This window comes from Hypanus sabinus, chromosome 10 (assembly GCF_030144855.1).
Source record: "Hypanus sabinus isolate sHypSab1 chromosome 10, sHypSab1.hap1, whole genome shotgun sequence".
In the NCBI taxonomy this organism is placed as follows: Eukaryota; Metazoa; Chordata; class Chondrichthyes; order Myliobatiformes; family Dasyatidae; genus Hypanus; species Hypanus sabinus.
In genome coordinates, this window is record NC_082715.1 from 50318843 (window position 1) to 50463021 (window position 144179).

The 144179-nt window shown below is 39.7% G+C and overlaps 2 protein-coding genes across 2 annotated transcripts; one reads left to right on the forward strand and one right to left on the reverse strand.

Moving 5' to 3' along the window:
• Positions 1 to 1539: 1539 nt before the first annotated feature.
• On the reverse strand, positions 1540 to 39301 carry LOC132400288 (flap endonuclease GEN homolog 1). Its single transcript, XM_059981255.1, has 14 exons — positions 39084 to 39301; positions 38809 to 38987; positions 37887 to 38079; positions 36835 to 37011; positions 35281 to 35391; positions 29225 to 29298; positions 27733 to 27824; positions 25628 to 25778; positions 20563 to 20599; positions 20392 to 20472; positions 17565 to 17695; positions 7092 to 7153; positions 5508 to 5660; positions 1540 to 4234 (listed from the first exon to the last, which is right to left on the reverse strand). The coding sequence occupies exons 2-14, from the start codon at positions 38967 to 38969 to the stop codon at positions 2691 to 2693; spliced, it is 2967 nt and encodes a 988-aa protein (XP_059837238.1). The 5' UTR covers positions 38970 to 38987; positions 39084 to 39301; the 3' UTR covers positions 1540 to 2690.
• A 237-nt stretch (positions 39302 to 39538) lies between these two features.
• LOC132400655 (structural maintenance of chromosomes protein 6-like) lies at positions 39539 to 117730 on the forward strand. The gene is made up of 27 exons (XM_059981857.1): positions 39539 to 39646; positions 43008 to 43178; positions 49481 to 49598; positions 50771 to 50876; positions 51435 to 51571; positions 62552 to 62613; positions 76521 to 76601; positions 79334 to 79435; positions 81428 to 81547; positions 83064 to 83162; positions 83490 to 83636; positions 84341 to 84429; positions 85783 to 85947; positions 87843 to 88021; positions 91395 to 91596; positions 92153 to 92267; positions 95516 to 95676; positions 96898 to 97033; positions 97113 to 97193; positions 97380 to 97550; positions 97636 to 97773; positions 101197 to 101342; positions 101930 to 102055; positions 106118 to 106223; positions 112242 to 112394; positions 114025 to 114122; positions 117138 to 117730. Exons 2-27 carry the CDS (start codon positions 43017 to 43019, stop codon positions 117280 to 117282), a joined length of 3345 nt encoding a protein of 1114 aa, XP_059837840.1. The 5' UTR covers positions 39539 to 39646; positions 43008 to 43016; the 3' UTR covers positions 117283 to 117730.
• The last annotated feature ends 26449 nt before the right edge of the window (positions 117731 to 144179 follow it).

Consider the following 144179-nt stretch of genomic DNA (forward strand, 5'->3'; position numbering starts at 1 on the left):
TATCAATTCCCTTCTCAGCCTTTGGGGAAAGAGGGTATTGTGCCCTGAAGGGCAGTGGAGCATTCAGGTCACTTTACGTGGCTCAGTACACGTCAGTTTCTGATGCATAAAATACAGTAGTCATTTCCAGCTGTCATAAGCCATACAGTGAAGATAACAGTGCCACTTACTAAATTGTAGGACTAAACGGAACCTAGAGAAATCTCTGGAGGCTTTCAAGGCATTCTCATAAAAATGTTCCAAACTTACACAAAATAGGTTGATTACTACTGAGATAGTATGGTATAGCCCACACTGTCTCTGGTATACACACATTAAGCCCCTCAGAGGTGCAGGTAATAGCAGCTCACATTTTACACAATAAATCTCTTCTATGCAAGTTTACTGGAAAGTAGATTCAAATTCTGGTCTCCTATGCTAACTTCCACTGGGTCTGATTTTGGGACATTAATAGGCTGTCTCCATTCCATTTACACAAATAACATCCTCTTTCATCTTAGAATAGGTGGCTCCTGTATCCACCAGAAACTGTTTGCATTGTCTACTGACTTTCAGGACTATAGTGGGTTCACAAGAGCACTGGGTAATAAGCTTAGTTACCTGAATAGGTAACCATGCCTGACCAACCTGGGGATCTTAGAACCTGTCGAGATTATTATTATTTATCCCCATGGACTATTAATGGTAAAGTTGGCACTGGGGAAATTCTGAGATCCATCCGTGCAAGGTGGATTTGTCTGCCTATAGAGGGCTCTCTCACCCAGTGTCCCACTTCCTTACAAGCATTTCTTCTTCCATGGCCCCTGCCCAGAGCTCTACCTCTCATTCCTCTTCCCCAGCCAGGTCTGTGTCCCTGATTCGGCTGGAAGTGTCTGTGCACAAGGAAATGACTTTCTCCCTTGCAGTCCTTTTCTCTGTCCACTAGATCTTTTAATGCTGGGGTTCTACCTGGGGTTTGTTCTCCATCGTAAACAGGCCATATTACAAATCAGGCCAAAGACCACTTAAAATAATATTAATTGTAGGTCCTGTAGCCTGCTCTTTCAGCAATCCTGAATATTGTTCCATTTTCTGTACTAGCTTCTGTATGTATCCTGCTACACTCACTTCTACCCTGTGTCTCCATAATCTTAGACCAATTTGCTTTTTTGGGGAAGGCAACATGTAATGCATTATACAGATTTTTAAAATAAAAATCTACATTTGGTTTGGTGGGAGGCCCTAGCCTGGCTCTGTTTTGGTGTTCTTGAAAACCTTGAAATTTAACCTTAAAATTTAAATATGGGGCCTAACTATGCCCTCATTAAAATTTCCAAATCCATCAAACAAGGCTCGCAACACAAAACAATGGTTTTAAGATTCTGAATAGCTTTTTCCAAACCTGTCTCAGGGTTGGGCGGTTCTTCTACTAAGCACTGAATGACAGGTTTTTATCGGGTGAACTGGTTAGACCTCAACTTGGTGGAACCTCCAAGTTCTGTCAAGCATCTTTTCGCTACGTTACATAACAAACAAAGAACACAGAGTCGATCGATCATTTTGCATTTATTTTACTTGCAGCAAGGGAAGGCAATCATTGCACAAGCACCAGTGATAGCCCCCAGAGACAGCTTAGTCACTCTTTTTACCCACAAGTGCAACTATCCACGCCTCAGTTCAAGAAAAGGGTGCATTCTATCCTACTGCTTAATCATCGTGCTTAGCATTTTTCCAGTAACACAGCTACTGGTCGGCATTTTTCCAGTGACACAGCTGCTGGTCGGCAGTTTGTCAAGGACTCAAGTGCAACATTATGCTGATGGAACAAACGCTACTAGCAAAGCACTCTGGCATGATGCAGATTCCATGTTGTTACAGCTAAAAATGTCACTTCATTACTACAAGTACATTTCCACAACTTCTACTCTGCTTCGTTCTTTATTAATGGATAAATGGATAAAATAGTTAATCATCCCTCGGGTGATTAGTGAGCTATTTATTGCAGAAATTCTATTCCCCATCTCCATTTATTTTAGAGATACAGCGCGGAGCACGCCTTTCCAGCTTACTGAATGCTGCTGCCCAGCAGCCCACTGAGTTAACTCTAGTCTAATCACAGAACAACTTTACAATGACCAATTAACCTACTAACCAGTACGTCTTTGAACTGTGGGGAAAATGCAATAAACTCTATGGTGTTCTGAATTCGCAATAATTAATATTCTATTTTTTTAAATTCATTTATGAAATCTGTCTACATGCATTTTCCCACTATTATTTGTAGATCAAACTTATCAATGAGTGATCCTTTATTATTGTTAACCTTAATCCAAGTGGGTTTCATACTCCTTTTGAAAGAAAGAATTAAATGAATGGAAGGAGGGGCGGGGGGGGGGGTGGGGGTTTGAAATGTTTCTAATGCATGTGAAATACTTAAACTAGATTCTTGAAATTAGAACTTAGCTCTGTAAATGAAAATGCAAATCAGTCTGTGCATTAGTAACCGCAAATGGAGTGGAAAATAATATGGAAAACTAAGCATAATTTTATGATTTTTAAAATCTGTATGCTAGAAAACTTTTTAATTGACTAACAGATTGTAGTGCTGCTGAAAGTCAGATGAAACAATAGACAGTCATAGACTAGACATCTTCCACAATCAAACATGGTGTTATCTGACTGTTCTGAAATTTCTGCATATGAATAACAAATCAACTACTCTGGAGACAAAGATTCAGCCTTTCAGAAAGTGGAAGGGGACTGTCACTTATTACTATAATGGAATCCTCATCAACATTGAAATGCTTGTAATTTTCCAGACCTCTCAATGGTGATTCCAGCAGAATGGCACTGTTGCCTCTATGTATTTTAGTTTCTGAAGTATTTTTCTGGGATTTATCAACTTTAGTCTCATCTTTGCTGTCCTTGGGCATTAATTGTAATTCGGCATTTTTCCCTACAATATTAACAGCCTGATTGTTTATGCTACAAATTCTACCAGAGATAGGCCTGGATTTGTTATGTTGAGGTTGATCTAGTTTTGAAGAGCAGAATGGAGTCACTGTGTTCTTCTCAGCTCTTAATTTGATGCCCCGTCTTTGCTTTCTATTTATTGAATCCGCTGTATCACTATCTTCACTAGACAAATACATGTTGCAACACACACTTGTTGCAACTGTTGGTCTACTCCCATTTGCTAGTTTCATTTTGAGCTGTTTGCTTACTTTGTTCTTTTCCACTGTAGAAGAGGAGCTCTTTAGCTTTGAAATTTGGTTTGAAAACACAGTTGGATCACAAGTTCCAACAAACCTTTTCATTGAGTCTTTTACATTCTTCTTTTCAGGCACTGTCAATGACCTGGTATGATGACCAGCAGTTTTGTCAGATGAGTAACTTTCAGTTCCTGCCTCCCGAGTTTCTGAAAACTCAGTCCTGGTCAGTTTCTTTTTATTAAAATTATTTGCGAGTTCTTCCTCAACAAGAGACTCAGTATGTTCTTCAACAGATGGCAAATCACCTCTAATGGAAGTAGAACACAGCAAGAAGTTGTTTTCAATAGAATTAAAATTTGGTTGAGGCAACGGTATAAACTGGCGTGAATTCTTCAATAGAATTCGTTCTTTTAAGGGCAGCTGATCAAAATCCTGCAACATAAATGTATCCTCATAAAATAGCTCCATGTTTTGTCGAACACACTCCTGAGGAGGGTCTGCAATGTTTTCCTTCGATGCCTCATCTTCTGTTAATTTGATGGAGGAGCTAATGGGAACACAACAATTTGCACTAATAACTAATGAAACTTGTTCAGAAGTATCACTTTGTCTTATAGGAGTACACTCTGAATGTGGTGTACTAAATGATTGATTCCAGTCAATGTCACTCAAGTGCAGCTCCGCAACCATTGAAGATACTGATGGGGAAGTAGTAGAGGGACTCATCTTATTTTCTGATGCTCTGAGAAATAAAGACTGATTGTCAGATTTTTCACCTGCACTCTGATGATTTGCAGGTTGGGAAATTACTTTTTCAGATTCCTTCCAGGATTCTTTGGGCAACACAGAATATTCAGCAGAAACTTCAACGCAAGAACTCATGTGTGTGTAGTTGGAGGGATTCGTTTCTTGACCCGAACTTTTTGGACCAGGTTCCATTTTTGCAGCCAAACCTTTATGAAGAGGTTGTAAATTCATCTTTGACATTAATTGCGAGATTTCATCAGGCACTGGCACTGTTCTGTCTCTTTTCTTATTTTTACCTAAATTAAAACACAAAAAGAGGCAGATTGAAAACGTCGATGCAAATCCTGGTCAGGCTAAAGCAATGCTTCGAATACCATTTTGTTAAACTGCAGTTTACTTATTGCGGTTTAAGGTTGGCTTTTGCCCACAAGCACTAGACATTCTTTGACAAGTGTGATTTAAAAAGATACATTAAAACACAGATGTTCCAATTCTATTCCATGCCTCATTCAGAAAATAAAAATAGTGTCTCTGGACATACATGGCTGTGACTGTGAGTGCAAAGCAATGGTGGGGAAAAATGTTTAAAAGATGTTAAAAGAAAAAATAACAACATTATTTCTCCTAGACAGTTTATAAATTGTTTAAACAAAGTTTTCAAATTAACAGTGATTCCTTTGGAATTCTCAAATATCGATCAAAAGTTTATTTGTCTGACAGTTATATTGGGGCTTCTACAAAGGTAAATGGTAAATTTTGATTCTGAAGATAAGATGTTCCTTATTCAAAGCTCTTTTAAACCAGGTACCGGGGTGGGGGGGGGTATGGAGAATGGGGGAACTCTGTTACCATACAAAGACTCAACCATCTTCTGTTTTTTCTAACCAATACATGTATTATATTAAATACAAAAGCATCTGTTGAAAAAGCACAAATACAATCATTTATTTGTGTCTTCCAGATCTGGTGAAGTGGTCTAGAATAAGAGGAGCAGCCTCATTTGTGCTCCCTTCATTCCAAATAGATTTTCCCCACACTTTCAGACCTGAAATCTGAAATTCACTTGAACGTTAGAGACACAAGAAATAAACCCAACAATTTTCACTATGTTTCTCCTCCATTACAAAGCAGAAAATCATAGGTGGATAACTTCATCCTCAATTTATTAATGCCACTGTATCCCAAAAGTCAAAGAGTCACCTAATGTAATCCCACTGTGTAGCACTTATTCCATGGTCCTGCTGATTATTGCACTTCAAGTTCACATACAGATTTTTTTTTAAATGTGAATTTTTCTGCATCTACCACCCTTTCACACGGTGAGTTCACTACCCTTTGACTCGCATGGCTCCTCCCTGCAACAATCACTTAGCAGTGGCATTATTTGTTGACCATGCCATTTTAAATCAGCACAGCTTCAAACAAAATGATGCATTGGCATATGCAGAAAAAAGTAAATTAACACTTGGCATGTATGTCAGTGGCTAACACAAGCTGCTTCTGTTAAATATGGCGCAGTGTTCCCAATGCAACTAATGACAAAACCATTCCTAACAGTGGATGACTTACTTTTTTGATGCTTCTTCTCCTTTCCTTCAGCTTTCTCTCTATGAAATTGAGCAGTAATGTCTGGATATGCTGCTCCAAACAAAAGTTGCTCCTCGATGGTTGTCACAGTATTCTGAGAATCTTCAGACTGTTCATTTGAGAAAACATAATGTTCTAGGAAATGGAAAGAGTCATAAAAGTTCCTCCATGAGGCTGCTCAGATCAGTCTCAACACCAAGTGCTTGAAAAGAATTTGTTCAAAAAGGTCAATTCACCATGAGAATTAATTTGATGTCTTATTATGGGATAGGTGATCAGCATCACCATTTACATCATACAGGTTGAGTAGACTGTATCTGAAATTCCAAAATCCAAAAACTTCCAAAATCTTAATTTTGTTTTTGAGTGCTGACATGATGTCATGAATGGAAAATTCCCCAAGTTGCTCGAAAGGTTCCCAGATGATGTGCAAATCTCTGCGCATCAGACAGTTCAAATGCAATCAACATAAGTTAATGAAAAATAGAAAAGCACTGCATAAAGAGAAAAACAGAAATCTCAATTGTGCATTGAAAGAATAGATTCCTCAGCAGAGTAACGGTATGCAGATCATGAAACAAGCAAAGATCTATCACGACGAACTGAAAATTGAAGGCAATTGTGAATATTCAGCAGGTTAGTTGCAGAAATTTAAGAAAGGTATGGCATTAATATTTTAAAGATTTGTGGTGATAAATCCTCTGCTGATCACAAAGCAGCGGAGGAGAGAAACTCATTGCTGAGTTTGTTAAGTTCGTTGCTGCTGAAAATCTAACATGCTGAACAGCTGCATCAGTACAGGTGTGTGATGAACAAGTGCAAGACACAAATTCAGAGTTGAGAATGATGGAGATGTCAAAAAGCCACAATGTCCACCTGGGCAGCCAAAGTTGTGATAGATATTAGAACTATTATATAGAACTACCATCAGGATATATGCATTAACTGTATATGTAATGTAAAAGAATTTCGTGTTTAGACTTGGATTCCATCCCCAAGGTATTTCATTATAGATACAAATATTCCAAAATTTAGAAAACTCCATAATCCAAAACACTTCAGCCACAAACATTTCATATAAGGGGTGTTCAACCTGTAATATGTTGAAATGGCTGATCCAAGTTATCTGGCCTTAACCAAGGCTTGTCCCACCACTGCCTGAAAGGAGTTTGTATGCTCTCTCTGTGACCACAGCAGTTTCCTCTGGGTGCTCCAGTTTCCTCCCACAGTCCAAAGACATACTAGTTGATAGGTGAATTGGTCATTGAAAATTATCCCATGATCAGGCTAGGATTGATTAAATAGAGGGATCTAAGAGCAGGAAGGGCCTACTCTGTGCTGTATGTCAATAAATAAATAAATACACTTATCAGCAGGAATTTGCAAACACAATCAATTCAGAGAGCAGTACTGATTATTAAATATTTACAGCCATTATTAGATCTTTTTGGATTCTCTTACATGGGTTGTATTTTTACTGACCAATTTTGTACAGAAAGCCAAGTCTATGATTACTAACAATGCCTCTTTCCAATTCAAATGTGTGAAAAAATTGAAATAACCTACCTGGTTTTTCCCATTGAATTTCAAAGCATGGAATCCCATTCCGGATTCTTATTTTGACAATGCTTTGAAAAAGAAAGAAAAATATTAGAGACACAAAAATACACACAATTCTTACTGAACATAATGATTTAGAATTTTAGAAAGATTTGTGGTTTGTTCTCTTTCTCTCTCTCACACTCACTCACAATGTAAGAATGAAGTTCAGGTATTTATAGTGGATGATTATTTCCACAACACAGGTAAATTATGTAAATGCTTGTGTGCCCTTCCAATTCTTGCATTCAAGTATTGAAAAGTCATCTTCAAATTTATAATTATACATAATTTCAGCATTTTAATCAGAATTTATTAAAAGAAATGTACAAATAGCAATAAATAATTTGGTTCAAAGTCAGGCTGGAAATATGAAGTAAAACCAGAAAAAGCTAGAAATACCTAGCAAGTCAGGCAGCACTTGAGAGTGAGAAACAGAGTTAAGATTTCAGGTTTGTTGACCTTTCCTCAGAGTTGAGAGAAGTGAGAAATATAACAAAAAGTTAAAGCTGCAGAGAAAGGGATCAAGGCAGAGAGAGTAAATGAAAACGGTCTGTATTAGCTTAAAGACTAGGCGACAGCACGATAGAAATGCTGAAGGAGCGATCTGGAAGGAAGTAGTAAAAATTGGATATATACAAAAAAATGACAGGATACTCCGGCAGGAGTTGCAAATGAAATGAAATCTGAAAGTATCAGAAGTAAGGGAGAAAATAAAACATGGTCACTAGAAAAACTGGAGTTATTGATTTCATTGTTGGTTTTGGAAATCTGCAATATGCCTTCAAGTTTAATTTAATTGTCATTTAACCATTCATAAGTGCTGCCAAACAAGAGTGTTCCTTAAATAAACGGGTCCCAATTTATGGAAATTTACCTTTTAAATTAGTTAATGACTCTTTTACTTATTTAGGGATCAAAATCACAAAGAACCATAAAGATTTGTTTGGATTTAATTTTTTACCCTTAATTGATCAGATTAAAGGTTTGTTTACTAGGTGGTCACCTTTGTCTCTATCTCTAATAGGCAGGATTAATGCTATTAAGATGGTTATTTTACCTAAGTTTTTATATATTTTTCAAGCGATACCAATTTTTATCCCGAAATCTTTTTTTACTAATGTTGACTCTAAAATTTCTTCATATATATGGCAGTATAAAAATCCCAGGTTAGGTAAAACATATTTACAGAAGACTAAAAAGGAAGGCGGGTTAGCATTACCTAATTTCAGATTTTACTATTGGGCAGCTAATATTAGATATTTGTTATGTTGGTTGAAAGATGGGGGTGGATCTTTTGGCCCTTGTTGGGTGAGTTTAGAAACTAAATCGGTATCAGCTTATGCTTTGGGTTCTATTTTAGGGACTTCTCTCCCTTTTGCTCTTTCTAAATTGCCGAAACGAATTGACAACCCGATAGTTACACATTGCGTATATGGTTTCAATTTCGGAGATTTTTTGGGTTGACTCAATTCGTTTTAAATAGTCCTATTGTATCTAATTGTTTTTTTCACCCTTCCATTATAGATCAAGCTTATTCAGCTTGGAAAACTAAGGGATTACTAAGATTTTCTGATTTATTTTTAGATAATTGTTTCATGTCTTTTGAACAATTATCCAACAGATATAACTTGCCGAGATTTCATTTTTTTAGATATTTACAGATTAGACATTTTTTAAGTTCTGTACTCTCTACGTTTCCAAATTTTGTGCCTTCAGATACTTTGGAGAGTTTATTTGAATTAGACCCTTTTCAAAAAGGGCTTATTTCAAAACTTTATAATATAATTATGAAGATACGTTCAGAGCCCCTTTATAAGACTAAACAGGATTGGGAAAGAGAGCTTAGTTTTAGTATTTCTAGTGAGAATTGGGATAGAATTCTTCAATTAGTTAATACATCATCGTTATGTGCCAAACATTCACTAATACAATTTAAGGTTGTACATAGGGCCCATATGTCCAAGGATAAATTAGCTCATTTTTACTCTCATATAAGTCCTATTTGTGATAGATGTCATTCTGAAATTGCGTCTTTAACTCACATGTTTTGGTCATGTTCATTTTTGGAGAAATATTGGAAAGATATTTTTGATATTATATCTGCGGTTTTGAATATTGATTTACAACCTCATCCTATTACTGCAATTTTTGGTTTACCAATGTTAGATTCACAGCATTTATCTTCTTCAGCCCGTCGAATGATTGCATTTCTAACTTTGATGGCTAGAAGATCTATATTGTTGAATTGGAAAGAAATTGATCCTCCCACTGTATTTAATTGGTTCTCTCAAACTATGTTATGTTTAAATTTAGAAAAAATTAGAAGTGGTACTTTTGAGACTTCTATTAAATTTGAAAAGTTATGGAGACCATTTATTCAACATTTTCATATGATGTAATATGACCCTTTGCCAAGTACATTTGATTTCCCAGCTTTTAGCTCATGTATTTTGAGAGGACCGGAAGTGACGGCATTGATGAATACTTATTTTTGTGAGATATTATAAACAGCCCACTTTTTTTTTATCCTTCTCTTTTGTTTTTTTTTCTTTTATATTACTTATTAGTTATAGTTATTAGATTAGATTAGTTAGTTCTGCATTATATAAATTTTTTTTGTTTTTTTTTCTTTCTTTTTTCTGTTTTTTTTATATTATACATTATGAAATATTTAGATTTACTATGTCCATACATATATCTTATGGCTTATGTCTTGGTAAACTCATTTATATTGTAACTATTATGTATTTTTTTCATATGTAATGGAATGTGTATGTTGGTAATTTCTTTATCAATATATCATCTGTATTCTGTCCATATTATTAATATTAATAAAAAGATTTAGAAAGAAAGAAAGAAAAGAGTGTTCCTCTAGGGCAAAGGTGCAGAGCACAGTGTCTAGCCATACACAGCACAATGCATATATAATTCACTAGTAAAAGTCACACCAAAAAATATATAACATAGCGCAGGTCCTGAGTCCATGAATGTTGTTGGCAAGAGCAAACACTGGAGAGCAGCACCGCCTCTCTTTTGGATGGCTGCAAATATTTGAATCGGGAGCAAGTTACAGCTTGTGATTCAGCTGGAAGCTCAGAGAATTCGACCGTTGTAGGTAGGATTTAAGCCTACCTGGTCAATACCTGTGGAGGAGGGGGAACTGCGCAGGCGCGAGTGACGTCAGCGTTGAGCGTGCACTTAAAAGGCAGGACTTTTCAGCGGGCAGCGGAGTCCGTGGAAGCAGAGTCCTGGGCTTTGGCTAAGTGGGCTTCGGCGTAAGGGGACTTCAGTTAGCCTGTGTGATTGCTCGCTGAGGGGTAGAAGGTAAGGTCGCTCGGTGCTTTTTAAGACTTATTCTATTAATCCAGTTCAGGTATGGGGGAGACAGTCAGAGCAGTGGTGTGCTCCGTATGCAGTATGTGGGAAGTCAGGGTCAACACAGTTGTCCCTGATGACCACACCTGCAAAAGGTGCGTCCAGCTGCAGCTCCAATCAGCCCGAGTTAGGGAGTTGGAGCGGGAGCTGGATGAACTACGGATCATTCGGGAGGCAGAGGCAGAGATAGATAGGAGTTATCAGGAGGTAGTCACAACAAAAATCCAAGAAGTAGACAGATGGGTGACGGTCCAGAGAGGCAGGGGGAGAAGGCAGAGAGAGCAGAGCACCCCTGCAGCCATTCCCATTAACAATAAGTATACCGTACTGGATACTGTTGATGGGGATTGACCTACCAGGAATGACTTGTAGTGGTCCTGCCTCTGGCACAGAGGTTGAACCCTCAACTAGAAAGGGGAGGAGGGAAGAGAAGAGAGCGATAGTTTTAGGGGATTCTATAGACAGGGGGGCAGATAGGAGATTCTGTGGGGCAGATCGGGAGTCTCGGATGGTATGTTGCCTCCCTGGTGCCAGGGTCCAGGACATCTCAGAGCGGGTGCAGGCTATTCTTGAGCACGAGGGCATGAATCCAGATGTAGTGGTCCATGTAGGGACCAACGATGTAGGTAAGGTGAGTGAGGGGGTCCTGCTTAGAGAGTTCAGGGAGTTAGGAGGGAAGCTGAAAGGCAGGACCTCCAGGGTGACAATCTCGGGATTGCTACCTGTGCCACGTGCGAGTGAGGCGAAGAATAGGATGATTATGCACATTAATACGAGGCTGAGAGCATGGTGCAGGAAGGAAGGGTTCAGGTTTTTGGATAATTGGTCTTTGTTCCAGGGACATTGGGATCTGTTTCGAAGGGATGGTCTACATCTGAACTGGAGGGGTACTAACATTCTTGCAGGAATGTTTGCCAGTGCTGCTCGGGGAGGGGTTTAAACTAGATATGCAGGGGGCAGGGATCCAGATTACGAGAGAAGATGATATGATGAAGGATAAGGGACAGGTGGGGAATACACGTTTCCCAAATATTAATTGTGTAAAGGAGAAAGGTGAGACAGAACATGTGTTGGAAAAGTTACATGTACAGAGGGTTGGTCAGAAGGAGCATGAGGTTAAATGTGTAGAAGGTTTGGGTGATCTTGAGAAGGTCATCAAAATTCAAGGTGCAATTAGCCCGATGGAAGTTCAAGGAGCTGGGTTAGGTACAATAGACAGTGTTTTAAGCAAAGAGAGGAGGAATGGGCTAAGAATTCTATACTTGAATGCGCTTAGTGTCAGAAATAAGACAGATGAGCTTGAAGCTCAGATGAAAATGGGGAACAACGATATTGTTGGGATAACGGAGATATGGCTGCAAGGGGATCAGGCCTGGGAATTGAGTGTACCAGGGTATACGTGCTATCCTAGAGACAGAAATATGGGAAGAGAGGGTGGGGTGGCCCTGTTGGTGAGGACTGAGATTCAGTCCTTAGCAAGAGGTGACTTGGGAACAGGGGAAGTAGAGTCTGTGTGGATTGAGCTGAGGAACAGTAAGGGTAAAAAGACCCAAATGGGTGTTGTGTACAGGCCCCCAAACAGTAGCGTGGATATTGGGTACAAGTTGATTAGGGAGTTAACATTGGCATGTGCTAAAGGTAATGCAGTCGTTATGGGAGATTTCAACATGCAGGTGAACTGGGAGAATCAGGTAGGTGCTGGACCCCAGGATAGGGAGTTTTTGGAGTGTCTAAGGGATGTATTTTTGGAACAGCTTGTGCTTGAGCCAACCAGGAACGAGGCTATTTTGGACTTGGTGATGTGTAATGAACAGGAATTGATAAGTGATCTTGAAGTAAAGGAGCCATTAGGAAGTAGTGACCATAACATGATAAGTTTTTATCTACAATTTGAGAGGGATAAGGGCAGATCAGAGGTGTCAGTGTTGCAATTAAATAAAGGAGACTACGGAGCCATGAGGGAAGAGCTGGCCAAAGTTAAATGGGCGGATGCCCTGGCAGGAAAGACAGTGGATCAGCAGTGGCAGATATTCTTGGGGATAATACAAAAGATGCAAAAGCAGTTCATTCCAATGAGAATGAAGGATTCAAAGAGGGGAAGGAGCCACAGTGGTTGACAAAGGAAGTCAGAGATTGCATAGCATTAAAGAAAAAGAAGTATGACAGGGCTAAGATGAGTGGGAATACAGATGATTGGGAAAGTTTTAAGGAACAGCAGATCTTGACTAAAAAAGCAATACGGAAAGAAAAAAATCAGGTATGAGCTCAGTCTAGCCAGGAGTATAAAAGGGGATAGCAAAAGCTTTTTTAGCTATGTAAAGAGAAAGAAGATAGTTAAGAACAATGTTGGCCCCTTGAAGAATGAATTGGGAGAAATTGTTATGGGAAACAGGGAAATGACAACAGAAATTAATGCGTACTTTAGATCTGAATTCACCAGGGAGGACACAAGCAATCTCCCAGATGTATGAATGGGCCAGGGTCATAAGATATCAGAGGAATTGAGACAGATTGACATTAGGAAAGAAACTGTGATGAGTAGACTGGTAGGACTGAAGGCTAATAAATCCCCGGGTCCAGATGGTCTGCATCCGAGGGTTCTAAAAGAGGTGGCTCAGGAAATTGCGGATGCATTGGTAATCATTTTCCAATGTTCCTTAGATTCAGGATCAGTTCCTGAGGATTGGAGAGTGGCTAATGTTATCCCACTTTTCAAGAAGGGAGGGAAGGAGAAAACAGAGAACTATCGCCCTGTTAGCCTAACGTCAGTCGTGGGGAAGATGCTTGAGTCCATTATTAAGGACGAAATAGTGGCACATCTTGATGGCAGAAATAGGATTAGGCTGAGCCAGCATGGATTTACCAAGGGCAAATCATGCTTGACTAATCTGTTGGAGTTTTCTGAGGGTGTAACAAGGATGTTAGACGAGGGTAAGCCAGTGGATGTTGTGTACCTAGATTTTCAGAAGGCATTCGATTAGGTGCCACATAGGAGATTGGTGAGTAAAATCAGAGCTCATGGCATTGGGGGCAGGATTTCAACATGGATAGAAAACTGGTTGGCAGATAGAAAGCAAAGGGTAGCAGTGAATGGGTGTTTCTCGGACTGGCTGGAGGTGACTAGTGGGGTACCACAGGGCTCTGTATTGGGACCACAGCTCTTTACGATTTATGTCAATGATTTAGATGAGGACATTGAAAACTATATCAGCAAGTTTGCTGACGATACTAAACTGGGTGGCAGTGTGACATGCTAAGAGGACGTTAGGAGAATACAGGGAGACTTGGATAGGCTGGGTGAGTGGGCAGATACTTGGCAGATGTCATTCAATGTGAGTAAATGTGAAGTTATCCACTTTGGAAGCAGGAACAAGAGGGCAGAGTATTGTCTGAATGGTGTAGAGTTAGGTAAGGGAGAAATGCAAAGAGACCTAGGAGTCCTAGTTCACCAGTCAATGAAGGTGAATGAGCAAGTGCAACAGGCAGTGAAGAGGGCAAATGGAATGTTGGCCTTTGTTACAAGGGGAATTGAGTACAAGAGCAAGGATGTCCTTTTGCATTTGTACAGGGCCCTGGTGAGACCACACCTGGAATATTGTGTACAGTTTTGGTCTCCAGGTTTGAGGAAGGACATTCTGGCAATTGAGGAAGTGCAGCGTAGATTCACTAGGTTGATTCCTGGGATGGCAGGGCTGTCTTACGCAGAGAGATTGGAGAGATTGGGCATGTACACACTGGAATTGAGGAGATTGAGAGGGGATCTGATTGAAACGTTTAAGATAATTAAAGGATTTGATAGGATTGAGGCAGGAAATATGTTCCAGATGTTGGGAGAGTCCAGTACCAGAGGGCATGGATTGAGAATAAGAGGTCAGTTATTTAAAACAGAGTTGAGGAAGAACTTCTTCTCCCAGAGAGTTGTGGAGGTGTGGAATGCACTGTCTCAGAAGACGGTGGAGGCCAATTCTCTGGATGCTTTCAAGAAGGAGCTGGATAGATATCTGATGGATAGGGGAATCAAGGGATATGGGGACAAGGCAGGGACTGGGTATTGATAGTGAATGATCAGCCATGATCTCAGAATGGCGGTGCAGACTCGAGGGGCCGAATGGTCTACTTCTGCACCTATTGTCTATTGTCTATAAATAGGTGACACTGCAGCACGAGGCCTAGTCTGTGCTACAACCGAAGCCACACAGCTCCTCAACCAAGAAACAGCGAACTGGATTTGCAGCATCCCATATTACCAATATCCAACAGGGTATTGTGATCACAAGAAAGATGACTAAGACAACCACTTACTGTTAGGCCGCACACTGCCTTTGCGCACTGACACCTCTCTGTAGCAGGCAGCAATGTAATCCACACCAAGTCCAGTTCCACTGCCAACCGACAGATAGGGGTGGACATACAGTACCTGAAGTTCTTAAGGACCAGCAGTGCCCGAGCACGTCACCATCTTATTGGAATGTTTGTCATAAGGTGAAATACTATTTGATAGGAGAGAAAAGAACTAACTTTGGATAGGGCGGAATCACTCAAGGTTAAAGGGGGGAAACATTTGCCTGAATGTGAAGGAAATAGGTGATGTCCTTAATGAGTAATTTACATATTTACAAAGGAGATGGATGTGGAGGACAGGGAGATCAGTGCTGAGAGGATTACTATGCAGATCATTTCAAGTAAAGGAGAAGCCTAGTGTTGTGTCTCTTTAAAAGCATTAGGGTGGAAAGGTCCCCAGGGCCTTATGGGATATATCCTTGGCTGTATTCATGTGAACAGTTGAATAACAAACTTGAAATTGAACTTAGTGAACTTAGCAAGTCCTTTCTTACTAACTTGAGATTTTTGATGAAGGTGATTAATGAAAGTAGAACTGTGGACATAGCCTACCTGGATTTTAGTAAGGGGTTTGGCAAAGTTTCTCATGGGAGGTTCATCCAGAAGATTCAGATGCATGGGATCAGTTGTGAATTGGCTGTTTGGATTCAGAGCTGGCTTCCCCATAGAAGAAATAGGGCGGTGAGCGAAGGGACTTATTCTGGCTGGAAGTCTGTGATTAGTGGTGTTCTGTAGGGATCCATACAGGGACCTCTGCTGTTTGTGAGGTATATAAATAACCTGGATGAAAACGCAAATAGATGGGGTAATAGGTTTGCAGGTGATACAAAGGTTGGTGGTGTTGTGAACAGTGTAGATGACTGGCAAAGAATACAGCATGATATAGATCAGTTGCAGATATGGGTGGTGAAAATGCAGATGACGTTTAACTCGGACAAGTGTGAAGTGTTGCGCCCTGGTAAGTCAAACGTATTGCACAGTACATTTCGGGGTAGGGTGGATAAGACGACATTTGGCATGCTTGACTTTATTAGTCAAAGCATCAAGCTCAAAAGTCAGGAAATGATGTTGCAGCTTTACAAAACTCTAGTTCGGCTGCATCTGGAGTATTGCATACAGTTCTGTTCGTCCCATTATGTCCTTCTGGTAAGATGGCGGCACATTTGATTTCAGCAGCTGCTACAGGGCCAACCAAAGCTGCTATTGTATTTAAAAAACATATTTATTACAACTGCAGATCCTGCTGGACATGAAGAACAATTTTCTGCAGGTCTCCCCCATCAGTGAGCTGTTTGTTGGCAGAGAAACTGTAGGAGCTGGACTGTGTTTGGATTGTGCTGCTGCCTGCATCAGAGAGGCACTTGAGGAGTTATAGAGTGAAAGCAGTGTACAGGGTAACAGTGAGTGATCATCTTAGTCTCTTTTCTTGTGATTGCAAGACCCCGTTCGATGTTGTTAATGTGGAATGCTCAAGTCCAATTCTCTGGTTTATTGGTGGGTGTGGGGTGAAGCTGCAAGGCCTCGATTGTAGCAAGGAGTAGGCCTCAAGCCGTGGTGTTGCCAATTTACAGCCGCCCAGGCAACAGGTGTCCAAATCAGTGCACTTCACCCGAGGCAGCGTAAACTGGTGCTGCCTCAAGTGGCCACTCGGCAGAAGAACAAGCCATGCTGGGTTCAGTTGTAGACTGGTCTTAGACAAATTTTTTGTGTGACAGTATTACACGTATACTTTATGTGTGCTATATGTGCCTTGTGCTGTGTATGTGTGGTGAACTATGTGCCTGTCGGGACATGCCCCTGCTGACTGCTCCTGTGGCTCCTCCCACAGGCCCCTGTATAAAGGAGACCTGCGGCCTGACGCTCGGCCTCAGTCTCCAAGACCTTGTATGATAGACACTCACTCCTGGTTCCTTCTTCCAGTCAATAAAAGCCGATATCTCGCCTACGTCTCAGTGTGAGTTATTGATGGTGCATCAGTATAACTGTTGGTACTGTGTTTTTTTACCTTAGCCATGGAGTCACACTGCTTACTTGGCTGTGTTCATGTATGGTTGACTTGAACTACAAGAAAGATGTCGAGATTTGGAAGAAGGCTCAGAAGAAGTTTACCAGGATGCTGCCTGGACAAACTTGGATTGTTTTCTCTGGAGCAGCAGAGGCTGAGAGAGGTTGATAAGATTATGAACTGGTCTGGCCTTTCTCTTACCTCTCTCACTAACAAGGTGCTTTTGCCCTCACAACTGGATGTTTTGTTTTTGCACCCTTCTTTGTAAACTCAAGGCACTGTTGTCCACAAAACCCACAGATTAGATTAGTTGTTTCTGATACTCAGACCAGCCCATCTGGTACCAACAATTATTCCACAGTCAGTCACTTAGATCACATTTCTTCCCCGTACTTTGCTTTGGTCTGAACAGCAACTAAATCACTTGAACACGTCCGCATGCTTTTATGCATTGAGTTGCTGCCACATGATTGACTGATTATATATTTGCATTAATGAGCAGGTCTACAGGAGTACCCAACAAAGTACAACTGAGTAGATGTATCACTCACTAATAGTCTTCTTGCTATCAAAAAAAGCCAGTCTTTTGCTTTGTTTGCCCCTTCTCTACAATTGTATTTCTACTTTACCCAGTTAGATATGATCTGAAATGTTAACTCTGTATCTCATGCAGCTCCATTGATTTTTTTTTTTGTTTTTAATCAATATGTTGTTACCTTACAGGCTGTAAGTGGCCTGTGTCCCTTTTACCTAATCTTCTCTCCATCATGTCGTAATGTGAAAGTAACGGCAGCACTTTTTCACATGTGTAATGTCTAGGCCATTCCATTTTATCCAGAACAAAATTCTAAAACGGAAAGGAAAGATTCTATTAATCCGGCATGACTAATTATGTTTAATTATCCACCTAAACTAATGATATTAAAAATAAATTTTAAATTCTAAATATTGCTTTGTCACTTTACCATCCCAGCCATGAAAAATTAACTGCTTGGTGACCTCAGTGGATTAGTTAAGTAGAAAACCTTGCCTCAGTTACAGTTTCTTAAAGATTGAAAGTTCCTGTGCTGACAAAATCAGTTTGAGTTTCAAAGCAGATATCAAGCAATGCTTCACTGGATCCAGAACCACAGGCCTGAAAATTATTTACAAGATCATAATTAGCAGAATTAGGCCATTTGGCTCACCGAGTTTGCTCTGCCATTTCATCATGACTGATCCATTTTTCCTTTCAGCCCCAGTCTCCTCTCTTCTCCCAGTATCCCTTCATATCTTCACCAATCAAGAATCTATCAACCTCTGCTTTAAATATTTGTAAAGACTTTGCTACAGGCAGCTGCGGAGACAACAAATTCCATAAATTCACCCAATGGCGAAATAAAATCCTCCTCATCTAAGTTCTAAAAGGACACGCTTCTATTCTGTGAGGGTCCCACCATAGTAAACATCCTCTCCTCATCAACTCTATCAAAACCTTTTACCATTTGATACATTTCAATTAGGCTACTGTTCATTTTTCTCAATTCCAGTGAATACAGGCCCAGAGCTATCAAACACTCTTCATATGACAAGCTGTTCAATACTGGAATCATTTTCGTGAACCTCCTTTGAACGCTCTCCAGTGTCAGCACATCCTTTCTAAGACAAGGAGCCTGAAACCGCTCACAATACTCCAAGTGAGGCCTCACCAGTGCTTTATAAAGCCTCAACATTACATCCTTGCTTTTATATTTAAGCTCTTTTGAAATGAATGCTAACATTGCACTCTCTTTACTCACCACAGACTCAACCTGCAAATCAACCTTTAGGGAATCCTCCACAAGGAATGTTATCTCTTTGCATCTCAGTTTTTTGAAATTTCTCTCCAATTAGAAAATAGTCTACGCTTTTATTTCTTCCACCAAAGTGCATAACCATACACTTCCTGACACTGTATTCCATCTGCCACTTTGTCCATTCTCCTAATCTGTCCAAGTCCTTCTGTAGCCTCTCTACTTCCTTAAAACTACCTGCCCCTTCACCTGTCTTCATATTGTCCACAACTTTGCAACAAGGCTATTATTTTTGTCATCCAAGTCATTGACATAAAATGTAAAAGGCGTTCCCAAATCAGACCCCTGCGGAACACCACTAGTTATCAGCAGCCAACAGAAAAGGCTCCCTTTATTCCAACTCTTTGCCTCCTGCCGATCAGCCACTGCTTTATCCATTCTAGAATCTTCCCTGTAATACCATGTTAAAAGGCCTCTTGTGAAACCTTGTCAAAGGCCTTCTGAAAATCCAACTACACAACATCAACTGTCTCCTTTGTCTATCCTGCTTGTTATTTTCTCAAAGAATCCCAAAATAGTTAATCAGGAAAGATTTTCCCTTGAGCATATTCCCATGCAGATAACGGCCTATTTTATCATGTGCCTCCAAGTACTCTGTGACCTCATCCTCAATAATCGACTCCAACATTTCCTGACCACTGGCCTATAGCTTCCTTTCTTCTCCCTCTCCTTTTTGAAGAGTGGAGTGACATTTGCAATTTTCCAATCTTCTGGAACCATTCCAGAATCCAGCGACTCTTGAAAGATCATTACCAAAGTCTCCCCAGACTCATCAGCCACCTCTTCAGAACCCTGTGGAGTACACCATCTGGTCCAGGTGACTCATCTACCTTCAGATTTACAAGTTCCCAAGAACTTGCTCCCTAGTAATGGTAACTTCAAACACTTCTGACCCCTAACCTTACTGCTAGTATCTTCCACAGTGAAGACTGATGCAAAATACTTATTCAGTTCATTCAACATTTCCTTGTCTCCCATTATTGCTTCTCCAGCATCATTTTCTAGTGGTCCAATATCACTCTCGCCCCTCTTTTACACTTTACGTATCTGCAGAAACTTTTGACATCCTCTTTAATATTATTGGCTAGCTTACTTCTACTTCTTAATTACCTTTTTTTTTAGTTGCCTTCTGCTGATTTTTTAAAAAAGCTTCCCAATCCGGTAACTTCCATGACTATTGTAACATTGAACTTCTGGTATGCATTCCCTACCTACTTCTGTAATTTGTAACCCACAATTTACTATTGTTTGGGGGGGGGGGTTCTGTATATAACTCCCATCGGGACATTTTTACCCTTGTAGTTCCTTAACTCCACCCACAATAATTCAACACCTTCTGAACCTTTGTCACTCTTTTCTAATGTAACCGCATGTTACAACGCTTGTGTACAAAAGAGCATCTCTGAATGTACAACACATTGAATTTTGAAGTGGATAGTGGATGGATTACAGCAGCAGAAGACCACGAACGTACACTCAGTGGCCACTTAATTATGTACCCGGAGGAACCTAATAAAATGGCCACTGAGTATAGTGCCGGTACTCTACTAAAATCAGGAAATATATCAAAAACTAAAAACTTAGACTTTTGGTTATCACATTGATTAGTTCATTTAACATCTGACCTTGAAGATTTTCAAACTGTATTTTCTAATTAGTTGAATTATAGTGAGGTTTTTGGTGGCCTGCTTTACGAAATTATACTAGTTACCTGAAGCAGTAACAGCTTTGGACGCCTCCACTGAGCTTTTTGAATTGGCTGTTCTTTGCTGATAAGAAATTCTTTGATCACCTGAAACCCAGAAAAAAGTACTTTGTATTGTTAGCTATACTGTGTAGCTACCTCACAAGCAACTAATGTTTGAAAATAGTTTTGCTTTACCTCTTCGAACGGAAAATACTCACAAGCTGTGGCTTTTCTGAAAGAGAAAGAGGATTGATCTATTACGAAGAATAATCTCTTGCTTATATTTTGATATTCTGAGGGAACACTTTAGAATCAAAGATTCACTTCTGCTGTTATGTAAGAAAATGTGACAGTGTGGTCTAAGTAAGTGAATCATCAAGTAGGATAGTTCCAGTTATATTAGCTAAACATACAGAAAAATAGAACTAGACTGCTTGGCCTTTGAGCTTGCTTCACCATTCAATGCATACTAGGAGCAGCAGTTTACGAAAATTAATGGCGCCTTGCATTTTTGGAAACAACTCTATTTCCATCTTAAGTATCTGTATTTATCTCTTTCAGGGTTCTTTTGGAAACCCTGAGCTCGAGTTACATGCTGGCTATAGTTCTTTGCGAGAATGGGACCTGCTCTCGAGCTTTCGTGACTGGCCGTTATTTGGCACGCCAAGAATTTTGCCCTCCTTTGGAGAACCAAGATTTCGTGGCTCTAGAGATGGGCGGATCGGCGTGTTCTGGGAGATCTAAGGCTGCGTGCTCAGAGACCCAAGATCTTTGGGTGCAGAGCTCAGGAAAAGTGACAATGGACTTTTAATATCGTAAACCAGCAAGTTGTTTGTTATGTCTCCCCTCTTGCTATGAAACGGAGACATCTCTTTCTCTCTTATTAAGGGGAGAGGGAGAGCCTGTAGTTTGTCGAATATCAGGTGAACAAGTAGTCTTTGGAGTACTGGAAGTCTGTGTCTTTGCTGTTGCTTTGCTCATGTTTGAGAGCTCTGTGTCAGTGGGGGAGAGGGGTTTCATTGCTTGCTGCCGCTTACCGGCGGGAAGGAGGAGAGCTGTGGCGGGTGGGGGGGGGGGGAAACATTGGGGTTCTAACATTTAACTGTCATTCTTTAGGGGCACTCTTGTTTTCATGGATGGTTGCGAAGAAAAAGCATTTCAGGATGTATATTGTATACATTTCTCTGACATTAAATGTATCTTCTAGACATGGCTGATCATAGAACAGTACAGCATAGGAACAGGCACTCCAGCATACCATGATGCCAGGGTAAAGAACCCCGTCTGTCTGCACACACGTCTTAAATGTTGCTATTGTATCTGCATCTACCATTTCCTCTGATAGCATTTTCCAAGTACCAATCACTGTAAAAACCTTGCCCTGCAAGTTGCCTCTAAACTGTCCCCTTTTCACTGCAAGCCTATGCTCTTAGTATTTGACCATGTCTCCCATAATTTTAGATAATTCAACCCTCAGCCTTAGCACTCCAGAGAAAACAATCCAAATTGGTCTAACCTCTCTTTAGAGCGAATATGATCCCAACCAACTAACATTTTGGTGAATCTTATCTGTGCTTTTTCCAAAAGCTTCACATCCTTCCCTCAGTATGACAACCAGAACTGTACATAATACTCCAAATGTCGCCTGACCAGCATTTATACAGCTGCAATGATTTCCCAACCTTTATACTGTATGCTCTGGCCAGTAAAGGCCAGCATGCCATGACCCACCTTCTATCTTATTATCATATTGCTACCTTCACCATACATTGATAACTTCTGTATTTAGAAATTTGACTATTCCCTTACTACAGCCCTCCATAATAGGCAACTCACAGAATCACCAGAATGTGATTGAAGCAATTTCTTTTTTCTAGCAGAGATGGTGACTTGTTATTCCAGATAAGCCCTCCTCCCAACCCTACAGCCATCTTGAATCAGAATTTAGCAAGTTTCAATAGCATACGCACTCATTCTTCCAGATTCTAATAAATACAAACTAGCTGACCTAATCTCTATTAAGGAATCTACCGGACTTTCCTGGTGAATTATATTGCATTCTCTATGGCAAATAAATTTTTTCCTTGGGTAAGGATACCAAAACTGCACAACAGCCTCAAAGTTGGATGTCATCAAGGACCTGTAAATTGAAGTCAAATACTATTGCTCCTTACCATAATAAGGAGCGAGTATGATTTGTAGGTTTATCGTAAATGAAGGATGCAAAAGTCTCTTTGTACATCGACACTTGCTTAAATGAAATGGTATCTTGCTATTTATCTTACTGAGATAGCCATCTTCAATGGGATCCTACAATAAAACACACCATTACATTTTCTAATTTTCCACTTTCCACGGGGATCACTCCGTGATTCTCTTGTCCATTCAGGCTTCCCCATTAATCTCCCACCCAGCACACATCCGGCAAATCAGATAAATGCTACTTCTGCTCATTTATCTCCCCCTTTACCTCCATTCAGGGCCCTGAACAGTCCACCCAAGTGAAGCAGCACTTCACCTACAAATCTATTGTATCTGGTGCTCCTGAATCAGCCTCCTCCACATTGGTGATTCCCCTTGTAAACTGGAGGACCTCTTTGTCGAGCATCTCTGCTCCATCCGCCAAAAACAAAATTTCCTGGAGGACAACCATTTTAGTTTCTATCCCCATTCTGTTCTGACACACCAGTCCACAGCCCCTTCTTCTGTCATAATGAGGCCCACTCTCACAGTGGAAGAACAAAACCACATATTCCTGCCAGGTAGCCTCCAATCTGATGGCAAGAACATAAATGTCTCCTTCTGGTATTTTTTTTTTCCTTTTGTCCTCCACCTATTTCCCACCTTTGCCCCCTTCTCCTCACCTGCTTATCACCTTCCTCTGGTGCTCCTGCTTCCTATTCTTCCAGGGTCCACTCTCCTCCACTATCTTTCTTCTCCAGCCCTTTATCTTCCCCATCCACCTGGATTCACCTACCACTTTCCTGCTAGTTCTCCTTCCCCTCCCCCATCTTTTTATTTTGGCGTCTTCTCCCTTCCTTTCAAGTACTGAAGAAGGGTCTCAGTCTGAGACAGCAACTGTTTCAACTTTCATAAATTCTGCTTGAGTTCCTCCAGCATTTTGTGTGTTGCTCTAGTTTTATATTTATCCACATTAAACATCATCTATATTGGGTTACATAAGAATAGGAGCAGGAGTAGGCCATCTGGCCTGTCGAGCCTGCTCCCCAATTTAATAAGCTCATGGCTGATCTGGCCATGGACTCATCTCCACCTACCTGCCTTTTTCCCATAACCCTCAATTCCCCTTCTATGTGAACGTCTATCCAACCTTGTCTTAAATATATTTACTGACAAATATTGACTTAACTGTTTTGCTGACACATTCAATCTATCTGCAGTCCCTTGAAGAATTTTGCATTTCCCCTCACAATCATGACTCCATGCAGTATAATGTCCTAGGCAAATTTAAAATTTTACTGTTCCTTCATCTAAATCACTCATACATGTTATCACATGTCCAAGCATGATACTCACTACTTGCCAGCTACCTCTGAAATGACCCTATTTCCTCCGTTTCCTGCAGTTGATACATTGCCTAGCAGTAGGCATTTTAAAAGTTGCAGTACACCGCATCATTGTTTTCCTCCTTTCAGTTCATTGAAGGAAAAGTTGATGGCCAGAACAATTCCCTACCTCAATTCACACTGTGGCTTCTTCAAGACCTGCTTGAACAGTCCTATTATTCACCTAAGAGATGGCAATCACATCTTACTATGGTCATGAAGTGTCCATCTGGGCATGCAAGATGAGACCACTATTAAGTGTGGCAACAACCTGTATTATGCCTTCAAAACATCTGGAGGAGCAACACTGTATATTCCATCTGGGTAGCCTCCAACTTGGTGGCATAAACATTGATTTCTTCAACTTTTGGTAATTGCCCCCCCCCCCCCCACAACTTCATCAATCCCCATTCCTGTTTCCCTCTCTCATGTTATCTCCTTCCCTGCCCATCACCTCCCTCTGGTGCTCCTCCCCCTTTCCTTACTTCCACGGCCTACTGTACTCTCCTATTGGATTCCCCTTTCTCCAGCACTTTATGTCTTTCACCAACTCTACTACACCCCCTTCCCCTCTCCTGGTTTCACCCATCACCTACCACCTGGTTATTTCTTCCTCCCTTCCCTCATCTTACTCTGACTTTCCAGTCCTGATGAAGGATCTTAGCCCGAATCATTAACTGTTCACTCTTTTCCATAGATGCTGCCTGGCCTGCTGAGTTCCTCCAGCAGTTTTTTTTTGTGTGTTGCAGAATATTCTAGTCCATCTACTGGTTCTGAATAGATTTCCTTTGATTGCAGATGACATGAATTAACTAATGCCTGTGGTAATGTAAATTGCTTCTAACTAGGTACAAGGTCTGATCCTAATTATTGGATTTTTGGCCAATTCACAGCCAAAGTAATCAGGCTGCAGGTTTGGGATGTGCAGTTGGAGTAACAGGTTCTATTATGCAATTAGAATGCTCACAGTCGCTAATTGCTTTCTAGGATATATTTCTGCTGACAAGTCAAAAAATGGACATTGTATACTGGAACAAAGTTTCTAGTGGAAGGATGGTACTATAAGGGATGTTTCGAGGTAATGAACTATTTGAATGTGTACATGTTAACAGATAAACAAATAACAGCTGCAGAAAAATTTTGCAAATAGTTACAAATATGCAGTGTGAACTGGGAGACGTAGCGGTTAGGCATGTGTTCATCCGAGGGTTCAAAGGTCCACTTTTGTGGTCTGACATTTTCTGCTGTCCGGTGTCAGAGAGGTCCGAAAGATACCAGACTGGTATTTCAACCTGATACCGTAATTACATAATTGATATTTCTTAATTTTACACCTGCAGAAGTTGTTTATTCAGAAGCAGATGGGCCATGACATTTACCTGAAAGTGCCAGAATTAATTAGGAAATGAAATGTCCTACCAGAAAGGACATGTGTTTCAAAGATTTTTGAAAAATATTTTGAATTTAATTGATTCACACTATGAGAACAGGAGACTCATGGATCAGTAGATGGCCAAATACCCCAACAGTTTGGTCTGCAGGGTGGATATTCTACTGATCTACACAATTCAACAGAACACAATGTTAACCAGGAAGTTTTATATTTGAAAGCAATTTGCATTCATATTTGAATAATCCCATATGCAAAATTCCCATCTAAGACCGTACATCTTCATAGTGGGAAAGGGACTTACTTTTTGATGATGTTCTCCAGAGAGCTGTTTTTCCTCATCTCCTCTGCCTGATGACAATCACAAGGACATTTGTAGACATTGCTCTGCAGTAAACAAGACTGGTCACTCACAGACAACTGGTAACCTTTGGTTGCACACTTCCCAGCCAATCCTAAATGAAACACAGTAGTAAAGAGTGTAATTCATCCACCTGCACTGCAGTTGATTGAAAAATCTGCAAGGTATGGATTGTGCTGTGTATTTATGCATTTATTTAAGATGCTTTTACTTTAACAATTGGGATCACTAATTCCTGCCCATTTTTGCTTCTCAATTCTCCTTTAAGGCTCTCTTTAATACACATTACTTCAAGCAGCCTTTATGGTGACCTCAGTGTTTCTGCAGTTCAATGTCTGTTTCCCTTTGGGTTTGATAGCTATTCAAGCTTCTGTTACCTTAAAGTACAATACTAAAAATATCTGAAAAATGTAATAGATTAATCAAGTTTATTTATTATTATATACCTAGAAAGAGCCAGCAATTCCTATACAAAGCAACATGATACTGACAGTGTAGATATCCAAATATAATCGGTAATGAGCACATCTAGAATGATTTACCTAAATAATTGCTCAGAAGTCCAATGACACCATTGTAATGCCCAATAATCTCTACTCGTCAAAAACTCAGATGATAGATCATCACAATGTTGAATTCTATTCAAAACCCGCAGACAATGATCCAGCAGGACTTGGGCAATGTTCAGCCTTGTAATGATAAGCAGCAAGTAAAACCCTTGCTCCACATGAATGATAGGCAGTGACACCTTCAAAATGAGAAGGTTTAACCACTTCCCCATGACATAGAATGGCATCATCACGGTCAACTTTTCTTTAATGAAGGTGCTGAGTGTATAATTAAATGAACCAATTATGGGAAAATAGTAGCTACAAGTGCAGAACAGAGAAAGGTTATTGTCCACCAAGTGAACCCCCCATCACTCACACTTGACACCATCTATAATGGTCAGGAGGGTGCTCAAATGTTTTCCCACTTCCTTTAATGGCAACAGCAGCAACAACTCCAAGTAGTGCAGCATCCAGGACATGGTATCCTCTTTGATCTGAACTCCACCCACCATATTAAAGCATTGACTCTTCAACCTTTCACTGTGATTGCAATATTTTTCCCAGGAAGTACATATTGTCAAAAATTTAGGAACCTGTAGGCATAAGAGACTACAGATACTAAAATCTTCAGTAAAGAAAACCTGCTGGGGAGGCATCCCGTAGTTCAAGTAGCATCTGTGGAGGTCAAAGTCTTCAATTCCCCCTTACACACCAACCTGTATTCTCTTGGCCTTGTCCACTGCTTTGGTAAAGCCAAAGGGAAACTAGTGAACGGCACTTCAAGTTGCACTTAGGAGGCCTACAACCAAATTTTATGTCAACCTCACCCCCCCCCAACTCTTGCCCACTCTAACTAGTCTGCCTAGGCTCTCTCTCTGTTCACCTTTTTCATTCCCAACCAACCCCACCTCATTACTCAGATTTGTCCCCCACAATGCCCCTCATTCATCTATCTGTCCATCATTCCTCACTTATTTGATTTGACTTATCATCTTTTAGTCTCTCTCTCTACTTTTCCTTCCCTTCATCAGGCTCCAGGTACCCATATTTTTCCTCATCTGTATCCAGCCATCACCCAGATGTTATGCAGAATCTTGACAAATGCCAACTATCCTTTGCCTCCACAGATGCTACCTGACCCACTGGGTTCCTCCAGCAGTTTGATTTTTCCACTTCTGGATTCCTCAAGCCTTACCAGTTGAACATTCCTATAAAAGGCAATGCAGAGCAGGCATATGAACCACGATGACGTGGAAATTCCCTCTTAAATTCAGCAAAGTCCTGAATGTATACTTACAGTATTATTTCTCCTTTATCACTGCCAGCAAAAATCATAAATTGCATAATACAACCATGCTAGCAAAGTGCCCTCACCATACAGACTGTAGCAGTTCAAAAAGTGCCTTATTAACACCCTTCCTCAATCAGGAGGCTATTAACTGCTGCATTACTAGCAATATGTCCCATGAAAGAAGAGAAATTTCAAGATCTGCTTACCTGGGTGTTGGCACAATGAGCAGTGTGCTTTATTTTTAACGATGGAATCATGAGTACCAGTTTCATCAAACTCTCTTTTCCATAGCTTAAACCTGAAAAGTTAAGTACAGTCATCCTTTCACACTTTAATTTTATGTTGAAAAAATATAAATTAAAATCAATGCATACAAAATATTTCACCTTTAATTATATCCACATTGCCCATATTTTGGTTGCAATATTGATCGTACAAATCTCTGAAAACTAAAATCATCCATGCCACTTCAAAATGAATTGAAAGGATGAAAGGGGCATACAGGAGTGAGATATGCCAATTAGTGGAGAGGTGCCGCAGCAACAACCTGGTACACAATGTCAGTAAGATGAAAGAGCTGATTGTGGACTTCAGGAAGGGTAAGACAATGGAACACATACCAATCCTCATAGAGGGATCAGAAGTGGAGAGAGTGAGCAGTTTCAAGTTCCTGGGTGCGAAGATCTCTGAGGTTCTAACCTTGTCCTAACATATCGATGTAGTTATAAAGAAGGCAAGATAGCAGCTATACTTTATTAGGAGTTTGAAGAGATTAGACATGTCAACAAATGCACTCAAACTTCTATAGTTGTTACGGTGGAGAGCATTCTGACAGGCTGCATCAGTGTCTGGTATGGAGGGGCTATTGCACAGGACTGATAGAAGCTGCAGAAGGTTGTAAATCTAGTCAACTCTATCTTGGGTACTAGCCTACAAAGTACCCAGGACATCTTTAGGGAGCAGTGTCTCAGAAAGCAGTGTCCATTATTAAGGGCCTCCAGCACCCAGGACATGCTCTTTTCTCACTGTTACCATCAGGTAGGATGTACAGAAGCCTGAAGGCACACACTCAGCAATTCAGGAACAGCTTTTTCCCCTCTGCCATCCGATTCCTAAATGGACATTGAATCTTTGGACAATACCTCACTTTTTTAAAAAAATAGAAATATACAGTATTTCTGCTTTTGCATGTTTTTTAATCTATTCAATATATCTAATTGATTTACTTGTTTATTTATTATCAATTTTATTATTATTATTCTTCTTTTTACATCCCTCCTCGATTATGTATTGCATTGAACTGCTGCTACTAATTTAACAAATTTCATGTCAAAGGCTGGTGATAATAAACCTGATTCTGATTCTGAAGTGGAAAGTAAACACTTCAGCTTGTAAATCTTAAGAAACTGTGACATTGCAAGCAGATTTGAGGAAGTTAAAAGGAAGAGTAAGAATGTGCAAGGGAGAATGAGAATGTGATGTGTTGGTATGAATAAAGTTAAAACATTCATTTTCCTTAAAGCTATAATTTAGCCATTTTATAGCTTTGTATTATCAAAGCAGTTCTTAGTATTTGGGTAGTCTTTTACAGTCATGTCGCTGTTATTTCACTATGTTAGAATGTAATCTAGAAGAAAGGTCAACTCCAGGAGATAAAGCTTCCTTAGAAGCTGTCAATTATCCAAGGGTTAAATTTACCTTTGTAGCAGACTCTGTCCATTCATTGTCGCAACCAACCTCAAAGCCAGTTCCTTCCCAACCCCTGGAACTCCCTAGAGACAGAAAAGCAAAAACAAAAGACACAGATTTTTAACAGAAAATTTTATAGTATATAGAGATAAGATGGAACTAACAACAGTGGGATTAAAAGAACGAACCAGTGAACTCACAGGTTTTGCACCAGAATCATTGCCAGGCCAATTTTATCTTTGCTTTTTTTAAAATAAAAACTTTAAAAATACTTGTTTATTCAAAAGGGTTCACAAATTAGTGGTAAACAAATCTCAAATGACTTTGAACACATTAAGTTGCGGAAGCAGGCTCTTCTTCTGCACTTCATTCAAAATCTGAATCATCAAAAAGTTAAAAACGACAATGTTATCATGCCTCAGCGGTTACATTATTGAGCTAGTACCAAGAAACTACAATATATCCTTTTAGACATGTAAACCAATCCTATTTGTGCAACTGAGCAATTCAAAATTCAATTAGTAAAATCAAGTAAAGGGTTCCATTCTCTTAAGGAAAAATATATCTTTTAGATTTCTTTCAACTGAACAAAAAAACCATACGTAAGTAAATAGGCAAAAATAAACAGGCCATTTCTTGTCTTTAGCTTTTTTCAAATTCCTGTTTTTAATGACAAGATAAGCATTTATTGCTCAACTTAATTATCTTTGAGAAGGTGGCACGAGTCACTTTTGAAGGTATTCCCCACAATGCAGTAAGGTGCTGTCTATCAGGACCCAGTGATGAAGGATGGTAATACATCTCCGAATCATAATTGGTATTAGACTTGGGAAGGAAACCAGCATCCAGCCATGTTTCCATTAACTTCCTGCCTTTTTTCTATCTGGTAGTAGATGTTGTGGGTTTGGAAGAGATTGTACTTAAATAACTACAATACATATTGCAGAAGTATGGATTAGGAGGTGCCTATGAGCTATTTTGCACTGCATGGTATTGAGATTCTGGGTGTTTAAGGGGTTGAGATTGCACAAGGTATTGCTTTTGATGAGGGAGGGTGACATTTCAAAAAGCGATCAGGGATGATTGGAACTTTGCAGCAAGCTTGGGCGTGGTTTATTTGGCAATTGGCAAGGGACAATATTTTTTTTAAAATCCGGGATGGCCATTATTGGAGTGGGAGCTTGAGGTTTGATCTCGAGGCTTCAGGAAGAAGAGGTGAAGGCCAAGGTAAATTAATTGCTTTCTTTCTCTCTTTTTGCACATTTAGAACAGTGAGAATGACACTTGTGGGATGTGGGAAGACCTCCAATGATAACATCATTGCATCAAGTAATTGATGCATCAAGTTGAAGTTAATAACAGACTGCATCAGGGAGCTGGATGAACTTTAGCAGGAAGGGAGACAAGGTCCTACAGTTTAGAAAATTAGGTGTTAAATTAAAACTCAGGACCTCTGGGGACGTGATTTCAGGATTACTACTGATGCCATGTGCTAGTAAGGCTAGAAATAGGAAGGTAAGACAGTTTAATACTTGGCTAAGATTTTTGAATCATTGCATTCTCTTCCAAGGAAGGTGGAAACAAGACAGTTTGCATCTGAATTAGAGGGGACCAATATCCTTGTGGGAAGTTTTGCTAGTACTGCAGTGGAGTGTTTAAACTAGAACCTGCAGGAGAATGGGAACCGGAGAGCCAGCACAGCTTGCAGAATGGTTGTGGGGAAAGAAGACGTTAATCCTACATACAGAGACAGGAACCGAAAGGTTCAGAATGGTCGGACTAATGTTCTGAGTTGGATCTATTTCAATACAAGGATAGATCAGCACATGTTATTGTAACCATTAGTGAGACTAGATTGCAGGAGGATTTGTAGCTCAATGCTCCGGTATTCTGTTGTTTTATACATCTTAGAGAGGGAAGCTATTAAAAGTGAAGAGGTAGTATTACCATTCAGGGAAAACACCACATCAGTGCTCAGACAGGTGAGACTGGAGGGCTCATCGACTGAAACTATATGGGTGGAAATGAAAAATAAGGAACAGATGACCACATTAATGAGATTATATTATAAACTACACAACAGTCCACAGGATTTAAACGGATCAGATTTGGAGAGTTGCACAAAATATAAGGTTGTAGTAGACAGTGATTTTAACTTTCCAAATATTTACTGGGATTCTCGCACTGTAAAAGCACTAGATGGGACAGAGTTTGTCAAATGTTTTCAGGGAAGTTTCCTTAATGAATATATAGAGCTCTTAACTAGGGAGAATGTGATACTGGGCTTCTACAGGTATATATGTGGTTGACGGAGCTAAGATGGCACCAAGTGGCTGCTTCTCCAAGCTCACCAACAGAAACAGTTTAAATTCCTCTCTTAAATGTCTCTTTTTCCCATCCCTTTTCAAGGCACTGGAGTTCTATTGAGCTCCCTGACCTGCAACAGCACTCAAACTGCAGTTTTCCCCTACAGTGATGAGTTCCCATTCTTGGAGAAGGAACATCAGGATTTCACGGCAGCGGTCTCTATAGTCAACCTTTCCCTCTCTCAGAGTTTGCTACCGATTCTCGAGTTGGGAGAATTGTGGAATAAAATGCGACACAGCAGACTAACATTGTCACAGCGACTGTTTGTTGGTGTCCCCTTTGCTGTGAAATGGGTGACATCTCTCTATCCCTTGTCGAATTGTCAGGTAAACTCTGATTTTTATAAATTAACTGGATGAGGATGTGCAGGGATGGGGTAGTAAATTTGCTGATGACACAAAGGTCGACAGCTTTGTGGATAGTATGGAGGTCTGTCAGAGGTTACAGTGGGACATTGATAGGATGCAAAACTGGGCTGAGAAGATGGCAGATGGAGTTCAACCCAGATAAGTGTGAAATGGTTCATTTTGGTAGGTCAAGTATGATGGCAGAATATAGTCTTAATGGTAAAACTCTTGGCAGTGTGGAGGATCAGAGGGATCTTGGGGTCCAAGTCCATAGGACACTCAAAGCTGCTACACGGGTTGACTCTGTGGTTAAGAAGGCAAACAGTGCATTGGCCTTCATCAATCGTGGGATTGAGTTTAAGAGCCGAGAGGTAATGTTGCAGCTATATAGGACCCTGGTCAGACCCCACTTGGAGAACTGTGCTCAGTTCTGGTTGCCTCACTTCAGGAAGGATGCAGAAACCATAGAAATAATGCAGAGGAGATTTACAAGGATGTTGCCTGGATTGGGAAGCATGGTTTATGAGAATAGGTTGAGTGAGCTCGGCCTTTTCTCCTTAGAGCAACAGAGGATGAGGGGTGACCTGATAGAGGTGTACAAGATAATGAGAGGCATTGATCATGTGGCTAATCAGAGGCTTTTTCCCCAGGGCTGAAATGACTAGCACAAGAGGGCACAGTTTTAAGGTGCTTGAATGTAGGTACAGAGATGTCAGGGGTAAGTTGTTTTTTTTTTAAAAAATGCAGAGAGTGTGAGTGGGTGGAATGGACTGCCAGTGGTGGTGGTAGAGGCAGAAATGAAAGGGTCTTTTAAGAGACTCCTGGATGATACACGGAGCTTAGAAAAACAGAGGGCTATGGGTAAGCCTAGGCAGTTTTAAGGTAAGGACATATTCGGCACAGCTTTGTGGGCCAAAGGGCCTGTATTGTGCTGTAGGTTCTCTATGTTTCTAAACAATAGTATTTCTTGACTATCATGGCCTCTCATCGGGTACTTTGCTGTTCCTTTGTGGGTGCTGGCATCTTCTAATGAAATGGTGGGGGGGGGCAGGGAGAAGAGGAAGAAGGGAGGTTGATGTTTTGCTACTGCTTGCATCAGGGAGGGAGGGAGAGAGAAGGGGCTTTGCTGTTCTAATGTTTTTCTGTCATTCATTCTTTTGTTCTTCTGTTTTCATGGACGTCTGTGAAGAGCAAGAATTTCAGATTGTATACAGTTTATTTTCTCTGATTATACATGGAACCATTTGAGAGCTGAAGGATAGTAAGGAACAAAATTGGTCCACTTGGAAGATCAGCGCCTTCATCTGTGCATGGACTCGAAAGAGCTGGGGGAGATCTCCAATGGATATTTTTGCATCTGTATTTACTCAGAAGAAGGACAAAGTCTACAGAGCTGAGGCAAAACAGTGGTGAGGTCATCAATTGCAGATGGTTCACAGAAGAGGAGGGGTTTGCTGTCATGAGTTAAATTAAGGTGGATAAGTCTCCACAGCCTGACAATGTGTTCCCTTGGTGATGCACTATCAATTACTCTAAAAGACTGGAAGGAGAGTAAATACTGAAAGGCTTTTATTAACAGTAAAATGGATCCAAGTACATGCTGTATGTCTGTCTTGGTCAGTGGGAGGAGCAGTGGCACAATCACCTCTATTCAGGGGTCTGTGGGAGGAGCCACAGGAGCAGTCAGCAGAGGGATATGTCCAGACAGATAACCCAGTTACAACCTATATACATGGTTTACCACACTTGGACCTTGTGAGGGGCTCGTGCAGAAATTGTAGGAACCCCGGCAGAGGTATTTAAAGCATTTTTAACCACTGGTGAGGTGCTGAAGGGCTGGAGAACAGCTAATGTTATTCCATTATTCAAGAGTGGCTCCAAGCATAAGCCTGAAATTATAGAGCAATGAGCTTGATGCCAGTAGTGTGTGAATTATTGGAAGGTATTCTAAAGGGACAGGATACATTAAAATATTTGCAATAACAGAGCCTGATTATGAATTATCAACATGAACTTGTGCATGGAAGGTCATGTCTAACCAACCCTGTAGACTTTTGAGAGGAGATTACCAGGAAAGATAATGAAGGACGCTGTGGACATTGTCTACATGAACTTTAGCAAGGCCGTTGATAAGGTTCCGTATGGCAGGCTGATCAAGAAGGTTCAGTCACTTGGCATTCAGAATAAGATAGTAAATTGGATTCATGGTAGAAGCCAGAGCATGGTAGTAGATAGTGGCTTTTGTGACTGGAGGCCTGTGACTAGTGATGTGCTGCAGGCTTCAGTGTTGGGTTCATTGTTGTTCTGCTGTCGTTTGTCATCTATACCAGCAATCTGGTAAATTGGATCAGCACATTCGCAGATGGCACAAAATTGTGGCCATTTTCTACAATGAGGAAAGATATCAAAGCTTGCCACAGGATAGAAGCCAGCTGGAAAAATGGCTGAAGGAAATTCATGCAGACAAATATAATGTCTAAAAACTATAAAGATCTGGGAATATAGATCCATTCTACCAGTGACTCTGAAATGCTGTCACTGATAGAAAGGGCCGTAACTGCACATTGGCTTTCATTAATCAGAGTACTGAATACAGCAGTACGGTTGTCATGTTGAAGTTGTACTAGACTTTGCTGAGGTCAGCTTTGGAAGTGCGTGTACAGTTCTGGTCATCTACAGTAAAGGTACCAATAAAATTGAAAATGTAGAGAAAATTTACAAGGATGTTGCTGGGACTTGCAGACCTGAGTTATAAGGAAAGGTTAGGAGATTTTCCCCTGAAGCATAGGAGAATGAACCAATATTTGATAGAGGTATACAAAAGTGAGGGGTATAGATAGGGTAAATGCAAAATAATATGTGGATGAGTCTAGAATTAGAGGTCATAAATTAAGGATGAAAAGTGAAATATTTAAGAGGAACATGAAGGATGGGGTAAGCGTGGAACAAGCTACCAGTGGAAATGATGGGATGTGGGTTAAATTGCAATATTTAAGAGACGCTTGAATGAGTGTATAGATGCGAGGAGTATGGAGGGCCTTGATTCAGATGAGGTTAGGCAGAATAACAGCCTAGCAAGGAGAACGTGGGCCAGTTCCTATGCTGTCGTACCCTATGCTGCAATTAGTTATCCAGCAATGTGGAGTATATTCCATCACACTTCTCACATGGCCGAGGATGTCTTCACCTGTGTGGCAGCAGCCAAATTCATCCCATCCATCTCCCAAACTCTCACGTTCAGGCTAAACATGAGTCAAGAATTTATAAGCTGTGGATGGTCTGTAATTTAGTTATCAGCTAATGGATATTACAATTTATTTGTGTAATTAAGACTTTAAAATCAAACCATACTTTTGGCAGGTAGTCACATCCAAGCAGAATTGCCAAACCAATTAATGCATCCCGGTCAAGGCCTAACTGGGATCTTATTGCTGACATTTTGTAGCAGTCCACATGGGGATCCTATTAAAATGAAGAATAAAACAAAAATTTATAGTCTGCCCTAGTGACTCGGGCCAAAATGCTTGTACTTGGCAGCTGATAATAATGAAATAGTGACTACCCCACATACAGTATCCAAATGATTTAACAATTTTTCCACACATAATTGGGTCACTGTTGTAGATAAACATATAATGCACTCTGCAGAATACAGTAAGAACTCAATTTCCCAAGTCTAATATGCATCTTGGTATGAGGGAAAAGATCCTGTCATATCCTCTACTAGTATAATTTGCTATCTGCTGACAGTAGAATACATTTTATGTAGTTTAAGACATTCTGGGGCGCAGTGCCCTGAGCAGTAAATTTGGCATTACCCCTAGTGGGTAACTTGCACAAGCTCTCCTGACCAGTATTAAGTACAGTACTTACTATTGCAGCATTATAAGCCATTTGCAACTAAATTCCAGCTCAAGCCTCAGAAATTAAAATATAATAAGATCATAAGATGTAGAATTATAAGCTATTTGGCCCAAAGAATCTGCTCCTCCATTTGATCATGGTTGATTTATTTCCCTTCTCAACCCTATTGCCCTGCCTTTTTCCCTGTAATCTTTGATGTCCTTACTAATCAAGAACACATCAACCTCCACTTTAAATATACCTAATGACTTGGCCTCCATAGCTGCCTGTAGCAATGAATTTCACACATCAGTCAGCCTCTGGCTAAAGAAATTCCTCCTCATCTCTGTTCCAAATAGACACCCTTCTCTTCTGGCACTGTCCCCTCTGGTCCTATACTCCATCTCTATTTGAAAAATCCTCACCATGTCCTTCCAATATTTGATAGGTCTCAATGAAATCTCCCAAATCTCCAGTGAGTATGCCCAGTCACATCAAACACTCTTCATGTGTTAACACTTGCATTCCAAAGATCATTCTCGTTAACCTCCTCTGGACCATCTCCAATGCCAGTACATACTTTGTTAGATTTGGGGCCTAAAACTGTTCACAATACCCTAAAATGTGGCTTGACCAATACACTATAATGTCTCAGCATTGCAACCTTGCTTCTAATCCTCTAGAAACAAATGCTATCATTATGTATTTTTAATGAAGAAAATAGAAAGAGAAGTATTGAAAACTCTATAATGATTTCAATTACACCAGTCGAATAACTGTTGCATTCTTTGACAAGTAAGTGCACCTTATTAGCCATTTTTTTGTTGATTGTCCTCAATGCCCTAATAATTTCACATCAATGAACTGGAATTATTTTAAACTTTAACTCTAGCTATTCTCCAATAGCCTTAAATTTGTTTTCACTTCCTTTGAGCTAAATGACTCAAGACAAAAAGAGAAAATACACCACAGAAAATGCACACAGACAGAAATTGTGCAATAGTTTTTAAGAGCAGAATCTGATGATATGGCTAATATATCATAATATGTAAACTGAAGTACCTTCGTGTTTATCGTCAAATTTCTGTACACAGTCTGGGCACCATATAGAAAAGCATCGCCATCATTGGTGATGCAACCATCAACATATCCATTTTCATTCAGATAGGCACACATGGCTTCAGCCTCACCAGCTGCACAAACCCATGGATTACCCAAGTAATCCAGCAATTCACAACACTGCAAAAGAAAAATAAATCCCAGTTCACTCAACTTTTACAGGATCATTTTAGTAGATATTTGAATACAAAGAAACAATTTGGAGTAAAATGTGTTACATTTGCACAAAACTCAGTGGGAAATTATGGCCAGTCTACATCAGATGTTGAATTTCAATGCGAAAACATTATTTAAACAAAACACCAAATGGGTCCCCACATGTGGAACTAAACATTTGTATGCAATATCGCTCTGACAACTGGCTTTAAGCCAGACCAACTTAACCTTGGATATACTAATGGAGCACTTCACTGAAGCAAAAACCACTTCATTTATTAAACACAAGAGACAACCAGTCATAACAGCAACTTTCTCTACCAAAAAGAGAAAAAGTGTTAAAAAAATAATTCCACTTGTTAATATGATACAAGGTAAAAAGGAATCCATTACAAGGAATATCAAATCCATTTTAATGATGGATTACTAGCATTCTTTGTTTGGGATTTAAACTAAGGTTTTAGTCTTAATATAATTATTACATTGCATTAATACAATAATAAGATGGGTTAAAAAATTCCTAATCTCCAATGATAGTTAAGAGTTTGCAATATCAAACAATACTAGTTCAAAAAGAACTATTTGTCCATGATCATGTTTCAATGTTAAAAAAACATTTCAACCAATATTTAAAAATTCAAAATACAATTTATTATTTCACAAACTATAAACAGCAGGGTTCATTAATACTTCCATTATTATTCAGTGTAAAGCCCTGGTTAACATTTAAATGAGTGGGATCAAAAATGAATTTCAATGACGAATTCAAGAAGTGACCATAACTTTGATACCAAGAGGGATAATGTTCAGGGATCCCAGGTCAAGGTGCCAAGCTATACCTCTCTAAGAACAGATTTAAAATGGGATCTTCCAGTCCGAACAGTACAACTTCCTGGCTTCCTGGACCCACCACGTCTCATCTCATTCCGCTTATTCATTGTGTCAGCCTTCAGTTTTGGTGCAGTACCTTCTGCCACAAAGACAAGTCTCACATCCATCAAAGTGAGATATGAAACGCGGAAAAACAAATTCCTGAAATCAAAACAAAACATAAATCAGAGATACATGACTGAAGAAATGGGAAATTTTCAAAATTTTGAGTATCTAGTGTCAGAAATATGCCAATGAAAGATTCTCCTTGAAGTACAAAAGTCATTTTACTGGTAACCAATCTAGATATTCTAATAGCTTCTCTTTTAACATCAATAGCTATTATGCTGACAAGCAAAATTGCCCACCATATAATTTTGACTTGAAAATTAGTTACAGATATACACAGGACAAGGAATGTGACAAAATGGATTTCTACTTGAGTTGATTCTTAGCTTTCTGATATTAATATTATCCTCTATCTGTATATACTATCAGCACCTTCATTTCATCAAATTGAGTCTTGCTTAAAAGTGTAGATGATTCCCTTTACTTCCATTGCGTTACTGTTCACCAATAGTACAAGTCCAATCAATTTTTATTCAATCTCTGTTCCAGAGGATAGCACTTTTTCTCTTCGTGATAATAATAAGAGAACAAGTTCAAAAAATGTTTTTAATGTGGATTAACATGTGTCCTGGGACAGCCACCAACGCATTAGTAGAATGTCATTTCTCATCCTCTCCTGTGAGCACTTTGTCTGTCCAATAGGAGTAGCAACATCAAAACGTTTTCCAGTGTAGAACCACAGAGTAATGTCATTACTTCATAGCAGAGATGGCTCAATATTGCAAAACATCATACAAGGATTTCGGACACATTTCACGTTACCTGAGATGCGGCTTGTTCACTGTTCCCATCATACCCTTCACCGATTGAGCCTCGCAGACCCATAAACTCATATCCACAGCTAACGTTTTCCCTTTAAGACTTTGCAATGGAACATATTCTTTAACAGGCTCCAAAATCTGCCACAGATCATTCACTCCCATGATTCAGTTGTTCAGAAACTTTTAAAAAAACATACATACATATTAGTTTCTAACAAAACTTGTTATAAAGTTAACCAGCTTTTTTTAACGGAGAAAGTCCCAAAAGATCCTCACCGGCTTATAAATATCTGACTTATAGTGAAGAAGAAACTGATAGTTACGCATTTACGTTTCCCCAGTTTCAGCAAAACTCTGTTTCCTTTCTCTTAAGTTTCCCATTCTCAGCAACAATCAGTCTGAACCGGCAGTTTTGCATGACGGATGAACGATTCGGAAACTAAGATGATGAGACAGAAACTGAAAACGTATCATAGAATATCCTTAAAGCCGGAAGCCAATTGTCCTGTTTAAATTCCCCGCCTGAACAACAGCGCATGCGCGCAGCCGCCGCCTCTCTGGACTTGCGCAGAGTACGTGCTGAAGCTCTCGGCTGTTGACAAAGCCGGGGAACTGGGCATGCGTACAACAGTGATGTCAAAGTCACGCCGAGCAGCCAACTGCGTTCTGCCGAGTGTTGGAGCAGGAAAACCGACCAGGCAGGTCGCTGGGATTAATACGCAGGCGCATAACTGACATTGTAATTGGATGGACGCGTCTGGGCGATTGTGCGCATGTGCAATGTCGTAGTTAAATTTTGAATAGATTTTCGGCGGATTTTGGTCAAGGTTCCTTGAGGGGTGAGTGTTGTAAACGGCAGTAGTGTTGGTAGGGGGGAGGAAGTTACCAGGGGCTGGGCTGGTGGGCAATACCCTGGTTATAGCTGGCGCGAAGTTCATTGGTTTCTCTATGAACTGTTGGCGAGAGTCACCTAAATGAGGGCCGGATTGAGTTGCAATTAATTAGTCACGGTGGCTGTTCGGCCTATCAAATCCTTTCGGAGTGTATATAAACTTCCATCCTTCACAGACTTACAGATCATTCCTAAACAGATAGTTGTTCACTTTTTAACGCTAACCGAGTCTGTAGCCTTGGCCCTGACTACACTCGAAATTTAAAAAAACCTGAAGTTGTAGCTGGTTCTTTTGTCCAGTGCCAGCATTTTATGTTCCAATTTCTAGCAATAGAAGCAGTTTCTCTGTGTCTTTACCCTTTATGGTTTTGATAATATCAAGTTTTCTGACGCTCTCCTTTTATGAAAACAACAATCCACATTCTACAACGAATTCAGATGACTAAAACCCTTCAGGCTGGGCAATCATTTTGATAAGACAACTGAACCCTCTCTAAACCATACTGTATGGAACTCGATGCAATGTTTAATTGCAGCCAAACAAGATTTTCCTTTATGAATTTTTGTGACTTCCTTGTTTCTGCAGTGCTTTTATTTATAAACCCCGTGTGCTTTTCTTTCGAAAATGAGCACTAAAATCATAGTTCAAAGTCAGTTTATTATCAAAGTGTATTTATGTCACCACATACTACCCCAAAATTCATTTTCTTGTGGGCGTTCACAGTAAATACAAGAAGCACAGCAGAATCAATGAAAGACTGCACCCAACAGGGTGGACAAATGGCCAAATGCAAAAGACAAACTGTAAATACAAAAAGAGACAAAATGAACACAATAAGTAAACAAGCAGTAAATATCAACAACATGAAATAATGACTCCTTGACAGTGAGTCCACAGATTGTGGGAACAGTTCAGTGATGAGGCAAGTGAAGTTATTCCTTCTGGTTCAGGAGCCTGATTATTGAGGATGGTAACTTTTCCTGAACCTGGTGGTGTGAGTACCTTCTTCCTGATGGCAGAGAGCATAGCTTGGGTGTTGAGGGTCCTTTAATGGATGCTGCTTTCCTGTGACAGAGTTCCATGTAGATGTGCTCGGTATTGGAGAGGCCTTTACCTGTGATGGACAGGGCTGTATCCACTACTTTACTAAGATGCTCCTCTTATCTGCTCTATATTCAATAAGATCCTTTCATTAGGGTCACTTTGCAGCAGTAACCCTGGAATTCTTTTATTCCCTTTTAGTCTGAATATCATTTGTCTCTGAGCCTTTCCAGTCCAGTTGGATTGAGGATCCTTGCATTGCAACCTGACTGAAGAACTGCCTCTTCATCTTAAGGCTCAATAGCCAATATCTTTCTTTGAAATTGTGACCTGTCTTTAATCACTTTCGCAGGTTCCCACACATCTTCAGCAAGCTATGGAATGCTGCACAAGTATTAGTTCAAAATCCACCTGTGAAATTTAAATTCAATTCATAATCTGACATTTTAAAAATGCATAAACATTTTAAAAAATAAAGTTATAAATTGATAAGTTCACTGTCCCTTTCGGGAGGAAGTCTGCCGGTGTTGCAAGCTAGATGTGACTGGAGTGTGGCAATCTGAAATTGTTTACCAAGTCAACAACAACTGAAAATGTGCAATAGATGCCCACACACCGATAAATAATGAAAAAAAATCTCACAATTATTTCTGATCTTTTCTATTTACTGAGTATTTTCTCTTTTTTGACTGTTCACCCTATCTTGAACAAACTGCTTTTAAGTTGATTTTAATATACAGTGTTGCTAGAAAGTTTGTGAATCCTGCAGAATTGTCTCTTTATCTGCATATGTGACCTAAAATGTGATCAGATCTTCACACAAGTCCTAAAACTAGATAAAGAGAGCCCAATTAAATAAATAACTCAAAAACATTATACTTGTTCATTTATTTATTGAGAAAAAATGTAAAAGGTTTACATGTATTTTCCAACAAATACATGAGTCTCAGGGCATTCTTCCAACAGCCTTCTGGCTTATCCATGTGGTCTTTAGCAGACTTTAGACAGGCAGCAGTGTTCTTGGAGTGTTGTGGCTTTTTTCTTGCAATCCTGCATGCACACCATTGTTGTTTACTGTTTGCTTGATGGTAGACTCTTGAACACTTACATTAGGTAATGCAGGAGGTCTGTAGCTCCTTAACAAATTTTCTAGCACTACTGTATGTAAGAATGACATTTGTTTTAAGCAAACGCTATGTCATATTGTCCACCCTAGAATCATCATAGAAGGTAATGCTGGTCAATGACAGGTTACTTTTTGTTTATAGAACTAAGCACATCTGCACCCTATTAATTGTGTCCTGAAAGGCAAGCCGAGTATGTCGCCAGAGCTGGGGTCTGGAAATGGAAGAAATTGTGCTGTATGGAAATATTATGCATGTGTTTGAAAAGAAGGGGAAATGTTGAAGCAGTAGTCAAGGTCTCCTGTGTCCATGTGGATGCAAGTGTGAGTGAACATGCACAGATTGCACCTTTGTGTGTTTCCATATATGGGTGACCATTAGTACCCTTGCAGAAGAGCAGTTGGCATGTGGCAGCCTTTCAACAATAAAATAAATCACATGGTATGATGGTGGTTTCATGATTTGACATTCAAGACCTTGTTGATATTATTGATAGAAAATTCCATCAGATTTTCTAGTCATTAGAAAACTTAGAGGGTGTCACAGCAGAATAGACTGTATAAGGGCTTTTAAGATATTAATCCATAGCACTTAGATGCTCTTAATATAAAGCACCAAATATGAAACCAGTTCTTTTTGTTGTTGCTTGTAAGTGGTCTGCGTGAGCATCCCTTTTGTTCACTTGCGCATCTACCACTGTTTTGTTTATTCTTTGGAACTGTTATCCATGTTGAATTCCAGTAACTTAATTTTCCCCACAGTTGAGGGAAATGTACATGTTGGAAATCTGAACCGAAACAGAATATAATAGAAATACTTCACAGGTTAGGCAGCATTTATTTGACGTGGGTCAAAGAATGTTGCTCTTTTTAGTCTATCTAGTATTTTTTGTTTCGATTACAGATCAGTTTATGAATTTGTTAATACCAGAAGAATGTATTTTGAAGAGTGGGCTGAAGTTTTAGAGATGAGTTCATCCCTGATGAGGTGCAGTCAGAATAGTTTAGCTATATTTCAGAGGGTATTGTACAAGTCAGAGTTTAAAGCAAAAATATACAGGCATGTTCAATTTAAGCTCAGTTCTGAAGAAGTTTAAGGTAATATTGTTAATGATTTGGCATCTTTCTGATTTGTGGTTCTAGTGATTTAACATGTCAAAACGAAAAGAACATGTTTCTGAAGGGGTAGTGTCCACAAAAAGAATCAAAACTGAAATCATTAAGGAAAGTGATCCAGATGAAGTTAACGGAGGTAATTGGAATGCTGCAGCAATCAATGGACAAAGTGGAGACTCTCTTCCAAATTCACTCATGGTAAGTTATTTATAATGTGTAGAAGCAGTATTGTCTAAGGATAATACTTCTCGAGTGAAGCAAAATAGTACAAAGATGTTTTTGTACACTTCCTTGAAGTCTTGATTATAGAACAGCAGTCCCACGTAACCTTGCAATTTTGATTACTTAATGTATTGCATTTGACACTGCGTATTACAGAATGGTCTTATTTACATTGGAGAAACCAAACTACTTGCAGTACTACTCTTTTCAGGCTGCAAGGGTGATGCTGAGAATTTGGTTATATGTCAAATGAATTCTGCATCCTACTTCTGCTTTGACCTCTTCAGCTTTTTGTGTTGCTCCAGGAACAGCATCTCATTCTATTTGGGCATTTAGTAGACCTTGGGACTCTAACATTAGAATTTATCAATTTGAGGTAATTACCCTTTTCATGTTATCCTCATGGATGATGCTTTCGACATTGTCAGTTTTTTTAAATGTTCATAACCTGTTAATTTTTGTTTTAGTTACCATTTTGTTTTTGGAAGAGGAAAGTTGTGAAAGAAGTAACTTAATTGTCTTGATTATGTTGGTTTTGAAATAATCTGCATTCTTGTGCTTCTGAGTGTGCACCTAGCCCTTGATCTTCATTTTAGGCCTCATTGTCCTTAATCACAGTGGACTTGATAATAAATGTCTTCCCTTCTGGTTTAGTTATCTCTGGTGTTTAATCCTGTATCCTTGATAATTGACATTCAACATTTTCTAAAGGTCTAGGGAGATAGACTTTATATTGATCATCATATCTTCAAAGATATTATTTCATTCTTTTTGTAAGAAGACTGAAGAAATAAATGATTGAGAATGCATAATGTTGAGTCCAAAGCATGTTTGTCTTCAAATGTAAAACAGACGTAATAAGTTTGTAACTGAATAATTGGCTTAAAGTGAGGTAAATTTCCATCATGTAAGAGATAATTGATACTATACTGGCTCACATACTGATTTTCGTTTTGTCGGAGAAATTGAGTATGGATTTATTTATTTTGCATCTTTTTTATACCTTGGATATGGTAAATGTTGGATCTTGGACATTTTGGCAGGTGACTGAAGTGTTGTAGATGGGAAAAGAGACTGCTTTTGACTCCTTATGACCCCTCAACACTTGTAATAACAGTATCCTTCAGGTTATCAAAAATTGAATGCTATGGAAGTGATACTGGAGAGACTCTTAAATGGCAGTTGAAGACTTTTGTTGCTTAATAATAAGCTGGATGGAGTTCTAAATGTTATATTCTATATTTCGGGTTTGCTTGTGTCAGAAAGAAAAAACAAGTTCTGCACTCTCAGTTTAAAAAAATATAATAGGAATATGTTATTAAAAGATTGATCAATGTGATAGGGTGCCACAGTAGCGTAGCTGTTAGTCCAAAGCTATTACAGCTTGGGATGTTGGAGTTCGGAATTCAATTTTGACGTCTTCTGAGAAAGTCTGGATGTTCTTCCCTTGTGTGCGTGGGTTTCCTCCGGGTTCTCTGGTTTCCTCCCATGGTCCAACTAACCAAGTAGGTTAATTGGTTATTGTAAATCATCCTTTGATCAGGCTAGGGTTAGATTGGTGGGTTGCTGGGTGGTGCAGCTCATTCAGTCAAAAGGGACTGTTAAGTTTTGTATCTCAAAAAATTAAAAAAATCATAATAGCAGAATAATTATATCATTTGCTTTTGTTCTTATAAGAACAGGAAAAGGAGATACAGCATTGGTTGTTGAAGTAAATAATAAGTTGACTGTACTCAGGTTGGAAAAAGGGGTACTTTAGATAAACTAATTCAAAGATTCCAAATATATTTATTATCAAAGTGAGTTTACAGAATACAACTCTGAGATTTGTCCTCCTGTAGGCAACCAAAAAGCAAAGTAACACCCTAGAACCAGTTCAAGAAAACAACAAACAACCAATACACAAGAAAAGAAAGGGCAAAAAGTGAGCAAACAACACATAGAATATCAAACATCAAACATGGAGTTCAGTATTATTCAGTTCGACGTTGCCCAACTGACTGCAGGCCGCAGAGCCCAGGAGCCCAGCCACATCAACCACTTGATCAAAGTGCTCAAAAAGTGCAAAAGAATGAGTAACTGGAATCCCGAAACACATGCAACATGAACCTCAAAATCCCCCAAAATGAGCTGATCAATCCCTGCAATGTGGATCCCAAAACTCCTGCACTTTCCTCCAACAGCAGCTAGCAAGAGGGAGTGGAAGACTGATGAAATGCAGGCAAATGGTGCCAGTCACCCACTTGCCCTCTGCTTTTTTCCTCGTTGACTTCAGCCTTGCTTGATGCCTCAGTTGAAGAGAAGAAATGGAATCAATCATGGGTTTGCTCCCGACTCCAGGCTGCACATTCCACTCCCAACCTCACCAAAATCCCTCGGATACAGCAAACCACCAGAATACTCAGTCGGCCCAAAAATATACCATCACAGCTTAGTAGTAGAATTATATTTGAAAGGAAGTAAGCAAAGTAGTTTCGTGGGCTGTCTGCAGGATGCCTCCGTTGGTTGTGTTTGCTGGCGCCATCTTGAAGACTCATTATATTCTAGGTAAATCCCCTCATCTAAATTCCATTTCAAAGAGGGCAAGATATATAGAGGTATTACTGCCTATTTTAACAATAAGTTGGAAGGCAATGCATTTCCAGGGGATTGGTAAATAGCTTTTTTTTATATTGAGGCAATCCTGATTGAGCAAGCTTACTGACTTTGAAGAAATAACTGGAAGACTGGGGTGTGGTGATATAAAGGGTTTAATTTATCTGGATTTATAAAAGGCCAACAATAATATATGAGGTTAGAAAATGTGGGATTAGGGCAGGAAGCAAAATGGATTGCTAGCCTGGGACTGAAAGTGAGAGGCTCTTTATAAACTTGCTGAATGAGAAATAATTGTGAGGAAGAAAATTTTGCTGGTAAGAGCTTGTTTATTTCTAGAAATGTGCTCATCCCGGTGTGGAGGATCAGAATGATTCAGGAATTGAAATATGACAACTGCTGGTAATTTTGTCACGTTTACTAGCCATTAAGAAAACAAGCTAGGCACTAGGGTTTTTTTCTAGAGGGATAGAATTTAAAACTGCAGGAAGTTGCATACTCAACCAGCTTCATCATGGGTGCTATCCTCTCCAGTACCGAGGATATTTTCAAAGGGTGATGCTTCAAAAAGGGGGCATCCATCTTTAAGGAACCCCATCACTCAGGACACGGCCCCTTCTCTTTGCTGCCATGAAGGAGGAGATACAAGAGTCTGATGACAGATGCTCAACATTTTAGATGTATATTGATTCTGATTCTGTTAGTGTTGGTGGTGTAAAGCTAAGTGAATCAGAATCAGGTTTATTATCACTGGCATGTGTCGTGAAATTTGTTAACTTAGCAGCAGCAGTTCAATGCAACACATAATATAGAATAAATCAGTCAATCAATTACAGGATATGTATATTGAATAGTTTAAAAATCATGCAAAAACAAATAATATATATTTTTAAAGTGAGATAGTGTTCACGGGTTCAATGTCCATTTAGAAATCAGATGGCAAAGTGGAAGAACCAGTTCCTGAATCGCTGACTGTGTACCTTCAGCTTTCTGTATCTCCCTCCTGATGGTAACAGTGAGAAAAGGGCATGCCCTGGGTGCTGAAGGTTCTTAGTAATGGATGCTGCCTTTCTGAGGCACCACTCCTTGAAGATGTCCTGGGTACTTTGTAGTACCCATCTTAGCTCCCAAGATAGTATCCTGGATGGAGCAGACTAAATTTACAGATTTACAGCTTTTTTCGGTCCTGTACAGTAGCCCCTTCCCCCACCCCCATACTAGAAAGTGATGCAGTCTGTCAGAATGCTCTCCATGGTACATCTATAGAAGTTTTTGAGTGTATTTGGTGACATACCAAATCTCTTCAAATTCCGAATGAAGTATAGTCACTGTCTTGCCTTCTTTATAACTACATCGGTATGTTGGGACCAGGTTAGATCCTTAGAGATCTTGACACCCAAGAACTTGAAACTGCTCACTCTCAGATCTCACTTCTGATCCCTGTATAATGATTGGTATGTGTTCCTTCGTCTTACCCTTCCTGAAGTCTGCTACCAGCTCTTTCATCTTACTGACGTTGTGCCAGGTTGTTGCTGCGACACCACTCCACTAGTTGGCACATCTGACCTCTGTATGCCCTCTTGTCACCATTTAAGATTCTAACAACAATGGTTGTATCATCAGCAGATTTATAGATGGTATTTAAGTTATGCTTAGCCACCCAGTAATCAGTATAGAGAGAGTAGAGCAGCGGGCAAAGCACACACCCCTGAGGTGCACCAGTGTTGATCATCAGTGAGGAGGATATGTTATCACCAATCCGCACAGATTGTGGTCTTCTGGTTAGGAAGTCGAGTATCCAATTGCAGAGGGAGGTACAGGGGCCCAGGTTCTGCAACTTCTCAGTCAGGATTGTGGGATTAATGGTGTTGATTGCTGAGCTATAGTTGATGATCAGCATTCTGACACGGGTGTTTGTGTTGTCCAGTGGTCTCAAGCTGTGTGAACAGCCATTGAGATTGTATCTGCTGTTGACCTATTGTGACGGAAGGCAAATTGCAGTGGGTCCAGGTCCTTGCTGAGGCAGGAGTACAGTCTAGTCATGACCAACCTCTCAAAGCATTTCATCACTGTCGATGTGAGTGCTACTGGTCATTAAGGTAGCTCACATTCTTCTTAGGCACTGGTATAATTGTTGCCATTTTGAGAAAAGTGGGAACTTTCACCTGTAGCAGTGAGAGGTTGAAAATGTCCTTGAATACTCCCACTAGGTGGTTGGCACAGGTTTTCAGAGCCTTATCAGGACTTTCCCCTTGTGAGGGTTCACCCTCTTTAAAGACAGTCTAACATCGGCCTCTGAGACAGAGATCACAGGGTCTCAGGTGCAGCACGGATCTTCACAACTGTAGTTATATTCTCCCTTTCAAAGCAGGCATGGAAGGCCCCCTTCATCCGGTAGTGAAGCATCATTGCCATTAATGGTATTGGGTTTCACTTTGTAAAAAGTAATGTCTTGCAAACCCTGCCAGAGTTGTCATGCATCCATTGTTGCCTCCAACCACGTTCTAAAGTGTTTCTTCACCCTTGAAATAGCCCTCCGCAGATCATACCTAGTTTTCTGGCACAGACCTGGGTCACCAGATTTGAATGCCACAGATCTAGCCTTCAGTAGACAACGTACCTCCTGGTTCATCCATGGCTTTTGGTTTGGGAATGTACAGTATGTCTGATCCAGGTTCGAAGATGAATCCCTCAATGCACTCCAGTCCACCGATTGAAACCAGACCTGTAGACACTCCTGTACTTCCCTTGTGCATACCTTCTTGGTCCTCACTACTGGTGCTGCAGTTTTCAGTCTCTGCTTATACTCAGGGAGTAGAAGTTCAGCCAGGTGATCAGACTTCCCAAAGTAGAATAGCATGGTAGACCGCAAAGCACTCCAGCATGTGGTGAAAACTGCCCAGTGGATTATCAGCACCCAATTGCCCACCATTGAGAACATCTACCATAAATGTTGCCTGGGCAGGGCGAAAAGCGTTATCAAGGATGCATCTCACCCTAACCATGGACTTTTTACTCTCCTCCCATCTGGTAGGTGCTACAGGAGCCTCCGTTCCCGCATCAGCAGGTACAGGAAGAGCTTCTTCCCTGAGGCTGTGACCCTGCTGAACCTCACATCACAGCGCTAAGCAGTATCGCACCCATATTGTACTGTCTCAGTACTTTTATATTTGTGTGCTGTAGCACTTTTTATTCACAGTTATTTTGTAAATAACTCTCTTCTTTGCATTTCTGGTTAGATACTAACTGCATTTTATTTGGCTTTGTATCTGTACTCGGCACAATGACAATAAAGTTGAATCTAATCTAAAAATTGAAATAATGCTTAACAGGAGTCTGTTGGTATTAGACAGTCATTGAGTAATTCAGTAGGAAGTTTGGATGGAATTTGATTTTCATATCTTGGTGAGAATGTGAAACTTACTACCATAGAGGATAACTGATAAGCTTGGATAAAGGCACACAGGAGGAGACTTGACTATCACACCGACATCCGCACGAACAGATAATGGCCTGAAGGCTTATACATGTATGGCCTGTGTAATCCATTTCTTTACAGGTATTCTGTCTGCTTCACAGCACAGACTAATGTTTTGACAAAAAGCTTAATGTACAATATTATTTTTATTTTTCATGCTAGTTATACAGTGTGTATAGATCTAATTTGGACTTTGTTTTCCCAGAATGAAGGTGAAGTAGGAATAATCGAAAGTATTTCATTGAAAAATTTTATGTGCCATGCTTGCCTTGGACCTTTTAAATTTGGACCCAATGTGAACTTTGTGGTTGGAAACAACGGAAGTAAGTGTTGTCAGCTGTTGGTGAATTTGTGTTTTCTTCTCAACTATCAACTTACTGCTTTAACCTTCAAGCAGACTTACAGATTGTTATAGATTGCCTTGAGGTTTTCCATTTATTTGTAATATTAATATTTGTTAGCAGAAATATTTAAAGGAAATATACTTGCACTTTATAATCTATAAAGCCTCAATCCTATTGTTGTATGTCTGAGAAATGTTTCTGTATTCTGATGTCCATTTTTATTACATAGAATATTACCTTCTTTTGCTGTCATTATCTCTTGGTGGCAGCTCTGATTGTCCAATTCCTGAGCATGCACTATAAAGAAGTTCCCATGCTGAATTTCTTTTTTAATTCATAGAGCCTGCAGAACTCTTTGAAGGAGCTTTTTTGAAAATATTAATTTGTAATGAACCATCTACTCTACGTCAAACAATTCAGATTAAGAAAATACAAAGGTAGAGGGTTCCTATGAAACCTTTCTTAAGCCAAAATGGCTTAAAGCAAAGAACCATTAAATTATATGGGAAAAATTTTCGTAAAAGCAAAAATCCTCTTAGTAATGCGAAAACAGGTTACTAATGTAGGTCTTTTGTAAAAGCAGAGCGACGTAAAGCATACATTCGTAAAGCGGGGGACACTTGTTAAAATAATAAGAAAAATGATTAAGTGGCACAGGTTGTGAATTAGGGTGTGAATTACATAATTTCCCCCAACCGCACCCCACTGCACGACTGTTACATTTCACAACAAACCTATCCTACTCAGTGACATGATTGTCATGTCTGTTATTTGCCGTGAATATATTTTAAATCTGAGCATAGGTGATATTATGGTTTATTATTATCTAATGACAATTTATCTATGACCCATATAGATTATTTTTTTACCTTGTTATAACCAGCCAATTGTCCTAATTACTAAATATTGTTCCTGGTAACCATCACCGTTTTATGTGATAAGAATTGCTATGTATTTTTGGTTTTCTGTGTCAGTGCGCTACCCTTTCTACTTCAAAAGTGAAGTTGTTAGTTAACTGTGCATCTTAATGTTTCTTACAGACTTCTTACTAGGCAGTAGAATCATAGTGTTGTGAAATTGCTTTGGGAGAAAAAGGGGCAAGGCTAATGCACAAGAATATTTAAACATGTTTGTTCTCATTCTGTCTGTAGGTGGGAAGAGTGCTGTACTGACAGCCCTTATTGTAGGGCTTGGTGGGAAAGCTACTGCTACAAATCGGGGATCCTCAATAAAAGGATTTGTAAAAAGTGGTCAAAAGTAAGGTTTAATCATTTTGCTTTGATTAATCTGTATAGCTTGTATGTGATCATTGGTTATTTTTCTCTTTAGCAGTTTACTTCAAAGAAAACCATTCTTTTTAAAATAAATATTTTAAAAACTGATCAGAAGTCTGTGACGATGTAAGCTCTTTTTCTATACATCATGGCAACTTACTCCGTTTAGAATTCTCTGGAATATGCACTATTAGCTCCATTATAGGGTAGAGAAGCAGTGACCATAGTTGTTTTAGAATGACATTGGGGGGGGGGGGGGGTTCACAGTTTTTATTTAACCATTAAAATACTCACTGGATCCTTGGTTCGGCATGGGTGGAGAGCCACTCCCATGATACCTGATATTTTTCCAATTTTATTTTTGTGGTCTGGGACCCATTTAAAACTCCATTTGAATAATTTATTCAGTGATCTGGTGATATTATTCTAAGACAAGAGCGTTGAACACTCAGTAAATATCAACTTTAATTTCTAACTTTTGTACTTTTCATTTGTAGTTCTGCAGATATTTAAATAACATTAAGTAACTTTTCATTTGTAGTTCGGCAGATATTTCAATAACATTAAGAAACAGAGGACCTGATGCATTTAAATCTAATAAATATGGAGAGACTGTCATTGTGGAGCAGCGTATTTCAGGGGATGGAATAAGACAATACAAATTGAAAAGTCAATCAGGTAAAGTTCTGTTTTTTATTATTTTAAAGTCATCTTTTGGGATATGGGTGTCATTGTTGCCCACATCCAATTATCCCTGAAGACTCTGGTAATCCATCTCTCAGAATCTCCATAGGTTTTGCAGTGAAGTAAGTCCCAGAGTATTGTTTTTAGCAGAATCCAGGATTTGGACTGGGTAGCAATGAGAGAAGGACAACATATTTCCATATCAGAATGTTGTGCAACTTGAGGAAGAACTTGTAGATGGTAGTATTCCAATGTGCCTGATACCCTTGATATTCTTAGTGCTCAGAGTTGTTTCTGGTGGGCTGGGGCTGCTGATTGAGTAGCAATCTGCATTTTTGTTGATGGTGTAAAGTGGTTACACTACACCAGTGATGCTGTATGCCAATTAAGATGGCTGTTTTAAGCTGAGAATTGAGAAGTGGTTACAGTGGATTTGGAGCAGTTTTAGGCCATGTATGCTAAAAGGACATCCCTCTATTTTGAGGCTGTGTCCTCTTCATATGACAGGCCACTCGATCCTGGAATGATTTTCATGAACCATCATTGAACCCTCTCCAGAGCACATCCTTTCAAAGATATGGGGCTCAAAACTGCTCACAATACATCAAGTGAGGCCTCAACAGTACTTTATAGAGTCCAACATTTCATCCTTTTATATTCTAGTCCTCTTGAAATGAATGCTAACATCACATTTGCCTTCCTCACCACAGACACAACCAGAAAATTAACTTTTAGGAAACTTGTACAAGGACTCCCAAGTCCCTTTTCGCCTCAGTTTTTTTTGTATTTTCTCTCTATTTAGAAAGCAGTCATCCTTTGATTTCCTCTACCAAAGTGCATGACCATACACTCACCATCACTATATTCCATCTGCCACTTCTTTGCCCATTTTCCTAATCTGTTGTATGTCTTTCTGTAGCCACTCTATTTCCTCAAAACTCCCTGCCCCTCTGATTACCTTCATATTGTCTGCAAACTTCGTAACGTCCATCAATTCCATCATCCAAGTCACTGATATATAATGGAAGAAGAATCGGTCCCAACATAGCCTTTGTGGAACGCCACTTGTCATCAGTGGCCAACCAGAAAAGGCTCCCTTTATTCCCGTTCTTTGCCTCCTGCCAATCAGCTACTGCATTATCCATGCGCTTGTAGCTTGTTAAGCAGGCTCACCTGTGGCACCTTGTCAAAGGCCTTCAGAATATCCAATTACACAATGTCAACTGATTTCCTTTGTCTATCTTGCTTGTTATTTCTTCAAAGAATTTCAACAAATTTGTCAGTCAGGATTTTTCCTTGAGGAAACCATGCTGACTACAGCTTACTTTATTATGTACCTCCAAGTACCCTGTGACCTCATCCTTAATAATCAACTGTGGCATCTTCCCAGCTACTGAGGTCAGACTAGTTGCTCTATAGAAACATAAAAAATAGGTGCCATTTGGCCCTTCGAGCCTGCACCGCCATTCAGTATGATCATGGCTGATCATCCAACTCAGAACCCTGTACCTGCTTTCTCTCCATACCCCCTGATCCCTTTAGCCACAAGGGCCATATCTAACTTCCTCTTAAATATAGCCAATGAACCGGCCTCAACTGTTTCCTGTGACAGAGAATTCCACAGATTCACCACTCTTTGTGTGAAGAAGTTTTTCTCATCTCGGTCCCAAAAGGCTTCCCCTTTATCCTTAAACTGTGACCCCTCGTTCTGGACTTCCCCAACATTGGAAACAATCTTCCTGCACCTAGCCTGTCCAATCCCTTTAGAATTTTACACGTTTCAATAAGATCCCCCCCTCAATCTTCTAAATTCCAGTGAGTATAAGCCTAGACGATCCAGTCTTTCTTCATATGAAAGTCCTGCCATCCCAGGAATCAATCTGTTGAACCTTCTCTGTACTCCCTCTATGGCAAGAATGTCTTTCCTCAAAGTAGGGGACCAAAACTGCACACAATACTCTAGCTGTGGTCTCACCAAGGCCTTGTACAACTGCAGTAGAACCTCCCTGCTCCTGTACTCAAATCCTCTTGCTATGAATGCCAACATACCATTTGCCTTTTTCACCGCCTGCTGTATCTGCATGCCCACTTTCAATGACTGGTGTACAATGACACCCAGGTCTCATTCTACCTCCCTTTTTCCTAATCGGCCACCATTCAGATAATAATCTGTTTTCCTGTTCTTGCAGCCAAAGTGGATAACCTCACATTTATCCACATTAAATTGCATCTGCCATGAATTTGCCCACTCGCCTAACCTATTCAAGTCACCCTGCATCCTCTTCGCATCCTCCTCACAGCTAACACCGCTGCCCAGCTTTGTGTCATCCGCAAACTTGGAGATGCTGCATTTAATTCCCTCGTCTAAATCATTAATATATATTGTAAACAACTGGGGTCCCAGCACTGAGCCTTACGGTACCCCACTAGTCACCACCTGCCAATCTGAAAAACTCCCATTTATTCCCACTTTCTGCTTCCTGTTTGCCAACCAATTCTCTATCCACATCAATACCATACCCCCAATACCATGTGCTTTAAGTTTGCACACTAATCTCCTGTGTGGGACCTTGTCAAAAGCCTTTTGAAAATCCAAATATACCACATCCACTGGCTCTCCCCTATCCACTCTACTAGTTACATCTTCAAAAAATTCTATAAGATTCGTCAAATCCATGCTGACTTTGTCCAATGATTTCACCTCTTTCCAAATGTGCTGTTATCTCATCTTTGATAACTGACTAGCATTTTCCCCACCACCGATGTCAGGCTAACTGGTCTATAATTCCCCGGTTTCTCTCTCCCTCCTTTTTTAAAAAGTGGAGTTACATTAGCCACCCTCCAATGCTCAGGAACTAATCCAGAATCCAAGGAGTTTTGAAAAATTATCACTAGTGCATCCACTATTTCTTGGGCTACTTCCTTAAGCACTCTGGGATGCAGACCATCTGGCCCTGGGGATTTATCTCCCTTTAATCCCTTCAATTTACCTAACACCACATCCCTACTAATATGTATTTCCCTACTAACATGTATTTCCCTCAGTTCCTCCATCTCACTAGACCCTCGGTCCCCTACTATTTCCGGAAGATTATTTATGTCCTCCTTAGTGAAGACAGAACCAAAGTAGTTATTCAGTTGGTCTGCCATGTCTTTGTTCCCTATGATCAATTCACCTGTTTCTGACTGTAAGGGACCTACATTTGTCTTAACCAATCTTTTTCTTTTCATATATCTATAAAAGCTTTTACAGTCAGTTTTTATGTTCCCTGCCAGCTTTCTCTCATAATCTTTTTTCCCTTTCCTAATTAAGCCCTTTGTCCTCCTCTGCTGGACTCTGAATTTCTCCCAGTCCTCTGGTGTGCCACTTTTTCTGGCTAATTTGTAGGTCTCTTCCTTGGAATTGATACTATCCCTAATTTCCCTTGTCAGCCACATTTCTATAGTTTCTTTAGAAAATATATAATCTAGTTTCTACTGTCAGCCTATAGTTTCCTTTCTTTTACCTCTCTCCCTTCTTGAAGAGTGAAGTGACATTTGCAATTTTCCAGTAGTCCAGAACCATTCCAGAATCCAGTGATTCTTGAAAGATCATTACTAATGCCTGCACAACCTCTTTAGCCACCTCTTTTGGAACTCTGGGATGTACATCATGTGGTCCACTTATGGTTAGCCACTTCATTTTTCTTCAGTTTCTTTTTCCAGTGGACTCTGGAAGTGAGGGCTGATATAACTGACATTTGGATCCATGCAATCAGTCAGCTTTGCCTTGTACCTTGAAAGCTGTATCAGTGGTTAGCAGCACTTGATTGGGTCCCTTCTGCTAGGAGAGAGAGAGTATTTTTTTCAGTGATTTAATATATACGTAATTACCTGGTTTAAATTAATGTGCATTTCCCTCTCCAGGTTTGGGTAGGGCTGTGGTCATTTTTCATTCATTTTAATAGCATCACCTAGGGCTTTTACTATTTCTAGGGTTTTCTCATCAGTCCATATCAGTGCTGTTTGGGCACTTGTCAAATGGGGTCCAGAACCAGTGGGCATGGGTCTTCATATGTCAAAAGGGGTCAATTTGGTGGTCCTATTAACATGATTTCTCAAGGTATACAGAGCAGTCAGCAATGCCTCAGGCCATGTCAATCCTACCTCTTGTCTTATTTTGGCCAAAGTGTCTTTCAGTACTCTATTCATCCTTCAACTAATCCCAATGATTTTGGTTGGTAGGGCAGATTCCACTCCCAGGAGAATCCCAAGGCTTGCCCCAATGCTTTAGTTAATTTCCCCATAAAATACATTACTGTATTTTTCCAAGCTGCTGTTCTGCTGCACTGGCTGCCTGCTGCGCTGCCAGTAAAGAATCTATGGTGTGGATCAAGATGTAAACTTTTGTAAGTTTCTCAAAATGGTTATGACCTTCACGGAAAGAGTAGAAGATTTAGTGACCACATCTGGAGTAGCATTACCGTCCGCCACAGGGTCAGATCTACCGTATGGGTTTCACATTTTATTTCAGCAATCTGCTGCGACAACAAAATAGCCTGTAGCAAATTCTTAATAAGTTGAGCATGCTATATTGATTTACCAGAGGAGGTAATAAATTCTGTATGCTGCCATAGGGTAACGAAATCATGTACTACCCCAAAAGCATATCGTGAATCGGCATAGATATTCACAGTTTTACCGTCAGCTAAGATGCAAGCTCTAGTGAGTGCAAGTAGTTCAGCAGCTTGCACTGATGTTCCTGAAGGGGAAGAACTCATTTCCTATACCTCATGAGGATTCACCACAGCATACCCAGCTAGTATCTCAAAATCATTAGGTTTAGATGATCAACCATCAGTAAAAAGAATCAGATCTGGGTTATCTGAAGGGATAGAACTGAGATCAGGAGAGGAGGTAGTGCCTTCTACAGTTAACGACAATCATGTCATTCGGCATCACTGTGAACGAGAACAAAGATGGCCGGATTAAGGGCGAGTGTTCTTTTAAAAAGAAAATTTGCCTTTGATAATAGCATGGCCTCATCCCCTGTTCACCTTGCTGCTGTGAAGCGTTGTGTAGCTGCTGAATTGATAGTAGCATTACTGCGTGAGGAGTCAATACTGTGCAGGAATTATTCAATATTATAGTCATTGCCTTTCAACAGATTTGACACTGTGGCCCCTGCCCGTCCCCCACATGATTCATCTGTTATCAGCCCCTAACCAACACATATTCCACTCTGCCCTCCTCACAGCCCCCCACCCTTCTCTCATGTACACCCCTCCCCCACCTGAAAACACCACAGTGGGCTTTACAGCTGAACAGGTGAGAAGACAGCTGAAATGTTTCCGCCCAAGCAAGGCTGCAGGCCCGGATGGTGTCAGCCCCAGGGTGCACAAAGCCTGTGCCCCCAGCTATGTGGAGTACTTCACCATGTCTTCAACCTGAGCCTGAGTCTTCAGAGGGTTCTTGTGCTGTGGAAGACGTCCTGCCTCGTCCCTGTACCAAGGACGACGTGCCCCAGTGGCTCCAATGACTACAGACCGGTGGCATTGACCTCCCACATCATGAAGACCCTGGAGAGACTTGTTCTGGAGCAGCTCCAGCCTATGGTTAGGCCGCACTTAGTCCCCCTCCAGATCGCCTACCAGCCCCGACTAAGAGTTGAGGATGCCATCGTCTATATGCTGAATGGTGTCTATACCCACCTGGACGAGTTGCCGAGCACTGTGACGGTCATGTTTTTTGACTTCTCCAGTGTGTTCAACACCATCCGCCCTGCTCTTCTGGGTGAGAAGCTGACAGTGATGCAGGTGGATGCTTCCCTGGTGTCATGGATTATTGATTACCAGACTGGCAGACCACAGTATGTGCGCTTGCAACACTGTGTGTCAGACAGAGTGGTCAGCAGCACTGGGGCTCCACAGGGAACTGTCCTGTCTCCCTTTCTCTTCACCATCTACACCTCGGACTTCAACTACTTCACAGAGTCCTGCCACCTTCAGAAGTTTTCTGATGACTCTGCCATAGTTGGATGCATCAGCAAGGGAGATGAGGCTGAGTACAGGGCTACGGTGGGAAACATCGTCACATGGTGTGAGCAGAATCATCTGCAGCTTAATGTGAAAAAGACTAAGGAGCTGGTGGTGGACCTGAGGAGGGCTAAGGCACCGGTGACCCCTGTTTCCATCCAAGGGGTCAATGTGGACGTAGTGGAGGATTACAGATACCTGGGGATACGAATTGACAATAAACTGGACTGGTCAAAGAACACTGAGGCTGTCTACAAGAAGGGTCAGAGCCGTCTCTACTTCCTGAGGAGACTGAGGTCCTTTAACATCTGCCGGACGATGCTGAGGATGTTCTACGAGGCTGTGGTGGCCAGTGCTATCATGTTTGCTGTTGTGTGCTGGGGCAGCAGGCTGAGTGTAGCAGACACCAACAGAATCAATAAACTCGTAAGGCTAGTGATGCTGTGGGGGTGGAACTGGACTCTCTGACGGTGGTGTCTGAAAAGATGGTGTCTGACTTCCATCCACTCCATAATGTACTGGTTAGGCACAGGAGTCCATTCAGCCAGAGACTCATCCCACCGAGATGCAACACTGAGCGTCATAGGAAGTCATTCCTGCCTGTGGCCATCAAACTTTACAACTCCTCCCTCGGAGTGTCAGCCAATAGGCTGGTCCTGGACTTAATTCCACTTGGAATAATTTACTTATTATTATTTATTTATTTATGGTTTTATATTGCTATATTTCTACACTATTCGTGGTTGGTGCAACTGTAACGAAACCCAGTTTCCCTCGCGATCAATAAAATATGTCTGTGCGTCTGTTAATCATCGCTGCTGTTACCTCCACAGCTCATAGGCAGCCAGGCAGACAGTGCACCATGGGTGGTAATTGAGTGGAGTAGTATGCCACTGGTATTTTCAATCCACTGTGTTCCTGAATCAGCATGGCCCACCTTTTCATTAGTATGTACCTGGAAGGATTTGGATTAGTCAGGAATGCCCAAGGCTGGTTCATGGAGCGGTTTCTTCTACAATGCTTCACGCCTTTTCCATTTCCGGGCTCCATTGAATTTGATATGGTTCGTCCTGTAGTATAGTTGTCCGTAACACAGCATCAGAGGTTCTGTATTCAGGAACCCAGTGTCAACAGTAATTTCTCAGTTCCAAGGAAATGCACGCATCTGCTTTATATTTTCTGGTTTAGGAGATTGTGTGATTGCCGACATGTGTTCAAGTGGAAGTCTTCTAGTGCCTTGCTGCAGAGCATAACCCAAATAAGTAATGGTTGCTTGGCAGAACTATCACTTAGACAATGAGGCTTAGTGTCTGTGGATTGCCAGGTGGTTTAGTAGTGTTAACAGAGTCTTTCTGGCAATCTGCCAGTGTCTTGGAGGCTAGCAGCAGATCGTCAGTATATTGTAAAGTGACACTAGTGCCTGACAACAGTAATAATATCAAGTCCTGTCACACGGCAGGTGCATGTACCACTGAGCTCTCAGTGTAGCCCTGAGGCAAACTCATCCATTATACATAAGGGTGAACAGGTATTGACTGTCCTCGTGCAGAAGGACTGAGAAGAAGGCAGAGCAGAGGTCAATTGTCGTGTTCCATCGAGATTCAGATGGTGTAGAGGCTAAAATGACAGTTGTGTCCCGTACAACTGGGAAAATGGACTGTACTATCTGGCTGACAGCCTGAAAATCTTGCACAAACCACCATTCATCAGGCCTGCCTGGTTATGGGTTTGGCGATATGGGGAATTGCAAGGGCTATGCTTCATGTGTAGCACTCATTGTAAGAGTCTCGATAACAGATTTAAAAACCGTTAATAACCTCAGGAGATAAACAGTATTGGCAAATGGATGGGCGTCTCACGTTTTCTTAAGTGAGACTCACTGGATGCCACAGAGGCAACTAGACCCACCTGCCTCTTGTGCAACATTCTCAAGGATGGGTCCATTTCTTTCAGTCGAAGTGAAGGGTACTGAAGAGAAGTGGGTGAGCTTTCTGCCTAAAAATGCAAAAGATCCTAAAAGGGAAAGTCTTAAGAGGATTTGTCACTATCATTTCAGTATCAGGACTAAACCTAGGTTATGCCGATTGGAAGGGTGCCCTGAGTTTCACCATCGGACCGAGATCTTTGTGCTTAGATGGGTACTTTATTCCCAGGTATATATGAGATACAGAGTGGTCTTATTCCAGGAAGTAATTTATCTGAGAAGGGTATTTTGGCGGCTACCTGTCCAGGCTGAAAACTGTTTGGCCCTTGAAGCACACGTAATGCTCTCCACCTTTCCTTCCATCCATCATCAATTTGAATGAGTGGGCTACTTTGAGTGACAAAATATTTAAAAAGGTTTACACCACTAAAGGTCCATTCTCTTCCAATTATATTCCTGCACTAGTTTCCCACGCATCTTTAAACAGGGATGTGAAATCTATTACCGGCTCATCCTTTTTCTGTTGGCATCTGGTGACCTCCTCAAAATTACTATGTTGTCTGTCCTTGCTAGGATTGTTATATGGCCTGATCTAACCATGTCTAGATACTAAGGTTGCTTTCACCTCCATCTGCATTCAGGACACAATTGCCATTTGTTCCCAGGGGTACAGCGAATTGTCCAGGCACAGCCCTAGGCAACCTACAGGAGTTGCTGCACGTATCCGGGTAAAAGGACAAAAATTTCACAAGTTTGCACTAATCAGTTGTGGGATGTAGGAGGTATCCTAACCGGGTTAGGGTGTCACTGATAATACTCCTCATCTCTGCAAGGGTCCAGGGCTTGAGGATTGGTATATCTCCTGCCTTTATTCCAGGTATCTGTGTATGGGTTGTACTATCCCTATAGCAATTGCTAGATCCTGTTACCTGCTACTTAGACTGTACTCTCCTGGTCTGCAACTGCGTTTGCACCTGTGCAATGTGCACGGGTGGTCACTGTTCCTGTTCCATGGGAGCAGAGGATCCCCTGTGCTTGAGGCACCAGATGGGGGAAGCCTGTTAATATAAGGGAAGCTGGCTTCTGAATTAGAGCTGAGGCAATTGTCTTTGTCATAGCAGTTGCCAGCGGCCATGCCAAACATTGCTATTTCCCTAATAGGACCTTCTGGCAGCCTGTCATCTGGAATTTTAGGGTAGAGGCCTGCAGGGGGAGAAAAAGTGGGAGGGTGAGGAGGATCCACTTTTTTTTGTGTTTTTCCTCCATCTTAGGTGTAAGTTTTGGTGGCTGGTGCCTTTTGGCCACTTCTTCCCATTTATCAGAACTCCCCATGTATTCTAACTCTTAATTCCCACCTTTCGTCTCACATTTACAATATCGAATTTTTTTTAAATCAAAAGAGCATCCACAGGGCCTGTTTCCCTGGCTCCAACTGTATAAATCACCAGAAAATGTAATCACCTACCTGCTATCTCCAGTTTCCAGCCATACCTTGTCTGCTGGTGAGCCCCAGTGGCACTAGGGTCTCACTCAGAAGTTGCTTAGATTTCTTAAACTATATCTTTTTCTCAGTACGTTTATTCATCTGAACCTTTGTGGGCGGATCAGCAGGCCTCGAGATTGTGGTCTCTTCTCTTTGACATAGCGCTGGTGGCCTTTGCACATTTACTTTAATTACAACCCATTTCTTACCTTTAGTTCTAGGTCAACTTGTAATCAAATTTAGTTAGTTTCAATAACAATACAATACCCTTCCCTTTTCTGGCCAGAATTGATCTCAGTCCTCAACTTCCTATTGTCCTTTAGTTTGACTATTCATTGGACTCCCCATGAGTCTCGGACCCTGTTTTTCATTCACCCTTTTGCCCCTCTCCAGAATTCAGGGATGTTCACTGGCCAGACAGGCCCTCATCTGCAATGGTTTCGCCCTACTGGTTTTGTCTGTCACACACTCCCAGAGACTCTCAATGGCTCACGGTCAAACATTCCGTATAATTTCCTTGTTCACTGATCTCGCTATCAAGCTCACAGTAGATCATAGTATAACTGTTCATTGGATCCCACATGTTGGGTGGCAAATTGTTAGGGAAATTAATTTGCTAAGCAAATTCAATTAAAGTTGGTCTCAAATAAATTGGGCATGGACTGCAAAGTCTTTTATTCATGAATAAGGTAAGACTAGCTCGCTCACAGTGCAGTCGCCTGGTCTTTCAAAAAGCAGTCTTAGCCTTTTTTATACATTTACAGAGAAAATCAATTACATCAGCCAAAGTTAAAAAAATTTCAATCCTGTGTAAGTTAACGCATTCCTCAAAATGTTAGAGACAGCCTGCCTTGTCTTCCCACAATACACAGAGGTCGGTTGTTATTCATGTTTGAAACTAAGATAGATTATTGCAAGCATTCTGAGAACCCAAGGCTGAATGGTAATTATTTATTTATGATATAGAAAGTTTATTATATCCTTAAAACTGGTATGTTCACTGAAGTACAAAGGCTTGATTTATTTCACATGTTAGTACCTGACATGTGAAGGAAAACCTGGGCACCTCTTAATGATCAGAGACTTGACAGCCCAGAGTCCTCTCCACAACTTGTGACCTTCACTATCTTCATCTTGTTTACTTAGCTGTGTTATGCACTAAGGCAAACAATAGGTATATGGTTTGTTAATTAAAGGAAGGTGCAAGGCGTTAGGAACTCAGATATTTTAACCATTTATTCAGAATTTTCTTCCACAAAATGAATGACTCTTGATCTCTACCAGGTCTAAACTAACTCACTAAAATAACATGTCAGCCTTACCCAGCATTTGTTAAGAAAAGGCTCCACTAACTGGTGTCTCAAAAACCAACCATTCCCTCAAATTTCTTGCTACAACAGCACTATTTGGCTTATGATGTTATCAAAGACTTTTGGTTAGGATGAATGGTAAGATTAGATTCCTTTGGTTTTTTTCTGAAGGTTTTTAATGCTCATTATGCAGTTTTAGTAGGCCATTATTTTCTTTTTTATTTGTCTATCTTCTTTCTGAAGGACACTTAGTTTCCACTAAGAAAGAAGAACTCAATGCAATTTTGGACCAGTTCAACATCCAGGTAGGTCTTGTTCTCTCAAAGTTCCTGATTTTGTGCACATGAACTAATTGCCTCATTGCCTTTTAATACTTGTTTGGAAGTATCCACTCACATTTGATAGCAAAAATTCAGATGTGACTAACGGTTGTTAAAAATAAATAAATAAATACATTTAGAAATACCAGGTGCAGTAGGCTTTGCCTGGAGGTGATATGGACATCAGCAGGACAAAGCTGTTTGGAGCCTCTGATGTGCGTGCCCCTGTACGTACACCAGTGGTTTGTGACTGACTTTGACTTTTCAGCTGTCTTAAATACACTCCATTGATACTTATTATTCTCATTAACCAAGAGTATGTTGCAATATTTTTCAAAGAACAACGTAATTTGAAGAGTATACTTTCAAGCACCATGTTTATTAAAATACTTAATTTACATTGATTCTTTTGACATGAAGATGACAATGTGTTAAATGAAAACTATACTTGCCAAATTGTACTTTTTTTGTAACTAAGATTGTGATTAATTTTTAGAATTCCTTGTGTTCCAATGTGATATCTGGTATTGATTGTTTTGTGAAATGTTTACTTTAAGTTTGCTGATGACACCATTGTCGTAGGTCAAATCAAAGGTGTGGATGAGTCAGCATATAGGAGGGAGATTGAAAATCTGGCTGAGTGGTGCCAAGGAGCTGATTATTAACTTCAGGAGAGGATAACCAGAGGTCTATTAGCCAGTCCTCACCTGAAAATCATAGGTGAAGAGGGTCAGCAACTTCAAATTCCTCTGTGTTTTTATTTTGGAGGACCTGCCCTGAGCCCAATATGTAAATGAAAATATGAAGAAAGCTTGGCAGTTCCTCTGCTTTCTTAGGAGTTTATGGAGATTCAGCATGACATCTAGAACTTTGACAAGCTTCTATAGATGTGTAATGGAGAATCTATTGACTGGCTGCATCACACTCTGGTATGGAAATACCAATGTTTTTGAATGGAAAACCTACAAGAAGCAGTGGATATGGCCTAGTCCATCACAGCTAAAGACTTCCCAATCACTGAGCACATCTGCATGAAACACTTGCAGGAAAGCAGCATCCATCATTAGTGACCCCTACTACCCATGAAGTACTGTCTTCTTGCTGTTGCTATCAGGAAGAAGGTACAGGAGCCTCAGGACTCACACCACCAGATTTAGCATCAGTTACTACCCTTCATCCATCAGGCCTTTGAACCAAAGGGGATAACCATTCAACTTCACTTGCCCCATCATTGAAATGTCTGCACAATCAATGGACTCATTTTCAAGGGCTCTTCATCTTAGATTCTTGATATTTATTGCCTATTTATTTATATTATTTCTTTTTGTATTTGCTCAGTTTGTTGTCTTCTGCACTCTGGGTGAATGCACAATTTGGATGGTTTTTCATTTATTCTATTATAGTTATTATTCTGTAGATTTATTGAGTATGCCACAAGAAAATTAATCTTAGGTTGCATATGGTGACATATTTGTACTGTAATTATCAATTTACTTTGAACTTGTAAATTACAGAGCAGGCATGAGAGGGGACGTTCTTTTAGGCTATGTCTTTAGTGACTTGGTGATGAGCTCAGTCAATAAAAGTGAAATAGACTACAAATGCTGAAAATCTGAAAGGAGAACCAAGTTCTGGAACTATTCTGGATGTCAGGCAGTATCTGTGAAAATAGTGTTTCAGATGAAAGACAACTGGAAATGGGGGAAGACAAATTGGTTTTCAATTGCAGAGGAGTTGGATAGACCAAACTGAACACTGCTGATAGGATGACAGATTTGCTATGAGCATAAACTATTGAGAGTAACTGATTTTTAGCTTAATAAGGGAATTGCTAGCTGTAGCATGTCGACCTACTGTAAATTTCGACCAGGTCAGGCTATGAGAAAAATGTGAGTCGTTATCAGTTGGATGACTTTTGAGCATTGGCTAATTTTGATATAAGCAGTGAAAATAAGTGGCTTGTAGCTTTAGGTTTGATATTGAATCCAGGTAGCTACATTGTGCCCAAATGGAAGATGAAATGCTGTTCTGCAAGCTTATGTTAGGGCCTTGTCAGAGCAGTTCAGGAAGCCACAGCGGAAGGTTAAAGTGGGAATGGGATAGGGAATTCTCTGTAAGAGGTGGTTGTGGGTCACCTATGTGCTATTTTGCTCTTTACAGTGTAACTTCTCCTCACTTAGCATAGTCTGACCTTCAGAAAGCATTGCTTTCTGTACCTTTCACGTTTGTTTTTTTTTCCCTGTTATTTCTCTCTTCTTTACCCACATGGTTTACCCAAGGAAAGCCTGCATTACCATAGCAGAACTATTCATTTTTAGACGATTCTCCACTTCCTTCTCTGCAACTTAGAACTAATGTTTTCTGGCAAAGTGTTTTTGATCCAAAACATTCTCTTTTCACAAGTGCTGCCTGAACCTGTCTGGCCAATATCTCTCTCTTTAAAAGTAGAAAGTTTTCCTGTTCAACTCAACTTTAGCCTCTGTGATTATATTTGGAACAAATCGTTAGCATCGCCAAGTTGTGTGGGATGTTCTTCATATTTTAAAATATTATTTTGAATCCATTTCGTTATTGGGCAAGAGGATTCTGTTTGTGAAATGGTGCATTGGATGTGAGGAGCTAATTCAATTTTCGTTCTTTTCACAAATTGTATGGGCAGAGCACCCCCAGTCATCTGGAAAATCTCAGGATCCTAGAAAAAGATGTAGTGCTACAGATAGAAAATTAATCTTTGAATGGCTAACTTCCAGCCTTGTTCCATATTCCACTAAAAATTCCTTTTGCATTTTGAAACATTTTGTAGGCTAAGAAATTATGCTGCTTGAAGCAGTTGTATTAAAGTGAAAAACTGGGAAGAATGATTTTGATGCCAAATACCAAGCAATTATGTACAGAAAAAATATTCAGTATTTTGCTAATTACTGAAAAACAGGTAACAATTGAGCTTGGTTAATTAAAATGTGGGAGGATATATCACAGATATGCCCTGTTTCCTGCTATGGTTAATTACTGTCCCAACTGAATTGAAGAATGGTTCCATTCAAACTTTTGCCACACCATGCCTATTGTCTTTGAAAATTTTATTCACATTGCACCAAATTAATATGCATTTTGCCAATTAGAAGCTATGAGACAGCTTGCAGTCTCAAATGTGCCTATTACTTTTGGATATAAACTATCACTGTACCAATACAGTAATTACAGCATTAATTAGAGCATTCAGCATTGAAGATGAACAGACAGACAGACATACTTTATTGATCCCGAGGGAAATTGGGTTTCATTATAGCCGCACCAAGAATAGTGAAGAAATATAGCAATATAAAACCATAAATAATTAAATAATAATGTTAATCATTTCAAAGCTATAGTAGTACATACTAGTAGATTGCGGCATGATTACATGGTGTAGGAAGACTGTTACTCATGAAGTTGGTCATTAGCAGGCATTTCAGCCCACCAGGTCTATGCCGATCACCAAGAACCTATCCATATGAGCTTGCCAAGGAAAGTAAATCAAGCCTATGTGTTCCCTCATCATAGCTGAAATGCAATATCCCAAGTGAATCTCCTCTGTTCCCTCTTCAGTCCAATCTCATTCTTTCCTGTGGTGTGGTGACCAAATTTGAGCACATTTGTTTTACCTAATAAATCCTGCGTCCATAAAACCTGATCTGTTTGCTCGAGGATCTGTAAACTGGTCTTACTTTCTAACAGTTTCTTTTAATCATGTGATATGGGTATGGACATAAGAAGTAGGGGTGGGGGGGGGGTAGTTGGTTCAAAAGCTGGGAGCCCATAGCAAATTGGTAATATGAGGCAGAGAATGTAAATAGACATTTGTTTTTGCTACTGGAAGCCTATGTCCAGTGGTGTACCACTGGATTGGTTCAAGGACCTTCAGTCTCACCTGATATGGCAAACCTGCTGTCTTGGAAGCAGTTTAGTCAATGCTTGCTGAACTTCCTACATCCACATTGAAGATAGTCCTCCAGTGCAGTTGCACCAAGGTTTATTAGAGTTTCATGAACCTAAATTTAATCTCAGACAAAATTAGAGTTGTTGAAACTGAATTGCAGTCTGAATGCACTGAGTTTATGCATTCATCAAGATAACTCATGGGTGTATGCATTTTCTGAGAAGATTTGGTTAGCCCAAGAGGAAATTCATTGCAGCTTCGTGCATACGATAATAAAATAGTCTGATCTAATCAAACAGAAAGTAAGAATTAAGTGGAGGCAAGCTGTTTTCAAAATACCTTTATGAAATTGGGAATGTTCGTTAGGCCCTGAAACTAAGAGAAAGGAATGGATTCTGGAACATGGCTTGTGGGTGTGGAGGGTGGGGGAGGAGGTGGGGGGAGAAAGGTGTGTACAGTCTAAGAAATTGCTAAAAAGATTGAAAGCTTGGAGTAAATCTCAACTGCCTGAAAACTTATGTCTCACAGCAAACTGTTTTGAACCTCTTAACTGTTCAGTTTATAGAATGTTAGTCTGTGATTCTACATTTAGTTATTTATTTGTAATTAGTTTTTGCAACTTTCCTACTTAAGTGCTAATGATCAATTTGCAGTTTGATCATTATTTCTGAACTTCCACTACTGTATCAAGAAGTGACATAAATCACACAAATTTTACTGTTTACCTTTTGGTGGGTGGTCAGGGATGGTGTCTAAGAGAATCTTAGTCACTTCCCACTTAAAGTAGTTTTACCCTTGATGTACCTTATTAAATTATTTATCATGTTGAGTACTTCCATCAAAAACCCCTTCCTTCACCAGTTGCTCTAAAGAGTGCAGTCTGTAGCTTTACATAATTTCTTTATCCATGGTGTAACTCTGGTAAACATCTTCTCCAGGATTTTGGTATCCTTCATAAAATATGCCCGAAGCTAAATAACCTATCACAGCTAAGGCATTTGCTCCTTCAGCTTTCTGTGTGTGTTGCTTTGGATTTCCAGCATCCGTAAACTTTCTGGTATTTGTATTTGGTTTAGAACAACTTCCATATGCTCTTCCTGCAAGTATGCCGTCTTTCACGTGTTTCTACCTTCAAGGGTTTAGATCTCTCTCTCGAGGTTATCTGTTTTTGCACTCCAATTATGTGTTGTTTGTATTCCCTTATCTGATACTTTATGTCAAAATGTGTTACTTCATCCTTTTTGATCTATTATGTGTAGGTCCATTTCATTTGTCTTTCATAATTTTCTTCCTGTTTTCTACATTGTCAAATTTTATATCATTCTAGTATTTGAAATTTTGAAATTTGTACTAAGTATGAATCATAGAACCATAGAACATTACAGCACAGAAACAGGCCGTTTGGCCCTTCTTGGCTGTGCCGAACCATTTTTCTGCCTAGTCCCACTGACATGCACCTGGCCCATATCCCTCCATACACCTCTCATCCATGTACCTGTCCAAGTTTGTCTTAAATGTTAGAAGTGAGCCCACATTTACCATTTCAACTGGCAGCTCATTCCACATTCCCACCACTCTCTGTGTGAAGAAGTCCCCCCCCAAATGTTTCCTTTAAACTTCTCCCCCTTCACCCTTAACCCATGTCCTCTGGTTTTTTTCTCCCCTAGCCTCAGTGGAAAAAGCCTGCTTGCATTCACTCTATCTATACCCATCATAATTTTATATACCTCTATCAAGTCTCCCCTCATTCTTCTACGCTTCAGGGAATAAAGTCCTAACTTATTCAACCTTTCTCTGTAACTCAGTTTCTCAAGTCCCGGCAACATCTTTGTAAACCTTCTCTGCACTCTTTCAACCTTATTAATATCCTTCCTGTAATTTGGTGACCAAAAATACACACAGTACTCAAAATTCGGCATCACCAGTGCCTTGTACAGCCTCACCATAACATTCCAACTCTTATACTCAATACTTTGATTTATAAAGGCCAGTGTACCAAAAGTTCTCTTTACTACCCTATCTACCTGTGACACCACTTTTAGGGAATTTTGTATCTATATTCCTAGATTCCTCTGTTCTACTGCACTCCTCAGTGCCCTACCATTTACCTTGTATGTTCTACCTTGGTTTTTCCTTCCAAAGTGCAATACCTCACACTTGCCTGTATTAAACTCCCATCTGCCATTTTTCAGCACAGTTTTCCAGCTGGTTCAGATCCCTCTGCAAGCTTTGAAAACCTTCCTCACTGTCTACTACACCTCCAATCTTTGTATCATCAGCAAATTGGCTGATCCAATTTACATTATCATCCAGATCATTGATATAGAAGACAAATAACAATGGACCCAGCACTGATCCCTGTGGCGCACCACTAGTCACAGTCCTCCACTCAGAGAAACAATCCTCCACTTCCACTCTCTGGCTTCTCCCATTGAACCAATGTCTAATCCAGTTTACTACCTCACCATGTATATCTAGCGACTGAAGTTACCTTCCTAACTAACCGCCTTGTCAAAGGCCTAACTGAAGTCCATGTAGACACCATCCACTGCCTTCCCTTCATCCACTTTCCTGCTAACCTCCTCGAAAAACTCTAATAGATTTGTTAAACATGACCTACCACACTCAAAGCCATGTTGACTCTCCCTAATAAGTCCCTGTCTATCTAAATACTTGTAGATCCTAACTCTTAGTACTCATTCCAACAATTTACCTACTACCGACGTCAAAGTTACTGGCCTATAATTTCCTGGATTACTTTTAGAGCCTTTTTTTTAAACAGTGGAACAACATGAGCTATCCTCCAATCCTCTGGCACCTCACCTGTAGATACCGACATTTTAAATATATCTGCCAGGGCCCCTGCAATTTCAACATTAGTCTCCTTCAAAGTCCGAGGGAATACCCTGTCAGGTCCTGGGGATTTATCTACTCTGATTTGCCTCAAGATAGCAAGCACCTCCTCCTCTTCAATCTGTATAGGTTCCATGACCTCACTACTTGTCTGCCTTATTTCCATTGACTCCATGCCAGTAAATACAGATGCAAAAAATCCATTTAATATCTCCCTCATTCCTTTTGGTTCCATAAATAGCCGACCACTCTGATCTTCAAGAGGACCAATTTTATCCCTTACTATCCTTTTGCTATTAATATACCTGTAGAAGCTCTTTGGATTATCCTTCACCTTGACTGCCAAAGCAACCTCATGTCTTCTTTTAGCCCTCCTGATTTTCTTAAATCATAAAGAGTAGTGGTCTGAATAACACATTTCCTTGGAAGTGCCACTGTATTCTACATTCTTAAAGCAGATGATTGCTAATATGCTGTTAATTGACCCATAGCCATTTGAGCATCCATATTGCTGTAGACTCTTTAATCTTGTTACTTTCTATACAAACAATGGTGCTGTTTTTGTTTGTAATACTTTTTTATGATCCAAAGACAATTTTACTCCAAGAACTTTGAGTTCTTCAGGGTTAATCCATAAGTGAGCTGCTTACTGATTGGAGTAGCTGGACTGGTATTGGTGGTGGGGCCGGTCGGAGGAGCTGGTTCGGGTACGCAGTTTGTGTACGGAAGAGCAGAGCATGTTGCTGCCCGCTACTCGGAAGCCTCAAAGTCAGTGCAGTATAATTGTCTTGGACGTTTGACTTGTGTTCACAAGACTCTGTTGGATAGTGATAATATAAGCGCTGCAGGCCTGTTACTCTTGTCTGGTGGAGGAACAGATGACATGGGAGCTGTGTAGCCTTGGTTTTAGTGAGGACTAGGCCTTAAGCCTTGGACTTGCCTGCTGCTGCAGACCAGGTGACTGCGTTCCTCGCAGTCGACGCATAATGTGAATAATTATTTAAATGGAGAAAATAGGGATGCATTCCAGAGGGCTTCCTGAGTATGTTTTATCTGTAATGTATTCACATTTTCATACCAATATGACAGAAAAGCAGTACCACAAGGCAACATTCATATTATATTTCATCAATTTAAAGTAATATTCAATGTAATATATCATAGAAAGTTAACATTCTAGGGTGTTTAGTACTCACCAACAGTGGCAGGTGTGTTCGCTCCAGGAGATGAGTGGTTGTTGTGGTGTTGGGCAGCTTTACGTGGATTAGGTGGGTGGTTGTGGTTGTCAGGGTCATATCAAGCACAGCAAGGGGTGAAGGAAGACTCACAGAACTCTTAGAACTGCCAGCAGCAGGAGATGACACTGGTTTGAAGAAAGTGGTGAGGGTTGTTTGCTTGGCAGCATTTTGTTTTTCAACATAAGTTTGCTTCTAGGGAAGAAGGGTTGGCTGCAGGGGACGATTGAAATGCTGACTCTGTTCTAAACTTGGGTCCATGTCCATCGCCATTTGTGCTAAATGTTCTGACTTCCAGCATTCCCTTACCGTTGGTAAAGTTCCGGGATTTTCAAAATCATCTGTTGCTTGCAGCATCTGAGAGATAGTGCGCTGTAAAAAAACATACACCTTGAATGTGGATCACACCTTGGTTGAGTGGTTGAATCAGTGATGTGTTAGACGGCAGGAAACGTACTGTTATGTTAGGATGAATGCTGTCCAAATGTTTAGGATGGGTTGGCGCATTGTCAAGCAACAAAAGAACTTTGAAGGCAAGATTGTGTTCCCGGTAGTAGCGTCCCAGAGCTGTGTTACCTTCACCTGATGCTGTGCTATTTATAATTTCCAACTTTTTTTCAAGTGTTGAAGTGCTTCTCTGCTGCTCGGCTGATGGCCCAGGACATGACATTAGGCACTTAGGAGGCATAGTTAAATATTTCAAGCACAAAATCACTGCACCGTAGGTAAAACCAACAAAAGTTTAAGAGTGCACAATCGCACATCCACACCTTGCCAAAACCAATGCGAGACTGGCGGGAGTGGGATTGTGAGGCGCGCACACCTGACTTGTATTGGCGGGAAAGCGGTGCCTGTCGTCCCAACAGTGAGACTGTGAGGCATGCACACGTGATTTGTATTGTTGGGCAAGCAGTGCTCCTTGCATAACTCTTGAGTTTTGGACACATATAAGGAGATGTTGGTAGAAATAGGTTCCTCGCATAACTGTGAATCCGCATTGTCCGAAGATGCATATAACGAGGATAGGGTGTATGTAGATAAGCCAACTAGAGGAGGGGCTGTACTTGATCTAGTATTGGGAAATGAACCCGGTCAGGTGTTAGATCTCTTGGTGAGAAAGCATTTTGGAGGTAGTGATCACAACTCTATCTCCTTTACTATAGCACTGGAGAGGCAATTTGGAAAATATTTAATTGGGGTAGGGAGAAATATGATCCTATTAGGCAGGAACTTGGGAACATAAATTGGGAGCAGATGTTCTCAGCGAAATGCACAACAGACATGTGGCAAATGTTCAGAGACCATTTGTATGGTGTTCTGCATTGAGGTTGGGTAAGGTGTGTTCTCTTGAGGTAGGGTAAAAAAAAACATGGTGTATAAAGGATGTAGAACATCAAGTTAAGAAGAAAAGAAAACCTTACGAAAGTTTCAAGAAACTAGGTACTGTTAGGGCTCTGGAAAATTGCAAGGGTGCCAGGAAGGAGCTCAAGAATGAAGTTAAGAGAGCTAGAAGGGGCTATGAGAAGGCCTTGATGAACAGGATTAAGGAAAACCCCACGGCATTCTACAAGTATGTGAAGAGCAAGAGGATCAGCTGTGTGAAAATAGGGCCATTCGGAAGCGAGAGTGGAATCGTGCATGGAGCTGGAAGAGGTAGTGGAGGTACTTAATGAATACTTTGCTTCAGTATTCATCAGTGAAAAGGACATAGGCAATTATGGGGATGACTTACAGGGGACTGAAACACTTGAGTGTATAGACATTAAGAAAGAAGCTTTCGAAAGGTATTGAGTTTGATAAGTCGCCGGGACCAGACAAGATATATCCCACGCAACTATGGAAAGCGGGGGAGGAGATTGCTGAGCCTCTGGCAGTGATCATTGCATCATCAATAAGAATGGGAGAAGTATCAGAGGATTGGAGGGTTGCAAACATCGTTCCCTTGTTCAAGAAATGGAGTAGTGATAAATCAGGAAATTATAGTCCAGTGAGTCTTACTTCAATGGTGGGCAAGTTGTTGGAGAAGATCCTGGGAGACAAGACTCATGAGCATTTGGAGAGACGTAATCTGATTAGGGATAGTCAGCATGGTCTTGTCAAGAGCAGGTCATGCCTTACGAAACTGATTGAATTCTTTGAGGATGTAACAAAACTCATTGATAAAGGTAGAGCAATGAATGTAGTGTATATGAATTTCAGTAAGGTATTTGATAAGTTTCCCCATCCGAGGCTCTTTCAGAAAGTAATGAGGCATGGGATCTATGGAGGCCTTGCCATGTGGATCCAGAATTGGCTTGCCCACAGAAGGCAAAGGGTGGCTGTAGATGTTTAATATTCTGCATGGAGATCGGTGACCAGTAGAGTCCTGTAGGATCTGTTTTGATACCTCCTGCTCTTTGTGATTTTTATAAATGACCTGGATGAGGAAGTAGAAGGGTGGGTTTGTAAGTTTGTTGATGACACAAAAGTTGGGAGTGTTGTGGATAGTGTGGGACATTGTCAGAAGTTACAGCGGGACATTGATAGGATGCAGAATTGGGCTGAGAAGTGGCAGATGGAGTTCAACCCAGATAAGTGTGAAGTGGTTCATTTCAGTAGGTCAAATTTGAAGAGAATATAATATTAATGGTAAGACTTTTGGCAGTTGTGGAAGATCAGTGAGATCTCGGGGTCCATGTCCATAGGACACTCAAAGTTGCTGCTCAGGTTGACAGTGTTGTTAAGAAGGTGTATGGTGTAATGACCATCAACCATGGGATTGAATTCAAGAGCCATGAAGTTATGATACAACTATATAAGGCCTTAGTTAGACCCCACTTGGAGTACTGTGTTAATTTCTGGTCACCTCATTTCAGGAAGGATGTGGATACTATAGAGTTTGCAGAGGAGATTTACAAGGATGTTGCCTGGATTGGAGAGCATGCCTTGTGAGAATAGGTTGAGTGAACTCGGCCTTTTCTCCTTGGAGTGGCGGAGGCTGAGAAGTGACTTGATACAGGTGTATAAGATGATGTGAGGCATTGATCGTGTGGATAGCCAGAGGCTTTTTCCTAGAGCTGAAATGGCTAACATGAGGGAACTCAGTTTGGAAGTAAGTATGAGGGGGATGACAGAGGTCAGATTTTCACACAGAGTGGTGGGTACATGAAATGCACTGCCAGTGAAGATGGTAGAGGCGGATAAAATAGGGTCTTTTAAGAGACTCTTAGACAGGTACATGGAGCTTAGAAAAATAGAGGGCTATATGGTAGGGAAGTCCTAGGCAGTTTCTAGTGCAGGTTACATGTTTGGCACAACATTGTGGGCCAAATTACCTGTAATGTGCTGTAGTTTTCTATGTTTCTATGAATGCAAGGTTTGTATTACAGTGGAAACCTAAGAAATATACAGAAAGAACAAAAAGAGTTCAAGCAGAGCTGAACGATAATGTACTGGGGAACCTGAAAGGCCTCTGTTCCACTGTGTCTGTGTCAAAAGCGCAAAATTGGGGTGGGGTGGAAAGAACAAGGGATAAGTCTGTGATAAACTTGTACAGGAGATGCAAACTTCTCCAAAATGATCTGTTTGGAAGAGTGCAAGTAGAGGAATGAGGATGTTAGAGCAAAACCCAGCATAAATTCAAGTGACAGCTCCTCATCTTGTGTCTAAGCACTGTGATTATTTTGCTTCAAGGGCTGCTAACTTGTATGTGCCTTTATAATTCTCAATAGTGCTATTTCTCCTCCTCTGCTGTTACACCGCCAGCATTTTTACTGAAGGTGATCTATGGTATCTCAGCCTTTCTCTCCACGCATAAGAGGATTCATTTCTTTGTTGTTAAGTGGTTTAGCCTTTGACTAATCTTACTTATGTAATGGCTTCTCTGTAATGTTCACTACTGAGGTAACCGTTTCACTGTAGCAGCAATGTTTGGGTTATGGCTGGACTGTTGGATGCATGTTAGCCAATTGGAGATTGTTGCTTTGTCTTGTGCATCTGGAAGGATGTTTTTTCGCGGTCTTTTGTCGAGGAGAGATGAAGAGGGAAGACGCGTGTGGAGAGAGTTGATAGACCTGCAAGTGTCGCGACCTTCGGACCCTCAGATCACAGTCCACTCCGTCTGGTGGTCTACCAACCCTTTCCACACATATCTTCCCTCTTCATCTCTCCTCGACAAAAAACCGTGAAGAAACATCGTTCTGTTACATTAGTCTTAACAGTGAAACATTACAAAGAAACCATTATTCTTATGTTTATAAAAGACTTCCAAGTTTCTTTTGTACATTATCGTTAAGTTGTTCTTTTGTTCTTTCTGTGTATCTCATGTTTCCACTGTATTATAAAAAGTTGCATTTGTTTCTTGAGACATCTAGGAAGCTGTGGTTGTGGACTACTTTCCTGTAGCTGTCATGTCTTTTTAAGCCATTCATTGTTCATGCGTGTTTTAAAAATCTAATCCTAGTGCATCTAGACCTCATGCAATTTTGACTTAAGTTTTTCCTTCTTATATTAAGTACTTTAATGCTTAATTGTAGTTTGTCTGTCTCCTTGGCCATTCTAAGCCTGATCTTGACCATAATTCTCCAAATATTCTGTGACTAACTAACTAACTAACTGGTCTACTGACTCTTTTTGAAGAAGCCCATCCAGCATCTTTTCTCTTTAGCTGAATATATTGGTTTTTCTTGTACATATTTTAAGAATTTCATGTTTTGCACTCTTCTATTGATGTTGCAATCGACATTTTCCAATTTCTCTATTTTATATTTCTTGTATTTTTCTGTAGTTTGCATACAGGTTTTCACAATCTTCTTACGGCATCCTATAGTATAAGTCTAGATCTAAAGTTTCTCTACTGTTCTCTAACTAGAACCAAACCCGTCCTCGGTCTGTCACAGCAAAGATTTCTGTAGTTATTTTAAAATAGTACCAATGAATGAATTTTAAGAAATTTTATGAATTTTAAGTTCATATTTTAAAGCATTTAGAGATAAAAACTAAGAAATATCCTTGTGAATGGATCAGGGTTCTGCTGCGTGATCACTTCAGCTACAACATTCAGCTTGCACCAGACAACTGACCTCTTTCTTAATGTCAGCAATCAAAGGAAATGGTTATCGACCTCAGGAAATCTTGCACCCTTCTTCAAATCAACAGTACAGCAGTGGAAGCTGCAAGCAGTTTCAAATTCCTGGGATTATTCATCTTGCACAACATGTCATGGTCCCAGAACCTCTACTTTATGAGGAGGCTCAAAGAGCTGGACTATGTACATCACTACTCATGACCTTCTACAGGTGCTTAGTTAAGTGCATACTAACATGCTGCATCACTTGGTATGGAAGCTGCACTGCAGCAGCGAGGAGGGGTCTGCAATTGGTAACTAAAACTGCTCAATGCTTGATTGGACCAAATGTGCCCACCACCATCAAAGATGTCTTTACAGAAAGATTCCAGAATAAGGCCAGCAATACCCTGCTTATGGACTGTTTGCCCCATTCCCATTAGGGAAGAGACTATGCAGCAATCATGCCAGGACTACTAGACTCAAAAGCAATTACAAACAAGAAAAACTCTGTAGATGCTGGAAATCAGAGCAACACACACAAAATGCGTGGTGAACTCATCAGGCCAGGCAGCATTTTGTGTGTGTTGGTCAAAAAAAATTACTTACACAAGTTATCAGGCTGATCAACACCTCCACACATTAACCCAGTCACGCACCACAAATTTCTCATTTCCTGTATGACAGTGTACGATATTGAATCTTGAACATGCATTTTGTAATAGGTTATAATTATGTTGTATTAGATTAAGACTAATGGTGTTGTCTGAGAAATTAAACAATGAAACACAGAACAGGTTATTATAATAGTTAATGATATATGTATATTATTTTTGTACAGGTAGATAATCCAGTGTCAATTTTAACACAAGAAATGAGTAAACATTTCTTGCAGTCCAAAAGTGAAGCAGATAAATATAAGGTGAGTTGAATGCATGAAGGTTTTAGATATATATATTTTAAATACAATATAAACCAGATTATTCAGTCCAATATCCTTAAATCCTATGTTACCTTTTTTGAATGTGTATTGCATTTGTTATATAATTTATAATAGCATTTTCAATCATCTCTTTAAGAGTTATTGGCTGAAAGGGGGGCCTTTTTAATATGGTCAGATATTAAATTCATACTCTGAATTGGAAATAAATTGTTTTGTATGTACATAATTTGTACCATGAGACATTTTGCTGCAATAGCCAGGGAAATGGTACTGAGCATATTGTTGGAGCTATAATCTGACAAGAGATCAGGTACTAAAGGAATTTGTAACATGTTCAACTAAGTGTTAATGACATAATTTATTAGTTTTTATTTTCCAAAATTCACTAAATCCTGGGAAATTTCTATTTAATTGGAATCTAATAAATATTTGCCTTTTTTTTTGGAAAGGATAATGGACAGAAGGCAGGTATGCCACAGAGATCAGTGCTTGGTCCTTTGTAGGTTTTAATCTCTGAATGAGAGTATCATAGGGTCATAGAGCAATACAGCATGAATATAGGTCCTTCCAGGCAAGCTAGTCCCAAGTTCCTTCATTCAGCCCATTTCTGTCTAAACCTGCCCCATAGCTATTCAGATGTAACTTAAATGATACTATTGTCTCAACTACTTCATCTCGCAGCTCATTCTATATACTTACCAACTTTAGGCCCTTCTTAAATCTTTCCTCTCTCACCCTAAACTATCTCTCCTCATGGTCAGGACTCCCCTACCATAGGAAAAAGACTTACCACCCTCTGTGACTATACCTCTCATAATATTAAACATTTCCTTCAGTTCCATGAATAATGGTGTAACTTGGCCAACCTCTCCATATAATTTAGGCCTCCTAGACCTGGCAACATCCTCAAAAATATTTTATGCACTTCCTACCATGGATTGACTTTCCAAAACACATCAGCTCACACTTAACTGTATTGAAATCTATTTGCCACTCTGGAGCCCTCTTCACTAACTGCAAATACTTCCTCCCTGGTAATACTAATGTCCTCCAAAACATATGCTCTTCTTTTATCTCTTTACAATGATGATTGGAAACACTGATCTCCTGTCATCTGAGGTAGGAGGTCCTGCTGATCTCTAAGGGGACCAACTATTTCTCTGACCACCTTTGTACTTTTAATATAGTTGTAGAACCTTTGGAGATTTTCATTAACCCTACCTACCAGATCCATCTCAAAGGGGGGGGGGGGGGGGGGACAAAAAATTGCCCCCCAATTTCCCTCTTTATAGTCATCAAAGGATTCACATCCCTGATTTCTTAAACCCAATCTATGTTTCTTTCTTTTTCTCGACCGGTGACTCAATATTGTCAGTTAAGGTTCCCTAAAGTTGTCAGGTTAACCCTTCACCCAATCAAGAATGTGCTGCTCCTGGATGCTTGAGATAATCATTTTAAATCCCACCCACTTCCTATTCATTTCTTTTTAACCCTTCAGACAGGCTTATCCATTTGACCTCGGCTAGATCCTACTTAATTCCCCTAAAATTAGCCCTGCTCCCTAACTTGTTCATTTGACAACCTTTTTTCAACACTATCTTAAAACTAATAGAATTATAGTTATTACAGCCAAACTGCTCCTTGACTAGTAAACACAAAGTACACTGTAGATGCTGTGGTCAAATTAACACGTTCAAACAAGCTGGATGAACTCAGCAGGTCGGGCAGCATCCGTTGAAAGGATCAGTCAATGTTTTGGGACGAGACTTTCAGCGGATGCTGCCTGACCTGCTGAGTTCATCCAGCTTGTTTGTACGTGTTGAACTGTTCCTGGACTGCCACTTTAGTTACCTTGCCGTAAGAGTCGGTCCTGAATTGCATCAGCTCCAGTAATCCATATAGATTATATTCACTACCCTAGCCTCATCTGCCTTTTTGGCTACCTCTTCAAAAATTCAAACAAAACTTTCTTAGACATCCTTCACCAATTCCACTTTGTTTCTAGGCCAGAGCACTGTGTAGCCTAGTCAATACTGTGGAAATCACAGCCTTATCTGTTAAAACTCATGCATTGAAATAAATGTGGTTTAACTGAGTATAGCTTTATTTGTATTCGCTGTGCCCCTAGATATTCTGATTACTGAACTTGCTCTTGCTGGCTGCTCCATCATCCCATGACTTGCTCCTGCTCAAGGGCCCCATTACCAACCCCAGCCAATGCAGTGATATTAGCAAATTTAGCCGTAAGAGCTCGTTACTATGGTGTATGTTTCTAATATACTGAGAAGCTCCAGTGTTAATCTAAGAATAGTAAAGGATGACAGTTACAAGCTGGGAAAGGTTTTATTTAAAGAAGTAAATGAGATTTGATAGAAATACAATACTGTGCAAAAGTTTCAGCCGCATATATAGCTAGGGTGCCTAAGACTTTTGCACAATACTGTAATAATTTTGTGTACTGTACTGCTACAAAAAAAAACAAATTTCATGATGCGAGTGATAAATCTGATACAAACAGATTTATGTACACTTGGGAAGGTCAGTTATTAATATATGGTATATTAAAAATATTGGTGATTCTTTAACTTTAAGACATTGCCTTTTTATACATATGTCTTTAAAAGCATATTATGCATAAAGGTGGTTCCTTCAGTGTTCATTCAAAGTAAATATTTTAATATAAATGAATTCAACTATATTTGTGTTTTAAGTTTTTCATGAAAGCCACTCAGTTGGAGCAGATGAGAGACGATTATTCCTACATCATGAAAAAAAAGGCAGTAACAAATGAGAAAATTGAAAAGCAGGATGAGGTAAGTAAAAGTGTCCAACTTTGTTTGGCTTTTGTGCTTTTAAGTGCAGTGCGTTTCACTGTGGATCTTAATAATTCTTGTGATTCTTGGATTAAATTAATAATCATAAACATGGAAGTAACACAACTGGCTGAGATATCAAGCATCCAGCTACTCAAATCTTATTTTTCTTTTATCTCCCTGAACTCGTTATTTTCACCCACTTCCCACTCCCCAATCCTGCTACTGTTTCCCATGCCCCTCACCAATGCCAGGGGCAATTTACAATTGCCAGTTAACTTGCCAGCACCTACAAAAAATTCACACTGTCGCAGGAAGAGCATGCAGATTCTGCATGGATAGACAGTACCAAAGGTTAGGACTGAACTAGAGTCTTTGGAGCAGCAGATCTAACTGCTGTGCCATTCTGCTGCTTGATGACTAAATGATGGTCTGAAATTTAAAGAAATATTGTTCTCATGTTCTTTCCCTTTCCAATTTTACTGATTCATATTTTGTTTCCTTTTTCTGTTTCCTTAACTTCTGATTGCTCATGAATTATAAAAAGTTTCCTGAAAATATAGAAATATCCCCGTGGGTTGCACTTTTTTGTTATTTCTTACGATAACTTTAGAAAGGCAGAAAAACATTGTCCTGTTAATAACTCTACACCTTAGGGCTAGTTGGTAGTGTTACAAATTCCCATAACTGGATCACTTACCAGCAAAGATAGAGAGGTCCGTTGAAGTCTGATGGTACTATTTTTAAAAGTCTTTATTTATAAAGGGGCACAAAGATAAGATTAATACAGACATTCAGATAATATACGTCGTCAATACTCAATCTAAAAACGCGGGTATAATAATAATTATCAATTAAGCAATAGCTCTATCGTTTGTCTAGGGGATATTGTATTGTCCGATGGAAAGATAAAGTCACTGTCCTTTCAAGCTGCAGCTCTTTGGGTTTAAGAGAGACGGTTTGAAACTTGCCCGGGTCTTTTATGAGGCCAATCCGTTGAGTCGGGGGAGTTGGTTCCCCGTTGTTAGTTCCAAGTCATTTTCCGTGGTACCAGCTACCAGCCCCCAGGCAAGGGAACCGAACGCATGTGGCTTCCTTCAAATGGCTTCCCGCTATTACGGGATCGCTGGTGTTTCTTCTGGTGCGTCTGAAGAGGTTGTTCCCCAGACCCTCTTTTATACTTCCTCATGGGGTCTCAGACGTCAATCTGGTTGGGATGATGCAATCCCTCAACGAGCCCACTCTGGTCATCCCCTGAGGAGCTTCAATGAATAGTACAGTACTCAATACACAACTTGGTCTTCCAGAGACAATGGCCATGTCCTGTAGCTTTACATCACTATGGGGGGGGGGGGGGGGGGGGAGAGAAACGTGACATCCTGCACGTCTCTCTCTCATTCCCTGGGTCTCCTGACCCAAATCAATAGTGATCTTGCGATTCTCACAAAGGAGGGGGCTACCCCGCACCCTTAGGCCCCTCAGAGCTGTGGTACATTCATAACAGTAGATACGTGCAAGCTAAAAAGTGAATTACTTTCTGGGTCGATCATTTCCGAATCCATGTTAAATTATTTCAAATATTTTTCCTAGAAATAAAAATAAACATTGTAATCTAACATCGCTTCTCTTTAGCTCAATCTGTTTTGGTTTCCATATTTCATTTCCAGCAAAATAATTTAAAATATATTAGAGCATGCTGCACCAGTCAAGACTTGAGTTGGAAATGAAGTTAGATTCACCATACATTTTTGTATATGCTATTCAAGATCACACCTTGGTACACCTCACTATTTCATTGCCTTGGATACTACTTCACTCTATTGTTATTCGTACGTGCAAAAATATCATATAAAAGCTGTAATTTATATTTCACTTGAATTATGTAATTATGGTGTAGAATATGGTGGACTAGAAATGTACCATCAATGTTTGTGCTTCAGTAAGTAGCTTCTGCAACTTGTATTTTGTATGATTTTAATCTTCGTTATAAAGAACCTATCAGAGTTAAAGGATCAAGTTAAAGAAAAGGAGGACCGTTACAAAAGCCTTTCCTCATTGAATGAATTGTTGGAGAAACTGGAGCAACTTAAGAATCAGATGGCATGGGCTTTGGTGAGCATTTCAGTAGCATTTTGTTCTACAAAAGTTCCAAAGTGAATGAATAACAGTGATCAAATAACATGTAAACAGATGGCAGGAGATAATGTTCCTGAGCAAGAGAATACATTTTTCTCTCCCATCCCCCACCCGCCTCCAGCCTGCTTAACATCATGCTTCCCAGCAGTTATCAGCTGTTTTTGCTGAGGTCATGCAATAAATGTGTAATTGATATCAAACATGGGATTCTTACAAAAAGCTGTTGTTATTATCACATTTACTAAGGCACAGTGAAAAACAAGTCTTGCATACGATTCATAGAGATCAATTCATTACAATGCATTGAAGAAGTGCAAATTAAAACAATACCAGCGTTCAGAATAAAGTATTACAGTTACAGAGAGAGCGTAGTGCAGGCAGACAATAAGCTGCAAGTTCATAGGGAGGTACAAGGTTAATAGTCCATTTTATTGTACTAGGAAACGGCTCAATAATCTGAAAAGCAAGATAGAAGCTGTCTGTACACCTGGTGGTACATTCTTTCAGACCTTCGTATCTTCTGCCCAATGAGAAAGGGAAAACAAGAGGCTTTTTAGGTTGGATGGTGTCTTTGCTTTTCTTGGCTGCTTTACCAAGGGAGCGAGGTTGACTCCTGACCCGTATATATGTTGAGCTGTGTCTACAAGTCCACAGTTTCTTGCAGTCACAGGCAGGACAGTTGCCATGCCCACCCAGTGATGCAGATAGGATGCTTCTTATTGTGCATCAAAAAAGATTGGTGAGACTCAAAGTGGACATACCAAGTTTCTGGTAGGTGACATTATCCAAACGCTAATTATTCCATTCCTTATCAGTATTTTGTGGCTCTATCATAGCATCCATTATGCAGAGATTAAAAGCAACTAGTGCCTGAACACCAAATGTGTTTTGAAGAGCTTCCATCTAAAACATCAGATGTGTGGTAATATTTAGGAGGGAAGTTTAGAACAGTGATTGAAATGTCATATTGTTGGCACTAAAGAGTAAATAGATCGCTATAGTTATACAATGGCTTAGGTACAGTGCATTTACATAAACCTATTGGAAAAAAGGTGTTTCCTGCAATGATTTTTTTTTAATTCAATAAACAATGCTGGAGGGTTGCAGTGGGTTGAGCAGCATCAGGAGGAATGGAATTAACATTTCTGGTGTAAACTATACATCAGCTCTTGCATCAGATTCCAGCATCTGCAGTTCCTTGTGTCTGCATTATTATTAAATGTTTCTCGTGGGTAATATGTAAAAGATCTATGAATTATAAAATACTTTATTTAAAAAATGCTGAAAATTATGGTGTTAGGACTGTTCAATTATTTCAATGCAAAGTCTTGTATTAAGTGTGTGAAAGAAATTGTCCTTAATTGGGGTGAAGGCTTTGTGGTTATATCTTAGTGGCTATATAGTTTACAGTGAAAAATGTGATCTGTGGAATTTAATTAAAGAGTAGTACTGGGAAAATGTGTTATATTTTTTCAAAATTTTGCATTGCAAGGTCATTGAGGTTGAAAAGCAAATGCAGCCAGTAAAAGATCGTATTAAAACTGAAGGAAATCGTACTGTCAAATTTGATCAGAAAATAGAAGAATGGCAGGTTGGTATTTTGATTCTATCCTTGGCCTTTCTATAATGTTAATTAAATTTTCATAAATTTTAACAGAACTATCCGGAGGTTTTTTTCAATGTTGAGTGACAGAAGAGAGAAACTAATATTGTTGTAATTTATAATGTAGTGCTTAAATATGTGGCTGGATTGGTTTCAGTAAAAAATTTTTAAAAGACTAGTTTAATGCTTCAAGGCTTACTAGACTTTGACAAGTAATACATTTTTGCAAGGTGATTTCTGAAATAACGAAATTTTTGACTATATTATATATCTGAAATATAAATTTGAACCTCTGGTTTTATTCTTGTTCTATAGGTCAAAGTCAATGAGGCTGAGGAAAATTTTAAGGCAGTTCAGAATCAATTGCAGAGAATTACAGATGAAGCACAAGTATTACGACCACAATGTGCAACTTTAAAAGAAGACATACAAGGAAAAAATAAAACATGCAAAGAGTCTGAGGTTAATAAATATTATATGATCTGCAGTTACTGTAAAGTGTACAAATACTGGATACAAGAGTGCATTAGGAAATATGTGAGCAGTTCTCTGTTGAATACCTCAGCTCTCCCTTTGTCCTTTCATCTTGGTCTTCAATGTCTAGCAACAGGGATAGGTAGAGAAACTGAGCTCTGCAGGTAATATAAAATTCAGTCATCTAACTCATTAGATGAGCTCACCTACTTTGTTGTTTATTGGTGTACAGCATGCAATAGGCAGTTTGAGGAATGCCACCCAGCAATTCCCCAATTTAATTTGAGCCTAATCACAGGACAATTTGCAAGGACCAACAACCTACCAACTGGTACATCTTTGGACTGTGGGAGGAAACTGGAGCACCCGGCGGAAATCCATGCATTCACAGGGAGAACATGCAAACTCCTTACAGGCAGCGGCAGGAATTGAACCTGTTTCACCTGAACTATAGAGTGTGGTGCTAACCTCTACGTTGCTGCCCCATAGTGTAATCTTGAAGAGGCCCTAGCTACATGAGACGAGTGATTATTGAAATGTCTTGATGTAGTCAGGGCAAAAAATGTGCAAAACAATACAAAAGAAATTTCAGTTCAGTATTTCTGCCCTCACCAAAGAAAAATAAAAACTTAATTTGCATATTTGCAGTGGTACTTTACAAAACCAAATTTACTTGTATGTTTTCATTACAGGCAAAATTCCACCGCTGCAGAACACAGTTGAAGCAACTTGAAAAAGACCATGACCAGTTACAAAAGCGTATTAAAGAACTGAGAAATAGGTTAGACCATTACCTCTATGATCTTGCAAGGATCGTTAACTAGATTCACCGTATATGTATCATATAGCAGTTGTTTTATAATCAAAAGATTGTTCCTTTTACTTTTTGAGTTCCTTTTGATGCTAAACTGAACTTGTGCCCTAGTAGTTCCTCCATCTTCAAGATAAAGCATGTCATGCTAAATAAACAGAAATTAACAATGGAGAGTGCTGAAACCATTCAAGAAGTGGAGTCGTTTTATTTTCTCTGTACTTAGATGCAGCCTGAAGTGTCTTATCAACATTTCTATAAAACAAAGAGATTAAAGACAAGAGAATCTGCAGATGCTGGAAATCCAAGCAACACACCCAAAATGCTGGAGGAACTCAGCAGGCCAGGCAGCATCTATGGAAAAGCGTACAGTCGATGTTTCAGGCCGAGACCCTTCATTAAAAAGACTAAAGATTAGCTTCATTTGTCCCATGTACGTGCATCAAAGGATACAGTGAAATGTGCCATGTGCATCAGCAACTAATACATTCCAAGGATTTGCTGGGGGCAGCCTGCAAGTATCGCCATGTTTCTGGCTCCACACCTTACTAACTGAATGAGGTAGGAAACTGGAACACCCAGAGGAAACCCACGTGGTCACAGGGAGAATATGCAAACTCCTCGCAGACAATGGCAGGAGTTGATCCGCGATCGCTGACTTTGTGAAGCACTATGCTACCATGCTACGGAAAGTATATACTCTTATGATTTTGCTTATCTTCATTTGTCCGGTTTTTGAGTAGCTGAAATCTTTAATCATGCCTTTGATCACTAAACTTTAGTATTCTAGTACCTTTGCTGAAGTCCATCAGCAAATTACTGCAAATACTGAAAAGCTATTTTGAAAGCTGAGCATGTTTGAATTCTCCACATGTCCAAGATCATCTGGGATGGGTGGAGGAAGGGAATGAAGTTGGTATTGTGGATTGATGACCTTGAATCACAGCAGAGCTGTGACTTTTGCATGACCTCATCCAATTTACTTACGAAATGTTATAAAACTGTCTGTTGAAACACCTCTAATGTGTAGAAAAAGAAGGGTCTCAGCCAGGAACATTGACAGTTTATTCATTTCCATAGATGCCGCCTGTCCCTCTGAGATCCTCTAACATATTGTCTATGTTACTTTGGAATTCCAGCATCTGCAGATTTTCTCATATTTGTGTTCTCTAAAATAATTTGGGATAGTTTATTTTGTTGGGAATGATGAAACAAAAAATAACTTTAAATTGTGTGTAAAGGGTTAGTATTTTAACATAAAATAGTAGTTTAATGGTTATTCTTTCTCTCCTATTTTGAACATGAACTTTAAATTCAAAATAGTATGAACCAAAATTCTGAAGCTGATTTGAAAAAGCGTCAAGGAAGAATTAGCAGTCTGCAAGAACAATTAAAATCTCTGGAGGCTGGAGAGACTAGCACTTTACAGCAGTTGGAGCAGTTTCAGCACGCAATCAACAAGTCTAAAGATGAACATTATAAGCTTCGGTTGGTAACTTTATTGATGTCCCATATGTAGATAGCAACCTATTGAAAGCTTTTTTACTGTCATCACTCATGATAAAATGATTATTTGTTTGTTGCCTAGTAGCTTTTTGTATTAGAGAAAGTTATTTTCTGTGACCTTCAGTAATTTTGAAAAGGGAATTGGAATAATCTAAATATTATGCACACACAAATTACACTGGACAAATTTTTCAAAGTTGTTGCTTCCTTGGAATTTTTGTTTGTTTATGATAGACTGCTTGAAGCTGAACACAAATATAATTTCAGACTACTTTTATCACGTAGGAATTTGGAGAAACAAGAAAATAACTTATTGAATATAATTGTTAAATTGCATAACGGTGCTGACTCTTTGCAATAGTTCATCTAAGCTAAGAATGTTTCATTGATGATTTTCGTTTGTACTTCGTGTCTGTGGCTTCTTGCTTAAATGTGCAACACTAATTAGCCAGCATTGATGGATTCCAGTTGCCCTGATACTGTTTCTCCAATGATCTGAAGAATCTTTTCACCAGGCTTATCACTGACAGTGCCAAGGTTTGCAGTGAAGAAGTCTAAATGGGAATGCAGATAATGAATCCTAAGTGACAAGTTGCACTTAATGGTTTTGTATGCTTGAAGCATGTTGTCAACCAGCTGCATATAGTTTAATGCTCTAGTTGCCAAGAAAATTTTCAACAACATCCTTGAAGGTTTCCCATGCAATTTTCTTTGATCCCACTAGAAGTTTTTCAAATTGTCTTTCATTGATCTGTTTGATATGTGGACCAACAAAAATGCCTTCCTTAATCTTGGCATCAGTTATTCTGGGAAGCATCTGTTTCAAATATTGAAATCCTTCATGGAAACCTGTTCTGCCTTACAGCATCCGCCCCACCTAAGGATGCCCAGGCATGCCTGGACAAGATAGAAAACTTTTCAGCTTACGTTGTGGGCAACATTTTAATGGATTTAAATTATGGATTGAAATAACAAATTTAGGTATGTTTTTTTAATTGGTGCTTAATAGGAAAATTTCATGATGGTTTTCATGATCAGCAGCCAAAAATCCATAAGATATAGCCAAAAGTATTCAGGAAGCAATATCTTTGTTGTCCAGTATTCAGGGCTGAATTTGTCAAGTTCTGTTGAAATAAACATTCCTTAATATTTTCCGCTCTTATTACCTTGCATTGCTTTCAGCAAGCAGTGGTCCATCAGCCATTGTGAATATTTCATCAATAAGTTATAATAAACTCAGCAGGACTATATGCAAAATAATACAGCAAGTATTGTAATATATTAAAATAAATGGTGCAAATATTTGGCCCATCCTGTCACGTTATTATCTTTTCTCATAAACTTTCCAAAGTCATTATTGTTACCTGTGCTGCTGGCTACCCCTTTATTACACTGATACATTTCTGTGAGGCTGGGAAATGTAGACTTTGGTCATGTACAAACTTGTTCTTGCTACAAGTGTGGTGGCCCTACTGACAGGATTATGAAAAGTAGCTCTATTTATTTAACTCAATTTAGTTATTTTTCAATTTCTGATGTTTCAAGGTGTGAATTTTTAAATGTTAAATACATTTGCAGACAATTATTTTAAACCGTCTGCAGCAGGACCTCAGCATTTGTCAAAGTCACTCTGGGAGCACAAACAGCCACTGCACCCGAAGACCCCATGCTATCTGGACTGTGCAGATGAGCTGGAAGTCAGCCTTCTAGTGAAAATCACACTAGTAGCTGAAGGTTGGTCAAACTGTTGTCCATCTGAGGTCTAGCAGAAAATATCTCACTTATATAATATCTAAAATTGATTTGCCATCATCCTGTACTATTTTACATAGCAATTTCAACTTGTGCACATTGTGAACATAGTTGTATATCCCTAGACGAGAAGAACAGGATGCAAAAAATTCTGTGGAATCGAGAAAGAAGCAACTGAACAATCTGAAAGCCAGCAGAACAAACCAGTTAAAAAGGTTTGGAGAGAACATGCCAAACTTGCTTGAAGCAATCGAGGAAGCATATAAACAGGGTCGTTTCAGGAAGAAACCAGTTGGCCCTTTAGGTAAGTGTCAAATCTTCTGTTTTGCTCGAATTAATGACAGAATATGGGTGTGTGTGTGTGTGTGTGTGTGCGCATGTGAGTGTCTGTGTGTGTGTGTGTTGCTCTGGATTTCCAGCATCTGCTTAATCTCTTGTGTTTATTCCTCTCCATAGACACTGCCTGACCTGCTGAGTTCCTCCAGCATTGTGTGTGTGTGTGTGATGCTTCGTGTGTAATATGTATTGTCTGACACATTAAACTTTGTTATAATATCTATTACATAGATCAGTACAGCACATAGCCCAGAATGCTGTGCCATCTTCCATCCATGTGCATATTCAAATATCTCTTTAAAGCTAATAAATTTGCCTGTACCACCATACGAAGCAGGGCGTTCCAGGCATCTGTGACTCTGAGTAAAAAGACTTATCGCTCACACCCCGCTTTGAGCCTACCCCTCTTACCTTCAGTGCATGCCCTCTGGCATTATACATGTCAATCCTGGGAAACAGATACTCTATGGCCACTCTAATGATGTCTCTCATAATCTTGTAAACCTTTATCAGATCTCTTATTTTTCCATCCCTGTCCTTCCTTCTGACAGGAACGTACCTTTCTTGTACTCTGTACAGTCACTTTAGGATAAAGGAGCCAAAAACTAGATCTATAAGTTGCCACATTATTACTTTAATATTTCCAAATTGTTTTTTTAACCCCTTCAAAAGCCTGATGAGTTTTGTTAGAAGAATGTAAGAGGCTAATGATATACTGGGTCAGATGGAATGGATTCAAATAAGTGACTAGAAAGATTTGGTTCTTCCTACAGACTGAGAGACAGTTGTTCATTGAATAATTACCTTAACTGATGCAACTTTGAGGCTGCATCCTGAGGACCAAATACAGAAATAGGACACATACTAACAAGATCACTTTCCGCTGGAAGTTGTGTGCAGGAGCGATGAAAGAACTTATTTTTTCATGTCTTGCATTTAGGTGCTGGTAGTGTGATTGAGGATCAGGATTGGGTTACAAATATGCCATCAGGATACTGGAGGAAAAGGAGAATAGGAGTATTAGGTAGCAGCATTATGCTAGGGTTGGCAAATATAGTGAAGAAGTATCAGTTGAATTGAATTAAAGAACTATACCATTCTTGGTGTGGCACTTTCAGAGCCCAAGTCATATATATATATATATATATATATATATATATATATATATATATATATATAGGAAGCTTAGAACACTTGCAAAATGTATTGCAGAGCATCAGAGAAAACATCATTAATGGTGCCTTTGTAATACTCACCAAATTTGGTGTATTGGAGCAAGATTCCGAGTTGGACTAGTGCAAAGAATGTTCCTTTAAGCACACAAAATATGCATAGATGTGGATGTAGTGTTATGAGAATAGATTTCTTGGAAAAATCAAATAGAATCCAAAGAAAGGGTGATCAAAATGAAAATGTCTTCAGCAGGAATAAGAATTTGGTGTGGGATGGCACTAGTTGAATTTCCATTTAAGTAAGAAGCAGGGGTACTTCAACTCTTCTAGAGGACAATGAGAGGGATAGCAACAACAGAAAGCTTAGGCATTAGTGGTGTAAAGGAAACTGGCATTCAAAGACACTAATATAGATAGGCAAAACTGGACAAATAAAGCAAGTTCTGTGAGCTGAGAATAACCTGTTCCAAACCAAATTACAAATGTCTTTAATGTTTTTAATCTTAGCATTAACAGTTAAACCTTTGTTTGATTCTCTGGTAATAATTACATCACTTAACTACAGCATAACAATATACAAGGGCATGTTTGACTGGGTGGTACATATTAAGCTGTACAGACAGTAAAAGTTGGCTTGTTCTATACAAAAATACACACCAGTCATTTAGACTGCATTTGGAAACAAAATTTGGAATATAATTTTACAATACAAACTTTGAAATTAGAAGCTGTATCTTAATCTGTTGAGCAAACACGAGGAAATCTGCAGATGCTGGAAATTCAAACAACAACACACACAAAATGCTGGTGGAGCACAGCAGGCCAGGCAGCATCTATAAGGAGAAGAACTGCTGACGTTTCGGGACGAGACTGTTCGTCCTGACGAAGGGTCTCGGCCCGAAACGTTGACAATGCTTCTCCTTATAGATGCTGCCTGGCCTGCTGTATTCCACCAGCATTTTGTGTGTGTTGTTACCTTAATCTGTTTATAACTTTCTGGTCAGTTAATACAGTAAGTGCATATGGTGCAGATCTCTACTACAGTTTTGATATTAAATTCATTTCTTCTTGAAAGCATTGATTCATTGACTTGTTTATTGCTGCAAGTACTGACATCTCTGATACATTATATAACCATATAACAATTACAGCACGGAAACAGGCCATCTCGGCCCTTCTAATCCGTGCCAAACGCTTACTCTCACCTAGTCCCACTGACCCGCACTCAGCCCATAACCCTCTGTTCCTTTCCTGTCCATATACCTATCCAATTTTACTTTAAATGACAATACTGAACCTGCCTCTACCACTTCTACTGGAAGCTCATTCCACACAGCTACCACTCTGAGTAAAGAAATTCCCCCTCGTGTTACCCTTAAACTTTCCCCCCTAACTCTCAACTTATGTCCTCTTGTTTGAATCTCTCTTACTCTCAATGGAAAAAGCCTATCCACGTCAACTCCATCTATCCCCCTCATAATTTTAAATACCTCTATCAAGTCCCCCCTCAACCTTCTACGTTCCAAAGAATAAAGACCTAACTTGTTCAACCTTTCCCTGTAACTTAGGTGCTGAAACCCAGATAACATTCTAGTAAATCTTCTCTGTACTCTCTCTATTTTGTTGACATCTTTCCTATAATTCAGTGACCAGAACTGTACACAATACTCCAAATCCGGCCTCTCCAATGCCTTGTACAGTTTTAACATTACATCCCAACTCCTATACTCAATGCTCTCTGATTTATAAAGGCCAGCAGACCAAAAACTTATCCAAGTGTTTACTTAAGTTGATTAGCCACGTATTTTCATGTACTGATTGCAATCTGATCCTTGCATACACTTTTAAAGCAGCTTAGTTTTCACTAACCCAAAGATACTGAATTATGCGGATGGCTACTGTCTCTTTTGAAAGCAAATGCAAAGATTGAGTTGTATAGCTTGGAGGAAGGAGCTCTAACCGTACAACTTAACTCCCATAAGATTTTTCATGTATGTAATTGAAACTTGCAGTTTTTTTCCCCTATTTATTAGGCAGTGTAGTGTTGTTACTCTTTTTTTTTGCAGCAGGTATTGTAATTTGGATTGACTTTTTCAATGTTTTGGGATTAACGAATTAATTTAACGATGTTGATCATTGATCGCTTTATAAATGAATTTTGTTTGTTAGGTACTTGTCTCAGACTGAAATATCCTGAATTGGCTTTGGCAGTTGAAAGTTGTTTAAGAGGACTACTGCTTTCATTTTGCTGCGATAATTACAAAGATGAGCAGGTACTGCAGAGTTTGATGTCACGATACTTCAATGCAGGAAGACGTCCCCAAATCAATGTGTGCGAGTTTTCAAATCAAGTATACAATATAAAAGATAGGTATGTTTTCAGGTTCATCAATACTAGATCTCTTTTGGGAACTTGTCATGCATAATGTTGTTAGGGAATGCATTGGATAAGCCACATGTATATAGTAAGTGACCAGTGCACTCAAATGCACTTTGTGCATTTATATATATTGACAGAAAAGCAGCATTATTCTGGTCTCAGTGTTATTTTTGTACATTGCAGTGTTTGCCATGAGGCTTATATGAGCCTCTGGTTTAAAAAAAGTTCAGTCTGCTGGGAGACAAGATAAACATTTCTGAATTACTCAAATGTGCAACATCAATTAAGTTTCTGCTTCCATAGAAAGGCTGCAGGTGCCTGTTATGCTGTTATTAATAGTGCGGCTCATGATGTGGAAAAGTTGAAATGACTGCAAATAGACTGTAGTTGACTTTTGTGAATATACTTTATAAAAATTGTAATTGTATCGTTCTATTAGAGGAGGATTTTGCTCTGATAGTGCCAGGTGCCACTATCTTCTTTAATTTAGAATGCTCTATTAGGAAACTTTATTAAATTTTGAATATACAATATTTCTTCATTGAAGAGCTGCTCGTCATCCAGAGTTCCCCACGGTTCTTGATGCCTTGGAAATAGATAATCCAGTGGTGACCAACTGTTTGATTGACCTGAGGAATGTTGAAAAAGTCCTGTTGATCAGTGTAAGTCCATCTTTTGTAATTTCTCTTGCTGAATTACAGTTGTTGATGTGGTGTCTTAAAAGTTGAAAGCTTTTTGCGTACCAGACTACATAAATAAAAAGGCAATATTTGTATTTTGCATATTTTAAACCTTATGAACAAAAAACAAATTAACTATTATTTTAATTCTAATGCTGTAATTGTGGATTGAGTAGTGTGGAATATAAAGAATGTGCTCAATCAAAAATGACATTTTTCACAAAAATTTATTTGCAGACCTCTTCTGTGATAGATTGGTGGTGTGATAGATTGTTTAGTACCCTTCGTTTGTGGTTAGACCAATTATATACTCGATACTGGAAATTGGCGCAGTAATTAGACTATATTCAATAGTTATTTGACCATTTTTTAGTGCATTTAGGCTTTAAGAAAGTACCTTGTAATTAAATAGGTAATACACAGTTTCATCAGTAAAACCATTCCTGGTTTCATTTGTTTGTATTGCTGAGTTTGTAGGCAGACTGACTGCTTAATCTGGGATGTACAAAACAGTTCACCCCTAGGGTACTATTGCCTCCAGCCCAGACACAAGTGACAGGGAGTCTTTAAACAATATATGGTTTAAGATTACTAATTTCTAAAGATTTAAGATTCCTAAATGCCCCATTCCTGAAATGTCCTATTAGCCTTTAAGAGGAGATGAGGCCAAGGGTGGGAGGTTTTTGTTATGGTTTTTGAATATCTGATTCAAAAAATTAAAATTTCTGCAAAATAAACATAGTGAAACAAAAAAAAAATCTGCTTTAGAAGGACATTTTTTTTTTCTCCTAACCCTGGAGTCTGAATTTCCATACTCATGATGTGACTCTGATCTTATGCCAAGTCTTACTGGTGCAGATGCAGAGAAGAGTATTCTACACATAATGCTGAAGAATCCCTGCATGCCCAGATATGCAGTTTATCTTCCAATGATGGAGTAGTTGGCCAAGTTAACCTGCATGTACCACTTAGCAAATTTTAGACTTGGTGTAGGTCCGTGCATATTTACCCATGATCCAAATAAATGATTAATCTTGTGAGATCCCTGGTATCCATGATGCCAGTCTTCAGCCAATTCAATTCACTCCTAATTTTAAGAAATGATGGAGAGTATTAAATATTGCAAAGTCTCTAGTGTAGACAGCACTACAGCTGCAGTTGTCATAGATACAGATGAAAACATGCTCATCCGTGCTGTCCAATATATCTATCCAAACTCATACTATGTGCCTACATTTGGTTTTCTAAATCTTTCCTATTGATTTACCTGTCCAACTATCTTTTAAATGTTGTTTCTTTACCTGAATCAACTGTTTTCTTTGGAAACTTGTTCCATATATGCATCACCCTCTGAAGAAGTTTCTACTCAGGTCCTTTTTTAAATCTGTCCCTTCTCCCCTTCAACTTGTGCCCTCTAGTTCTGGATGGTTTTTCCCTTGGAAAAAGACTGCATTCATCATATTAATACCCCTCATGATTTTATAGATCTTGATATGGTCACCCTTCAGTATCTAATGTCACAATGAATAAAGTTGTAGCCTTGTTAACTTCTCTCAATAAGCACAGGCCCCATATCCAGGCAACATTCTCATAAATTTTGTACACATTTTTCCATAACACGCTGACCAAGACTGTCTAGCATTGCCAATATTTTGTACAAATACCAAAATAAGATTTATAACTCTTGTACTCAGTGCCCTTGCTGATACAGTCCAGCATGCTAAATCCTTCCCCAACACCTGTATTACAACCAGTGATTTTGATCAATTTACTTTAACTCAGAATTTTTATTTGTGAATCACATGCTCCTTTTTTTCCACAATAGAGGCCAAAAAATCAAGGACATTTGAAAAGCATGAAAACTATATATTCAAAAAAATGAAATGTCATCTGTTCAAAAATATTCACCCCCCCCCCCCCCTTTACTCCGTACTTAGTTGAACCACCTCTCTGTACTGGTGTGGAATGGTGGGCTGATTTCTTTTTCATTCTCACTTGCTGTGCAAGCAAATATGTGCAAGGTGTAACCAGTAAGATTAATTTTGCTTTTTCTTTGACCGGTTGTTCTCTGAGTTGCAGTCTTTGTCAAGGTCATGGCCCAGACTTGTTTTTTAGTTGTTCATTTCTCCGGATAAGCCTGGGAACAGAGGGGGGAAGTTGGGGGTCATGATAGGATTACAGGCATGGATGTGAGGAATTGGTCAGGCTGGTGTTTCAGCCTCTGCTCCTCACTCATAAGGTGATGCTCCAGGTCTGCAAAACGGTGAAGCCAATTGTTCGGGGTCCCGGTCATTGACAAGTCCAGAGTTTGGGGGCGTTATCCAGAGCCCTTATTCATACTCATTGGCAGTCCTGGGGTCGATACCAAAGATTGAAGCCCAAAGGTCAATCAGAAGTTGAGGCCTAATAATTTGAGTCCCAAGTCTTTGAGTCTTCTGGGGAAGTCAAAGGCTAAATGTCTGCAAATCTGCGAGTACGCTAGAGGCTGAGGACAGTTTTTCTTTCCAGTTTTGATGAAGGTCTTGGCCTGAAACTTCAGCTCTCTACTTCTTAGATGCTGCCTGGCCTGTTGAGTTCCTCCAGCATTTTGTGCGTATTGCTGCCCCAGTGTTAGAGGACTTTGTGCGTGCATGGATGGGAGGGAGGAATGGGACTTGTTTTGTTGTTAATCTTGTTGGTCGTTGTGTTCTGTTTCATTGTGTTTGGTGCTGTTCTACTGAGCACTGGGTGTGCTGTGTTGGCATTAGAATGTATTGTTTTATTTGCAGGCTGCCCTAAGCCCATTGTTAGGTTGTGTTGGTTATTAGCACAAACAACGCATTTCACAGTATGTTTCACTGTACATGTAATAAATGAATCTGAAATTAAGTGATGTTAAAAGTACTAAATAAAATGAGCTTTTAAAATTAAAGCTAGTATACTTCTGAATCTGTACTCTGATTACGTACCTTAATTTTATTATCTAATGAAGGCCAATTTCATCGCAAACTGAGATCTGGTTTGCTAGTTTGCTCCTGCAATTGCATTATGCACAGAAAATTTACCCAGAAAACTAATATTAAAGGTATTTACATCATACGGGTGATATACAATTTTATATATAATATATAATTTTATTGAAAACTGATTATTTCAGAATTGAGCACAACTTGTACATTGATTTTCATAGTAAGCCAATTCCTGTGAATCAAAGGGACTTAAGTGTCTGTAATATCATTTTATGTTCCCAGAGCAACAGCAGAGCTCGTGAAGTTATGCAGCAGCAAAGGGCACCCTTAAACTGCAAAGAAGCCTTCACTGCTGTAGGTGACCAGGTTTTTACCAATCGTTATTACTCTTCTGAAATGGACAGGGCAAGATACTTGGGTGATGATGTGGAAGCGGAGATCAGGTTTGTAAATATCTAATATTGTGGTATTCTAACTTATGGAAGAATAGTAAACTGTAGCAATAGGCCAAAAATGCCATTATGTTAACTGTTGCAGCTTTCCATTGATTTCCTAGCTCAGTGTATATTCATTTATAGTTCAGAATAAAAGCACCAACCTTTGAAAGCATCAGGCACAGTGTTATTTTAAAGAAATGATTAATGGATTATTCTTGGATGAGTGAAAAGCTTGCATGGCACCTTGCAGTGTATGATTTTGTTAGTGCTGTGGTTAGTAACCACTGAATGTCATTGTGTAAACACGCAGGAATTCTGTTAAGTGAGGTTTTCTTTTATGACTGTTGTAAAGCCTATTTTAAAATATAACATCCTTGAATATCACATTAGTCTTCTTTTCTGACTCCTATTAATATGAATTTGTATTTATTAACAGAACCACTTATATGAAGTCCACAGTGTGTTGTTCAAATAGGACTTTTGGTTATACCATTTCATTGTAATCTCTTTTTCATGCTTATCATTTCCTCTTTTCCCATCGCCCCCACCAATACCAACCACCTACGCTAAGGAAAATTACCATTAGCTTACCAGAATGTCTTTGTGATGTGGGAGAAAACTGGTTCACCTGGTGGAAATGTGCATGGTCACAGTAATATATGAGATCATTCTGACATAGTGGGTGGTCTTTGGGACTATGTAGAGGTAGGATTATCTACTACTTAATGTGTTGCCTAGTAACTGTAAGTACGTGGATTAGTATCGATCAGGTCAACCACGATCTTATTGAGTTGCAGAATGGCGCAGAGGGACTGAGTGGCTTCTGCTTCTTATTTGTAATTCCATGTAATTAATATACTGTAGATATGCATCTATTGAGATGATAAGGACTCTGATCCACTGTTTACTGGATGGATAACTACAAATGGTAATAGTTTAATGAAGTGGCATATGGGGATACATTTATTCAAGCAACACACACAAAATGCTGGAGGAACTCAGCAGGCCGGGCAGCATCTATGGAAAAGAGTACAGTCAATGTTTTGGGCCGAGACCCTTCAGCAGACTGACCTGAAACATCGACAGTACTCTTTTCCATTGATGTTTCCATTTGTGTGTGTTGCTTGGATTTACAGCATCTGCAGATTTTTTCCTTGTTTGTGCTGGGATATGTTTATTAATTGTTTTAAAAAGTGCATACTGGCAGTGACTTTCTTTGTGTTACAGTCAGTTGGAAGTGGAAGTGAGCAATAAAGTAGCTCAGATATCACATATTCAGCAACAATTGCGTTCAGTGGAGGAAGGAATCAAGACAAATGAGAATCACATGAAAACAAAACAAATGCAAATCAGAAAAATCCAGGTTTGTAATAAGTTGAAAGAGGTGTCTTTATTTTTACATAAAAAGAACTACTTTGATTTTTTTCCAATTTCTCTTTCAGGAGAATGAGACAAAAATAAAACTAGAAATTGCAGATTTAGAGAATGTGGATGAACCCCAGTCTGTGGATATTTCCACACTAGTAAGTGTATCAACTATATATATATGTAAATTATTCCAAAGCTGTGTATGACATTTTAAAAAATATTCTACCGAAAAAAATTGGGAATTTTCTTTTTATCTGTAAAGTTTTGAACTGACCCTTGAAGTTAGGTGTGAATTACTTCTTCATCTTGTCTCTTGATTTTCTTGTCAAACCAAAACATAGGAAGAAGAAGAGCGAGATATTTGGCAAAGAATAGAATCTGACAAAGAAAAGCTTGAACAAGCCAGAAAGAATATGGATGAGCACCGAAAGATACTGGATGAGGCTGAGCAGAAATTTAAAGAAATGAAGGAAAAGATAAATAATATAACTGAAGAGGCTGACCCAATAAAGGTGCAAGTTAATTGTATAAAGTTTTCCAACTTTCTTAATTTGTTGCAGTGTTGTGGGTATAATAATTTGCATTTTCTCTTATTAGGATGAATTAAGTAAGATAGATGCAGAAGTTGGGAAGTGTAAGCATCATAAAAGACATTATGAAGAGAAGAAAAAAGAACACTTAGATGGGATAACTAAGTTAAAAGAAAACCTGGAAAGCAAAGAAAGGATTTTAGAGGTAACATTTGACATGATACAATGCCAAAACACTGTGATGGGCCTTCTATGTCAGTACCTTAAACTGCTGTAGGCACAGTCAATACTATATAGGTTAATCCTTGTTGATTTTAGTTTGGTCCACAAGCATTTAGTTGAGAGGACTTATTTTTAAATTGTATCTTGAACATTTTAGAGCTTCAGTGAACTTTACACATTGTAAAAATAATTGTCGTTCCAAGTTTCAAAATAATATATAGATATTTGAAAAAAATAGTAATTAAATCACGTGATATGTTTGACCTTCTCCCACCAACATTTTTTTGATCTCCTCCCTTTCTTGACTAAGTGGAATGTGTTGTGGTAAGTGTTTGGGATTCCTGCTGTAGTTGGTAATTGAGTGCGGAAATTGTAAACCACATAGCACTGGAGCCTGACCTCTTCTTATTAATAAATCCAGATCTATGAAATGTTGATTTTCTAGGCCATAATCCAATAGCCAAAGAGTTGCTTCCTTCCTGCAGTTGTGGTTGGGATGGATTAATTCTGAGAGAGAGTAAGGTTCTAACTTCAGATCAAGGCTGAACCACTTAAATTTGTTGAATTATTGGAGTGACAATTAAAATAAGTCAATGTAACAATATTGATGTATTTGCAGATAAACATTACAGTGCAGAATATTTAGTCAATTGCATTTATACTACTGAATTAAGGATGCACCATATTAGAGCACTGTGTAATTGGTTCTTTATTCTTAATGAATGATATAAAAATTGCAGCTAGCTTTTTAGAGACATAGACTTAAATCAGCTGCTTGCACAGCCACATTAGGTACTTGGAAGAGGGCATGGGGTGGTGCAATGTGAATTATTCCCAATTAATAATATTACATTCTATTCTATGTTACAGAATAATTATCCAGGAGGTAGCTAATCTCAGGATATAGATGAAGTAATAATGTGAAATTGCAGTACTTAACCATTGAAGCCCTTCAGAGCTATTTATGTTTAAGACCAAAGTCCTCTTTGCTGCAGACTATTCCTTTGTTATTAGTCATTTGTATCACATTTGCTGTGCAAGATAGTGTTGCTTCAACTCCCAGCTCTACATCATGATTTGGTCCCAGATCCTATGCCAGACCTTTTAGGAATTTAATCCAGAATCAGAATTGAGGCATATCACAAAAAATACACTGAAAAAGACTAGCAATAGGAAGATGCACCTTCCTCGTGGTAGGCATCATTCCCAATCCTAATCCATACTTCTGTTTATTTTAAGATTAGAGGTGGAGTCCTGTATGATTGGTGCAGACAAAGTTTGCAATTTGAATTGGAAGAGGAAGCCAGATCACTGCTGATTAGAATCAGGTTTATTATCACCAGCATGTGTTGTGAAATTTGTTAACAGCCATTCAGTGCAATACATAACAGTAGAAGGAAGGAAGAAATAAATAAATTATAGTAGACGTCTTTTGAATAGTTTAAAAATTGTGGAAAAACACAAATAATATATATATATTAATAAAGTGAGGTAGTGGTCACTGGTTCAATGTCCATTTAGGAATCAGATGGCAGAGGGGAAGAAGCTGTTCCTGAATTGCTGAATGTGTACCTTTAGGTTTCTGTATCTCCTACCTGATGGTAACAGGCTGCATCACTGTCTGGTATGGTGGGGGGGGAGGCTACTGCACAGGACCAAAAGAAGCTTTAGAGAGTTGTAAATTCAGTTGGTTCCATCTTGCGTACCAGCCTACAGAGTACTCAGGACATCTTCAAGGAGCGGTGTCTCAGAAAGGCAGCATCCATTATTAAGTACCTCTAGCGCCCAGGGCATGCCCTTTTCTCATTCTTACCATCAGGAGGGAGGTACAGAAGTCTCAAGGTACACACTCAGGAACAGCTTCTTCCCCTGTCATCCAATTTCTAAATGGACATTGAACCTGTGAATATTATCTCACTTTTTTAATATATATTATTTCTGTTTTTGCAAGATTTTTGATCTATTCAATATACTTATACTGTAATTTATTTATTATTGTTATTTTTCTTCTATATTATGTATTGCATTGAACTGTTGCTGCTAAGTTAACAAATTTCACGACACATGCTAATGATAATAAACCTGATTCTGATTCTGAAAAGGCATGCCCTGGGTGCTGGAGGTCCTTTATAATGGACGCTGCCTTTTTGAGACACCAGTCCTTGAAGACGTCCTGAGTACTTTGTAGGCTAGTACACATGATGGAACCGACTAAATTTACAACCCTCTGTAGCTTCTTTTGGTCCTGTGCAGTAGCACCCCACCCCATAACAAACAGTGATGCTGCCTGTCAGAATGCTCTTCATGGTACATCTATAGAAGTTTTTGAGTGTTGACGTACCAAATCTCTTCAAACTCCAAATGAAGTATAATCGCTGTCTTGCCTTCTTTATAGCTGCATCAATATGTTGGGACCAGGTTAGGTCCTCAGAGATCTTGACACCCAGGAACTTGAAACTGCTCACTCACTCCACTTCTGATCTCTCTATGATTGACTTGCAACACAGAAGGCGGCCATTCAACTTGCCTGTCTGTGTAGTAACACATATGTTTTAAGATGATGTGCTTCATGGCTATGAATCTTCAAATATTCAGCTTCAACTATTTTTCAATTTTAATGTAATAGCAGTTTAAGGCAAATGATTCAACCATCCTTAAAGGACAGGTTAGTAGGTTAATTGACCACTTGGGTGTAATTGAGCACAGTATGGTCGTTGGACGAGAAGGGCCTGTTACTGAGCTGTATTGCTAAATAAATAATTTTTTTTGGAACTGAGTTCAGTTTTAAATCACTCCTGTAATTGGCTCCCAGGTGGATCAACCCCCATTTAATCTATCAAATTTACCTAATTTTTTATAAAAACCAGTTCAATCTCATTCTGCATCTTTAAAGGTGAACTTAAAGAGTAAAATTAGTTGAATGAAAAGTGCTGCTGCTTATGCAACATAGAATGAAGCATGTTTTAGATTTTGTATAGTGGAGTTTCCTTGTTTTATAGATTCTATACCAAAAGGCAACTATAAACTATTTTAACATTCCCCTTGTGGCGTATGAAATTGAGATTTGAGCTATGCACTCCAAAATCAGTTTGGGATTAACCTAAATCTTACTGTCAGAGCTAATAGATGTGTACTTTATAAATTTGGAATATGATGTACTGTCAAAGAAATTGGTGGTAATGGAGTTGCTGAGACTCTAAGAATTGTTGAGCCGAGGATTTGAATTTGTGTATAAGATAAACCCTCTGCATTTGGCTACAAATCAGTACATTTCTCATCCTTACTCTGTGTAATAGCAGAAATTACAAATGCTTCTGGCTGAAGTTACATTAATGGATGCAATGTGGTTGATGTGTCAGTTAATCTCGTTATATTCTTCAGCTGCTTGTATACTTGGTTATTCCAGGAAAGTTCTGCTAAAGCCAAGCAGATTTGTGCAGAACGAATAGAAGTCACCAGGACTCCCAAAAGCATTGATGTGGAGATCAATCGTCTGAGAGAGAGGATCAACAGAGAACAAGAACGTCATGGGAATAAGGAAGAAATTGCAAGGTATTTGCAAAAACACCATTGCAAACTTAATTTTGATTTAGTCTTAGAGAGAAGGGAAAAACATCTTGTTTTAACCTAATGATAACTGTGCACTTAGTAGCAGGAGGCCTTTTATCATTTGTTATATTTACTAGCCTGAAATATTTATACTTATTTCTTGTGTATTATCCAAATTCTACACCTATTTGTATTTGATCATTGAGTTCTTTTCTGAATGAAGCGGTTAATCAAATAGAAAATGATTATTAAATTATTGATTAATAGTAATAAATTACTATGTCAGCCAATAATTTGATTACAATGTTTCATTGAGAGAAAATCGAATAACTGGACATTTTTTATGTAACAGAAGATGGTTTCCAGAAGAGTTTTATTAAGTCTCTTGTTGCAAAAAGAATTATAATTAAGAGAACGTATGAGAAATATGTAAATTCGTTAATTGAAATGGGATCATGTTCTCAGTAGAGTTTGAATGTAGTAGTTAAAATGGACTATTGATTAAAGTATAGTGTTATATTGTCCAAATGAATGTGTTCTAAGATTTCTATGTTGCAAGCCTATTCTACTTTTGTTTCTTTTTTGTACAGACAGTACTATGATGTTCTGGAAACATATAAGAATGTCAAGAGCCAGATCAAGAATTTGAAGATGTTTATGCAGCTACTTGATAAAATAATGGAAGAAAGGCACAAAGCCTATAAAATATTTAGAAGGTGGTTGGTTGATCTATTTGATTTGGTGCAGTTATTTTGAGCATCAGTTTACTTTTGTAAATGCCTAATTAGCAGTAACAATTTGGCTTTACAAGTCTAAGAAGATGCAGTGTATGAGGATGCTGCTAATTACAGTCCACTAGTTTGACTGATGAAAGCTTACATTAGTTCAGCAGGATTTACTTAAGATCGTAAAAAAATGACTGGTCATACTCAAGCTTGTCGCATTATTCAGTATGCTCATGGCTAATATGCCCATAACCTCATCTCTGCGCTGCCTATTCCCCAAGGCCTTCAATTCCCTAATACTAAAAAAAATCTATTTCCTCTTTAAATATACCCAAAGATTAACCTCCACAATTCAGTGTAAAGAAATTCTTATCCACTCTTGTTTTAAATAATCATCCCCTTACCTCTTCATAATGACCTCTTGTCCAAAATTCTCCGATTAGTGGAAACATCCCAGCATTCACTGACTCATGCCCCTCATGATTGTGCTATGATCAGGATTTGTTCTGCAAAGTTTCCAAGAAATATCAATCTTAATTTCTTTAGCTGGTTGTAATAGGATAATCCTCTCATCCAAGGAATTAGCCACTTGATAGAAAACAGGAACTCAATCAAGCAGCATCTATGAAAAGGTAAATCAGTATATCTCTGGTTAGCACCCTTTCCTCAGTATTAGTATAGTAAATCTGTTTTAAACTGCTTCCAATACCAATGTATCCTTTCAATAAGGTTTAAAGAGGAGCCATTACTTTGCAGGAGTAAATACGGCAACAAGAGGCTTTATTTAAAAAAAAGCCCTTCTGATTGGCTAATAGAGCTTTCCAGAAAAAAAACATTTGTTATTGTATAATTGTGAAGCACAGCAGCCAATAAAAGGGAAGCAGGCTGTAACAGTGCAGCTGTAGTGCCAGTGGGCCGGAATTTGATTGTTAAGTTAAGAGGCTTTGACTCATGAGCAAGCAGTGGTGCAGATTAGGCTCTTAGAATTTTCTTTTCAGTCTTAAAACGTTCAAGTGGCAGTGATATGCTTCTCCTGCAGGTGGTGGGAGATCAGAGACACTTCCAGTAACTCTGTGGACTTTACCTACAGGAAGTTTTCAGCTGCAGTTTCTGACAGACCACATGAAGGGGCTGAAGTTCTGAAGTTGCAGTTGAATGCACTGAGGATCATCTGAGATACTGAGAATTTCTTAGACATGAGATTTAGTGAGGTTGGCTGAGCTAAGGTACAGGTAGAAAGTGAGCCAGGAGTTTGGAATGCAGTTGGAATATGCAGCCAAGAGTGTTTCAGGAGTTTGAAGCCCAGGTGGAGTTTTAGCTGTAGGCTGGGTTTGCAACTGGAGCCATTGTTGAGTTCAGGAACACCAGAGGTAAAGAATTTGGGTGGGTTTGTGTCTGGAGCTGAGGTCTAGATTCCTTGAGTCTTTCCTGCTCAAGTGATCTCAGTAGCTTCCCTGGAAAATTTATGTGTAACTGAAAGGAAAAATAAAATCATGTTTTGGTATCAGTAAGATTAACATCCAGAAGGCCAGAAAATCTCCTTGTCTGGTTCTACCAACATCGCAAAGGAGCTGGATTATTAGAATTTTACACATTCTCATTAGAATACATCCTTCAACTATCTTTGACTTTTGGCAACCTTGGATATTGTGTACTTGTTCTCTCCTTATGGTTATTAAAGTAAATAGTAAATAAAAGTCAATCACCCAGGACAAGTCCTCATATTGCTGCCATCCAGAAAGAGATACAGGAGCCTGAAGACACATAATCAGCATTTTAGGAACAGCTTCTTCCTCTCCATCATCAGATTTCTGAATGAACAATGAGTCCATATATACTACCTCACTATTATTTTTTTCTATTTTTTTGCTTTCTCTTTACAGTTAATTGTTAATAATGCTTCCTATTACATATTGTTGCCTCCATGGATGTTGTGTGCCAATTGTGTAGATATGCAAGCAAGGGTAGTACAATATGGAGAGCAACCACCACCCCCCCCCCCCCCCATGCACCTGCTGAACCCAAAGGAACGGCAGAGACCAATGCAGTTTGGCACCAGCAGCATCTCAGGAGTTGCCAGTCAATGTTGAACTCAGTGTAGAACTGCCTTAGGGATTCCAGTTGTGGATTTTGCACTCTGGGTGTACTCCCAAAGTCCTACCTTTGAGTCGGTATAGCTGCAAGGCAATGGTGGTTTGAGTTCAGAGTTTTTCTTCTCCTAGATGAGCTGCCAACTATGCATCTACCCAAAGCAACTGGTTTTAAGATGCCAGTAACCTATCTTTGCCCCTTCTTCTGTAGTAGAAACGATTTTGTCAGTCAGTACCTAAGCCACAGGTGAAGGCCAGGAGGGTATGTTTCTTTGAACACTGCTAAACAGTATACTGGCTGTTCCTAGAAATTAGCTTAAAATCCTGAAAGTACATTGCAACATCATCAACATTTGTACAGAAAATTACAATATTTGGTGGTATAGGCTTTGACAACCTTGAGTTCACTGAAGATAAAAGTTTATTTCAATGAATGTCAATCTAATTTGAAATACACAATATTTAATGTTTTTACCAACTCGACTTGGTTGAGTTATACAGTACCTTGTAAAAGTATTCAGCCCTCCACCCTTTGTTCACATAAATGAATATTACAACCAAGGTCTTTGATCAATTTAACTGAGAATTTTTATTTGTGAATCTCGTGCTTCTATTTCTCAATAGAACTCAAAAAATAAGGGAAACTGTAAAGCATGAAAACTAAACAATGAAAAACTGAAATGTTGGAAGTTCAAAAGTATTCATCCCTTTTTGCTCAGTTGAACCACCTCTCGCAGCTATTACAGCCAGTGGTCTTTTTGAATAAGTCTGTATTAGCTTTGCACAACATGGTGGAGCAGCAAGATTTGCCCATTCTTCCATGCTGAAACTGTGCAAGGCTAGTTGGGGAGTGGCTGTGGACAGCAATCTCGAGGTCTTGTGAGAGATGTTTGATTACGTTAAGGTTTGAACTTTGACTGGGCCACTGAAGGACATCAGTTCTCTTCATTTGAAGCTGTTGCTTTGGTGGCATTCTTCGTGTCGTCATCCTGCTGAAAGATAAACTTCCTCCCCAGTTTAAACTTTCTGGCAAAGGCTAACAGGTTTTTATCCAGGATCTCTGTATTTAGCAGCATTCATCATCCCATCAATCCTAACCAGATTTCCAGGCCCTGTTGCGAAAAGCATCCCATAGTATGATGCTACCTCCAGCATATTTTACAGTCGGGATGGTTTTAGCCAGCTGATGCACATTTACGCCACATGTACCACTTAGTGTTGAGGCCGAGAAGTTTCCAGGTCTTTACAGTATCATCTAAGTGACACTTTACAACTTTACGGGCAAGTATATGCTGTTTTTAAGCAGTATGTTTGGTGTAAGTGTAATAGTGCATATCAGCTGTCTGGAAAGTATGGTGGAGTTTTTGACTTTTTCATTCTTTACAATTTTCCCTGTTTCTTGGGCTTTACATTTGGGGGAAAAGAAGAAGCATGTTATTCACAAATAAAAATTCTCAAATTGATCAAAATCCCTGGTTCTATTGCTCATTGATGTGAACAAAAGGTTGGGGGCTGAACACTTTTATAAGACACTGCAAGCAGATTCATTTTTTCAGTTTTGTGCTGTGTATTTCTCATAGATTTCTTAATGTGAAGAGGAATCATGCAGGAGTAACAATCAACTATCTGTTCACTTAGGTTATGGTTGATCTGTATCTACCCTCTATTTACAATATCTAATTCTGTTTCTCTGCTTCTTAAAAATCTTTTAATCTTTTGGAAATTTTCAAATTAGGTTAATCTAATGCACCCGTGTAATAATCAGTATTGCTCTTCTGAAACTAGTGTTACTGTCTTGAGTTCTCAGCAATTAAATGACCCTTATGTCATTCTACTGATTGCACATACAAACTTGGTTTACAAGACCTAGGCAAACAGATAACGTGCAGTTTCTAGGATGATTGAAATTTGGGGGTGTATAACAGACATTTTAGTACTAATTTTTTATATTTGAATTAAATAGATATATTTCTCTTCGCTGCAAGTATTATTTTGATACCATGCTCTCTCAACGTGGCTACCATGGGAAAATGATGTTTGATCATAAAAATGGCACTCTTTCAATTGCGGTGAGTTTGTTTTTCATTTTAAAATTTTATATGTGTGTATACATATAGTAGGTTCCATGAATATGGAACAAAAGCAGAATATTGAGATAAGAAATAATGAAGCTTGCATTTATTTATTTACTTAGAGATATAGTTGGAATAGCATACCCTGACAACCCTGATTTAACCATAGCCTAATCATGGGACAACTTACAATGACCAATTAACCTACCCCATACGTCTTTGGACTGTGGGAGAAAACCGGAGCACCCAGAAAAAACACATACAGGAAGAGGTACAGACTCCTTCCAGATGATGTAATTCCAAACTCTGACCCCACAGGCTACATTGGTGTCATGCTAATCGCTAAGCTACCATGATGCCTATTACTGCACTGAGACATCAATACCTTGTCACTTTTTCTGGTTTAAAATTATAAAGCACTTTAAGGGTTCTGTGTGTTCTAAAATTAGGATTTCTATTGGCACGTCTTTTTTTTTGGTGTTTTTAGTGCACTAACATCATCTTACCTCCTGCTTTCATCTCCCATGCCTCCTCCTCCTGGATGTGATTGTCTCCTGCCATCTAACTCTGCTTGATCTGAACCCTTTCAGTACAGAGGGTGCTGGGATTGAACTCCAAACTCCAATGCCCAAGCTACAACACTACAGAGACTTGGTTTTCCAGTTAGTTAAGTGTAATGACATGTTCAACATGTAATCAAGGAATTAGAGAAAGATTGGGCAAGACAGTGCTAAAATTTAGATAGCGAGTTTACAAATATTACAAAGAAGACTGAAGTAGTACTGGATCTCCATGATAAAATATTTGCATTTCTACAGAAAATGTTTTATTTCAACAATAACCTATATTTTTGTATGTGTTAAACCCCAGAATATTTCACAAGTGGAATTTGATGCAGAGCTTTAATATGTTATTCAGTGCTGAAGGGCATGCTAAAAGAAGGAACACAGTTGGAGAAGCAGATAGATTTGAGGGGAAATTTCCAGAACTCGCAGCTTTGGCAGCTAAAGGCATACATCCCAGAGTTAGAATAAATAAAATCTGCTCAAAAGTCCAAAACTTGAGCTCACATATCTGTGAGAAGGGATGGTGGATTGTGAGGGCGAGTGTTGTAAGGCTGTAGGATATTACTGTTGGAGAAGATGTAATGCTGTGAAGTGATTTGAAAATACAAAATAAAATTTTACAATCAATATGTGCTTAACTGGAAGCCAGTGTATGCATGGGGTAATTGATAATTGAAATTTGATGTGGACTGAAGTATAGGCACTAGATACCTGTGCGGTTAAAAGTGCAAGGCCAACCAAAATGCTGTCAGATATTGAAATGTTGATGACAAAGGCGTTGATGTGGCTTTCAGCAGTTGTCTGTGTAGGGTGAGAATCAGACTGTTTTCAGAGTGAAAATAGGCAGTTTTAATAGTCTAAATGTCTGTTCGGTTAGTGTAATGCTACATTTGTAAATCGTCTAGCTCATTTTCAGTATGTTGCCAGGGAAATGAGTAGAATCAGTTGTGGGAACTGAAGATCGTGGTCTTTCTTTTCCTAAAAGAGGAAATTCTTTCTTTTCTGGTAGTGGATCCTGGATAAGCAGTGGTGGTAAGAAATGGGGAGGTGAATGTGTGACAAGTGCTGACAGGGCAGAACTATGTAACTTAAGCATTCTTCAGAAACTGTTGTGTTTTAAACTGTTTATGAAAGTGTCTGTGGGGCCATGTATAAGTAAGGTGGGGGCAGACAAGGCTAAAGGCTTGAGGGTCATCAAAGGTAATTCTATAGGAGCAAGAAGAAAATCCACTGCTAGTGAATCTCTGAATATAACTGGAAAGCTGCGAACAGTGATGAGTGGCCTTTTTGCGAGGGGCTGCTGGTTAATGCTGCTGGTTAAGTGCAGGTTTTGCTGAAGAAGGGAAGCAACACTAGAATAAACTTTTTGTCCTGCTTCCTAAGCTGGTCAGACTTTTTCTTCAAAGCTTTTAGAGTCAGATGAACTTAGTCATTCTGCTCCTACGCAGTTTGGGAACTCAGGATGCTGCCAGAGTCTTTGGTGACTACTTGTACAGGAAGAATGTCCAACTGCGGCTCCTGATAGACCACTTGATGGCACTGGAACTGTTCATGGATTCACTTTGGAGTATCTACAATGCTGAGAATATTGTGAACAGCACATTTAGTGAACTGGTCACACTGCAGTTTAAGGGTCCAAGGAAAGATAAGGAATGGGTGACTTAACAGGATCAGGAAGGTAGTGCAGGAGTCCCCTGCAGTCAACTCCATCTAAAGTCAATATAGTGCTTTGGATCCAGCTGGGGGTGGGGAGTTACTTGGTAAGCCTAATCATAGGAAGGGAACAAAAGTATTTGAATTATACTTTTTGAATTGATGCATTTTAACCATGTGGAAGCTGTTTGCCTTGCTCTTAAAATTTCTCACAACTTAAGAAAATTTATAGTTTCTTTTACTAATCACCCTGACAGAATTAAGTAGTAGGTGTTACGTAGTTCTAAATGATCGTACTTTAGCTATTTTACTTTGCTTTCTGAATTTCAGTGAATTTGGAGATTTAATTCTTATTTTCCGAAATTATTCTGTGTTATATGTGTGCTATGTGCACTACTGTGCTTTACACCCTGATCTGGAGAAATGTTTGGCAGTATGCATTTATATATTTAAGTGACAGTAAACTTAACTTGACTGTAAGCAATGCCATTTGAAAAAAATATTGTCGCTAAATTTTTGCTCATACTCTTGAAACCATGTAAATAGTAAATATAAATATTGTAGCTCACCAAGATTAAAAGCCATGCTCACTCGGCTACTGAAGTGATTGAATAAATTAAAGTTGGTTACTAATCCATTGAAAAGGCTCATATTATTTGAAACTATTTCCGCCAAACCAGACAAACTCAGAAGCATGAAGTGAACTTGGAAAAAATAAAAATCCCAGGAACAAAAAATTGAAATGAAAAAGATGTTCATTAATGGGTTCCACTTGCATAATCCTGCAATAGTTAAATATAATGTGTTGACTTTAAAAAAAAACCTGGGAAACAATAGATTCTCAGAGCTCTTTATTCTTTAAGAATATTTGGTAAAATGGGATAGTGTAAGATTTTCATTGAACTGCAGATCCTAACATAAATATAAATTCATCTCATTTTGTACTTGATGTAAGAAGATAGACAAGATAAAACGAGAACACAAAATGTAAATCAAGCACATTCAAGAAAGTTACAGAGAATGAAATGCGTTATTCAGAAGCAAAGCATTTTCTTAATTAAAACAAACGCAAACTAGTTTTCGGTGTGAACCATTTGATTCTGAATATATAAGCAGTTGCATTGTTCAATAATATAATGTATGAAAAGTCACTCAACAAACCCTTACAATTACCTAAATAAAAACACAAAATGCTGGCAGAACTCAGCAGGCCAGACAGCATCTATGGGAGGAGGTAGTGACGACATTTCGGGCCAAACCCCTTCATCAGGGGTCATCAGGACGTTTCAGCCTGAAACCTCGTCACTACCTCCTCCCATAGATGCTGACTGGCCTGCTGAGTTCTGCCAGTATTTTGTGTTTTTATTTATTTCCAGCATTTGCAAATTCACTCGTGTTGCCTTACAATTACCTGTAGTTTTTTTGCTGAGGGTTAATGTGCAGTTTTTCTATATCAGTATCATGGATCCATTGAAAATAATTGAAAATAGATGTTTTTTTAAGTTAGACTATGAAGAAATATATTGATAGTGTTTTCCCCTATTGTGATTTGTGTAGCTTGTATGTCTTGCATCTTATCAGAGGACAGGAGAATTTTTAATTGGGGAAGGACAAATTATGAGGCTATAAGACTAGAACTTGTGGGTGCGAATTGGGGTGATGTTTTTGAGGATTATAGGGCAGCAAGAAAGGAGCTTAAGAAGGGGCTGAGTAGAGCAAGAGGGGGGCATGAGAAGGCCTTGCGAGTAGGGTAAAGGAAAACCCCAAGGCATTCTTCAATTATGTGAAGAACAAAAGGATGATGGGAGTGAAGGTAGAACCAATTAAAGATAAAGGTGGGAAGATGTGCCTGGAGGCTGTGGGAGTGAGCGAGGTCCTCAATGAATTCTTCTCTTCGATATTCACCAATGAGAGGGAACTTGATGACTGGTGAGGACAATATGAGTGAGGTTGATGTTCTGGAGCATGTTGCTATTAAGGGAGAGGAGGTGTTGGACTTGTTAAAATACATTAGGATGGATAAGTCCCTGGGGCCTGACGGAATATTCCCCAGGCTGCTCCACAAGGCGAGGGAAGAGATTGCTAAGCTTCTAGTTAGGATCTTTATGTCCTCGTTGCCCATGGGAATGGTACTGGAGGATTGGAGGGAGGCGAATGTTGTCCCCTTGTTCAAAAAAGTTAGTAGGGATAGTCCGGGTAATTATAGACCTGTGAGCCTTGCATCTGTGGTGGGAAAACTGTTGGAAAAGCTTCTTAGAGATAGGATCTATGGGCATTTAGAGAATCATGGTCTGATCAGGGACAGTCAGCATGGCTTTGTGAAGGGCAGATCATGTCTAACAAGCCTAATAGAGTTATTTGAGGAGGTGACCAGGCATACAGATGAGGATGTGCAGTGGATGTGATCTACTTGGATCTTAGTAAGGCATTTGATAAGGTTCCTCACGGTAGGTTTATTCAGAAAGTCAGAAGGCATGGGATCCAGGGAAGTTTGGCCAGATAGATTCAGAATTGGCTTCCCTGCAGAAAGCAGAGGATCATGGTGGAGTAAGTACATTTGGATTGGAGGTTTGTGACTAGTGGTTCCCACAAGGGTCGGGTTCTGGGACCTTTACTTTTCGTGATTTTTATTACCCTGGATGTGGGGGTAGAAGGGTGGGTTGGCAGTTTGCAGACGACACAAAGGTTGGTGGTGGTGTGGATAGTGTAGAGGTCAAAGATTGCAGAGAGACATTGATAGGATGCAGAAATAGGCTGAGAAGTGGCAGATGTTCAACCCGGAGAAGTGTGAGGTGGTTCACTTTGGAAGGACAAACTCCAAGGCAGAGTACAAGGTAAATGGCAGGATACTTGGGAGTGTGGAGGAGCAGAGGGATCTGGGGGTACATGTTCACAGATCCCTGAAAGTTGTCTCACAGGAAGATAGGGTAATTAAGTAAGCTTATGGGGTATTAGCTTTCATAAATCGACGGATGGAGTTTAAGAGTCGTGAGGTAATGATGCAGCTCTATAAAACTCTGGAGTACTGTGTCCAGTTCTGGTCGCCTCAGTATAGGAAGGATGTGGAAGCATTGGAAAGGGTACAGAGGAGATTTACCAGAATGTTGTCTGGTTTAGAGAGTATGCATCATGATCAGAGATTAAGGGAGCTAGGGCTTTACTCTTTGAAGAGGAGGAGGATGAGAGGTGACATGATAGAGGTATACAAGATATTAAGAGGAATAGACAGAGTGGACAGCCAGCGTCTCTTCCCCAGGGCACCACTACTCAATACAAGAGGACATGGCTTTAAGGTAAGGGGAGGGAAGTTCAAGGGGGATATTAGAGGAAGGCTTTTTTATTCAGAGAGTGGTTGGTGCATGGAGTTAGTGGTGGAGGCAGATACACTAGTGAAATTTAAGAGCCTACTAGACAGATATATGGAGGAATTTAAGGTTGGGGGGGTTATATGCGAGGCAATGGTTAAGGGTCGGCACAACATTGTGGGCTGAAGGGCCTGTACTGTGCTGTACTATTCTATGTTCTGTGTTCATTGTGCTCATTTCTTTTCTCTTGTTTCTGGTTATATTTACTTGTGTATTAATGAAACAGAGAAAGATGGAAATACTCAACAGGTTAGGCAGTAACTGATGAAGGTATCAATTTGAAATTCCTGATCTTCACTCCTTGTGTGATAAACTGACATCTTGATCATTCCCAGCAGTGGTTTTTTTTTTATTTCATATTTCCATCATCTGCAGTGTTTGTTTTCTTTTTTGATTACTCTTCATATTAATGGCAATCACCTTTATCCAAGGTTCAACCTGGTGAGGGAGACAAGGCAGCATTGAGTGACATGAGATCCCTTTCAGGAGGTGAACGATCATTTTCAACTGTGTGCTTCATCCTTTCTCTCTGGGACACCATGGAATCTCCTTTCCGATGTCTGGATGAATTTGATGTTTATATGGTATGGTTATGTCTAATTTCAATTAACTGTACAGTTTATAAATGTAAATTTATTTCCTGCCTTGGAGTAAGAGAGCATAAAATACTGGCGCTTTCCCATTCATTTCTTGCAAGCATTTGGGAAGGAGTCCTTGGAACAACAGATTAAACTACTTATTTGCAAATTTATCAGTTGATGTTTTGTTTCTAAATGTTTTAGACTTTCTTGTTAGTAAACCCTTGTACAGTTTTCTGTAATGCTGATACACTGGAGTCAGTTCAGCTCTTCAATATTCATTGCCTTGCACTGTAAAGTTTTGGCATTACTTAATTAGGTATTTACAGTATTCTGTTTATTTCTAAAATGTTAATTCTATAATTGTATCTAACAATATTCTGTATAAAAATCATAGGATGAAACACTCCATCTTGTGCAGTCACTGTCATGACTGAAACAGTATAAAAATAAAAAGTTATAAGCTGATAATTGCTCATTTTTAATGACATTTTTGATAAACATCGCTATAGAAGCCTTATGTCATTCACTGTCAACAGATATAAAAGTGCATGAATGTGAAATTCAGAGTGCATTATGATGATTGTTTATGTTTACAAGAAGAGCAGTATACACTAGCAAAAAATCAAATTGTTTGAATTTCACGGGCATAGTTTGCACTATGATAGCCCAGCTAATACACAAGCAAATCTTTTTTTCAAACTGTACCCTTCTTCCCACAAAAACAGTTTAAGCAACTGGAGTTGAGGGAAGCAAAGGTAGTTTTGTAGAGTATAAATGGGGATTATAATTTATAAATCATGATTCTTAGTCTATGATCTTCTGATCAAATTGTTTGTTAAAGTGAACAAAAAACAGATTGCTGCATGACTGCAATTTTACCCTCCTGGCCTGATGATATGTGAAGGGTTTCTTGGACACAAAATACAATTAGGCCATGATTTTAGGTTTTCATATGAATCTATCTGCATATTTTTAGGGAAATTTCTTACTGGGTAGGAAGTGATGGCAAAGGGCAGTCTTGGATCAGATCATAAGCCTACCTCCTTCATATTTTAATTGTATTTGGGACCAGTTACTTATCTGTTTAATTGCAGACTACCTTTATGAGTTTAATTGAACATTGTAACAAAGAAAGATACTAAGCGAAGCCAATTGTGCTATTGGTTTTTGAAGTTAACCAAACTACAGGATGTGTTCTCTATTAACATCCTGCTACAGCTACCTTGTGAGTAGCATGATCAACATTAAATTTTTGAAATTGACCTGCTAAAAGTCAATAATTATATAAACATGATTTGATACATGAGCTCTAAAGATAATGACTAGAAGCTTTTTTAAGAAACCTAAAACCCTCAATTTTTAAAGCTATGTACTTCATGATAACTACTTCTCTGCAGACTGATTAAAAATGTAACAGTGATACGTTTGAAGAAGAAAGCAAAATAAAAGGAGCCATCAGTATTTACATATCCAGCCAATTTGATTTGAAAATGGGCTGTTTACTTGCCAAAAAGTGGTGAAAACTGTTAGTCATTCAATGTATAAGTTATTTCTGTATATGAAGGAAGTCCTCTAACCCACAGTTAACTTTGTCTTAAATTGGTAATTGCAAAGTTTTTCTCCTCAATCATAGGATATGGTTAATCGTAGGATTTCAATGGACATGATGTTGAAGGTAGCAAATTCACAACGTTATCGGCAGTTCATCTTTCTTACACCACAGAGCATGAGGTATGTATTCTAATCTTCTCTGCAGAAATTTATACATTTCTACAAGTGTATGCATATGATTAAGATATGATTATGTATTTTACAGTAGATTTAGGATATTTTCTTTCTACTCTGAACAATTTCCTATGACAATGAGAAATGTTCTTTTGCACACAATTGCTTTATAAAAATTACACTAAGGTCATTGATGGGCCTTTAAAATTCAAAGAAAGTGGAATGTTAGAAACTCTGCTCTTTTCTGTTTCAGTCATATTTCTTTTAATCACAATATCTGAATACAGGTTTCCCCCGTTATCCGCAAGTAGACCGTTCCCATGAAACCTTTCGTAAGGTGAAATGGTGTAAAGCAAAGAAGCAATTACTATTAATTTAAATGGGGAAAATTTTTTGAGCATTCCCAGACCCAAAAAATAACCTACCAAAACGTACCAAATAGCATATTAAACCTAAAATAACACTAACATATAGTAAAGCAGATCTCCCACATGGTGAACTGCCTCTCTCACTTTCCACCTCCGATGTTTGCACCACCCTGAGCAAGGTGAATATACAGAAGGCAGCTGGTCCGGATGAAATACCTGGCCGTGTGCTCAGAGTTTGTGCAGGGCAGTTGGCCGGGATCTTCATGGACATTTTCAATCTGTCCCTGGCCCAGGGAGTTGTCCCCTCGAGCTTCAAGATCGCCACCATCGTGCCAGTGCCGAAGCATTCCACTGCCATGGGCCTGAATTACTTCTGCCCAGTTGCTCTCACCCCCATCACTGTAAAGTGCTTTGAGAGACTGGTTCTATCACGTCTGAAATCCTGTCTGCCCACTACCCTGGACCCCCATCAATTTGCCTATCGTAACAACAGGTCTACAGAGGACGCTAACTCCACGTCACTTCATTCTGCCCAGACCCACCTGGACAGCCCCAACTCTTGAATCAGAATGCTGTTCATTGACTTTAGTTCGGCATTCAATACTGTGATCCCCTGTAAGCTGATCACCAAACTTCGCCAGCTTGGTATCAGCTCATCCCTCTGCAAATGGACCTTGGACTTTCTGACTAACAGACCCCAGTCTATTAAGTTAGACAACCTCTCCTCCTCCATTCTCACCCTGAGTACCTGCATGCCCTGTGTGCTGAGCCCTCTTCTGTACTCAGTATGTACAATATGACTGTTTTCCTGTACATGGTTCTAATTCCATAATCAAGTTCACAGATGACACCATGGTGGTCGGCCTGATCAGAGGGGATGATGAGGCAGCCTACAGGGATGAGGTCCAGCCCCTGGCGGCATGGTGTGCCGACAACAACCTGGCCCTTAACACCCAGAAGACCAAGGAGATCATTGTGGACTTCAGGCATGCTAGGAGCCACACTCACTTCCCCATCTACATCAACGGAGCTGTAGTGGAGCATGTATCAAGCTTCAAAATCCTTGGTGTCCACATTTCCGATGATCTCACCTGGTCCCTGAACTCCTCCATCCTGATCAAAAAAGGGCAACAGCGCCTTTATTTCCTGAGGAGCATCAAGAAAGCTCACCTATCTCCCAGGGTACTGATGGACTTTTACCGCTGTACCATTGAGAGCATACTCACCAACTGCATCTCAGTGTGGTATGGCAATTGTCCCATATCGGACCGCAAAGCACTCCAGCATGTGGTGAAAAATGCCCAGCAGATTATCAGCACCCAATTGCCCACTATTGAGAACACCTACCATAAACGCTGCCTGGGCAGGGCAAAAAGCGTTATCAAGGATGCATCTCACCCCAACCATGGACTTTTTACTCTCCTTCCATCTGGTAGGCGCTACAGGAGCCTCCACTCCCGCACCAGCAGGCTCAGAAAGAGCTTCTTCCCTGAGGCTGGGACCCTGCTGAACATCACATCTCAGGACTAAACAGTATTGCACCCACATTGTACTGTGTTAGTACTTTTATATTTGTATGCTGTAGCACTTACTTTTTATTTGCAGTTATTTTGTAAATAACACTACTCTTTTGTACTTCTGGTTAGAGGCTAATTGCATTTCATTGGCTTTGTATCTGTACTCAGCAGAATGACATTAAAGTTGAATCTAATCTAAAAGCAGGAATGATATTGATAAATACACAGCCTAGATAAAGTAGAAATAATGTATGTACAGTGTAGTTTCACTGACCAGCATCGGGAAGATTAGGCCAAAAACTGATTTGTAGAAAAAAAATCGGCATGTACATGCATGCGCACACACCTGCCCGCGCAAGGCTTCACAGTCATGGTAGTCTTTCTCGGGGTAAACACAAGTCTAATGTGTGCGCTTTTTTTCATAAAAGCGAAAATCCTCCGGATTTCTTTCAGTTAGCGAAAACAGGTACTAATGTAGGTCTTTCGTAAAAGCGAAGTGGCGTAAAACGAGTGACACCTGTATCCCGGAAATTAGGCTTTCCATCCCAGAAATGTTTTTCCAAAGAACAAAAAGTGAATGAATTTGTAGGAGTTCTGTAGTTTTTAACTATTTATTGTGCTATCACTGCGCATTTGTAATTTCTAATATTACTTCAGAGAATGTTTCTGACTGGAATTCTTGTGATATTCCTTCTGGAAAACAAAGCACAAAACTCCTTCACAAAGATCCCATGCAAAGTAATCCAAAAATGGCTGTTTACACACTACCTGCCTGAGATTCTAACATAATCAGTAACCTTTGAAAGTAATACTTCATGCACTCTTGTGATTGGGACATTATGCTTGCCTCTAAAAAACAAATTTAACCAAAGAAAAGAATTTTAGAATTGAGTCAGCTGAGCCAATATTAAGAATGGTTTATAAGTGGGTGGTATTTAGTGTTATATAGGTCAAGGACAGAAATGTGAGGATAAGATTATGCCATTAGTTATAACATCGAACCCATGTTTTTGGAGGGTAGAGGATGCAGAGTTATTCAGAAGAAAATAATAATGGAGTCTTGAAATTATAATGCCATATTAGTTGAAATTCCAATTTAATGTTTACTGGAGTGATGTTTTATCTTCTGTTTTCAGTTCTTTACCTTCCAGTGGGTTAATTAGAATTCTTCGAATGCATGACCCTGAAAGAGGACAGACCACTTTACCTTTCCGTGCACGGGATCAAGCTGAAGACTCAGATGAAGAAACAATTGTTAAAAAAACTTCCCGAAAGCACTAAGTTTCTTTTATTTGAACAGTGCTTAATTAAAGTAGGTGGGGTGTATGTGCGCTTGTGTGTTTTAAATGGACTGGTATAGTTTGAGGGTGGCAAAACGGTACTAGAATGATTTTCTTATTAAATTATGCCACTGCCGTTTTCTCACATGATAACCCAATTTTTCTTAATCTGTGCCAGTTCTGTTTATAGCACCTTTGACATTAAAATATATCCATTTCCCTGTATATTATTTCATAAAAACCTTATCACTTTTAAGAGTACTTTTTGAAGATTTTCACCAGCTTTTTTATATGGCCTACAAGAAGAGAACAGTTTGATAAACTTTGGTACCTTTTGACTGAGCAGAAAAAAATTATATCTTTTAAGTCAAGTGTATGAAAAATACAATATTTGTAAGTTTCAATCCTTTAATATCAAATGTTTAATAAAAGGTAATTACCATTTTTAAATATCTGACTTTTGAGAATGAAATAATTTTGATGACAAAATATAAAGCTGTTTTAAATTAGACTAGTGAAATGGAAATCATGGCAGTTGAAATGATATGCAGTTTGAAATGTGATGTGAACTAAATTCATGCATTCAGAGAATGTACAGAGTGTTGGGATGGTACATACAAAAATGTCTGAAGTCGACAAGATCAGTTGAGAAAGCAATTAAGAAGACATATTGATTGATTGACAATTGCATACTGGGTTATACCTTGTGCTATTGACAAGGTGCCACACGTGAGGCTGCTTATCAAGCTATGAGCCCGTGGTAATACAGGAAAGATTCTAGCATGGATAAAGCAGTGACTGATTGGCAGGTGGCAAAGAGTGGGAATAAAGGAAGCATTTTCTGGTTGGCTGCTGTTGACTCGTGATGTCAAACAGGGTCTTTGTTGGGACACTCCTTTTAATGTTATTTGTCAGTGATTTGGATGACGGAATTGATGGCTTTGCTGCAAAGTTTGCGGACATAAGATAGGTGGAGGGGCAGGTAGCTTTGAGGAAGTAGAGGATTAAGAGAATGGGCAAAATAATGGCAGTTGGAAGAGTTTTGGGAAGTGTATTGTCGTGCACTTTGGTAGAAGAAATGAAAGGGTTGGCTATTTTCTAAATGGAGAGAAAAAACTGAGGTGCAAAGGGATTTGGGAGTCCTTGTGCAGAATTCCCTAAAGGTTAATTTGCGGGTGGTAAGGAGGCAAATGCAATGTTAACAATCGTTTCAACAAGAGTATAGAATATAAAAGTAAGGATGTGATGTTGAAACTTTATAAAGCACAGGTGAGAACTCGGACTATTGAAAGCATGGTTGGGCCCCTTTGATAGGATGTGCTGAAGCTGGAGAGGGTTCAAAGGAGGTTCATGAAAATGATTCCAGGATTGATCAGCTTGGCATCTGAAGAGAATTTGGCTTGGGCCTATATTCATTGGAAATCAGAAGAATGAGGGGTGACCTTTTTGAAACCTATCGAATGTTGAAAGGCTTCATTAGAGTAGTGGAGAGTAAATTTCCTATGGTAGAAGAATCTAAGACCAAAGGACATAACTTCAGAATAAACGGAAATCCTATTAAAATTTAGATGAGTATTTTTTTAGCTAGAGTGTGGTGAATATGTAGAATTCATTGCCACAGGCAGCTGTGGAGGCCAAGGTTTTAAGAATATTGAAAGCAGAGGTTAATAGATTCTTGTTTGGTCAGGGCAAGAAGGGATAGAGGGAGAAGGCAGAAGGCTAGGGATCAGCCATGATAAAATGGTGGAGCAGACTGTATGGACCAGATAGCCTATTCTGCTCCTATATCTTATGGTATTATTAGCTACCACATTTTAAGGAAGATGTCATGAATTTTTGATGTTTTCATGAAATATCTGCATTGACATCTTCAAATATATGGGGACAAGCTACTACATTGGAAGAGCTTTCCACAATCCACTACATTGGAAGAGCTTTCCACAATCCGGTGGCTAATCAAACAACAGTGGGTGTATCCTTTGAAGACCTCAACTGTAACTGCAGATCCTGTGGCATCTGGTCAAATATGGGTAAGAAAATCACCTGATAACTACCTTACTACAAACCTTTCACTGATGAATAGGTGTGCCTTCATTTTGAACAATTCTTGGAAGCGAGGCCACAGTATACTCTAGACAAAGGACTCCCATGTTCATCACAAGAGTGGCTTGGTGATAACTAAGTTTGCCACAACTTGAAGGGCATCTGAGATAGCATCTGTAGCAAATGTTAAACAAGTCTAAAGTTAAAAAAGTTAAACTAGACTTCATTGTCATTATGCTCATCAGATTGTTGGTTGCAAAAGCTTCCTTCCCTGCTGAAGGTTTCTGGCATTTTCCATGTTTTTATTTGCAACAACCTGTAAAGCACTCAAAATAACCTTTATCAGACTCAACAAGCAGATCATACAATTACAATTTGAGGAACATCATGAGATGCTGGAGGGACTTACAGATACTGCTCAAACTGCTGAGTCCCTACAGCAGCATGATTTTATTTGGCTCCAAATTCCAGAATCTGTCATCTTCTGTTCACGATTCTAGAAACATTTAGTTACAAGCTGAAGGGTTAGATGCCAGCCGGTGATGTGTTGGCATCAGCACTGGTCTTCGAGGCCAGTGGTCCCCGGGTCAAATCCAGCAGCTCCTTGCACGCTTCCCATCTGTGCTGGTTTGGGCGTTGAGCTAGCAACTTGGCCTCATTAAAAAAACTCAGAAAAAATGCTGAATTAATGGCAAGGTGCTGCCCAATGCGTCACAAGGCATGGAAAGGAATAACAAGATTCAAGGTTTAAAGAATCTCCTATGGCACATAAGGCCTTATCGCAGCTGGTATAATGTGTCTTGTAGCGGGACTACCCCAGTTCTATTGAACAGCTCAACTTGATTTGTGTAATTGACGTAAAAAGTTTGAAATTTTTGTGTTCTTATATTTAGATTAGCACAGCTAACTCCATTCATTTTTATGGAAGTCAAGGTGACTCTAGAATGATCCATAGTTATTTCTGGTGAAACCAGGGGCCTAAATATGAAAACAAACCTAAAATAGAGTATAAAATGTAGAGGAAAAATCTGTCAGTTATAAGGAGAAGCTTGTTTTTTATTTCTTGAGCATTTTGTGTCTATATGTCGTTGTGCATGAATTATAATTCTTTACTGCAAACATGCAATTTCATTTTGGCAGAAAAAATTGTAGGCTTTCTGTAAGTATGAAAGTTAAGTGCTAATTCATTCCAAATAAAAGAAGATACAACTATTTTTAGAAAGTAACCATCCAAGCTAATCAGCTCTGTAATGCTCTATGAACTTTACCTCTGGCCACAAATTAAGCCTTAGAAGAATTTTGAATCTGGTAAAGTATTTCACTTAATGTTCATGTTTGAATAAGGTACTGAGTCCATGGTCTATAATAATATTTCAACTGTCTAAATTATGCACTTATTTTCCTTTGGAAAAAAATCTAGAATTAAAAAACTATATCATTATGCCAGAGAATGCATGATCTGGGCTGTTTACCTGTCAAATAATAGCAAATTATGCAATATCCTCAGAATCTTCGACAGTCATTGAAGGGAAATTGAATGGCTTTCACTGAGCAGGTATTTTGACATGGATTTTCAGTTCAGCTCTTTCATGGTGAAATGGACTGCAGGAAGACACGAAATTGGGGAACACTTTAATTGTCCTTTTGATATTCTAATTACAATGTGGTATTAGCAAAGCATATTCATTTTGAGGTAAAAAAAGTGTTGTTTGACGGTAGTGTTTACAAACATTCACTACTTTGGGTATTATATATAACTTACTGTTGGCTCATTATTGACTTTATCCATTATAAATATTGATCTATTAATTTTATACATTATATATTATAGTTTAATAGTTTTATAATTATCCGGTAGTTGCAATGATGCTGCAGTAGAGCTGCTACTCCACAGCATGAGAATTCAATTCCAGCGGCCTCTGAAAGAAAGTTCTTCCTCTGTGCGCAGGGTTTCCTCCAGGTACTTCAGTTTCCTTCCACAGTCTAAAGATGTACCAATCAAAAGGTATTTGGTCATTACAAATTGTCCTGTGATTAGGCTCAGGATTAAATCGGTTGGATAGCTGAGCGGCAAGGCTCAGTGGGCCAGAAGGACCTGTTCCACACTGTATCTCTGAATAAAATAAGGTTCTACTATATAATTATAGGCCTGTCAGTTTGACGTCAGTGGTGGGTAAATTAATGGAAAGTATTCTTAGAGATGGTATATATAATTATCTGGATAGACAGGGTCTGATTAGGAATAGTCAGCATGGATTTGTGCATGGAAAGTCATGTTTGACAAATCTTACTGAATTTTTTGAAGAGGTTATGAGGAAAGTTGACGAGGGTAAAGCAGTGAATGTTGTCTATATGGACTTCAGTAAGGCCTTTGACAAGGTTCCGCACGGAAGGTTAGTTAGGAAGGTTCAATCATTAGGTATTAATATTGAAGTAGTAAAATGGATTCAACAGTGGCTAGATGGGAGATGCCAGAGAGTAGTGGTGGATAACTGTCAGTTTGGAGGCCGGTGACTGGTGGTGTGCCTTAGGGATCTGTATTGGGTCCAATGTTGTTTGTCATATACATTAATGATCTGGATGATGGGGTGGTAAATTGGATTAGTAAGTATGCAGATGATACTAAGGTAGGAGGCATTGTGGATAATGAAGTAGGTTTTCAAAGCTTGTAGAGAGATTTAGGCCAGTTAGAAGAGTGGGCTGAACGATGGCAGATGGAGTTTAATGCTGATAAGTGTGAGGTGCTACATTTTGGTAGGAATAATCCAAATAGGACATACATGGTAAATGGTAGGGCATTGAGGAATGCAGTAGAACAGAGTGATCTAGGAATAATGGTGCATAGTTCCCTGAAGGTGGAATCTGATGTGGATAGGGTGGTGAAGAAAGCTTTTGGTATGTTGGCCTTTATAAATCAGAGCATTGAGTATAGGAGTTGGGATGTAATGTTAAGATTGTACAAGACATTGGTAAGGCCGAATTTGGAGTATTGTGTACAGTTCTGTTCACCGAATTTATAGGAAAGATATCAATAAAATAGAGAGAGTACAGAGAAGATTTACGAATGTTACCTGGGTTTCAGAACCTAAGTTACAGGGAAAGGTTGAACAAGTTAGGTCTTTACTCTTTGGAGCATAGAAGGTTGAGGGGGGACTTGATAAGAGGTATTTAAAATAATGAGGGGGATAGATGGAGTTGACGTGGATAGGCTTTTTCCTTTGAGAGTAGGGGAGATTCAAACAAGAGGGCATGATTTGAAAGGTGGGCAAAAGTTTAGTGGTAGCTGTGTGGAATGAGCTTCCAGTAGAAGTGGTGGCAGGTTCGGTACTGTCATTTAAAGCAAAATTGGATAGGTATATGGATAGGAATGGAATGCGGAGTTAAGGGCTGAGTGCGAACCAGTGGGGTGAGTGTAAGTGTTGGCACGGACTAGAAGGGCTGAGATGGCCTGTTTCCGTGCTGTAATTGTTATATGGTTATATAATTTCAGATGTCCTTAAAGATCTTCAGGTTAATTACATACTTTCCAAAGAGAAATTTCATGGATATCTTGCCAGTAAATGACTAATATGTTGAATTGAGAATGATGACACATAATATTATAATTTTTGACAACTTTGCAAGTAACTTTTTTTTTAAAGGTCAAGTGCTTCGCATCCTCATGCTGAAATGATATGGCATACCAGTAACTGAAATTTTTCTGAAGTCTGAACTGTCTTGAGATTTATTGATTTAGTGATACAATGCGGAATAGGCTCTTTGAGCCACGCTGTCTGAGCACCCCCTGACAAACTCAGTTAACACTAACCTAATCATGGGACAACTTACAATGACTAATTAACTTTCCTGGTATATCTTTGGGTTGTGGGAGGAAACAGGAGAAAATCCACGCATTCCATGGGGAGGATGTACAGAGACTCCTTACGGAATGGCTCTGGAGTTGATCTCCGGACTCCAGAACAGCCTGAGCCATCACACAAACTGCAACACCTCCATGGCGTAGATGGTACAAGAAGTTATGGAATGTACAGTTAAAGTCAATCTGGTTGATATATCTAACGACATGGTCACACAATAAGCCAAACGTTATTATAGAAGCTCAGATCGTGATTGTAAGCTTGACGTTTATTTTGCCTGCCTTTTCATGATCATACAGCTTTTCAATCTTTATAGTTTGTCAGGCTTTATATATCAAGCTATTATCACTTGCTCTTTGTGGAGTCTTCTAAACAAGTTTGCTGCCACTATTCCCATTGCAGTAGGAATAACGTGTCAAGCATGTGGTTGTAAAGCATTTCAAAACATCTTGGTGTCATGAAATTTTGCTTTATTAATATCCTTTTTTAAGGCCTTCATAAGAGTTTATTTAAAAGCTCTGGCACCTTGCAAAATCAGCACTACAGTATTTTTGTGGCTTGAGCCATTGTAGTTAGAACTTTTGGATTACAGAACCCATTGTCATGCAAGCCTCCAAAGAAATATTGGCATTGAGTCATTTTATGCCATGCCATGAATTTTCAAGAATTTGCACTGACCTGCTCAGTGGGTGTCTTGGTTAATTTTGTGGTATTACTGATGAGCATCGGTAGGTAAATCCACAATTCCCTTGTACTGTAGTTCCTAAAGTTGACCTTACTTGTTAGGAATGGGTAAAATAAATCAAAATTCACAAGCAGTACAATGCAGTGCTCTGTAAATAGCTTACTGTACTACAGGTATCATTTAATTACTGATATATTAACGCCTTGAATATACCATTCTCTTTAATTCTAAACACTACTCACATGGACAGTTTTTAAATTTAGATTTCAAATACTGCTTACCCTGGTCACTGTACTTCCATAGGTGGTATAGGTGATTGTTGCTAAGTTCACCAGTAGAAGTATACTACCTTCTTTATGTCTGTAATGATTGCATCACAGTTTTAATTGTATCATCATAATCCTGTCTGTTTTATTTGATCTTAAATTGGTGTAGTGAATTAATCCAATGTCATCTCAAAGGAGTTTCTTTCTGTTTCAAATTGGCCATGATCACATCAGTGTTTCGAAAAGTCAGTAATGGATATTATTTTAGTAATGAGTAAGTTGTAGGTACTGAGACAAGAGACTGCAGATATTGGAATCTGGAGCAACACACAAAACACTGGGGGAAATTAGCAGATTAGGATGATCAATTGAAGGATTGTTATTGAAAAATTTATTCCTAATAAATAATAAGCCCCCTGCTCTTTCACTCCTAAAACAAATGTCTTGAATTTTTAGGCTATGCTTACCAATTCAAAGTCTCCGCTTTCAGCATAATGAGGGTCCAATTGGATGTTGTATCTTTAAAAACAGTAATCAAAGTGCTTTTTAGTTTTTGCAGTCTCATTTTATAATTTAGCTCCTCCAGGCAGGTATCATTGTGGTAACCAAATTAGAATCAGGTTTAATATCACAGGCATAGGTTGTTGAATTTGGTAACTTAGTGTCAGCAGTACAGTGCAATACATGATAATAGAAGGAAAAAAGTATATCAATTACAGTAAATGTATATGTATATTAAATAGTTAAATTAAAAATGGTGCATAAACAGAAAATAATCTTTTAAAAAAGTGAAGTAGAGTTCATGGGTTCAATGTCCATTTAAGAATCAGATGTCAGAGGGGAAGAAGCTGTTCTTGAATCATTGAGTGTGTACCTTCAGGGTTCTGTACCTCCTTTCTGATGGTAACAATGAGAAGAAGGCATGCCCTGGGTGATGGGAGACTTTAATAATGGACGCTGTCTTTCTGAGGCACTGCTCCTTGACGATGTCTTGGATTCTACAGAAGCTAGTACCCAAGATGGAGCTGACTAATTTTACTACTTTCTTTAGCTTCTTTCGATCGTGCTCTCTCACCAAAGACACAATATACTTAAAGGTGAGGTCCAGAACTCCTTGCAGTTTACATATGACTTTATGCTACTGTAGTCTAATTTATATCCTTTTGCATTCCAATGTTGTATTCGCTTGTCTGATAACTTTTCATGCCCTTATGTACATGGATTCATGGGTTTTGGATCTTCGTTGTTAGTTTTTTTACTATTGATAAAGCAGGCGTTGCTGTTTTTTCAGATCTAAATGAATTTGTCCCCTTTAAATCCATTTGACATAGTTTTGTCTATGATTTTATTAATAATCTCAATTTAATGTTTACATCCACACTATTAATGATGCTTTCCATCTTTGTCATTGGCAGACGAAAGGATAAATTAGTCTCTCTCCTTTCACTTAGGAATGCAATGAACATTGTGAGCCCAAAATGCATTGATGTGGGATAATATAAATTGCCTCTTCACTCTTACAGTAACTCTGCTCCAATCCTTTTTATAATTTAGGATATTAAGCCCTGGAACATCCCAGTCTGTGAACAAAAATGGAGCAAACAGTGTGGTTGAAGGCAGAATATCACTTGATTTTGCACTTGTACTTCTTCTGGGATTTAGAATCATTCTGATTTTCCCAATCTACTTGCATATTGAAATTCCCATGACTTTAGTAACATTGCCCTTATTACATGCTTTTTCTATTTCCTGTTGAAATTTATATCCCACATACTGACTACAGTTTAGGCCATGTACATAACTGATCAGGATTTTTATACCCTTGCTCTTCTCATCTCTTAGTTATTTTTTGTCTTCCAATCCCATGTCACCTCTCCCTAAGGATTTGATTTCATTTTTATTTTACCAACAAAGCCACCCTCTGCCTACCTGCCTGTCCCTTCAATAAAATGTGTGTCCTTGGATGTTCAGCTCCCAACTGTGAACTTCTTTCAGCCGTGATTCAGTGATGCTCACAACGTCATACTTGTCAATCTCTTAAATGTAATGCAAGATCATCTAATTTATTTGTGCAAAATAGAAATAAAGTAGTGATTTATGTTCATGGGTATGATGTTCATTTAGAAATTCGATAGCAGATGGGAAGAAGCTATTCCTGGATCGTTGTGTGTTTGCCTTCAGGCTTCTGTACCTCCTTCCTGATGGTAGCAATGAGAACAAGGCATTACCTGGGTGGTGGGGGTCCTTAATGATGGATGCCACCTTTATCAGGCATCAGTCCTTGAAAATGCCCTGGATACTATGGAGGCTAGTGCTCCTGATGGAGATGACTAAATTTACATCTCTCTGCAGCTTACTGTGATCCTGTGCAGTAGCCCCCCCCCCCCCCCCCATCCAAAACAGTGATGCAACACCAGTCAACTAGCTAATATATCTTGCTCCAGGTAATTCCTCTCATTGACATTTGAATTTCTGCTAACCATGGTTGTATCAGCAGCAAATTTATAGATAGCATTTTAACTATGCCTAGCCACACAGTCATGGGTGTAGAGAGAGTAGAGCAGTGGGCTATGCACATATACCTGAGGTACACCAGTGTTGATTATCAGCGAGGTGGAGATATTGTTTCCAATCCCCACAGATTATAGTCTTCCATTTAGGAAGTAGAAGCTCAGTTGAGAAGCTTTTTTGATTAGAACTGTAGAATGATTGTGTTAAATGCTGAATACTGAATTTGTAACAAGGGATACATCGCACAGCATCCACCCAAACAAGATTTCTTAAGTTTCGCTGGGCCGAGGGCTATCTTCCTCTAGATTAAGCAGCTAGCCGAACTGAGAGCTATATGCAAGTTATCTCACTTTCCATGAAAGTAACACATTTTAATTTATCAACAATCAACAAATCCTCTGTAATAAAAATCATGCATTTTACACACTGACTTTAATCAGTCTGTCTACTGGATATTAACAGGTCCCATCTTCTGTACTTTCTGAAGAGACTCTGCATATGTAGTGCACATTTCCACCTGAATATGCTGCATTTCCACAACTTTCTTATATAAAAGAGACATTGCATAAGCAGAGCTATGATCCTCTCCACAATTGCCACATTTTGGCTTAATGCCTTCTACATAATTATCATAATCATGTTCTCCAGCGCATCTACACCACCATTTTTTACCTCTCCACACAAGCACTACATGACCAAATTCTGTCACTGAAAACATCTCAGAGGGGGTAGCACACATATTCAAACCATAGAACTCATATAACCTAAATTAACCCTATCCAGCAACGTTTACCATCAAATTTACTGAACACCAATAAGCTATGTTCTTACTCCACCGTGAAATCCTAAATGTTTATTATCCAACTAAATTACTTTTAACTTGATCCATGGATATATCTTTTTTTTATTAAGTGCAATCGTGAACAATAGCCAGATCATAAATGCTGATCAAGTCAACTAGTTCCCAAAGAGAACTCTGATAGGCCAGTCAGATTCTCTGCTGCTCAACCTTATCTAGAGGCACTCCTGTGATTATTCCCATAACACAGCAAGCAGGTAGCGGAGTAAGTCGCCGTTTTTCAGGAGAAAATTAGGATTTCTTTTAACTGCTTGGGACAAAAGAGGCATGACTGCGCAGGTGCGTGACCTCAGAGCGTGAAAGGCTTGAAATGAACACTGCCATATCCAGCGGGCAGCGGAGTGGGAGGGTGCAGAGGGATGGGGCTTTGGCTCAATGGGCTTAGGCTTCCTGCAACCGTTGAGTCTTATAGTAAAGGGGTAAGTTACAGGTTTGTTTATTTAGTAAAAACAGTAGCATTAGAGGTATTAGAGGATTAGTGTTGTGCTTGGAGTGCCAGATGTGGGGACCCTAGGAGACTCCCAACTTCACCAAGGATTACACCTGCACCAGGTGTTTTGAGATGAGGCACCGTAAGGACCGTGTTCAGTATCTGGAACTGCAAATTGATGACCTTCAGTTAATTAGGGAAAGTGAGGAAATGATTGATAATGCCTATAGAGAGATAATGGACAGCACCTCTGTAACAGTCCCCCTCTATATATCATTTCAGATACTGTTGAAGAGGTTGACCTGACAGAGTAAGAGCACAGCGAACGGGACTCTGACACTCTGCCCAGTGCCGTGATCAAGAGAGAAAGGAGAAATGCGGTAGTTATAGGGGATTCCATAGTGAGGGGAACAGACAAGAGATTCTGCGAGCTGGACAAGGATACCCAGATGGTGTGTTGTCTCCCTGGTGCCAGGGTATGGGATGTCTCAGATTGGGTCCAGAGTATTCTGAAGAGAGAGAGCGAGCAGCCAGAAGTCTTGGTACATGTTGGTACCAATGACATAGACAGAAAAAGAGAGGAGGTCCTGAAGGAAGATTACTGGGAGCTAGGAAGAAAATTGAAAAGCCGGACCTCCGGAGTAATAATCTCAGGATTACTGCCTGAGCCATGCGCTAATGAAGGTAAGACTAGCAGAATTAAGCAGATGATGTATGGCTAAGTAACTGGTGCAGGGGACAGGGCTTAAAATTCTTGGGTCATTGGGATCTATTTTGGGGGAGGTATGACTTATACAGAAACAATGGGTCACACCTGAACACAAAGGGTACTAATATCCTGGTGGGATTGTTTAAGCTAAATTGGCAGGGGGAAGGAAACCATGGTGTTACGGTTGAGAAAGAGGAAATAGAAATAAGTTAAAGATACTGTGAAGCAAAGATAGCGAGAAGGACAGGCAGGTGGATAGACAGGATAGTTTGCTGTGTGATAGAAATATAGCAAAATTGGTAACAGATACTGATCTAAATATACTGTACTTAAATGCACACAACATTAGAAATAAAGTGGATGACCTCATTGTACAGCTACAGGTTAATAGATATGACATTGTGGCCATCACCGAGTCATGGCTAAATGATGGATGTGATTGGGAGCTGAATGTCCCAAGTATACACAGTATATAGGAAAGTTAGGAAGGTAGGTAAATGGCCCTGATGGTAAGCAATAATATCAAATCACCAGAAAGAAGGGACATAGGATCAGAAGAGGTAGAATCCTTATGGGTCGAGTTAAGAAATGGCAAGGTTAAAAAGACACTAATAGCAGTTATATACTGGCGTCGAAACAGCAGCTGGGATGTGGACTACAAGTTACAGCTGGAAATAGAAAAAGCGTGTCAGAAGGAAAATGTCAAGATAATTATGAGGGATGTTAATATGAAAGTGGATTGGAAAAGCCAGGAAGGTACTGGATCTCAGGAGAGGGAGTTTGTAGAATGCCTACGGGATGGTTTTTTGGAGCAGCTTGTCCGTAAGCCCAGCAGGGGATCAGCTGTTTTGGATTGGGCGCGGTGTAATGAATCTGAGGCGATTAGGGAGCTAGAGATAATGGAACCCCTTGGAAGTAGTGATCATAATATGATTGAGTTCAGTTTCAAATTTGAAAAGAAGTTGGTATTAGGTGTATTGATATTTCAGTGGAACAAAGGAAATTACAGTGGTATGTGAGAGGAACTGGCCCAAGTTGATTGGACAAGTAAGCTAGATGGAGGGACAGTTGAGCAGAATTGGATGAAATTCCTACAAGAGATACGGAAAGTGCAGGAAAAATATGTTGCAAGAAAAAAGAAAATCATGAATGGAAAAATGGCACAAGTGTTGCTAACGAGAGAGGTTAAGGCTAAAGTAAAAGCAAAGGAGACTACGTACCAGAAAGCAAAACTTAGTGGGAAAACTAAGGACTGGACGACTTTTAAAAACTTACAGAAGGAAACAGAAAGTAATTAGGGAAGAAAAGATGAATTATGAAAGGAAATTGGCAACATAAAAAAGGATACTAAGTTTTTTTAAATATATGAAGAATAAAAGAGTGACACGGGTAGATATAGGACCGATTGAAAATGATGCTGAAGAAATTATAATGGGTAACAGAGAGATGGCAGAGGAACTAAATGAGTATTTTGCATCAGTCTTCACGGTGGAAGACATTAGCAGTATACCTGATAGCCAGAGGTCACAGGGAATAGAATTAGGTACAGTCAAGATTACTAGAGAGAAAGTGCTTGAGAAGCTAAATGGACTAAGGATAGATAAGTCTCCTGGACCGGATGAGGTGCACCCACGGGTTCTGCAGGGGTGGCTTTGGAGATTGTGGAGGCTTTGGGAATGATCTTCCAGGAATCAATAGACTCTGGCATGGTTCCGGAGGACTGGGAGGTCGCAAATGTAGTTCCGCTCTTTAAGAAAGGAGGGAGGCAGCAAAAAGAAAATTACAGACCTATTAGTCTGATGTCAGTAGTTGGAAAGTTATTGGAGTTGATCCTCAATGATGAGGTTTTGAAATACCTCGAGGTGCATGACAAGATAGGCCCAAGCCAGCGTGGTTTCATGAAGGGAAGTTCCTGCCTCACCAACCTATTGGAATTTTTTGAGGTAATCTCAAATAAGATTGACAAGGGGGAGGCTGTGAATCTTGTGAATTTGGATTTTCAAAAGGCCTTTGATAAGGTGCTGCATAAGAGGCTGCTTAATAAGATGAGAGCCCATGGAATTACAGTAAAGATATTGGAATGGGTGGAGCATTGTCTGATAGGCAGAAAACAAAGGGTGGGAATAAAAGGATCCTATTCTGATTGGTTGCCAGTTACTAGTGGTGTTCCGCAGGGGTCAGTGTTGGGGCTGCTTCTTTTTACACTGTATATCAATGATTTAGATTGTGGATTAAATGGTTTGTGACTAAGTTTGTGGATGACACTAAGATAGGTGGAGGAGCAGGAAGTGTTGAAGAAATGGGAAGATTGCAGAGAGACTTGGTCAGTTTAGGAGAGTGGGCAAAGAAATGGCAGATGACATATAATGTTGAGAAATGTATGGTGTTATGGACGTACCACAGCTCTGAGGGGCCGAAGGGTGCAGGGTAGCCCCCTCCTTTGTGAGAATCGCAAGATCACTACTGAGTCCGTTCAGGAGACCCAGGAAATGGGAGAGAGAGACGTGTCGAATACCTCGTTCCATCGCGATGCAAAATAATGCGACATTGACCATTGTCTCCTGGAGACCACGTTTGTGGATTGGGGACTATGCTACGTGCAAGCCCTCGGGCAAAGTGGGCTGGTTGAGAGAGAGATTGCATCATCCCAGCCTGATTGACATCTGAGACCCCGTGAGGAAGTATAAAAGAGGGTCTGGGGGAACAACCCCTTCAGACGCACCACAAGAAACGCTAACGATCCCATAGTAGCGGGAAGCCATTTGAAGGAAGCCATGTGCGTTGGATTCTGTGGCTGGAATCACAGAAAACCGCTTTTAGCTAACAACGGGGAAGCCCGCTCCCCTGATTCAATGGATTTGCTTCATAAAAGACCCGGGCAAGTTTCTTTTCCCACCAATCTCTCTCTCTCTCCAACAAGTGAAAACCCAGTGGTCCCCCATAAGGTTAAAGCCTGCAGGAACTGAGTGACTTTCATATTTCCATCAGACAATATATAATCCCCTAGACAAACGATCAAGCTGTTTCTTATTGATGGTTATTATTAGAACCGTGCTTTTAGATTGAGTAGTGACGACGTATGTTATCTGAATGTTTGTATTAATCTTATTTTTGTGCCCCTTCATGAACAAAGACTTTTAAAAATAGTACCATCAGACTTCAATGGACCTCTCTATCTTTGCTGGTAAGTGATCCAGTTACGGGATTTCGTAACAATGGTTGTACATTTTGAAAGAAGAAATAATCGGGCAGATTATTATTTAGATGGGGGAGAAAATTCAAAAATCGAAAGTGCAAAGGGACTTGGGGATTCTCGTGCAAGATACCCTGAAGGTTAACCACCAGCTGGATCGGCAGCAAGGAAAGCAAATGCTATGTTGTCATTCATTTCAAGAGGAATTGCATATAAAAGTAAGGAGGTATTGATGAGGCTCTATGGGGCACTGGTGAGACCTCATTTGGAATACTGTGTGCAGTTTTGGGCCCCCTGTCTTAGAAGGGATGTGCTGATGTTGGAGAGCGAGCAGAGAAGATTTACGAATGATTTCTGGACTGCAGGGGCTAACATATGAGGAGCGATCTCATAGAGACATTTTGAATGTTGGAAGGGTTGGACAGAGTAGATGTGGAAAGGCTGTTTCCCTTGGTGGGTGAGTCCAGGACAAGAGGCCACAGTCTTAGAATTAGAGGGTACCCATTTAAAACAGAGATGAGGGGAAATTTTTTTAGCCAGAGGGTCGTGGATTTATGGAATTCGTTGCCACATACAGCTGTGGAGGCCCGATCATTGAGGGTGTTTAAGGAGGAGATCCTCCTCCTAATTATCTAATTAGATACCTATAAGATAATAGATAAGAGCAAGAAGGGGGCATGAGAAGGCCTTGGCAAGTAGGGTAAAGGAAACCCCAAGGCATTCTTCAATTATGTGAAGAACAAAAGGATGACAGGAGTGAAGGTAGGACAGATTAGAGATAAAGGTGGGAAGATGTGCCTGGAGGCTGTGGGAGTGAGCGAGGACCTCAATGAATACTTCTCTTTGGTATTCACCAATGAGAGGGAACTTGATGACGGTGAGGACAATATGAGTGAGGTTGATGTTCTGGAGCATGTTGATATTAAGGGAGAGGAGGTGTTGGAGTTGTTAAAATACATTAGGACGGATAAGTCCCCGGGGCCTGACAGAATATTCCCCAGGCTGCTCCATGAGGCAAGGGAAGAGATTGCTGAGCCTCTGGCTAGGATCCTTATGTTCTCGTTGTCCACAGGAATGGAGGACTGGAGGGAGGCGAATGTTGCCCCCTTGTTCAAAAAAGGTAGTAGGGATAGTCCGGGTAATTATAGACCAGTGAGCCTTACGCCTGTGGTGGGAAAGCTGTTGGAAAGGCTTCTTAGAGATAGGATCTATGGGCATTTAGAGAATCATGGTCTGATCAGGGACAGTCAGCATGGCTTTATGAAGGACAGATCGTGTCTAACAAGCCTGTTAGAGTTCTTTGAGGAGGTGACCAGGAGGGTAGTGCAATGGATGTGATCTACATGGATTTTAGTAAGGCATTTGACAAGGTTCCACACGGTAGGCTTATTCAGAAAGTCAGAAGGCATGGGATCCAGGGAAGTTCGGCCAGGTGGATTCAGAATTGGCTTGCCTGCAGAAGGCAGAAGGTCGTGGTGGAGGGACATTCGGATGGGGGGATTGTGACTAGTGGTGTCCCACAAGAATCTGTTCTGGGACCTTTACTTTTCGTGATTTTTATTAATGACCTGGATGTGGGTTAGAAGGGTGGGTTGGCAAGCTTGCAGATGACACAAAGGTTGATGGTGGTGTAGATAGTATAGAGGATTGTTGGAGATTGCAGAGAGACATTGATAGGATGCAGAAGTGGGCTGAGAAGTGGCAGATGGAGTTCAACCCGGAGAAGTGTGAGGTGGTACACTTTGGAAGGACAAACTCCAAGGCAGAGTACAAAGTAAATGGCAGAATACTCGGTAGTGTGGAGGAGCAGAGGGATCTGGGGGTACATGTCCACAGATCCCTGAAAGTTGCCTCACAAGTAGATAGGGTAGTTAAGAGAGTTTATGGGGTGTTACCTTTCATAAGTTGATGGATGGAGTTTAAAAGTCGCGATGTAATGATGCAACTCTATAAAACTCTGGTTAGGCCACACTTGGAGTACTGTGCAAACACAAGGAAATCTGCAGATGCTGGAAATTCAAACAACAACACACACAAAATGCTGGTGGAACACAGCAGGCCAGGCAACAACTATAGGGAGAAGCACTGTCGACATTTCGGGCCGAGACCCTTTGTCCTGACGAAGGGTCTCGGCCCGAAACGTCGACTGCGCTTCTCCCTATAGATGCTACTTGGAGTACTGTGTCCAGTTCTGGTTGCCTCACTATAGGAAGGATGTGGAAGCATTGGAAAGGGTACAGAGGAGATTTACCAGGATGCTGCCTGGTTTAGAGAGTATGGATTATGATCAGAGATTAAGGGAGCTAGGGCTTTACTCTTTGGAGAAGAGGAGGATGAGAGGATACATGATAGAGGTGTACAGGATATTAAGAGGAATAGATAGAGTGGATAGCCAGCATCTCTTCCCCAGGGCACCACTGCTCAGTACAAGAGGTCATGGCTTTAAGGTAAGGGGAGGGAAATTCAAGGGGGATATTAGAGGAAGGTTTTTCACTCAGAGAGTGGTTGGTGTGTGGAATGTACTGCCTGAGTCAGTGGTGGAGGCAGATACACTAGTGAAGTTTAAGAGACTGTTAGGTGTATGAAGGAATTTAAGGTGGAGGGTTATATGGGAGGCAGGGTTTGAGGGTCGGCACAACAATGTGGGCCGAATGGCCTATAATGTGCTGTACTGTTCTATGTTCTATGTAGTTAGTCAGGGTATCAAGGGAGATGGGGAAAAAGCTAGAAATTGGAACTAGATGGGAGAATAGTTTAGCTCATGGTGGAGTGTCGGAGCACTCTCGATGGGCCAAATGGCCTACTTCTGCTCCTTTGTCTTGTGATCTTGTGAACCTTTTTGAACAGAAGTAAGGAAGAAGTTCTTTAGCCGGAGTAGTGAATCCGTGGAATGCTCTGCCACAGGCTGTGGTGGAGGCCAAATTTGTGGGTATATTTAAGGTGAAAGTTGATAGTTTTCTGATTGGTCAGAGTATCAAAGGATATGGTGTGTGGGGTTGAGTGGGATCCAGGATCAGCCATGATGGAATGACAGTACAGACTCGATGGGCTGAATGGCTGAATTCTGTTCTTATGTCTGATGGTCTTGAGGTCTAACTTGTTAGCCAATCAACCATTAACAATTTACAAATATACCTCTTGCTCAAGTCCTGGCTCCATTAAGAGAAACTCACCAGTAAATCCCAGGACATACAGAACTTCTTTCAAACCTTTGAAAGTCCCACCTCCCATTAAGAGAAACTAATATGAAAAGCATTCTCAACTCCATTTACTCCATCTGCACTTCCTGCTGCCTTGAAAGAGCAGCTAACAAAATCAAAGACTCCTCCAAAATTTTGGGCACTTTCTCATCTCCCTATTCCATTGGCCAGAAATTATAAAGGAAAAACATGTGCCATCTCACTCAAAAACAACATTTATCTTCTTGTAACTTTTGAATCAATCCTTTACATGATGAAAATAAACACCTGATCTCACAATGTACCCAATCATGACCCTTGCATTTTATTTGTCTACCCGCACAGTACTTTCTCTTTAACGGCCACACCACCTATTTTGTACTACTTTGATGGACTGGTGTTTGGAAGAATCTGGGTAGCATGCAAACAAAAGATTTTCACTGTATCTTGATACTTGTGACAATAAGCCAGTGAGTAATTATTGAGGTAAAACAATCATTACAAATCAAATAATTTACAATATAAGTATTTCAGGAATTTATATAAATTTATCTTGTGCAAAATCTTTACAGTCTATCCACGTCCTATATTCAAAGCCCTACTAAATGTTAAACATTTTGAATTTTAATTTGCTATATCCACATTCCTGCTAATATTTTCTGTGCTGATGTTTTTTGCTGGGAGGATCTATAGTCTGTGTTTGTTTCAGCAGCTTTTTCAGCCCAAAGGTAAGTGACCAAAACTTTAAAGACTTATACCAACGGAAAATCTGCCTTCTTACAAAATATGTTTTTAGAACAATTCTTATATTGGTTTTCTTGAGTAAAACTGTTGAAGATCTCTTGGCATTGTAAATTCTACATAATGTATACCCTTGCTGAATTTATTAATCATAATTTGGTGTTAAATGCATGTACACCTTGTGGTAGTTTACAAAGGCTTTCAGAGTTGTATATTTTGATCATAAATGAACCTTTGAACATACTGTGATGCATTGTCTCACCAATGAGAATATTCTAGTAGTGTTTGTAAAGTCACCTTCACTTTATTTTTTAGTTGTAATGATGAATTTTTTAAAAAAAACTGACGTAATTATGCTAAGTTTGGAGTTACAATTGACATATCTGCTCAATTTAATGATCCTGGTTAGAGATATAAAATCACAGAGTAATGTAGCATGGAAGCAGGTCCAATCCCTTCAAGCCAAGCAAACTGCCCATCTAAATTAATCTCACTTGTCTGTGTATTCCTATATTCCTTGTTACACTTCCTGTGGAAATACCTTTCCAAATGTCTTTTGATTGTTACTATTGAATCTGCCTCAAACACTTCCTTGTCAGCTCATTCCTTGTACACACCACCCTCTGTGAAGAAGACGCCCCAGATCCCTTTTGTGAGGGGTAGTTGATAAGTTCATGGCCTAAGGTAGAAGGAGTCAATTTTAGAAAACCTAGCACATTTATTTTTCAACATAGTGCCCGCCAGAAAGTGTCCACAGCACGGGTGATTCTTTGAGTGATTATATCCTTCTACCATAGGCCATGAACTTATCAATCACCCTGATGAGTTATTAACTTCAAACTTTCTGCATAATCACTCAAAGACCATAAGGCCTTAAGACAAAGGAGCAGAAGTCGGCCATTCGGCCCATCGAGTCTGCTCCGCCATTTCATCATGAGCTGATCTGATCTCTCCTTTAGTCCCATTCCCCTGCCTTCTCACCATAACCTTTGATGCCCTGACTACTCAGATACCTATCAATCTCTGCCTTAAATACACCCAATTACTTGGCCTCCAGTACCTCCCGTGGCCACAAATTTCATAGATTCACCACCCTCTGGCTAAAAAAATTTTTTGCATCCCTGTTCTGAATGGGCGCCCTGCAATCCTCAAGTCATGTCCTCTCGTACTAGACTCCCCCACCATGGGAAACAATTTTGCCACATGCACTCTGTCCATGCCTTTTAATATTCAAAATGTTTCTATGAGGTCCCCCCTCATAGTTCTAAACTCCAAGGAGTACAGTCCAAGAGCGGTCAAACGTTCCTCATATGTTAACCCTCTCATTCCCGGAATCATTCTAGTGAATCTTCTCTGAACACACTCCAATGTCAGCACATCCTTTCTTAAACAAGGAGACCAAAACTGCACACAGTATTCCAAGTGAGGTCTTACCAGTGCCTTATAGAGCCTCAACATCACATCCCTGCTCCTATACTCTATTCCTCTAGAAATGAATGCCAACATTGCATTCGCCTTCTTCACCACCAACTCAACCCGGAGGTTAACTGTAAGGGTACCCTACACAAGGACTCCCAAGTCCCGTTGCATTTCAGAACTTCGAATTCGCACCCCATTTAAATAATAGTCTGCCCGTTTATTTCTTCTACCAAAGTGGATGACCGTACACTTCCCGACATTGTAATTCGTTTGCCACTTCTTTTCCCATTCCCCCAATCTATCCAAGACTCTCTGCAGACTCTCTGTTTACTCAGCACTACCGGCCCCTCCACCTATGTTTGTATCATCAGCATACTTAGCCACAAAGCCATCTATTCCATAATCCAAATCTACCCTTAGACTATTCAGCTTCCTCAGTTCTTTCTCTGTCGTAATTGTGACTGCGCATATTTCTCTTCCCTGACACCCTTGAATGTCCGGTATATTGCTGATGTCTTCCTCAGTGAAGACTGATGCAAAATACTTGTTCAGTTCCTCCACCATCTCCTTATCTCCCATTACAATTTCTCCAGCATCATTTTCTATTGGTCCTATATCTACTCTCACCTGTCTTTTACTCTTTATATACTTGAAAAAGCTTTTAGTATCCTCTTTGATATTATTTGCTAGCTTCCTTTCATAGCTCATCTTTTCCCTCTTAATGACCTTCTTAGTTTCCTTCTGTAAGCTTTTTAAAGCTTCCCAATCCTCTGTCTTCCCACTAATTTTTGCTTCTTTGTATGCCCTCTGCTTTGCTTCTACTTTGGCTTTGACTTCTCTTGTCAGCCATGGTTGCATCCTTTTTTCATTTGAAAATTTTTTCTTCTTTGGAATATATCTGTCTTGCACCTTCCTCACTTCCCGCATAAACTCCAGCCACTGCTGTTCTACCGTCCTTCCCGCTAGTGTCCCTTTCCAGTCAACCTTGGCCAGTTCCTCTCTCATGCCACTGTCATTTCCTTTACTCCACTGAAATACCGACACATCGGATTTCCGCTTCTCTTTCTCAAATTTCACAGTGAACTCAATCATGTTGTGATCACTGTCTCCTAAGGGTTCCTTCACTTCCGTCTCTCTAATCACCTCTGGTTCATTACACAATACCCAATCCAGTACAGCCGATCCCCTAGTGGGCTCAACAACAAGCTGTTCTAAAAAGTTATCTCGTAGATGTTCCACAAATTTTCTTTCTTGAGATCCAGTGCCGACCTGATTTTCCCAATCCACTCACATGTTAAAATCACCTACAATTATCATAACACTGCCCTTCTGGCAAGCTTTTTCTATTTCCTGTTGTAATTTGTAGTCCACATCACTGCAGCTGTTTGGAGGCCTGTAGATAACTGCCAAAAGGGTCCTTCTACTCCTGCAATTTCTTAGCTCAACCCATAAAGATTCTGTACCTTCCGATCCTATGTCAACTCTTTCTAATGATTTAATGTCATTTCTTACCATTAAAGCCACGCCACCCCCTCTACCTAGCTGCCTATCCTTCCGATACACTGTGTATCCTTGGACGTTCAGCTCCCAGAGACATGCACCCTTTAGCCACGTCTCAGTGATGGCCACAATATCATACCTGCCAATCTGTAACTGTACAAAATCATCCACCTTATTCCTTATGTTGCGTGCATTTAAGTATAAAACCTTAAGTCCTGTATTTGGTACTTTTTTCATTGATTGCACTGCAACTCATCCCAATGGCTGCAAATTTGCTCCATCACCTGCCTGTCCTTCCTGACATCCTTACTGCTCACTACCTTAGATCTATTTCTGTTTTCCCTCTCCTCCACTCTATTATTCCAGTTCCCATCCCCCTGCCAAATTAGTTTAAACCCTCCCTAACAGCTCCATTAAACCTACCCGCCAGGATATTGGTCCCCCTAGGATTCAAATGTAACCCGTCCTTTTTGTACAGGTCACACCTGCCCCAAAAGAGGTTGCAATGATCCAGAAACTTGAATCCCTGCTCCCTGTTCCAATCCCTCAGCCACGCGTTTATCCTCCACCTCATTCCATTCCTACTCTCACTGTCGCGTGGCACAGGCAGTAATCCCGAGATTACTACCTTTGCGGTCCTTCTTCTCAACTGCCTTCCTAACTCCCTATATTCTCCTTTCAGGACCTCTTCCCTTTTCCTACCTATGTCACTGGTACCTCTATGTAAAGAGTTCAACTAAAAAGTTGAACTGCATGTGCATGTAACCAGAAGTTGACTCCTTCTACCTTAAGCCACGAACAAACAGACAGACATACTTTATTGATCCTGGGAGAATTGGGTTTTGTTACAGTTGCACCAACCAAGAATAGTGAAGAAATATAGCAATTTAAAACCATAACTAATTAAATAATATTAAGTTAATCATGCCAAGTGGAAATAAGTCCAGGACCAGCCTAATGGCTCAGGGTGTCTGACACACTGAGGGAGGCTTGTAAAGTTTGATGGCCACAGGCAGGAATGACTTCCTATGACGCTCAGTGTTACATCTCGGTGGAGTGAGTCTCTGGCTGAATGTACTCCTGTGCCTAACCAGTACATTATGGAGTGGATGGCATGCAACTTGGACAGCATCCTCTTTTCAGACACCACCGTCAGAAAGTCCAGTTCCACCCCCACAACATCACTGGCCTTACGAGTTTATTGATTCTGCTGGTGTCTGCTACCCTCAGCCTGCTGCCCCAGCACACAACAGCAAACATGATAGCACTGGCCACCACAGCTCGTAGAACATCCTCAGCGTCGTCCGGCAGATGATAAAGGACCTCAGTCTCCTCAGGAAACAGAGACGGCTCTGACCCTTCTTGTAGACAGCCTCAGTGTTCTTTGATCAGTCCAATTTATTGTCCATTCGTATCCCCAGGTATTTGTAATCCTCCACTATGTCCACACTGACCCCTTGGATGGAAACAGGGGTCACCGGTGCCTTAGCCCTCCTCGGGTCCACCACCAGCTCCTTAGTCTTTTTCACATTAAGCTGCAGATGATTCTGCTCGCACCATGTGACAAAGTTTCCCATCCTAGACCTGTACTCAGCCTCGTCTCCATTGCTGATGCATCCAACTATGGCAGAGTCATCAGAAAACTTCTGAAGATGGCAAGACTCTGTGTTGTAGCTGAAGTCCGAGGTGTAGATGGTGAAGAGAAAGGGAGACAGGACAGTCCCCTGTGGAGCCCCAGTGCTGCTGACCACTCTGTCTGACACACAGTGTTACACACAGAACTTATTAATCACCCCTTGTGAACACGAGGAAATCTGCAGATGCTAGAAATTCAAACAACAACAACATACACAAAATGCTGGTGGAAAACAACAGGCCAGGCAGCATCTATAGGGAGAAGCGCTGTCGACGTTTCAGGCCGAGACCCTTTGTCAGGACCCTTTGTCACCCCTTGTGAATCTTCTTTGTCTGACCTTAAATCTGTGACCTCTATCTTTTTGTCTCCCTTTCCCTGGTATAAAAAAAGTCATTGTTTAACTATGAAGTGAGCATGTGCAGGTTTATCAGTAATATTTTGCCAGTTACATGATGAAATGGTCCCCATTGTGTCCCTAATAAAATCAATTAGGATGCTTTTCAACTTTAATTAAAAAATATTCAGAGGATAAATTTCAAAAGCTCACTTCATAAACCTAGTAATTGCATTCTTTTGCTAAACAAAGTACTTTGTGTAAGAGTGAAAGATAAAAAAGATGAAGTAATTCTATAACCAGAGAACATTGATTGCAGCTTTGAATGCTATTCAAAGGTATATGATTAAATTAGTGCTGCTCCATTACCTAGCAGCATTCCTTTTGCTGATGCACATATAGGTTGAGGCCGTCTTTGATCATAATTTTTATTTGTGTGTGGTTGTAATTAATTACATATTGCAGGCAAATACCTGTCAGCGTGCAAATCCCAACTTAAGATCTTGAAGTAAAAACACAAAATGCTGGCAAAACTCAGCAGGCCAGACAGCATCTATGGGAGGAGGTAGTGACGACGTTTCGGCCCAAACCATCGTCACTACCTCCTCCCATAGATGCTGTCTGGCCTGCTGAGTTCTGCCAGCATTTTGTGTTTTTATTTATTTCCAGCATCTGCAGATTCACTCGTGTGCCTCGAAGGTTGAATTCAACAGCAATTACAAGCCCAGGCCACTAGATGGGGTATGCTGCTGCTTTATTTCTGGAAATGTCGCTTAGTAAGATGAGTAGCGGTTATGGTATACAAGTTCAAAGTTTTCAGCAATATGATTAAATTTAGCTCTAGTCTATTATAAAACCTTTTGTGGAGATGCCTCATTTAAAGCATAGTATTTCCAACCATTTAATCCTCCCACAATGCAATAATAAACTAGCAACCAAGGTTTAAGAAGATAGAACAGCACAGGTTCTTCAGTTCATGATGCTGTGCTGACATTTTAATCTTCTCCAAGATCCACCTAATGCTTCCCTCCAACATAGCCCTCCATTTTTCATTCATCCATGTGTCCATCTATGACTCTCTTAAATGTCCTCTATGTATCTGTCTCTACCACCACCTCTGGCAGCTTCATACACACACCTACCACTCTCTGTGTAAAAACAGCCCACCCTTCCACTTCCTCATTTAAATAAATCACAAAGAGCAGAGATCCCAGAACAGATTAACGTTCTGTATTTGGATATAAAGGTCATATTCAGATATCCAAGGTTATTTTTCTCCTATGCAGAGTTATTATGAATATTTGGTCCAATATTAATTTTGTGAGCTAGTTAATACATTATTATTAACATATGTAATTACATATTAATATGTAATCTGCCCCCTTTGATAGCATCATAACCAAATATACATTTGTTCGAATGAATATTATTTCAAAACAACAACTTGGTGATACTCTTGTCAGTTACTATAACTGTTTGGTTAATTTCAGTGTGATGTTTAGTTCTTTCACCATACGTGTCCATTTCTGCTGATTTCAATTTTATCTTTATTTATTGTTTAAACCTTTAACAGTTTTTTTTCACCACAAAAAAAAATCTTTGAATAGCAGAGATTTCTGTATAGGAATTCCTTTTGTTACTGATTTTTACCATGGTCTTTAATGATTAACTATTAATTTTGTAGGAGCGGTGACTAGAATCAGATGCTTATATAAGAATAGGTTTTGATAACGACCAAAATAATGACAATAGTATAGCAAAAGACTTAGAGTTTTAATGAGTCTGCAAAAGTGAATCAGAAAGAGGGAGTGGGCACGCATTAAGGCTGCAATTGAATGTCAAGTGAAATGGTACCAAATGAATTAGAGAATAATTGAAAAGGGAATGGAACTGTTTGGGATGAAGAGCGTCAACTTTTGCTTAGACACGCTTAGAATTGTTTAATGAATCTTTGCTTAGCTATTTCTAGGAAAACTGAAACTGTCAACAAAAGTGGTTTATAATCTAGCCTTTCGGGATGGAGGGTATGTGGAGATGGTGGGTGGGGGGTGCTGCTGAAACTGAGGTGGGGGATCTATGAAGTTTTATTGCTATTGAGGTGATTTTTGAGGGTTTGAAGGAAGCAAAGTAAATTAAAAATATACTTGGCCTTGAGTGCATGGCTGCTTGCAAACCCATAAATCCCCAAGTGAAACTCTTCTCTTTAAGGGGTACAGCACATATGTTAGGTTGGACATCCATTAAGTTGAATAAATGGAGTTTCTGTTTAAAATTATTGGGAATTTCTCCTCTACAGAGAAGGTGAGGTTGTTGCTAGAGATTTAACTTGGGGCTCATCTGTAAAGAAAGTTGTAATTTTAGAGGTGTTAGTTTGTGGAAAATAATGTTCTATCTTGGTTTGGAGTCAAACTTGATGGTTATACTGTCCACCAGCTGGTCTTTTCATAGCTCAAACTTTGTTTCCTCTGAATGAAGACAATTGAAAGGATAGTTTCAAGATTCAGAAACTTCATTGTCATTCTAACCGTACATCAGCTCTGCAGGGCAGATTGAGACAGCGTTTCCCAGGAGCAGTGCAGTCATAGCATAACAAATGCAACACTAAATAATAAACATAACAATAAATAGTAAAACACAACAGCCACATGTCAGTTATAATTGTCCAGTGCAAGTTAAAAGTGTCCAAAGCAGAGTCAGGTAGAGCAGCTATTTAGCAGTCTGGAATGAAGCTGTTTAGTAGCCTTGTGGTTTCAGTTTTGATGCTCCTGTAACGTTGATGGCAGAAGAACAAACAGTTCATGGAGAGGGGGTGAGGGATCTTTAATGATGTACTGTGTCTTCTGGAGGCATTGACTCTGAAAGAGGTCTTGGACAGAAGGTAGGGAGACCCCAATAACCTTCTCTGCTCCCCTAACCACCCTCTGCAGCTGGAGTACCAGGTTGTGATGCACACTCTCAACCACGCCTCTGTAGAGTGTAGTTAGTGGTGGGTGATGCTTGTTTAAGCTTCCTCAGAAAGTGCAATCTCTGCTGGGCCCGTTTCACAATCCCATTGGTGTTCCTGGACCAGGTGAGATTGTCCGAGATCTACACCCCAAGGAACTTGATGTTTTCCACTCTCTTCACTGTGGAGCCGCTGATGCTGAGGGGTGTGTGCTCAGGCTGAGACCGTCTGAAATCGACAATCATTTCCTTGGTTTTGGTGACATTAAACATCAAGTTGTTGTCACTTCACCAGCTCTCTAGGTGTTTAACCTCCTCCCTGTACATTGTTTAAATATTTTTGCTGATGAGCCCCAGCACTGTGGTATCATCAGCAAATTTAATGATCAGGTTCCCCTTGAACCTGGCTGCACAGTCATGTGTTAGCAGTGTAAACAGCCATGGGCTAAGCACACAGCCTTGTGGAGATCCAGTGCTCAATGTGATGGAGTCAGAGATGTTCCTGCCAGCACAGACTGACTGTGGTCTCTCTGTCAAAAAATCCAAAACCTAGTGACACATGGCAGTGTTAAGGCCAAGCAGTGACAGTCTCT

Excerpts from the sequence above, each read along its gene's own strand:
- LOC132400288 (XM_059981255.1), bottom strand. The coding sequence starts at position 38,969 with ATGGGAGTGAATGATCTGTGGCAGATTTTGGAGCCTGTTAAAGAATAT. Across the intron at positions 38,080-38,808 it reads GTGAACAAGCCGCATCTCAG|GAATTTGTTTTTCCGCGTTT; the intron begins GTAACGTGAAAT and ends TTTTGATTTCAG. Across the intron at positions 20,473-20,562 it reads AGTATTTTCCGTTCGAAGAG|GTGATCAAAGAATTTCTTAT; the intron begins GTAAAGCAAAAC and ends TCTGGGTTTCAG.
- LOC132400655 (XM_059981857.1), top strand. The coding sequence starts at position 43,017 with ATGTCAAAACGAAAAGAACATGTTTCTGAAGGGGTAGTGTCCACAAAA. Across the intron at positions 95,677-96,897 it reads GATGTGGAAGCGGAGATCAG|TCAGTTGGAAGTGGAAGTGA; the intron begins GTTTGTAAATAT and ends TTTGTGTTACAG. Across the intron at positions 97,774-101,196 it reads GCAAAGAAAGGATTTTAGAG|GAAAGTTCTGCTAAAGCCAA; the intron begins GTAACATTTGAC and ends TGGTTATTCCAG.